General features: G+C 41.7%; 2 protein-coding genes and 1 long non-coding RNA gene across 6 annotated transcripts; 2 read left to right on the top strand and 1 right to left on the bottom strand.

The window, feature by feature from the left end:
• Positions 1-49,415: 49,415 nt before the first annotated feature.
• On the top strand, positions 49,416-79,022 carry rnpc3 (RNA binding region (RNP1, RRM) containing 3). Of its 4 annotated transcripts, none has more exons than XM_062977950.1 (15): positions 49,416-49,631; positions 59,884-59,931; positions 60,302-60,420; positions 62,657-62,740; positions 65,290-65,401; positions 66,291-66,359; positions 68,200-68,339; positions 69,420-69,545; positions 70,732-70,868; positions 71,821-71,973; positions 72,193-72,287; positions 72,375-72,433; positions 73,063-73,195; positions 74,880-74,956; positions 78,822-79,022. In XM_062977950.1, exons 1-14 carry the CDS (start codon positions 49,461-49,463, stop codon positions 74,952-74,954), a joined length of 1,521 nt encoding a protein of 506 aa, XP_062834020.1. In that variant the 5' UTR covers positions 49,416-49,460; the 3' UTR covers positions 74,955-74,956; positions 78,822-79,022. The 4 variants fall into 4 exon arrangements, with proteins under 4 accessions (XP_062834020.1, XP_062834019.1, XP_062834021.1 ...); XM_062977949.1 differs by having other exon boundaries at positions 77,671-79,022; XM_062977951.1 differs by lacking the exon at positions 78,822-79,022 and adding an exon at positions 77,323-77,600.
• An 11,186-nt stretch (positions 79,023-90,208) lies between these two features.
• On the top strand, positions 90,209-93,405 carry LOC134298290 (uncharacterized). The gene is made up of 2 exons (XR_010005297.1): positions 90,209-91,381; positions 92,075-93,405. It is a non-coding gene; the product is annotated as an uncharacterized LOC134298290 (long non-coding RNA).
• A 2,032-nt stretch (positions 93,406-95,437) lies between these two features.
• kif23 (kinesin family member 23) lies at positions 95,438-118,495 on the bottom strand. The gene is made up of 24 exons (XM_062977948.1): positions 118,354-118,495; positions 114,223-114,292; positions 110,738-110,866; positions 109,832-109,937; positions 109,294-109,430; positions 108,623-108,732; positions 108,376-108,546; positions 106,347-106,388; positions 105,918-106,030; positions 105,697-105,818; positions 105,467-105,569; positions 104,529-104,608; positions 104,323-104,442; positions 103,838-103,997; positions 102,422-102,586; positions 101,815-101,972; positions 101,396-101,569; positions 100,591-100,770; positions 99,911-100,234; positions 98,261-98,491; positions 97,281-97,363; positions 96,760-96,841; positions 96,580-96,650; positions 95,438-96,433 (listed from the first exon to the last, which is right to left on the bottom strand). The coding sequence occupies exons 1-24, from the start codon at positions 118,365-118,367 to the stop codon at positions 96,364-96,366; spliced, it is 3,015 nt and encodes a 1,004-aa protein (XP_062834018.1). The 5' UTR covers positions 118,368-118,495; the 3' UTR covers positions 95,438-96,363.
• Between the last annotated feature and the right edge of the window lie 25,684 nt (positions 118,496-144,179).

Raw genomic sequence — 144,179 nt, 5'->3', positions numbered from 1 at the left:
AGTTGCCAAATGTGAAACTGATCTACAACCATCTGGATGTCTTCAAAACATTTTTAATGCCTAGCACTTAATTGCAGTCTTTTAAAATAAAATAAAATAAAAATTAGATTCCAATCAGACATTTCACATATTTTTGCTTTTTAAATAAGCATTTAACACCTCTCAATATATGGGGAAGAAAAGTAATTATCGGTCTTACCTTTTTTCCTTCTTATAAATCATATGAACACATGTAATATCCACCTGAATACAAAAACGCAGTATTGTTAAGGCCCACACTTTTTGCCCCATTCGTTCAGAATGACCTTTTGAATCTGTCATCATTCCAATGATAGAAAAGCAGAGGGAGATGGTTCTTAAATATTCTTCATCTTCTGAAGTTTGATTCAAAGGTCACTGATGAAAAAGAAAAGTCATTGCTGATATGCAAGTGGTTTAGAGCCAGTAAGGAATAATACAGCCATGGCTACCATTTGCAATTTTAAAGCCATGTAATTTTACATGAAGTTAGTGGTCAGTTCCTTAATACAGTTGATACTATTTAACAGAAAATACTTGGTGGTTAATTAGGTACGTAGTTTCAAGAAAAGTATTCCATAAACATAGTAGTAGTAGTAGTAGTAGTAGTAATTTATTTCAAACCCGCCTTCTCTCCCCAAAGGGACTCTGGGAATATATTGTCGAAGGCTTTCATGGCCGGGATCACAGGGTTGTTGTATGTTTTCCAGGCTGTATGGCCATGTTCTAGAAGTGTTCTCTCCTGACGTTTCGCCCACATCTATGGCAGGCATCCTCAGAGGCGAAACGTCAGGAGAGAATACTTCTAGAACATGGCCATACAGCCCGGAAAACATACAACAACCCTGGACTCAGTGAAGTTTACACATACAAAAGGCAAAGATTCAATGCCTTATACAATCATAAAAACAGAAGCAAATATACATAAAAACATAACACAATACAATGATAAACTACAGATCCTAATTAAAAGCACGTATAACATAAGCTCTATGGGAGAGGTGACGTTTGGGCCTCCTAAAGTGCAATATCAAGTACTGTTCCAATGGAATCTAGAGATATAACATATAGGTATGACGTGTACCTATATGTAGAGCCAGTGTGTTATCCCGTCAGGAGGGGACAGATTTTTTTTTTCAATATTCATCTGCTCCTTCATAGGCTATGGAGCAAATATGAGTTTTAAGATATTTTTTAAAGGAGGGGAGGGAAGGGGCTTCAATAGTGCCTCATTCCAGAGAGCCGGAGTGACCACAGAGAAGGTCCTCTCTCATGCCCACCAGTCATGTTTGGGACAGGAGTGGGATCGAGAGGAAGGTCCCCTCAGATGTACTGGCTGAAGGGGATTGTACTTTGGGATGCAAGTTCTCAAATAGTCTGGGCCCGATTCATTCAGGGTTTTATAGGTAATAACTAGTACTTTGTATTTAATCCGGAAGCAGACCGGCAGATAATGGAGTTGCTTGCTGTACATTGTTACTTGGTTGCATTTCTATCACACAACTCCTCCTGAGAGCTCCACTTTTCTTTGTAAGAAATATCAGGTTGTTAGAAAATGACTGGAGTAAGATCACCTGAGCGTTTCACTGCTCATTAGCGTATCAATTATTATTAAACATAACATAATAATAATAATAATAATAATAATAATAATAATAATAATAATAACAATTTTATTTGTTACCAACCTAACTTCCCAGTTCAAAATGAAGCACAACACACTTAAAACACATCACCATAAAATACACACATTAAAACACACTACCACAAAATAAATATATTGAATAGTGCAAGAATTAAAATACAATACAAATGTATATATTAAGGGCTGGAACAATATTTTGAAAGTGTCCAAAATAGATGTCTTGATGAAATCTTGATGAAAAGAATTCTAGATTGATAAAAGTCTTCATAGTCTGATGCTTCTTCAATACAAAATTCACATATCACTGTAATGAAAATAGCATTTTCTGTATAAAAATTAGCATTTTTGGACAGAAAATAGTTTATGCACAAAAATAGTATTTCTGCACAGAAATATTACAGCTTATGCAGAAAGTGTATAGGTGTTTGAGCTTTCGCTGTATGTGTCTCTAAAGGCCCTTCCATACGCTATATAACCCAAAACATCAAGGTAGAAAATCACACAATATCTGCTTTGAACTAGGTTATCTGAGTCCACACTGCCATATATTCCAGTTCTAAGCAGATACTGTGGGATTTTATTCAACTGTGTGGAGGGGACCCTAGCCTAACTTTTGAGATTGATGCCATTACAAAATAGGAAAATCTTTTAAGTTAATCACTGCAAATCTTTTGGAAAAAGAGTCTGATGCTGCTGATATAATAAATAAATAAGCTAGCCAACTATTACATGCACAATTGTGTAATATATATTGCTGAATTCTTGTTAGTGGAAATATATATTTTGCACCCCCAAATCCCACGGATGCTCTTTTCAATAAAGAGTGACAGCAAATGTAATTGATATCAGAGATGTTTGAGAACCTCAATTGTTGTCTCAATCATTTTGATGGCTGTGTAGAATGTGACTAATAAAGCATACCCAGATGGCACTATTATTACAGCATTAGAGCAACTCAGTTATTATTATCAATGTTAATGTAATAGCCACATAATGGATTATTATAATTAAAATGTAATTAAAATGCAATAGCCTCTTGTCACGAATTCTTCTTCTTGCCCTAATTCTTTTTATCTTAACAAGGGACAAGAGGACACGAAGAATTAATCACTTGGCAAAGCTGTATTTAAGTGGTAATTGTCACTGAGTTGAAACTGAATTGCTTATATAAGGCTGCATTATATAAGCATAGCGGTTTTGATCTTTCATGGTAACTGCAATATAAGAATGAAATCTCAAAGCCTCATTCCAAAAAATGTATTGCAGGCATCTATGTGATTTTTTTATTTTTTTAAAATATTGCCTTTGTATTAAAAGTTTTCAAAACAGCAATAAGAGGCAGTGAGGTTCATGACACGCAGGGTTGAACATTAGAAAGAAGCTATTAACACATTCGTATTCCACCTACACAAAGAATGAAAGTATTGATTTCAGCTAACAGCTATGTTTCTTTGTAAAATTAAACATAATGGCTTGTGATAAGGAACATCTGACAACACGGTTTTGTTTTACAACCAAATGATACTACAACCATCAATGGCAAAAAAAATATTAGGGTGTGGAAGGTAGCAACTTACATTTCAAATGCAATGTTTCCTTAACTGAGACCAAGGCTATATCTATCCTGCAAAATTAATGCAGTTTGACACCACATTAATTGCCATGACTCAGTGTGGTGGAATCATAGGAACATTAGTTTTATAAGGTCCTTAGCCTTCTTTGCCAAAGAGTGCTGGTACCTGAGCAAATTACAGCTCACAGTATTCCATAGCACTGAACAATGACAGTTAATATGGTGTCATATTGTATTCATTCTACAATGCAGGTGCAACCTTAGTTGACCTAAGCTTGATAGTGAGCAAAAGGCCACAAAAATGCTGTTAAAACATTTGGCAAAAGAACAGAAGAGTGACAGGAAGACAGAAAGAAAGAAAATGGAAAAGGGAATACAAACGTGATCCAAGGATGATACTGAGGACACATCTTGTAAAGACAAAGTAAGGCGATGATGCTGTGGTCAGAAAGTGATAGATAAAATTGCTTCTCCCATAAGTTAGGCTTAATTTATGCATAATGAAGGAAAGGACCATTCTAGTAATGAAGACTTCAAAACCTTCAGGTCTTTATGGATAACTGAAATCTGACAGTTGTAAACCTGGGGAACAGCACTAGCCAGCATTGTTTTGTAGAGAAAGGTTCCTCTGCCTGGAGTCAGAGGCCCATTGTAGTATTAACACAATGTCACTATCTTTCAGAGATAAAATAAATTGAAATCAAACAACAACAATAAATCAACTGGAGCCATGGCAGCCTGCACAAGGGCGATGGCGAGGCCCTCCTGGGCCCATTGATGCTGCTGCAGCATCAAGGAAGTCAATGGTGGGGCCCTCCGGGGCCTGTTGGTGCCACAGCGGCCTGGAGGAGGGTGATGGCAGGGTTCTGCTGGACCTGTTGGTGCCGGAGGAAGGAGATAGCAAGGCCCTCATGGGCCCGTTGAAAGAAGTGCAATTTTTTTCAGATTGACTTTGGTTAACTTTCCATCTATTTATCTTCCATCTACAGAAGATGCCAGTTTTGCATCTTTGCATGATCAAAAAGAGTGTGTATGCACTGGGATGAAGACTTCCCATCTATGGGTAAAACCCAATCCCACGTTCCCATCACCTAGCTTCCCGTTCCACTTCTGTCCTTTTGCCCCGCACGTACATCCTCCTTTCTTTCCTCCTCATTGCTGTTCCTTAAGTTGTCTGTTTTCTATTCATTTGCCTTTTTCTGTTTTTCATTACTGAAATTGCAACATTACTATACAATATATAAAACAGCAAAAATATGAGAAATTATTATTAGGACAGTATGTGGAAGTATGGTTGCTGAACCATAGATTCTTGGTGGCACAACTGCACAAATGAAGAGAAGTCAATGTGCTCATCTGGTATGTATTGTATACATAATTCAACTCCTGCAGAATAATGGCTTTGTGTGACAAAGTTCTAAGCGCCAAACAGTAGCAGCGTGTTCCTTGTTTGTTTGTTTGTTTTTTAAAAAATGCAAGAACCCATGTCTATGAATTTATTAATTTATTTACAGTATTTATATTCCACCCTTCTCACCCCGAAGGGAACTCAGGGCAGATCACATTGTACACATATAAGGCAAACATTCAATGCCATATAACATAGAACAGAGACAGACACAGACACAGAGGCAATTTAAACCTTCTCCAGCTTCCAGCTTCCTGAGGGTATGCTTTATTCCAGCCACAGGAGGAGCAGCTGCTTCATCATCCACTGTGACAGCACTTCCTCATTCCAACAGCGGCTGGGTGATTTTTATGGTGTCGTAAATTAGCCTCCCCACATATAAGTGGTACCTAAATTTCCTACTTGGTAGATGCAACTATCTTTCGGGTTGCTTAGGTCAGCAACGAGCAGGAGCTATATTTTATTTTTTAATTGTCTGGTGCTCATGGGTGTTAATGAAATAATTTCTTTTTAATCATTATTTTTACTAAAGCTATAAACCTATATTTAACTGCTAGTCTAAACTATAATAAGCCCAATGAATCTGTTGATGAATACTAAATCAAAACTCATGTAAATCTCATTCATTCAGTAGGTATAATCTAGTTGGGAATAGCAATTGGGTTAGTATGTTTCTTATCCATCTCTTTCATAGAAGTCTTGCCGTTGAATCTTGACTTTCTAAAATTGTATGGTAGGCCAAAGATGTTGCAAGATGGATATTTTTTAAATGCCTAAGTTTTTATGAAGCTATATTTAGGAATTCTAAATGCTTTCATCCTCTTTTTTATCTGAATTGGTAAATAAACATACTTGATTGAAATTAGGTCTTTTGGTAGTAGAAAACTGACCTGAGGTTTTTAGGGTTATTGAATGTGCATATTTATTCATAATTAAGCTTCTGTGTTCTGAACTTCTGGATGCATTGCTTTCATTCTCATGGCTGTTCGGCTTTCTTCTAAGCAGATGTTTAGGACTTCATTGACTATGTATCAAAAGGGAAAATTAGGATGATTGTTAGCCTTTAATATAATATGTCACATGGCTCTGAAGAATTTTGTCTTGCATACTTCACTTTTGGAAGGAAAACTAAATGGCTATAAAGTCAATCAGAAATCTACAGCAGCTACTTGCTGTCCTCTCTTCTTGTCTACTTCATCCTGGTCATACTCTTTGGGGTGTCTTTTCACCTCTTCTCTTCTTGATAGCTCTCTCTTAGCTCTTCCCTGGAATGAAAATAGGTTAGATTATCACCTTGGGTAGCGTTCCTATCCTAGAATGGACTTTCTGTAATAAAGACATTAATTTGTATCCTCAAACCATTGGCGTCTTTGCTCCTTAATCAAGATTTCTAACTGTGGCATGCATGCATGCATTAATGTAGACATTGGGAAACTTCATTACCCACTGCTATCATTATCAGGTATTTTCAGTGTTAAACCACAAGTGCACAGGAGTGGGGCAGAGCAAACTATCAGGACTGGCCCAAGACATCTTGATGTCTAAGACAAGGTAGAAAAGCCTCTCCCCACTCCAATTTGCCAAACTCAAAGCCAATAGAGCCCAAAGCAAGATATCATATTTACCTGAATCCAATGCTCACCTTTTTTTTGGCTGAATGACCTTGCCAAAATTGGGGTGAACATTAGATTTGTGTCATACATTAATGTTAGTGCTAAGCCAAAGCAAAAAGAGAAGCTGTTTCAAGGGCTGCACCTGGAGCACCTCTTTGGGGGACAGCATATCTAATTAAAAAGCCAGGGCTCAATGCTATGCAAACTTGGGATTTGTAGTTTGCCGAGGCACCAGCTAAGAAGGCTAAAAACTTTGTCAAACTACATTCCATAGGATTGAACCAAGGCAATTAAAGAGGGTTCATTCTACAGCATAGATGCACCCCAAGGTTTTCTTTTCAATTGCTAGAAGCTTTGGTATTCTAACATAATTGTTTATAATGAAGGATCTAAGCAGGCAGCAACAGTAATGCACACCTTTTTGGCCAAATTGCAAAAAGCACTCTTTTTGCCGCTGTGCATTATATCCAGCAGCAAATACTTTTTTTTTTGGTTTCAGGGTTTTGAACACTGAGGTGCTCATTAGATTCAATGGTGCATTAGACTCAAGTAAATACGGGTAGGTTTTGTCTGGCACATGAAGGTAGAAATTACACCTCAGTGAAGTGATGAATTCTTACACGTTCCTATTCCTTTGTGTTTGTCATGACTTTACAATACTGTTGGGATAGATGCCTCAATCTGGCTAATGATAGGACTGGTTTTATCTCAGCTCAGCGATTCAAATCCAGGGTGCGGGGTGAGCTCCCGCCTGTCAGCTCCAGCTCCCCATGAGAGAAGCCTCTCACATGATGGTAAAACATCAAACATCTGGGCATCCCCGGGCAACGTCCTTGCAGACGGCCAGTTCTTTCACACTTACAGTTTTTCAAGTCGCTCCTGACATGCAAAAAAAAAAATCTCAGCTCTGACTAACATATTTCTAATGCAGTGCATTCAATACATTCAGTAATGGACTGAAGAGATCAGTGCTAAAAGAGGGGCGTAAAATAGAAGGGAGAATGGGAAGAAAGCAGGGTTGGCAGCAGATTGGATGGATGATGATGATGATAATGAAATAATGCGGAATAGAAAGGATATGACCATTTAAGAAGCCAGTGAGTTGGCTTTCTTCTTCTCATTGCTTTGCTTGCAAAACCGGTTGCCAACCAGGGCCTTTGCTTTCATTAATAATGATATTTTCTGTGAAATATAACAGCTTGAACAGCCATCCCAAACAATTTATGGTATTAGAAATTAAATGAGGCGTGTGCTTCAATCTCCTCCCATATGCCTTTTATCTTTGGTGTGAGAGTGAGCATTATACCCTGAAGACTGGTAAAACTTACATTAAAGAAAGAATGGCTTGAAGCAAGCTATATTTTAGACATTCCCCATCCTACGTTCCAAGTTTTTTTTCCTATCTTGTGTCTGACTGAAATATGTAGAATTCAAAGAAATAAATTATTGGAAGGCACTGCCAATAGCATGCTATACACATTTAGAGGAGTGGATGGGAAGACTGTAAATGTAACTACCAAAACAAAATAAATCTTTAATCCCAAGAATGGTCAAAATCTTGATGCTATACTATACCATAGTGTATTGTTTCATTTTTGTTCACCTCAGAAATCAAGGTTTAGCAGTCACTGTGAACGTGTGTGTTTGTGATTTTAAAAGTCCTCTTTGATATTTATTTTCCGTGGAAAGTGTAGCTATAGTGAGCATTCTATTTATGTTTCCTCCATTTCTTCAGAACTTCAAGTTTCTACTGAATTTGTTCTAATAAAATGAGGGCCATAGCCAAGCAAAACAGCAGCATACTGCAGGCCAGCAAGTGCATAGGAACAACTTCCACACGTACAAATAGAAAGGCTGGCTGGCTTACCTTACCTTTGCAAACAAGATCCCCTTACTGTAGCAGAAGGCTTGCCCCTTAACAGACAATTCACAGTTGATGTAGTTTCAGTTAAAACCTACTTACTGAAAACCAATGTAGTAGAAACAGGACCTACACTCTTATCCATACTCACTAGAAAGTCAGTCCAGTTGAATTAATAGTTGGGACAGAAGAGGTATTATGTTGGTGTATCACCCACTTCACTACTCAACAGTTTCCCTTGAGTAGTTGGTTTCATCTTGGGATTGCTGTTGGAGTTCCCTTTTCCTTTGCTTCTGTGTTTCTTCAACATCCATGTTAAAACTGCCCTAGTGGAAGTGTTTCAGGACCTCATGGATACCATGGCTATTATGGGTCTATCTCGAGTAATATTTGGATCCATTCATACTGCTGGGCACATATGGAATCTGGAATTTCATATAATCATTGGAAGTTAGCACAGCCACCACATGCAATCAAAGTGTTACATGTGTTGTCGAAGGCTTTCATGGCCGGGATCACAGGGTTGTTGTATGTTTTCCGGGCTGTATGGCCCTGTTCCAGAAGTATTCTCTCCTGACGTTTTGCCCATATCTATGGCAGGCATCCTCAGAGGTTGTGAGGTATGAAGAAACTAAGCAAGGAAGGTTTATATATATCTGTGGAAAGTCCAGGGTGAGAGAAGAACTCTTGCCATGTGGACAACTTCAACAGAAAGGAGGAAACCATGAAAATGAACAAAATCTGGCTACCAGTATTAAAAAAACTAAAAAAAATCAGAACAGTAAATAAGAAGCGACACTCTGAAAACAGAGGAGTACCAGACATTGATCAACCAGGGACAGCTAACAACTCTGAACAAAGGATGCCCCCAGGCAGGAAGAAGCCTGGAGATTAAGATATTCAATGCTAATTTAGGTGATCAACTACAACATTCACACTGGCAAGAGTTCATCTCTCACCCTGGGCATTACACAGATATATAAAACCCACTTGCCTAGTTTCCAACAAACCTCACAACCTCTGAGGATGCCTGCCATAGATGTGGGCGAAACGTCAGGAGAGAATACTTCTGGAACATGGCCATACAGCCCTTGAAAACATACAACAACCCCGAAGTGTTACATGATTTCAGCTCTGCTAAAACTTTGGGTTTGTATAAGACATAGATGGGCTGAAGGCAAAAATCATAGGCTTTATTCTCAATGGTAGAGAAGATGTCAGTGAAGATAGTCCTCCAAAGAACTGACATCACAACAGCAAAAACAGAATGTTTTGACAGCTATTCAAGAAACCCGTGCTAGCTCCTGATTGGTTTAGAAACTGTCTAGCTAGGATCGGTATCCTGAATGCTCAACACTTTGTCTGATATCATTGCTGGTTGTTTTTTTGTGGTGGCAGGAAAATTAAGAAGCTGTCATTGCATCACTTGAAGAGTCAGTTCGTTTATTGATCAATCTCTGAGAGGGGTGTGATCAGAAAGCAATTGCCCATGAGGCCATGATGGTCTTAATGGTTTGGTGATAGTCCAAAGTACACAGCAGGTGCTTGAAGTTGATGACCATTTCTATGGGTGTTACAAGGATGAAGCTGGCTTGGGGCACAGGAGTTAGATTGTTCCCATAGATAGCCCTGATCATATCAGGGAAGACAGGAAGGGGACTAGGAACTCTGATGCAAGCTCATTATATGCTCCCTTCACGTTTCCCAATTCATTGTGAGAGGATTATGATAATTTAAGGGATTGTTTCCATGGAGTCTGGTAGGGTGTTAGACAACATTTCAGGGTTAAATCATAAAGAGATTACAGCAAGCAAAGGCATGCTTGCTCACTGTATGTCCAAATGGAAATGCTTGTCTCAATTTATATTTTATATAATTCATAATGTCTTTGCAGAGTGGCAATTTCTTGATAACAAAAGCACTTCCAACAGGTGGCTATCTAGCCTCTGGTGCCCCCCCCCCCCCCAAAAAAAAGAGGCATCATATTCCAGAAAGTTATTTCTAATGTTTAGGAATTTGTTTCCTGTGATGAATGAAATGATAATAAAATTGGGGTGGAGAAACTTTCAGAAAATCCATTGTCATGGACAGACCAGTATCTCATCAATTTTGGACTCACTGGGACTCTGCAGGGATGATGGGAAGGTTAGCAAGGCCCATTCAGGGAAACAGAGGGATTCAAGTTGTTTATTGAAGGTTTTTAAATATCTTCTTATTGCCTCAGGAGATGATTCTATTGATGTTCCATTGGTTTCTAGAATGGGGAAGAGTTGGGAAACAAAGTTACTTAATGTGTTGTCGAAGGCTTTCATGGCCTGAATCACTGGGTTGTTGTGCATTTTCTAGGCTGTATGGCCATGGTCTGGAAGCATCTGGAATATACTTAAGCATCTCTTCTTGCAGTGGGGAGTCTGGTTCTCTAGGGAACTGGTGTTGATGAAGCGAGTTAAACTGAGACTAGAGAAATGAATCAGGGTCTGATTCAACAGTCTATAGCCTTTGTGGTTCCTCCACCCCTTGAATTGTATTGTCAAAGGCTTTCACAGCCAGAATCGCTGGGGTGTTTGTGTGGTTTCCAGGCTGTATGGCCATGTTCTAGCAGCATTTTTCTCCTGACATTTTGCCTGCATTTGTGTCTGGCATCTTCAGAAGAGAAAATGCTGCTAGAACACAGCAATACAATCCGGAAACCACAAAACACCCTAGTCTATAGTCTATTTGAAGCCATGCTCTGTAGCACAATTCAAAGTGTTGGACATGACCTATAAGTCCATATATGGCGTAGGTCCAAGCTATGTGACAAACCATATTTTTCCATATGATCCTAAGATCTTCAGAAGAGGCCTTTCTCGCATCACCTTCCCAGGTACTGCCTTCTTGACAGCTGTATTTAAGTTACAGAACTCCCTTTCCAGTGAGGCTAGAATGATCCCATCCTTGTTATCCTTCCATCTGCATGTGACAACTTTTTTTTATTCCAAAACGCTTCTAGAACTGAGGGTCTTAAGGAAAGATATTTTCAGTGGGGTGGTGTTGTTTTAATTGTACTGCTTTTAAATAATCTGGAGTGTGGAATTGATGTATCATGGGTTGAAACTGTTTTCTGCATGTGCTGCCACATATGGATTCGCATGCCAGGGATAGGCTGCCTGAGATGGAAAGAATGTCCCTGATGCCGTAATACTATACATAGACAAACACAGATATTAGCAAAACAAATCATGCCTGAAATGTTTATGCATAAAATATCTTCCATTATAAGTATTTTTTCAACTGTTAAAGTCAGATAACATTCTGTGTTAATGAAAGCCAGTACCATTCATTGCAAAAAAAAAAAAAAATCCTGTGTGTATGATTTGTATTGCCTCTTTTCCTAGCCTTGTATTGTGTATGATTATTACAAATGAATGGGGCAGTAGATTTGCAATGCATCAACTAAGAAAGTAAGTCACATTGAGTTCAAGTGAGTGTAAGATGCAGCCTCCAGGCTTGTTCACACATGAAATATCTAATCAAATCCCTTGGATTTTCTACCGTAATCCAATGAAAAGCACTGTCTGTAATAATATCTGCCAGATTCAGAGTGCAATTGCACTGGGCATACTTTAAGGTATATTCAGTGCTTTGGGGCCCTCTACTGCTGGTTGCTCTGTATAGATTTGTATTGCTGCTGGTTGTACTGGTATCATTTCTGTCTAAGTGTGATTTATCAAAGTGCATGCCATGCTAAGATGGCAGTGAGAAACAAGTGTGGTAAAACTTCATGGATGCCATTGCAAATAACTATGTATATATTTTGAAAAATCTGTCCATAGTCTGTCTGCCTGTCTATCATCCATCTATCATCTATCTGTCTGTCTGTCTGTCTGTGTGACTGTCTGACTATGAAGGATAAAGACTAAGAAATACAGAAAGGGATTTTTATATTTTGTATGTATATTGGGATTCAGAAAATGCTTCATTTTCAAGAAACTTGGAATAACTGAAGAGAAATGGAGTTGCAGGGTTGTTGTATGTCTTTCGGGCTGTGTGGCCATGTTCCAGAATGCTTCTGGAACATGGCCACACAGCCCGAAAGACATACAACAACCCTGTGATCCCGGCCATGAAAGTCTTCGACAACACACAGAAATGGAGTTGTCCAAATGCAAGGTAAGTGAATGCTATTGTGTAAGCGTTCACTCTATAAATAGTTTGATGGGGTTTTTTTTTGTTTTTTATTCAGTAAAAATACTAAATTAGTGAATTAAACTTTAGAATCTAGAACTGGAAAGAAGATTTGAGTCATTTAACCATAGCTCTTTGTTTTTAAAAGTTAACTCTGGTTGTTTTTTGTTTTTTTTTAATTTGCTGGGAATTTAAAAAAATATTGCCTTGTAGTTACGATACGTATAAGTCTTCTCTTCTTATTACCTTGACTGGAGCCCCCAGTGGCGCAATGGGTTAAACCCTTGTGCCAGCAGGACTGTTGACTTGAAGACTGGGTTGCTGACCTGAAGGTTGCCAGTTCGAATCCAACTCAGGGATAGCACAGATGAGCTCCCTCTGTCAGCTCCAGCTCCATGCAGGGACATGAGAGAAGCCTCCCATAAGGATGGCAAAAACATCAAATATCTGGGCGTCTCCTGGGCAACATTCTTGCAGACAGCCAATTCCCTCACACCAGAAGCAACTTGCAATTTCTCAAGTCGCTTCTGACATGGAAAAAAAATCTCAGCTCTGACTAACATATTTCTAATGCAGTGCATTCAATACATTCAGTGATGGACTGAAGTGAGCAATGCTAAAAGAGGGGAGTAAAACAGAAGGGAGAATGGGAAGAAAGCAGGGGTGGCAGCAGATTGGATGGATAGTGATGATAATGAGAAAAAAAATTACCTTGACTATGTTATGATGAAAGCAACTTGGATATTTACAATTCAGCTGTATATCCCATTTCAATTTTAACATTTCATTTTTCTCCATTCATTTTGTTTACTGAGCCCCAAAAAAATCAGAATGAAGAAGCTTAGCAATAATACAGTTTATGCCTAGGCTTCAATAAATATGCAATAAAACATTCATATGAAGTTGACGTCTATATCTCATTTCAGAGCTTCCCTGTGCTGATAAGCTCAGACGAGTGGAAAATAAGGGAACCACAATTGAAAACAACAAATAGCTGGTTTATTTGTTTACCTCTTTGTTTACCCCATGATCATCTGAGCAACAGACCTCAAACAGATTTTTCTGCACCTAGTCAATTTTTGCCCAACATGCCTGCCTTCAATTTTAAAATATTAACAGACTCCTTAAGCATGGAATCAAGTAACTGCCCTTTTCCTTTCACCTGTGAAATTTCAAAAGCTGCTTGAAAAGAGCCATTGTTTTCAAGGAATGCCAGGCCTATCTCAGGAAGAAAAAAAGAAAAGAAAGTCTTCATTTTTAGCAGGAATTTGGAGCCTGCCTGAGAAGCTGCTCCTAAGTGAAAGCGACAGCATTCAAGGGCTAAACATTTCTCTGCAAACTGGGCCCCACCCTATACTTGGTTTCCTTTTTTTCCTCCTTCCCTTCGTCTTTTTTTTTTTGCTTCCCCTGCTGAGTGGGTGGGAAGGAGAAGGAAGCCTTCACCACGAAAGCCACTGGACTCAACTACTATTCAGAGCCCGAGACACAAGTTCCTCTGTTCTGGCTTCTGTCTTGCGCATTTATGGCACTTAGGGGCATTCATGTGAATAAGCGCGTATGTTTAACGAGGGTTTTGAAACGGGCTCAGACTTTCGTAGGTGGAACACAAGGCAAAGCTACAATACGTGTATTGAAACTTGGACAGAAGATGCTTTTTTCAAGCGAAAGTAAAAATAATTTCTGAGGGATAAAAAAAGGGAGGAAGGCCCATGCCCATTTGACCAGGTTTGTTAAACTCACGTCAACATATAATATACAGTCATACCTTTCATATGCGAATCCACCAAGACTTGTCAGTGGTGGTTATTTTTAACAAAATTTATACCAGTGCTTAGCTTTTGTTGATATTTGAGGGAAATGATTAGAAGTTTTGAGCATTTGAACTATATTCCCCTTGTGTCGTGATAATATGCTAGAAAATATAAGTAGAACAGACTAACATATGAGAATAAAAAATAGTTGTGGATGCTGTTAACGGGTTTTCTAAAAATGATCATTTATGCCCATGAGTTAAAAAAAAACTTGATAAAAAATCAACCCCAAGTCAACTTATCCATGGGTCAACTCAAATACAGTAGATCCTCAGTTAATTGGTACCCACGGGGATTGGTAGATGCCAGATAAATTTAGTTTCTTGTTGCTTGACGGTTACTATTAAAAACAAACCTAATCTTATACCTCATACTATACCATACCATAAACTTTTTATTGACTTGATATTAATATTGAAATATAGCAATTAAATTCAAATAAAGACAGATGTAACCTACTGTAAGCTTTTTTATTTCAGGTATTATTTCTTTGATATTTTGTTGGTTGCTTGAGAGTTCCGGTAGCTTGAGTACCAGTTAACTGAGAGTCTACTTTTTTCCATTATGTGGCATCTGGACATTTTGAATGCTGGACTGCAGGGGAGCTCTGGAGGGAGATGACATTGAAATGACTGCCTTTTCTGCAACCACCAAAATATTTCAACCCACATGCAAGACATGATGCATGGACCTCTTCCCATACCATAGGCCTTCTTTCTGGTGCACTCCGAGACGGTAATTTACTTATGTGTAAGCAAGTGGAAAATCTCTCCATCCCCTTTGCCTAGGGAGCTTTCCATCTTATCCATTACTGCTGATCTTATGCTGACACTATCTCCTTCTTGGCTGGCATTGCCCTACACTTCAATTCCGGCTGTTTCCTTCTCCATCTCTGGTGTCAGTACATCACTTTTCTCCAGTTTCTGGGCTGCCAGTGACTCTATAGGCTAGTCCCATGTATGGTCACCATCACTAGCTCTTAAGTTCACCAGGCCATCCTGCCATGTCGTAGCCAGAGGAGCGTACTGTCTAACCCAGTGTTTCACAGCAGTATGTGTGAAAAAATCTTGGCGTCCTCATGGAGAACAAGTTAAACATGAGCCAACAATACAATACAGTGGCAAAAATGGCCAATGGGATTTTGGCCTGCATAAATAGTATAGTGTCTAAATCCAGGGGAGTCATGCTACCCCTCTATTTGCCTTGGTCAGACCACACATGGAATACTTTGTCCAATTCTAGGCACCGCAATTGAAGGGAGATGTTGACAAGCTGGAATGTGTCCAGAGGAGGGCAACTAAAATGATCAAGGGTCTGAAGAACAAGTTCTATGAGGAGCGGCTTAAAGAGCTGGGCATGTTTAGCCTGCAGAAGAGAAGGCTGAGAGGAGACATGATAGCCATGTACAAATATGTGAGAGGAAGTCATAGGGAGGAGGGAGCAATCTTGTTTTCTGCTGCCCTGCAGACTAGGACACGGAACAATGGCTTCAAACTACAGGAAAGGAGATTCCACCTGAACATTTGGAAGAACTTCCTCACTGTGAAAGCTGGTTGGCAGAGGAACTCTCTGCCCCAGAGTGTGGTGGAGGCTCCTTCTTTGGAGGCTTTTAAGCAGAAGCTGAATGGCCATCTGTCGAGGGCGGGGGGGGGGGGGCTTTGAATGTAGTTTTCCTGCTCCGTGGCAGGGAGTTGGACTGGATGCCCCACGAGGTCTCTTCCCACTCTATGATTCTATGATTCCATGATTCTGAATCAGCACAAGTGGGAGTGAAGAACTGTTCTGCCTTCCTTACTCATTGCTACTGGGTTGTTTTATTTTGCCTAATTGTTCTTTGTACTCCTCTACTTTCCCATTTTGGAAGGGTAGTTTCTGACCTGGGTGAAAGGTTCCATTGTTATTTATTGTGTAGCCGTCCTGTACACTGTGGCTCCTGCATGGGGCTCACTGGCTGGATGGAAAAGTGGGATGACAGACAGATTGAGAAAGAGAGAGTCTCAGTCACCTTCTCAGAAGGAGTGGATGAATTTGACTCCTTTAATGGTATTGTTTTTAACCTCATTTGACTCCTGTTACCATTTCTTTAGTCCTCCCTCTTTGCACTTCTCTGGATCTTACGACCCTTTTTCATCTTTCCATGTGCCTTTGTGTACCCATACTCTTCCTCCCACAACCCACTATGTGCCCTGGCACCTCAGATGCCAGGAAAAAATGTGACTCCTTCACCTCCTAGAATTTTCTTCCACTTTTCTTTATAGGTACCTCGGTGTAATGAAGTATGAGTTTTGTATTCATTTTTGTTGTGTTTAACTATGTGCTTGTGGTTTGGTTAGGTAGGTATGAGACGGTGGCAGCCATTTAGTGGCTCTCCTCTGAGGCAGCTGCCATGGAGATGTGGGCGGAGCCATCTGCCGAGGGGAGGAGAAGTGAAGAGGTTTTTAAAAGTGAAGCGTCAGCCTGTGCTCTGATGAGGCACAGGGAAGATTGATTCCAGGTTGATGGGATCAAGGAGACTCAGTTGTTCATTTTGAGTCGGTTTCAAATAAATTTGGTGACTTATTTAATGTAGTCTGTGTCCTGGAAAGGCACAGAGAATCTGTGATAGTATATCACAGGGGTGACTGTGCTTTGAAGTCACTGGATAGTCCAAGTTTCAGACTTTGGGAACCAATCCCAGCTGGACTCAGAGATATCAATTGAAGCAACAGTTTAAAAGGAGCAGAGGAAGAAGTTTTAACTACTTTAAGTAAAAGAAGTGATACTTTAGAGAGTTTGATTCATCTCATTCTAGTACTGTAACTGTTAATAAGAATACCTCTAAGTGAAACATCTTTTGTAACCACCAAGCTTGTGCCTGAATAAACTTGATATTGTTCTTTTTACATCAAAGCCTCTGTCGTCTATAGACTCCCTCAGCACAATTGCGCTACCATTTTAACACTGAATAAAGTAAAAGGCTTCCTCTGAGCTATTGGGTGGTTGAGTACTTTTATAATCTAAAGGTGTCTCTCCACATAGAGGTGGCTGCATTTCCACTAATCGGTGGCAGTTATCTTTTATTATTTGGGACATCTATTCATTATTAATTGGGTCTTCTAGGCTACCCTCCTTTACAAATTGGTGGCAGTGGTTATTAGTTCTTTACAAATTCTTTACAAATTTGGGGCAGAGGGTGGAATAAAAAGATTCTCCCCTGCCTGAAAGAGTCTTAGTCATTACTAGTCCTTTACACCCGGGATACCTGGGTAAGGTATTTGGTAATGTTAAATATTAGATATAGTCATTGTTTGTTTTTGGAATTTATGAATGGTCTCATTAAAAAACCCATAAGGATGTGAATGAACTACAACTCCCATCATTCTGATCAATTCCCTCCCACACCCCACCAGCATTTAAAGTTGGTCATGTTGGATATGTGGGCCATGCTTGGTCCAGATCCATTTTCAATGGGGTTCACAGTGCTCTCTGAATGGAGGTGAACTACAACTCTCATCCTCTGTCAGTGTATACATTATAGAAAGTCCCTCAAGTAGAGAAAAAGCAAGTGGTGCCATTGGCAGACAGGCAGGATTTTCTGCTGGGGTGGATTCTTGAGGTGTGCTGGTGTTTTCCCTTCTCCATGGAATAAAACTCAATTTATGCATAATTAATCCATAATTTTGGCTTTAAAACCCGCCCGTGTCTTATACATGAGATCAATTTATACACAAGGATACACAGTGGTTTATTCTACAGATGGAATGTTACTGAGGAAGGGGTTAAATGTCTATGAAAGAACAGGCATCCTCCTTGGCAAATGGGAACAAGAATCTAAATGTGTATTGTTGATGGCTTGTGCAGTACTTACTTAACTGATGCTTTGAAACCGTTAACTTTTGGCACAAATGGATTTTACCTCGATTTCTGTTAAGAACTTAATCTCCAACTGAAACAAATGTGAGGGCATTAAATATTCAGGCTGTGACAAATTGCAGGTAATTATTTTCAAAATGAGTTTACCAGAAAGTAATAAAACTTTATAAATAATAGATTGCGAACAATGTATCCGTATCAAGTATGTCATTCCTCACCTTGTCCTTTAAAATAATTGTCCCGTGGTGTAGTGAAAAGAAACTAATATCTAACCATGCAACCAGTATAGATGCTTTACGAAAGGAAGCTTATATTGTATGGATTTTGGCATTGAATCTGTTGTGACTCCTGGAATTTAGGAATTAATGTGGGCACTGTTTTTCTATCCCACAACAGAATAGCTATGCTGTGGGTATCAAATGATCCATTATAAAATGAAGTACCTAGAAGGGAATAGGCAAGGAATGGACGAGAGAAGGTCTGCCAAGAAACTGACCCATGCAGGTCTCCAGAGTGTCCCGTGTTCTCTTGAACCTGAATAAATTTCACTAAGGTCTGCTTTGACCCATGCAAAAACACAGGAAGGTGGCAGGGACAAACCTCTATGGAGACCTAATCGCAAACATAGGCAATCATGATGTCCTGAGATTCATGGCGAGACACCTTGAGGACAGATAATTATTAATAGCATGAATTTAATATTTCAAGGGAACAGGAGTTATCTTTCCCATTACTGAAAATCTCCTTTCTCTCCTATTCCAAGTTAAACAATCAGATTTAAATGGAAAAGTGGGCAACAGAAAGCATAAAGCATACCTTTATACCCTAGCCTGGCCATCTCAATCAGATCAATCACTGCGATTGATATTATTATTATTATTGCTTTACCTATAAAATATAATAATAATAATAATAATAATAATAATAATAATAATAATAATAATAATGATCAACAACAACTTTATTTCTAGACCGGCCCCTTTCCCCAAAGGAACTAGGGCAGTTTACATACATATAAAATGGCAAACATTCAATGTCACAAATTACATCACTTGATATCGCAAAATGAAAAATCCCAAACTGAGAAATAACAATAAATTTAGACATAATAGTTACACCATAAAAACAATATTGCACACAATATATACCTGTACAGATTAAGGTGACCAAAATGCAGGAAATGTCCAGCATTAATCTTCTTCTCTCCATATGTATTCAGATGAGCCTTCAATTTACCAGAGAACAACTCACAGTTTCAAAAATAAAGGTGTATATCCTGAACTCCAAGAGCTGAATACTGAGACTTGGTTGATGGAGAAATTATCTTATTGAGGGATTTATTTGTAATGTTTATAGATCTATATTGGACAAATGCATCTCTTTCAATCTACTGTTCCATCGAATTTCAGGTATATCAAAGGGTTTAACAGCCATTTAATTGCCAAGGTTCTATCCTATGGAATCCTAGGTTTGGTTTCGAGAGATACTTAGAATTCTATAGTCTTAACTACAGCATTGCGGCTCTCTGGCACCCACTGATCCTGTAAGTCAATACTTATAGGAATTCAACTGAGGGCCCTTCCACACAGTAGCTATAATCTGGGAGATAATGGGTTAAAAGGAGGTGGTCAGATGACGTTTGCGCTAAGTGCATGCTCAATTGCAGCAACGGAGGGAAAACTCATTTCAAAAAGGTCCTCCTTTATCCCTAGTTCGGGGTGAAAAAAAGTATATTTCCCCATGATCAGCTGTTTGGGGTCCCACGGAGACACAGCTGGTTTCCAGCTGGTTTAAAGAGAGGAGAAGCAGAGAGCCATTAGAGGTCTCTGAAAGTATTTATTTTAAACTTTATAATATTAAATAGATTGTGAATAAGTCATTGGGGAAAGAGGAAAATCTGGCTAATTTTTTTTAAAAAAAATCCCACCGAAATCAGTGGATGCTTAAATATGCACACGTGAATCTATGTTTTTACATTGAGATATTTGCATGTGTGTATATGCGGATCAATGCATAATTAAGTGATTAAAAAGAACTCCCCACCCTCCACTTTATCCTGAGCCACAGAAGGGCTGTGAGGACAGTAGGGGAAGAAAGCAAATCTGTTGTTCAGTGTTTATGGTAAAAACTTTAGCTAAACTTCATAAAAAGGAAAAACAGCCTGATTAGCATGCTTTGCAAATGCTATTGTGTTATCAGTAAATGTTTGATTTTATGTCTATTTTATATATCTATACACTTGGGGTGACATAAACATTTCTCAGGCCAAGTCCTGAATGGAAAGGTTTAAGAAGCACTGGTCTATTCAACACATTTGGTAAACAAGTAATTCATTTTCATGCATAAACCACTTTGACACCTCTTATCTTAAGCAAAACATGCTGAAAGTATTATCAATTAGAGACCAACCTCAAGCCACTTTACCCCCGGGTAGTATGGGAAAGGCATATGTGGGGGAGAGAAAGAGGGACGTGAAAATGCTCAGTAACAGAATCCACTTTGAACTTTCCCATCACCTTACTAGTGTATCTCAGAGACAGTCTGAAAGACAACTCAGCAATGTCTGAATGGGAAGGAACACAATAGCTCCTTCAGAAGTAGGCCTTTAATTGTTGACGGCTGTGTTTACAGAAGCAGAAGAGAATTTGCTTAACATGACAGATTGTCTTCAGATTGGAAATAGGCTCCTAAGGTTAATGTTAGGGATGTCCCTTAGAACATTCTTTTCCAAAGTAGAAAATATGAGCTCCTTGTTGTCATCTCACTTCTGCTGTCTCCTTCTCACCTGTCCTTCACAGCTTTGTGGTCCACATTGCTTATGAACTTTATAAAGGAGTAAAGTTTCACATTGCTCTAAAGAATTGATAATCTCTTTTAAAATAGTACAGGTCAAGCATCCCAAAATTCAATACAGTTGACCTTTGGTATCAACTGAAGGTTTGGTCCAAGATGCCACAAGGAAATCAAATTCATGGATGCTCAAATACATAGATATAGAAAGGGCCCCTGGTGGCACAGTGTGTTAAAGCACTGAGCTACTGAACTTGTAGACCAAAAGGTCCCAGGTTCAAATCCCAGCTCCTGCCAACCTAGCAGTTCGAAAACATGCAAATGTGAGTAGATCAATAGGTACCGCTCCGGCGGGAAGGTAACGGCGCTCCAGGCAGTCATGCCGGCCACATGACCTTGGAGGTGTCTATGGACAACGTTGGCTCTTCGGCTTAGAAATGGAGATGAGCACCAATCCCCAGAGTCGGTCACAACTGGACTTAACGTCAGGGGAAACCTTTACCTTACCTTTTATAGATATAGATACACACACACACACAATGGTGTAGTAAAATAGTGTCCCTTATATAAAATGGCAAAATCATGGTTTGCTTTTGAGGATTTTGGATGGTTGAATCTATGTATGCAAAATCCATGGATATGGAAGGTGGACTGCACTCCAGAATCATCCACATGGGTGGCTGAGATATGGCACATATGCTTTCTCATAATTCAATGTACACAAAGTTTGTTTCTCGCACAACGTTATTAGGAAATGCTCTGTTTCTGAGACTGATTGAGGACAATTTTCAATGGGTCTCATCATATGACGTTTACCCCATCTTGTCAGTAATCCGTTGAAATCCATCTGCAAAAGTCGCAGAAACAGAGTATTTCTCGACAAATTTCTATTTGAAAAACTATGTAGTTTTCAATCACTAAAGTGGGCTTTTTGCATGTGATCGTGAAATCAGCAAGCCATTTCTGTTTGGGACATTGAAGGTGAAAGATCTCCAGGTTTAAGGAAATTGAGAATCGACGCTTTACCTCATTAGACATTTTTGTAATTTTTAAACCAGAATTTGTGCAATTTCTTCCTTTGTTGTATCTGTATTGAAGCAACAGACTTTTACTTTTAACTATTATGCCTTCTTTTTTTAATAGTTTTTATTGAATTTAAAATTTTTCATACAATAATTACTTTTATCAGATTATTATGCCTTCTCAAAAAGAGGAGCAGTGTCATCAGAAGCTGCTCTTGCCTCTGCATCGCCTCCAGTTCAGCTTCATAAAACTGAAGTAGTAACTGCAGCAGTAGATGCAGCAAAGGAGACATAGCTAATGAATCAATAATCTATCATTTAGAAATCCAATAAGATTAAATTCCTCAGAACTCTACTCGCTAAAGCAGTAGTTTGGGACTTGGAAGCTATGTCACTGTGCAGATTTAGGTGGAAAAAATTAAAAGAAGTGACACAGGGAGTTTTTCAAACAGATCAGGAGGAGCCAGCCTTTTTTGGTGTGATGGGACAAAGCACATTTTCTGAAGGTAAGAATCATAGTATTTGAGTGTGATGGAGTCAGTATGCATCCCGTCTGCATTCAGTATACATTCAGTCAGAAAAAAACTATGGGATTCATACTGATAGAAATTGATTATTTCCTAATGTGATGAGGTCGTATGTGTATAAGGCATAGACAAAACTTAAAGGAATTTCCTTTTTAGACTTAGGCATGGACTGGACCTCCCTCAGATTAAAATAGTTCTGCAGGTGGGTAAACCTATAAAGTCCTATAAGGCTTTGGTCCAGCCTATCTGGAGCACCATGTTACATCTCAGGGTGTGAACTTAGATCAAAAGGGGAAACTCAAATCAACACACGAGCCCTGACCAGTATACATTTATGCATAACTAGAGAAGGATCCTTCTCTGGTGCAGCCCCAGCCCTCTGGAAATCCCTCCCTGAAGAACTAAGTGCTGCTCCATCTTTGCTCAGCTTTAGGAAGGGGGTCAAGGCATTCTTATTTAACAAGGCCTTTAATTGAGCCATGGCAGGAGTTGGGGATTTTATGATCGAGATGGAGGAGGAATATATGGAGGAGGAGGTTATGGTTTTGAACTGAAATGTGGGATTTTATTGATTGTTATTTTACCATGGTTTTATCCATTTTGCTCTCCTGATTGAAGGATTTTAATGTTTGTATTCTGTCTGTAAGCCGCCTTGGGTCCATGTTGTGGAGAACATGGGATAGGAATATCCTAAATAAATACATAAATAAAATATATGTGAATAACTAATTTACAAACAGTGCTCCATGCAGTTATGCCGGTTACATGACCTTGGAGATGTCTACGGACAACGCTGGGTCTTCAGCTTAGAAATGGAGATGAGCATCAACCCCCAGAGTCAGACACGACTGAACTTAATGTCAGGGGAGAGCATTTACCTTTTAGCCTAAAAACATCCAGCAGCGTGCAGAACAATGTAGAAGTACTCCATCAAGGACTCGGTGTCACAGTGGATGATGAAGCAGCAGCTCCCCCTGTGGCCAAAATCGAGCATACCCTCATGCAGCCGGAAGCTGGAAAATGTTAAATTGCCTTTGTGTCTCTGTCCCTGTCTGTCTCTGTATGTCGTATGTCTAATGGCATTGAATGTTTGCCATGTATATGTACATTGTGATCCGCCCTAAGTCCCCTTTGGGTTGAGAAGGACGGAATATAAATACTGTAAATACATAAATAAATAAATAAATAAATAAATAAATAAATAAATAAATAGTATTATACCACATGTTTGTAATGAATCCCACAAATTAGGACTAACATCAAGCAAAGCAAGGTAGGTGTCACTGATTTTGGATATCATGAAAGAATGGCAAATTTTCATTATTTAATTTGTCCTTATTATAGTGCTAATGCCCAAAATGGGTAAAATTGAAATTTCCTACTTCATTTGTCAATAGGTTGCTGGTTCTGGGTTCGATAAATCTTGGCATTACCCAGAGGATGGGGATGGGACGGTAACTGCTTCATCTTAAGTGGAAAAATATTTCTAATTAAGATTTGAAATGGATTTTCAGGTTGCATCATTAGGAGGATAGCGTTAACATTGAGGAAAGTCATAGTCCCATGCTATTCTGCTTTGGTCAGACTCCACCTGGAATGCTGTGTCCAGTTCTAGGCACCACAATTCAAGAAGGATACTGATAAGCTGGGACATATCCAGAGAAGGGCAGTCAAAATAGTCCAAAGTTTGGGAATCAAGCTTTATGAGAAACAGTCAAGGGTACTGGATATGTTTAGTTTAGAGAAAGGAAATCTGAGAGTGGACAGATTAGCCATGTTTATATTTAAAAGCATATCACATTGAGGAGGGGGCAATCTTATTTTCTGCTGCTGCAGAGACTAAGAGATATGAAAAAGATTCCACCTAAACATTAGAAAAAACTTCCTGGCAGTAAAAGCTGTTTGGCAGTAGAGTGTGGTAGAGTGTCCTTCTCTGGAAGTTTTTAAATAGAGGCTGGATAAAGGTGCTTTGATTGTGTTTTAATGTCTGCTTGGCAAGGGTATGGTCTGGATGGCCTTGGGATCGCTTCTAACTCTATGATTCTGTAATTCTATTTAGGTCCCAGTCTGGTACAAATACAAGACATTCTTTAGTGCATCCATGTTACCCTCACTTATCACTTTTATGACCCAAAAACCTCATGGCAGTTACCTAAGCCATGTCACACCTATAATTTTGGTGTGATTTTGGGGCCTGGAAACTGAGTCAAACTGCCTATAGACACAAGATATTTAGTGAGTGGAGTATGGTCATATTTTCATTTGCTTGTTTAGAGTGACCTCTGCTGGGAAAATCAGAGAAATGCCAAATATATTTCCTGAGAAGATACATTTTGTAATATAGAAACATTTTTGGGTGTTCATGCAGCTTGAAACCTTGAAGTTATGATGCACATCTGTTTTCCAGCTCTGGTATTCATCTAAAAGAAAGCAATAATTACAATCTTGGACAACATATGAAGCTGTCTGTATTCCAAAACTATCTGTCCGGAATTAAAACAGTCACCTTTCTACTGGATTACGGGATTTTCCAGGATCGTGAAAGATTTTCTTTTAAAAAAAGTTAAACCAGATGTTGAAAGTGCTGTGCTGTGCATGCAGGCAAGTGACTGAGTAAATCAAAAGCTGAAAGACAGCAATCCTATATGTTTTCCTGCTCAATTACAAATTGTAAGATTGCGGAATATGCATGCATTGGATTGTTCTATCAACCTGGTATCTTTTAGACTAGAGGTGGAGAAAGCACAACTTGTGGACAATATGTGACCCTATTTTGGCAGCTTCAGATGGCTTGCCAGAGCCTCCTGAACTACCATTTATTGAAGTTTGGGGTATAGTTTTTGAGTTGTATTCACAGCAACCCTTACCAAAGCCAATCTAGGTACATGAAAATGCATGGCAACAACTCTTCAGCCCTTCAACGCCTCCCCCTTCAGTCATATTCCACTTAAAATGGCAACTATATTTGATGGAACTTCAATTCTAGTTTATTCTCATAGGAAGCAGCATGTCTTTTTAGCAGTATTCTTCCCATTGTTGTTAGGAAATCTACAAAAAAAACCCTGCATTTTTAATATTGTTCACAGTTCAGGATTTAATCTGCACAAACTTCTCATGTGATGGTTGAACAGAAATACAGGGTGCTTCAAAATGGTGGACTCCAAAAAATATGTCTCACAATGGCAACACGTTACAATTACACAAGAAGTTACAAACCAGTCTTTACTAACCATTTTGAGCCAAAACAAATCTTTAAAAAAGTCAGCAAATGGAAAAAATCTTATTAGGCCTTATATTGTGGGGTTATCATCTGACTGAGGACAGGGGCTGTTTGTATGCTGAGAGAGGCATCTAGTGGTAATCTTTTGAAACTCTATGCCCTACTCTTTCAAGGGGTGAGAGTTTCATCCTCAGGCAGATCATAGTTGCAGAAGTATAATGATTTCCAATTGGATCCATCTTTTTGAAACTCCCTATACTAATTCCTATGTAGCAAATGCTGTTTCTGTACAAAAATTCCACATGCAATTTTTGGTCAGAATATGTCTGGAAATGCAAAGATTCTAGTCAGTCTTCGACCTTCTCATTACAGTTTCTCAAAATTGGATAAATGTGTTGTTCACATTTTTTTTTCATATTCCTTCCATCCCAATATCATTACAGATTTGGCCAGGATATAGCCAGATGGAGTTATTTTTGCACAGTGCCCTAAGAGGCGATTAGAGAAAAATGCTTCCTGTCCCCCGTGAAGTTATCAGTTTTTGTTTTAGATAAAGATGTCATACCAAAGATTTCAAGTGTCACTGTCCATACTAATGTACATTGGATTTAACCGTTTTTAAAATATTACTCTATTTTGAATGTAATTACCTGTTAATACAATGTATGCACAAATGTGTGCAGGTGCCTTCATGTCATCTGGTGAATTTCATAAGGTTTTCATATGTAAGGGATACTCTAAAGTGGCTTTCCCAGTTCCTTCCTCTGAAATATGGTCTTCCATCCCAAGTACTAATCAGGGTTGACCGTACTTAGCTTCGAAGATCAGACAGCATGTATTTGTTTATTCCATTTACAGTATATGCCACTTTTCTTTTGGATTAGAACTCAAGGCAGCTCACAAAAGCATAACTTAAAAACAATGCAATTATAGCATGCAATTAAAAACACAACATTAAAATAACATATCAACAAAGAAGATAAAATATTAGTGAGTGTTTTTAGAATACTTAGACTTAAAAACAACTTATTTGATTTAAAACAATGTTGGTGATATTTTCCAGTACTATGTATTTTGCAGATTGTTATTTTAAATACTAAATCATATAATCACTGTTATTTTAGATCATAAAAATTAAGAAGTCTGGGTTGCTGTGAAATTTTTGGGCTGTATGACCATGTTCTAGCAGCATTCCCTCCTGGCATCTTCTTAATGGAACATGGCCATACAGCCCGGAAAACTCACAGCAGCCCAGGGCCCTTCCACACAGCCATATAATCCAAAATATCAAGGCAGAAAATCCCACAATATCTGCTTTGAACTGGGATATCTGAGTCCACACTGTCATATATTCCAGTTCAAAGCAAAGAATGAGGGATATTATTCAGCTGTGTGAAAGGGGCTCCAGTGATTCTGTCCATGAAAACCTTTGACAACACAATGAAGAAGTCATTATGTGTTGTTCTTGTCTCTTGTGCCACAACATAGTTGCCAAGTGTCACAAGACTCTACAAGACATTAATAATATTCTTCAAGAATGTCTTTAAATTTGCTCGTAGATTTCATAATATAGGATGCAACAATCAAATTACTTGTGGTTTCTGCTATTGCAAAGGCGAAGGCTTGATTCTGGAAATAAGCCCCAGTGGATGCAGTAGGGCTTACCTTTGAGTAAGCTTGCTATAGAAAACAATGGCTGTTCCCTCACACGCAAAATAATAGTTTGCCTGTCCATATATAATTATATTCACAGTTTATTGATAATGATTTTTGGTTTAATAAAAAGAATCTTCCTAAACCCTTTCTAACTTGTCACTTTGAGATTTGTACTTACCATTGGAAACTGGGCAGTTTTATAGGACTGCTTAAGCTCATTTTTAGAGCTCTTTCTAACTGGAAATGTTTCTCCCCTAGTGAAAATTGAACTTCAGTGGCTGTTCTGTAATTTTTCCTAGTTAATAGCACTGGGACGGGGGAGGCAAAGCACTGGACGGGGGCTGCAAGATATTGTTCAATGGACCTAAGTGAGCTATCTGGCACACACATCGATTCAGCTGTGTCTTTTCTGAAGCTTTTATGACGGTCTCCAGTTATGTGGTTTCTTTTCTGGGACTTCCTGGGTTTTACGCTGCAAGTTCAAATCGTTCTGCACAGTGTAAATGCCACAAAGCAGCACTGTACAACCATGTGGCTCTCATCCATTTTGCAGCTTGTTAAATGTAATTTGTTAGCTTGCTTATTCAATTAAGTCCCCCATAGGACTTTTATCCAGTGTTCAAGAAAATGACTTCAATAATAAAGATATGTTCTTTCCCCCATTACTACAATTTGACTAATGTAGTGAACACATTTAAAGCTTTCAACTAACCTGCTAAATTAGCTGACACTCAAATTGTGGCAGGCAACTCTTTCATCACCAATAGCCACACTGAGAATGTTAAAAGATTATTATTATTATAACACATTTCCATACCTCAGGATATTTGTATCTCCGCCTCTTCAATTACCAATCTTAAAATTAAACTAATATTAATATTTGCATGTGCAGGGCAAACAACTCTACTCCTCAGGAACAAGAAGCAGCCAAACACAAGAGCTGGAATAACAAAGGACACAACTTGATTATTGGTTACAGCTGAAAACAATGTTGGCAGTCATGCATGCTTCTTGGATCGCAGACTCAGACAATCCGACTGCTGGTCTGATGATACTGAAGAAGAGTCTCTGAATAGATCTGGATGGCTCTGCTCTGGGAAACCAATATGAAGAGGTATAGTGCAGGTTCCCGTGTACACTGCCTGGAAAACCTGCACTCAACTGCCCTTCCCAGGCCACACAGTATGTTGGATATAGCAACCTCCCAAGGCTGCTATTTATTTGTTGATGTATATATTTTCTAACCTGTATTCTATGTGCATGTTGATTTGACAGTTTGACTCTTTGGCGTGGTAGGTGTTATAGACATGTGATTGTACTGAGCATGTTCAGACTCAGGACTCCATTTTGTAGTCTGTCTGTTATGCACCTCAGTGGAGGTGGAGGTGTGTCTGTTTTCCACCTCAGTGGAGGTAGATGTATATCTGCTATCCCCTCAGTGGAGGTGGATGCCAGTCTGGATTATTGATTAAGAATGATATTCAGAGAAAACTACATCCTATCTATAACTGAACTTTTATAAGAAATGTGCCTATATGGTGAATTAATACAAGATGTTTGTGAGTAAACAAGATACGTTATTTCCAAAGAAGACTTTGTTTTTTAATCTCTGAGTGCATATTTCAAGAGAGTGTATATCTTTTGGGAAATTAAAGGTAAAGGTAAAGGTTTTCCCTGACATTAAGTCCAGTCATGTCTGACTCCGGGGGTTGGTGCTCATCTCCATTTCTAAGCCGAAGAGCCGGCGTTGTCCGTAGACACCTCCAAGGTCATGTGGCCAGCATGACTGCATGGAGCGCCGTTACCTTTCTGCCGGAGCGGTACCTATTGATCTACTCACATTGGCATGTTTCGAACTGCTAGGTTGGCAGGAGCTGAAATTACAACTGCAATTTCAACTTGCCCCCATAAGCCAATCAAGTATACATTATTCATGAATCCGCTGAAAATTCTAGCAGCCACATATGATAGCCTCCAGCTGAAAACACTCAAAGTGCAAATCTACTGTAGAATTAATGCAGATTTACACTATTTTAATCACCATGACTCAATGCTTTGGAATGATGAGAGCTGTAGTTTTATAAGATCTTTAGTCTTCTCTGCCAAAGAGTGTTTCACAAGCAGTACATTGGTGTGAGTACTGCTGGCCGCACTGCAGGGTCCCCAAGGAAATCTCAATAAATCTAACCCAGCATTAGGAGACCAGTTCCTCAAAGATATCTCATCAAGATTTACCAGCGCAGCTATGTGGGAACCTTGGTGAATTATTGCTTCTATTATATGCTGCCAACTGCCCAGACTGCCTATGACTGAGAGGAAATGGGACTTTGAATACATCTGGAGAATTATATGTTTCCCAGTCCTGTTTTGAAATCTCCTTCCAAAGGATGTTTGTGTGTGATTTCAAGTTGGCTGTCAATTGACAGCAACCCCATACATTTGATAAGGCTTACTTAAACCCCGGTGGCGAAGTGTGTTAAAGCACTGAGCTGCTGAACTTGCAGACCGAAAGGTCCCAAGTTCAAACCCTGGGAATGGAGTGAGCTCCCGCTGTTAGCTCCAGCTTCTGCCAACCTAGCAGTTTGAAAACATGCCAATGTGAGTAGATCAAAAAGTGGGTCAGGGCAAAAGCAGCTGCAGGTGCCACCAGAATATGGCATCCCAGGGTAGCTATATAGTGCCCCCAAATATGCTATGTGTTAAGTACTAAATCCCATAGGATCAGGGCCGTTGCCGGGGGGGGGGGGTAAAGATTCAACACCCCCCCCCCCAAATGTGTCAGGGTTTTAAAAAGCTTGTTTACTCATGAATTGGTTAACCAGTTTAAATTCATGAGTAAAACCAGGGTTTTTTTTACCCGAAACATTTCGGAGGGCGGCCACCTGTCCACGCCAGAGTATACAAACTAAGTGACATGTTCTCCTTGACTGCAGGTATACAGTCATGCGAATATGCACATTTTTCGGCCAAAATCGGGTTTTAAGTACACCTTTTTAACACTTGTTTTTCAGCTATTAATCCAAATCAGCATGTGTAGTGTAAAAGAGGTGTTAGGCAGGTTTGCAAAGAAATCGCGACATATTATGAGTTCAGATTATTATAGCTGGACTTGCACAATATACATTAATTTCCTAGCAAGAATTATTTATTCAGCACCACCTACCAAAATTACAAGAAACCTGCCAATTGGTACCAATTATAATAATTTTATGGCAGCAATTATATGTTGAACACAATAACTGCCTAGACTAACTCTCAGCTTTTTATTAACATAAAACTAGATATAGATAGATAGATAGATAGATAGATAGATAGATAGATAATAGATAGATAATAGATAGATAGATAGATAGATAGATAGATAGATAGGCTGAAAGAATTACCATCCCGACCACTGTATCCCAGATGGTCATGCCATCCAAAATTATTCATAAACGTCATGTCATCTTGAGAAATAAATCTTCCAAACAGAAAAGATTTATAAATGATCCCACTTGCTACAATAGATTATTTGTGAATGCTTATGGGGAGTGAGAGGAAATGAAAGAATTGAGTATATTTAGAATTGAAACTTTGTGGCTGAAGTGTCAGAGATGAGATTTTGACCCCAAAAGCAATCAAAACTATACCAATGCATTGCTAGACACCAGAACACTTGTTAAAACAATGTTTGGCAGACTATGCATGTTCAGGGAGTTAAAAGAAGGAAGGAAGGATATTAATGTGGGAGAACCTTTCAGTGATGTAAGTTATTTCAGTAAAATAGTCAGGGCAGATGGCGCAATGGGAAGGCTCAGCTGGGTTCAGTGCTCTTTGGATGCGGGTGAACTAAAACTCTCATATGCAAAGGTCAATCACCCCCAAATCCTGCCTGTATTCACAGTCAGCCACGTTGAGTCTGTGTGCCCGGTTTGGTTCAGATCCATAGTTGTTTGGGTTCACAGTGCTCTCTGAATATAGGTGAACCACATCTCACATAAATCACTATCAATTCCTCCCAAACACCTCCAGTATTTTCTGTTGGTGATGGGGGTTCTGTGTGCCAATTTTGGTCAGTTTTGGTCCAGATCTGCTATCCGTGGGGGTCTCAGTGGTCTGTGGAAGTCAGAGCTGAATCAGTTGAAAATACTGCAAATCCCATCATCCGTTGTCCATACTCTCCCAAACACATTGGGGTTTTTTTGTAATTAATCACTATGCTTTAATTATGTTCAATTTGTAACAATGAAAATACATCCTGCATATCAGATATTTACATTACGATTCATAACAATAAAAAATTACAGTTATGAAGTAGCAATAAATATAATTTTATGGTTGGGAGTCACCACAAAATGAGGAATTGTATTAAGGGGTTGCAGCATTCAAAAGGTTGAGAACCACTGATCTATACAATCAAAGACTTTGTTATAATCTATAAAGCACAGGTACTAGGTCACACTCTTAATCTGGTTTTTGCTGATCATGATGATGATGATCTAGAGGTATTTTATTTATTTGTCGTGTCAGAAGCGAACCGAGGGTACTTTTGGACTCTTGCTTGCTGAGGTGTTCCTGCAAGTATCTCTGTAGATCTTAGAAAACTATTTCTCGATTTAAGGCATTAGCGTGCTGGCTGATATCCAAACAGGGGATGAGCCAGAGATGTCCATGCCTTGGTCCTTTCATTGTTGGCTGCTACTTCCCGGCAGATGTCAGATGGTACAATGCCGGCTAAACTGTATAATTTCTCCAGTGGTGTGAGGTGTAGACGTCCTGTGATAATGCGGCATGTCTCATTAAGAGCCACATCCACTGTTTTAACGTAGTGAGATGTATTCCACACATGGCATGTGTATTCAGCAGCAGAGTAGCAAAGCGTAAGGGCAAATGTCTTCAGTGTGTCTGATTGTGATCCCCAGGTTGGGCGTGCCAGTAGCTTTTGTATTATATTATTTCTAGCGCCCAGAAGCGACTTGCAGCATGATCTAGAGGTCGGTGGATTTGAAAGAACCCCATTGTCGTGCATTACCTGATGGCATTTATATTTGCTGAGATTACTAACTTCTAATTTGCTCTATTGTGTATAATTATTTCACAACTTGATTTGATGCTTCTGTGTTGCAAGATGTAATCAAATAAAACTAATATCGCCAATTAGTAATGAAATTTGTGGAAGAGCTGTGTGAGGTCTGACATTTGTTTATTGTGTGTTTGAAATCCAGCACCCAAACATTCATTAAAAACAGCTGAAATGTTGAAAAAAAATGAAGTGAAAAGAGCACCCAAACCCAGATGGTGTAAGACATGTTTGATGAAAGAAAGGGGAGTGTGTACAGTTTTCAATCCAAATGCACTCCTTTTTATTTCCATGCTTCTATTGGATCAGACACAATATGACTTCCTAGAAACCATTCCATCCTGTGATCCAGCTGCAGAGAAAACAGCAAAGAGTCTGGCCAGATGTACAGGAAGGAGTGGGCAGCTTGTACAAAGGGATGATATGATATGCAGACTTATCTCTAAAAATGTGGAGCTGGGGGAAATTGTGCTTCCTAAATTAACATTTCAACAACATCGTAAGGACTAAAGGGATTAAGATAGGTTGAAAAAGTCATTTAACTATCACTAGACTGAAATACTTTCTTGTCAGTGAGGGTGTTTTATGTATAGAATAATGTAAGAAATAAATCAACTTATTTAGGAAGTTACGAGGAGAATGAAATACCAGAGAGCTTCAAAGGGATTTTGTTCTGGACTCCACAAATCTCACCTAGAATGTATCAAGCAAAGTCTTTAATTCACATTCTTTCCAGTACTGGGAAAGAATACCTTTTGGACTACGGCAACAAAAACCCATTTCTTAGTCATGATAGCTGGCCAATTTGGGGAATTGTAGTCCAAATAAAGAACATTCCCCTCAGGGAAAGTAGGTATAAAAATCAACACTTGCTAATAATTAATCAGCATTTACAAGAAAACATTGGGAGAAATCTCTATAGTAAAGCATTGGGAAGAAACTCCATAGGAAAGTATTGAGAAAGATCTCCATAGAAAAGCATTGGGAGAAATCCCCATAGTAAAGCATTGGGACCAAGGCAGTGACATCTCCAGCCCATCCAAGGTTCGGATATCAGCCAGCATGCCAACGTCTTAAATTAAGAAATACTTTTCTAAGATCTTCAGAGATACTCGCAGGAACCGCTCAGCAAGCGAGAGTCCAAAAGTGGCAGGCTAAAACCCGGAACTTCAAGCCATGGCTGATACCAAATGAGAGGCTTCCTCCTATGCACACAGAAGACTGGGTGACTTGAAAGGCTCTGAACAGACTGCGCTCTGGCACCACGAGATACAGAGCCAACCTTAAGAAATGGGGCCACAAAGTGGAGTGTGGAGAAGAGAAAACCACAGACCACTTACTACAATGCAGCCTGAGCCTTGCCACATGCACAATGGAGGACCTTCTTACAGTGACACCAGAGGCACTCCAAGTGGCCAGCTACTGGTCAAACGACATTTAGTATAATGCAGAGTTTTTAACTTTGTGTTTTAAATACATTACAACTGTACCCTCAGTTTTCTTTTGACATAATAAATAAGTATTTACAAGGCTTGCTAAACAAACTGATTTTCCTTTTTGTGGAATACAGCAGAAGCAATTTCTACAGAGTCCACTATAAACACAACCCCACGTTGCTAACAGATTTGCATAAATGGGTGGCATTCAGGAAGTTGTTACTGTTGCCATTTTTTTCATGACTCCAACATTGAGCTAAGGGGTTCCCATTTGGGGTTGGAACCCATGATTTAACAAGCCCTGGTCTATACAATGAATGGCTTTACTATAAGCTATACAGCTCAGTCTGATTTCCATCTAAAATTCTTTGTTAACCAACATACGTTTGCAAAGTGATCCTTCCTGCCTCTTCTGAATCCAACATGGATATCTAGCATTTCTTACCAGATATATAGTAAAAGTATTTCCAATAGAATTTTGAGCATTACTTTACTTACATGGAAAATTAATGCAGTGATCCTTGGTAATTGCAATCCCTGGTGCCTCCTTTCTTGGGGATTGTTGTGTATCTTGAGCATTTCCAGTTGGTGGACCATTGGTTTATTTTCCAAATTCTTTAAAGATTTCACTTAGAACTAGAGTACATTTTGCCTCTGTAACTTGATGCAGCTCTATTGGTATGCCATCTGTTTCTGGTGATTTATTTCTTCCATATACTCTGATTACAGCTTCACATTTTAGCCCTGTATCTTAAGGTTGTTTTAATGCTTTCTTTTCTATGTTGTTCCATCACTACACCCTGGGGTGTTGCTAATGATGGGGGAGGCCATGTCCCCTTCCCCAGTAAGAATTCTGTCCACCCAAAGTAAATTTTCTTCAATTTCCAAATTTTTAGCAGTCCAGAGAGTGAGGCCCCATCAACACTGCAGTTGGAACTGCATTATGTGGTTAGTGTAGACTCATATAATGCAGTTCAAAGCAGTTAAACGGCATTGTATGACTTTTACACTGACCATATAATGAAGCCTGAGATACTGAACACTGTGCACATTAGAATTCTTATATTGCTTTGTTTGCATTCCCTTACTAATATTACAGTAGAGTCTCATTTATCCAATACTCGCTTATCCAACGTTCTGCATTATCCAACGCATTTTTGTAGTCAATGTTTTCAATACATCATGATATTTTGGTGCTAAATTCGTAAGTACAGTAATTACTACATAGCATTACTGCGTATTGAACTACTTTTTCTGTCAAATTTGTTGTTAAACATGATGTTTTGGTGCTTAATTTGCAAAATCATAACCTAATTTGATGTGTAATAGGCTTTTCCTTAATCCTTCCTTATTATCCAACATTACCCAACGCTTATCCAATGTTCTGCTGGCCTGTTTATGTTGGATAAGTGAGACTCTACTGTATTACCACTTTTCTTTGGATGCCCAAAGTTTCATTGTGTTTCTGAAAGACCTGAACTCGAAAAATATGTTCTCGGGTCACTATTTGATAATAATAATAATAATAATAATAATAATAATAATAATAATAATAATAATAATAATTTTATTTTTATACCCCGCCCTGTCTCCCTGAAGGGACTCGGGGCGGCTTACAAGTGGCCAAGCCCGGACATCAACAATATAAAAACAAAGCAATAAAACAGATCAATTAACAATAAAAACAAGTCATAAAAAATCACATACAAAAAATATAATGATAAAATTTTGGATTGGATCAAAAGGAACTGGGCCAAAAATGCAAGTTATGTCGATATCATCAGGGAGGGGTGGTTACCCAAGTTGTCATAGCCATTAAAGTGCTGGAAAAGGCGTACACATTACACAAGGGACTACTGCTGGATAGGCAACAGGTCGATCCTACTAGATCAGTCGCCAAAGGCCTGTTGGAAGAGCCAAGTTTTCAGACTCTTCCAAAAGGAGAGGAGGGTAGGGGCCTGCCTGATCTCCCTGGGGAGTGAGTTCCAAAGCCGGGGGGCCTCGACGGAGAAGGCCCTCTCCCTCATCCCCACCAACCGCGATTGCGAAGGTGGTGGGAGCGAGAGGAGGGCCTCCCCCGACGAGCGAAGAGATTGTGCAGGTTCATAGGGGGAAATGCGGTCACGAAGGTAGGTGGGTCCCAAACCGTTTAGGGCTTTGTAGGTGATGACCTGCACCTTGAATTGGGCTCGGAAAATAAACGGCAGCCGATGGAGCTCCTTAAACAGGGGAGTTGAACGTGCCCTGTAATTTGCTCCAGTTAGAAACCTGGCTGCCAAGTGTTGTACTAGTTGCAGTTTCCGGGCCGTCTTCAAAGGCAGCTCCACGTAGAGCACATTGCATAAGCAATCCATAAAAGCAAAACTGTATCCAGTTCACATAAGCAAGACGGTTTCCATGCCCTGAACCCAAACAGTAACAGACGGATATGCGGTATATTCATAGCCTGTGTCTTTGCATGACTTGTCCCTACTTATCTATATATCATTCTACAATGTGTTGTCGAAGGCTTTCATGGCCAGAATCACTGGGTTGTCATGAGTTTTCCGGGCTGTATGGCCATGTTCCAGAAGCATTCTCTCCTGACGTTTCACCCAGATTGATGGCAGGCATCCTCAGAGGTTGTGAGGTCTTTTGGAAACTAGGCAAGTGGGGTTTATATATCTGTGGAAGGTCCAGGGTGGGAGAAAGAACTCTTGTCTGTTGGAGGCAAGTGTGAATGCTGCAATTGACCACCTTGAAATAGCCCAACAAAGGATTCCCCCAGGTAGGAAGCAGCCAAGCTTTGAAGCTGCAAGACTATACAATGCTAATCAAGGTGATCAATTGCAACATTCACACTTGCCTCAAACAGACAAGAGTTCTTTCTCTCGCCCTGGATATTCCACAGATATATAAACCCCACTTGCCTAGTTTCCAACAAACCTCACAACCTCTGAGGATGCCTGCCATAGATGTGGGTGAAACATCAGGAGAGAATGCTTCTGGAATATGGCCATACAGCCCAGAAAACTCACAGCAACCCTATTGTTCTACAATTTAGATTCACGCCTACTTGCACCACATTAACAGAAGATATGCAATCCTGGGGTCCACATAAATCCATGGTTAAGAATGGACTTACTTTGAGGGAAACCATCTCTGACAACTAGTTATTAAGTTTGATGTAAACTATTTGTCTAACTTGGTTGTGTGAAATGGCCTTCAGGATTGTGCTTTCGGGTTTCAAATGTATTCAACCAATTTTCTCCCTTAGGCATCACTGTCACTTTCATTAGATCAGAGAATACCTGTGCTTGCCTAATACTGAAAAAGTGGGGATCTTTCAGGCAAACACTAAAGTAGCTTTAAAATGAAGCTTTATATCCCAAAGGTGGATATTAACATTTCACAGGTTTTACATGTGTCAGGGTTATTTCAGCATTTTATTTATCAAAGTCAGTTAATACAGAGTAATGTCCTTCCCAGGGATTTCAAAGTGAAGAGAATGCTGTATTTTTTTCACAGAGGATGCTGGTTAAACTGTGTCAGTTTAAATTATTTTCACTAAGCAAAGACTAGTTTGGGGGAAACAAAAAACCAAATGTAGATTTAATTCCATTTTTAAATACAACTTTAGAGATAATAATTGGAATGTTTTCTATAATTCACTATTTTCCCCCTTAAGATAACAATAAAAGGCGTGCTTCTGTGCATTTCCTTTATAACTGGTTTAAGAAACCCTTCATTTCATCTTTCATCGTGGTGGCACAATGGGTTAAATCCTTGTGCCAGCTGAACTGCTTACCTAAGGGTTGATGGATCAAATCTGTGAGACGTGGTGAGCTCCTGTTTGTCAGCCCTAGCTTCCCATGTAGGAACATGAGAGAACCCTCCCAGCAGGATAATAACACATCCGGGCATCCCCTGGGCAACATCTTTGTAGACGGCCAATTCTCTCACACCAGAAGTGACTTGCAATATGTTTGCTTCTCACACTATAAAAAAATTATTTTCAGAATGGCAGAAAGCTGAGCTTGCGCCTCTTGGATGCTCATTTCAAATTGAAAATGATTCAGCCTTCCACAATGTTCCTTGAGAGATAACTTTAAAGAAAAAAATGTAGTTTTATAAACTACCCATTCAGCAATGTATCAGATCAGGAATAGAGAATGCATAACTCTCCAATATAGAATCATAGAATCATAGAATAGTAGAGTTGGAAGAGACCTCATGGGCCATCCAGTCCAACCCCCTGCCAAGAAGCAGGAAATCGCATTCAAAGCACCCCCGACAGATGGCCATCCAGCCTCTGCTTAAAAGCCTCCAAGGAAGGAGCCTCCACCACAGCCCGGGGGAGAGAGTTCCACTGTCGAACAGCCCTCACAGTGAGGAAGTTCTTCCTGATGTTCAGGTGGAATCTCCTTTCCTGTAGTTTGAAGCCATTGTTCCGTGTCCTAGTCTGCAGTCTGTTGGATTGCAGCAGCCATAATCCCTGAATATTGCCTATGCTTGTGAGGTCTGAACTAAGGAACAGTTTTGTTGTCAAAGACCCCAGACACCCCTCCCCTAATAAAAGATTAACATGTGCTGGGCTCTATTATCTATAGTTCCCCCAAGGACGGAGTCCACACTAAACTAGAAACTGATTCATTCCAGATTTCACGATCCGTGCCCAGCATAAGAACCTGAGATGGAACATTTGGAGCTCTTTGCCACCCCACAAGACAAAGGTCCACAACAGAACTATGATTATTAGTAAGAAAATGGTCTGCAAACACTTATAAACAAATGCAGTGATTGCAAATAGTCAACATGGATTTACCAAACACAAGTCATGGCAGACTAATCTGATCTCTTTTTTCGATAGAGTTATAAGCTGGGTCGATGGAGGGAACGCCATGGATGTAGCATATCTTGATTTCAGTAAGGCCTTCGACAAGGTCCCCCATGACCTTCTGGCAAACAAGCTAGTCAAATGTGGGCTAGGCAAAACTATGGTTAGGTGGATCTGTAATTGGCTAAGCAAACAAACCCAGAGAGTGATTCTCCCCAATGCTTCCTCTTCATCCTGGAAAGAAGTGACGAGTGGAGTGCCGCAGGGTTCCGTCCTGGGTCCGGCTCTGTTTATCTTTATCAATGGCTTAGATCAGTGGTTTCCAAACTTATTTGCCCTACCGCCCCCTTTCCAGAAAAAATATGACTCAGCCACCCCTGGAAAGGGGTGTGTGGCTTAGAGGGGTGGGTGTGACTCCTGCTCAAGAGGGCGGGGCTGAGCCTCTCCCCTAGTTCAAGATGCAGGGCTGCAAGGGGAGGTGGGCGGGGCCACAAATGGGCGGCCAGGACTGGGATGGGCGGAGTTACGAGCTCTGAGGCAGGGCTGAGCTTCTATCCCTGTCCTGCGGCGCCTGCCAGGACACAGGGGGCGGGGCTAGAAGAGGGGGTGGGGCCTCTATACCCTGCCCCTGTGTTCTAACAAGCGCCTCAGGAGTGGTATACAGAGGCTCTTGGGAAGAGGCCTCACCCCTGCCCCTAGCCCTGCTCTTTAGTCCTAAATGGCCTCTCAGGAGAGGTATAGAGGCTCAGCCCTGTCTTGGGCTCTTGGAAGGAGGCCCCACCCCCTTCCCTAGCTCCGCCCTCTGTGTCCCAACAAGCGCCTCAGGAGAGGTGTAGATTCTCAGCCCTGTCTTGGGCTCTTGGGAAGAAGCCACGCCCCCTCCTCTAGCTCCACCCCTGTGTGTCCTAACAGGCGCCTCAGGGGCTCAGCCCTGTCTCCAGTAATTGGGAAGAGGCCCCGCCCCTCCCCTGGCCCGGCCTCCGTGTCCTAATAGGTGCCTCAGGAGAGAGGTAGAGGTCCAACCCTGTCTCGCGCTCTGGGAAGCAGAACACATAAATCAATTTTTCAAAATATTCTCTTCTTTCTTTTATATTTTCATCGCCCCAAATGCACCTGTGGCCATCACCGCCCGCCTGGATCGCTGCAGTGCCCACCAGGGGGCGGTAGCGCCCACTTTGGGAATCACTGGCTTAGATGAAGGGTTACAAGGCATGATCATCAAGTTTGCAGATGACACCAAATTGGGAGGGATAGCTAATACTCCAGAAGACAGGAGCAGAATTCAAAACTATCTTAACAGATTAGAGAGATGGGCCGAAACTAACAAAATAAACTTCAACAGGGACAAATGCAAGATACTCCACTTAGGCAAAATAAAAAATAAAAATGAAATGCAAAGATACAGAATGGAAATGCTTGGCTCGATAGCAGTACGTGAGAAAAAGTTAAACATGAGTCAACAATGTGATGCAACAGGGAAAAAACGCCAATGGGACTTTGACCTGTATAAATAGAAGTATAGCGTCTAGATCCAGGGAAGTCATTCTACCCCTCTATTCTGCCTTGGTCAGACCACACTTGGAATACTGTGTCCAATTCTGGGCACTGAAATTTAAGGGAGCCCAGAATGTATTCAAGCTGGAAGTGTTCAGAGGAGGGCAACTAAAATGATCATGGGTCTGGAGAACAAGCCTTATGAGGAGCAGCTTAAAGAGCTGGGCATGTTTACCCTGCAGAAGAGAAGGCTGAGAGGAGACATGATAGCCATGTATAAATATGTAAGACGAAGTCATAGGGAGGAGGGAGCAAGCTTGTTTTCTGCTGCCCTGGAGACTCGGACGCGGAACAATGGATTCAAACTACAGGGAAGGAGATTCCACCTGAACATTAGGAAGAACTTCCTCACTGTGAGAGCTCTTCAGCAGTGGAACTCTCTGCCCTGGACTGTGGTGGAGGCTCCTTCTTTGGAAGCTTTTAAGCAGAGGCTGGATGGCCATCTGTCGGGGGTGCTTTGAATGCGATTTCCTGCTTCTTAGCAGGGGGTTGGACTGGATGGCCCATGAGGTCTCTTCCAACTCTACTATTCTATGATTCTATGATTCTAAGTCTCATTGATGGTCCGTTCATTGGAATGAATGATATCTTCAAGTTTGACCTCCAAGTGACCCCTAGATGTCAATATTTGGGAGGATCCGTTCATTGGAATGAATGATGTCTTCAAGTTTGACCTCCAAGTGACCCCTAGGTGTCAATATTTGGGACGATGTGTTCATTGGAATGAATGATGTCTATCTTCAGCTCAAATGGCACACAGGTGACCCCAAGTGACCTCTAGATTTGGACATTTGGGGTTATTACTCATTCATGAGAAACACCGGGCTCTTTTCCCCTTTGACTCAACCTCCTTTGTCCCTATTCCTTGTCTCTCCTTTTTTGTTCCAATAAAAAACCAACTGTTGGGTTCCATCGTTTCATGCATTTGAATAATGTGTTGTCAAAAGCTTTCATGGCCGGGATCACAGAGTTGTTGTATGTTTTCCGGGCTGTCTGGCCATGTTCCAGAAGCATTCTCTTCTGACGTTTCGCCCACATCTGTGGCAGGTATCCTCAGAGGTTCTGAGGTGCAGTAGAGTCTCACTTATCCAAGACTCGCTTATCCAAGGTTCTGGATTATCCCATGCATTTTTGTAGTCAATGTTTTCAATATATCATGATATTTTGGTGCTGAATTTGTAAATACAGTAATTGCAACATAACATTAGTGCGTATTGAATTACAGTAGAGTCTCACTTATCCAAGACTCACTTATCCAAGGTTCTGGATTATCCAAGGCATTTTTGTATTTACGAATTTAGCACCAAAATATCATGATATATTGAAAACAAATATTGTTGAAACATAACAAGATGAGTCCCCAGCAGACACTTTGCTGGCTGTTGTTATTGTTGTTGTTATTGTTGTCATTATTATTAGAAACACAACAAGATGAGTCCACAGCAGACACTCTGCTGGCTGTTGTTGTTGTTGTTGTTGTTGTTATTATTATTAGTAGTAGTAGTAACACAACAAAATGAGTCCACAGCAGACACTCTGCTGGCTGTTGTTGTTATTATTATTATTAGTAGTAGTAGTAGTAGTAGTAGTAGTAACACAAAAAACGAGTCCACAGCAGACACTCTGCTGGCTGTTGTTGTTGTTATTATTATTATTATTAGTAACATAACAAAATGAGTCCACAGCAGACACTCTGCTGGCTGTTGTTGTTGTTGTTGTTCTTGTTGTTATTAGTAGTAGTAACACAACAAGATGAGTCCACAGCAGACACTCTGCTGGCTGTTGTTGTTGCTTTTATTATTATTATTATTATTATTATTATTATTATTATTATTAACACAAAAAAAACGAGTCCACAGCAGACACTCTGCTGGCTGTTGTTGTTGTTATTATTATTATTATTATTATTATTATTATTATTAGTAACATAACAAAATGAGTCCACAGCAGACACTTTGCTGGCTGTTGTTGTTGTTGTTGTTGTTGTTGTTGTTATTAGAAACACAACAAGATGAGTCCACAGCAGACACTTTGCTGGCTGTTGTTGTTGTGGTTATTATTATTATTATTATTATTATTATTATTATTATTAGAAACACAACAAGATGAGTCCACAGCAGACACTTTGCTGGCTGTTGTTTTTGTTGTTGTTATTATTATTATTATCATCCTTCCGTCTTGTCCATTGTCTAACCCACTTTTGGAAACAAACAACGCAGTGGCTCAAAAGGTTAATAAACAGTTTATTTTGCATTGCACAAGGTCATTCCCCAGGCATTCTGAATTCAACGTTTTGCTGGTAAAGTGCTGAAATAGAGGGTTTCCCCCCATTTACTGTACCAGTGGTATATGACCCCCCCCCCCCCGCCAATAAATTGGCAAAGTGCTATGAAAACGTAAAGGATCAATGTTGGAAATGTGGGAAACAGGTGGGCACTTTCTTCCACATGTGGTGGGGATGCAAAATAGCAAGGGACTATTGGAAAAAACTCCATGAAATAATACAAAAAATAATCAAAACAAATATTCAATTGAAACCTGAGTATTTTCTATTAGTAATGACCGACATGGCACTCAACAAGAATCAAGAGATTTTATTTAATTACTTTGTAACAGCAGCCAGAATAGTATATACAAAGAAGTGGAAGTCAACAGAAATACTAACAAAAGAAGAATGGATTCTAAAGATATTGGAAATAAAAAAATATGGACATTCTGACATTCTACTACCTAAAAACACACCAAGGCAAACCAACAAAAGAAACAGACTGAACATTATTGACAACTTTCATAGAACAAGAGAAATGTTTTATAGAGATATACAGATGGAGTGGATATATAAAATATACAATAAGTATAAAATAACTTATCACTTAGAAGAAAAGACGGGAAGTACAAGTTTTTTTCTTTTATTTTTTAATCTTTTTTAATTTTTTATCTTTTTTATTTTTATACATTTTAAATGTTTTTTCTCTCTCTTTTTTTTAGTACCACCCCCTCCTTTTCACTTTCTTTTCTTTACTTATTGTTCTCACTCTTTTTACACAATAAGTATAAAATATACAATAAGTATAAAATAACTTATCACTTAGAAGAAAAGACAGGAAGTACAACATTTTTCTTTTCTTTTTTTTCTTTTTTTATCTTTTTTTATTTTTATACTTTTTTAATGTTTTTTCTCTCTCTTTTTTTTAGTACCACCCCCTCCTTTTCACTTTCTTTTCTTTACTTATTGTTCTCACTCTTTTTACACAATAAGTATAAAATATAAAATAAGTATAAAATAACTTATCACTTAGAAGAAAAGACGGGAAGTACAACTTTTTTTCTTTTATTTTTTATCTTTTTTAATTTTTTATCTTTTTTATTTTTATACTTTTTTAATGTTTTCTCTCTCTCTTTTTTTTTTAGTACCACCCCCTCCTTTTCACTTTCTTTTCTTTACTTATTGTTCTCACTCTTTTTACACAATAAGTATAAAATATACAATAAGTATAAAATAACTTATCACTTAGAAGACGGGAAGTACAACTTTTTTTCTTTTATTTTTTATGTTTTTATTTTTTATCTTTTTTATTTTTATACTTTTTAAATGTTTTTTCTCTCTCTTTTTTTTAGTACCACCCCCTCCTTTTCATTTTCTTTTCTTTACTTATTGTTCTCACTCTTTTTACACAATAAGTATAAAATAACTTATCACTTAGAAGAAAAGACGGGAAGTACAACTTTTTTTCTTTTATTTTTTATCTTTTTTATTTTTTTATCTTTTTTATTTTTATACTTTTTAAATGTTTTTCTTCTCTCTTTTTTTTTTAGTACCACCCCCTCCTTTTCACTTTCTTTTCTTTACTTATTGTTCTCACTCTTTTTACACAATAAGTATAAAATATACAATAAGTATAAAATAACTTATCACTTAGAAGAAAAGACGGGAAGTACAACATTTTTTATTTTTTATCTTTTTTATTTTTTTATCTTTTTTATTTTTATACTTTTTTTAATGTTTTCTCTCTCTTTTTTTTTAGTACCACCCCCTCCTTTTCACTTTCTTTTCTTTACTTATTGTTCTCACTCTTTTTACACAATAAGTATAAAACATACAGTAAGTATAAAATAACTTATCACTTAGAAGAAAAGATGGGAAATACAACTTTTTTCTTTTATTTTTTATCTTTTTAATTTTTTTATCTTTTTAATATTTATACTTTTAAAATGTTTTTTTTCTCTCTTTTTTTTAAGTACCACCCCCTCCTTTTCACTTTCTTTTCTTTACTTATTATTGTTCTCACTCTTTTTATACAATAAGTATAAAATATACAATAAGTATAAAATAACTTATCACTTAGAAGAAAAGACGGGAAGTACAAGTTTTTTTCTTTTATTTTTTAATCTTTTTTATCTTTTTTATTTTTATACTTTTTTTCTGTCTAATTTGTTGTCTAACATGATGTTTTGGTGCTTCATTTGTAAAATCATCGCCTAATTAGATGTTTAATAGGCTTTTCCTTAATCCCTCCTTATGATCCAACATATTCGCTTATCCAACATTCTGCCAGCCCGTTTAGCTTGGATAAGTGAGACTCTGCTGTACTGTCAATGAAATCAGGAGTCCAAAATACAAGGAATCCAAGATCATGGGCATCCATCCCATAAAGCGTGAGAACACGAGCTTCTCCAAGGCTGAAACTCTTACGGGAACATCGTCAGGAGACTTGAGGCACGAGGGCCGGAACGAGAACGTGAATCTCCAGGAACGTTGTCCGCTCCGGCGACGCCGAGTAAACATCGCTGAATATGAACTCAGGCCCGACCAAGAAGAATGAGCTCGTGCCTTGGACACCTGGATCTCAAGGACTTCTCACGGAGATTTCTGAATGTCGGGTTAATCTATCCGTTGTTATTCCCTCCGTGCAGAGGCCGAATCGGATATCCTGGGAAACCTCTTTGTCTTCTGCCGAAGGACGATTCCCAAAAGACACTGAGTTGTCCTCGGTTGCTAACATCGGAATCCCAAACGTTCTCTGAGTCCATTGCAACCACGGGCTCTTCTCTGTGATGTCAGAAAGAACATGTCCAGATTCCAGTTCTGGTCTACATACACGTCAATCAAGAAATGGTTCTGACAGTGTCCAACCGGACAACCCGGAAGACTCACGGGCGCTTTAGCCCAGGAAGACCTCAGTGCACCATGTCTCCTGTGTCAATAGAACAGTATCATAATAATACATTTATTTGTTCATTTATTTATTTACATCATTTTTACCCGACCCTTCTCACCCGGAGGGACTCAGGGCGGCTTACAACAGTCGGCAAATTGCATTCAATAAAATAATGACATATTAATTAATATCTCTATATAAAAGAGTGATGGAATCCCGGCGACCGACAAAACAACAAAACGAAAGGCCTCCCAACCTCGAAATTTGACAACACAACCCATCATCCACGCCTCTAGGTTGATACAACAAAAAGAAAAGAAAAATAAAGTCCTAACTAGAGGGAGAGCAATAATTGTTTTTATTCAATTGCTGCCAGTTTAGAGGGCTAATCTCTGCCCACTTGGTCTCCTAGCAACCAACTCAGCCAAGGGACAGCCAGGGTTCAGTTAGGGGACAGACAGACTTAGGGAGGAAACAGCCAGGCTTTAAAGCTGCAAGGCCATTACATCCTAATCATTTTCCCTAATGGCAGCATTCATACTTGCCTCCAACAGACAAAAAAAAACCATTGTATATTCACAACCTTTAGGAAATAATATCCCTTGATGGTGCAGCATGTTAAAGCGCTGAGCTGCTGAACTTCTGGACCGAAAGGCCGCAGGTTTGAATTGGGGGAGCGGAGAGAGCTCCCACTGTTAGCCCCAGCTTCTGCCAACCCAGAAGTTCGAAAACATGCAAATGTGAGTGCATCAATAGGTACTGCTCCGGTGGGAAGGTAACGCTGCTCCATGCAGTCATCCCACATGACCTTGGAGGAGTTTACGGACAACACCGGCTCTTCGGCTTAGAAATGGAAATGAGCACCAACCCCCAGAGTCAGACATGACTGGACTTAATGTCAGGGGAAAACCTTGACCCTTTACCTTAACTAGCTACCACCAATACTTTATTTCCCATACCACCAGACTTCGCCACAGCAACGCGTGGCCGGGCACAGCTAGTAATAATATATAACATAAGATTCCTCTCACTTCCTGTCACCTCAGCCCCTACGTTCTGAACTAGGAGTCGTTTGCAAGTCAGATTGCCTGTATATATATAAAATAACTAGCTGTGCCCGGCCACGCGTTGCTGGGGCGTTGTCTGGTGGTGTTGGTGAGAAATTTGAGTTAGTGGTGGTATTGAATGTCTGTTGTATGGTTGTCTTTATGTTTAGTATGTATTTGGTTGTTTGTGTAATGTGAAAGTGGTGAGAGTAGAGGGGGTCGCTGTGTAGTATTGTATAGTATGCATACGTTGTCCAAGTGTTGTGAATGGTTAGATTGTGTCTTGGTGCATAGTAGAAAGGGTTGGGGTGGATGGCCGTTAGGGGTGTCTCCAAATTATTGGATGATATAGTTCTATGATTATTATTATTGTTGTTGTTGCTGTTATCATCATGATTATTATCTTTATTATCATCATTATTATTATATAGTGGGTGGATGGCCATCTGTCAGGAGTGTTTGGATTGTGTGGTCTTGCATGGTAGAAGGAGGTTGTACTGGATGATTCTTAGGGCTGTCTGGAAACATGAGGATTCCGTGATATTGTTATTAGCATTATCATTCTCAAGAGGCTGTATGGCCATCTGTTGGGAATGTTTGGATTGTGTTCTCCATGGCAGGAAGGGGTTGGACTGGATGGCCTTTAGGGGTCTCTCCTATCTGTGTGACTGTAGGATTCTATTATAATTTTTATGGTGGAGATTGTGGAGATAAGCACCACCCACTTAACAAACTTTTTGGTGCAAAAACAAAGTTCCTGGAGTAGAACGACTACTTTCAATGTAAGGACTACACAATTAAACAAAAAATAACACTTTCAAACAAGGAACATATTTTCATTATTATTATTATTATTATTATTATTATTATTATTATTATTATTATTATTATGACACAGCAAACAAGATAGAATGCTGGATTTCGTATCAGAAAACACAAGTCGAACACTTCCCAAGTGTCTAGGACTGTGTGATGTATTTTCGGATGATGCGTGCAGATCCCACTAGGGTGGCCTTTTGCAGTTGGCAGATTGTGATTTTGTCAATGTCTATTAATTATTATTATTATTATTATTCAGATGCTGGATGGTCATTTGTCAGAGGTGCTTTGATGGTTTCTAGACTATGGTTTTTGTTCCTTGGTTATAAATGTCATTTCTTAATTGGTTCTATCATAAAAACATGGCAAAAGTTTATTAAACTGCAAAAACTTTGTTTTTCCATGAGAGTCATTGTGCTATAGCACATTTTGCTATCTAGTCCACCAACTTAACATCGTCATCCACCCATTTAACAAAGGTTTTTTCACCAAAAAAAACCCCCCAAAGTTTCCGGTGTAGAAACACTACTTTCAAAGTAAGGACTACGCACTTAAGCAGGAAATAATACTGTTAAACTAGGAACATGTTTTCTTCATTATTAAAAAATGTTGTTTATAAAAACTTGGAAATTTCCCAAAAAAATTTGGTGGGCTAAGAGTGGTAAATGTGTTCTACCATTGTAATAAATTTCACCCCAATAGCTGTAAAAGTGAGGGAGAAAGAAGCCCCTGAAGTTTTCCCAATTATAGTAATTGTGCAAAATTACTATAACAAAATAATAACAGAATTTCGTTATTCTCATTATAGGGCTCTTCCACACAGCCCTATATCCCAGAATATCAAGGCAGAAAATCCCACATTATCTGAGTGTGAACTCAGAGAACTCAGTTCAAAGCAGATATTGTGGGATTTTCTGCCTTGATATTCTGGGATATAGAACTGTGTAGAAGGGCTCATAGCAACTAATTTTTCACTAACTATACTTTAGAAACACTTTAGAAATGGGTTGTTGTGAGCTCCAGAAGCATTTTTCCTGATGTTTTGCCTCCATCTAAGGCAGGCATCCTCAGAGGTAATGAGGTATGTTGGAAACTAGGCAAGTGGGGGACCTACCCCACAGCCCTATATCCCAGAATATCAAAGAAGAAAATCCCACAATATTTGCTTTGAACTTTGCTATCTGAGTCCACACTACCATGTATCCCGGGCTGGGCTGTGGATAGGGCTGGGCTGTGGAGCAGGCTGGTTAGTAGCCAGCTGCAATAAATCACTATGACCAAGAGATCATGAGTTCAAGACCAGCCCTTGGCGGAGTCAGCACCCGACCATTAAAATAAAAAATAGCCCTGCTCGTTGTTGACCTAAGCAACCTGAAAGATAGTTGCATCTATCCAGTAGGAAATTTAGGTACTGCTTATGCGGGAAGGCTAATTTAATTAATTTACAACACCATAAAAATCGTCCTGTAGTGTTTGGAATGAGGAAGTATCCTTCAAGGACTCGAAGTCACAGTGGATGATGAAGCAGCTGCTCCCCCTGTGGCCGGAATCAAGCATACCCTCAGGAAACTGGAAGCTGGAGAAGGTTAAATTGCCTCTGTGTCTCTGTCTCTATGTTCATATGGCATTGAATGTTTGCCGTGTGTGTACATTGTGATCCGCCCTGAGTCACCTTTGGGGTGAGAAGGGCGAAATAGAAATACTGTAAATAAATAAATAAATAAATAAATATCCCAGTTCAAAGCAGAAAATGTAGGATTTTATTCAGCTCTGTGGAAAGGGCCTGGGTTTATCTATCTGTGGTATGTCCAGGGTGGGGAAAAAAACTCTGTTTGAGGCAAGTGTGAATGTTTCAATTGGCCACCTTGATTAGCATTCAATAGCCTTTCTGCTTCAAGGTCTGGCTGCTGACTGCCTGGGGGAATCCATTGTTGGGAGGTGTTAGGTGGCCCTGATTGTTTCATGTTTGGAATTTCCTGTTTTCTGAGTGTTGTTCTTTATTTACTATCCTGATCTTGGAGTTTTTTAAAATACTGCTGGCGAGATTTTGTCATTTTTATGGTTCCCTCCTTTCTGTTGAAATTGTCTACCTACTAATAACAATCGCAACAATGCTTCGGATTTAGACACCTAGATTATGCTACATATTTGAAAGTGGATTTTCCCTATGTCAGTTTCTCAGTCTGTTTTACAGTCTTAAAGTCTAGGCTTGTTTCATTCAGGGTAAATTGATCTTATAGGAAGCTGCCCCTCCTTGTAGGGCCCGAACTCTCGCGAGATGTCGTCTCCCTCTATAGGAGTTTTTCTTTCACGCTTCGAAGTCTCCCGATATTTTTTTCCCCTTTCCGGCGCCGGGCAGAGCGCATGCGCGGTATCATTAGCGGCTCAGCCGTCGCCGCCAAGGCAAGATGGCTGCGCCCAGCTCTGAGGAGGCCGGTGAGCGGCTGCGGCCCGGGAGGAGGAACCGCACGCTGTTGGTGCGGCACCTGCCCGCCGTGCTGAAGGCCCCGGAGAAGGAGGACTTGCTGAGGCACTTCGGGGCTTCGTCCGTGCGCGTTTTGTCCGACCACGGCAGGCTGGTAGGAAAGAAGCGGCCCTGGTTGGGCATGGCGCCTCCTTGGAAGGGAAGAGTATTTTACAAGAGTATTTTATTTGAGGGAGGGAGGGAGCCACTTTCATTTCAGGTTGAGATACCTCTGCTAAACTGTTTCAAGTGACAGGTAGCAATTCGAATGGCCAAGCACTTTCTCTCCTCTGCAGCAGGGAAGGCTGCACCCCTGTTAGTAACAATACTACCTGAATGGCATTGCTTTCTTCTTTCAGGCTAAAAATCCGTGAGTAGAGTCACACTGTGGAATGAATGACGTTTTGAACTGCCATGGTTCAAGGCTGTCAGATCCTGAGATTATACTTTGATGGGGCACCCCCTTTTTGGCAGAGAAAGATACAGATCTGGTGAAACTACACCTCCCAGGATTCCATAACCTTCAGCCATGGCAGTTCAAGCAGTGGGTTGTTGTGAGTTTCCCGGGCTGTATGGCCGTGTTCCAGAAGCATTCTCTCCTCACCTTTTGCCCACATCTGTGGCAGGCATCCTCAGAGGTTGCGAGGTACAGTAGAGTCTCACTTATCCAAGCTAAACGGGCCAGCAGAACCTTGGATAAGCAAATATCTTGGATAATAAGGAGAGATTAAGGAAAAGCCTATTAAACATCAAATTAGGTTATAATTTTACAAATTAAGCACCAAAACATCATGTTTTACAACAAATTTGACAGAAAAAGTAGTTTAATATGCAGTAATGTTATGTTGTAATTACTGTATTTACGAATTTAGCACCAAAATATCACGATATAGCGAAAACATTGACTACAAACAATGCCTTGGATAATCCAGAACCTTGGATAACTGAGACTCTACTGTATATTGGAAAATCTAAGCATGGTAGGTTTATATATCTGGAAGGTCTAGGGTGGGAGAAAGAACTCTTGTCTGTTGGAGGACATTGTGAATGTTGTCCAGTTCTTCCGTTCTGGTGCCTCCTCAGTATCATTATTGCTTTCCCCTTACTCTAATCACTGTTGCCTTGTCTGTAGTAAAGTTTTTTAATAGCTTTTTACCTTCTACAGTTGCCTATTATTTTTACTCATATATCAGTTATTTTAGTACAGTTTGCATAGTTATTGTGCTGTTAAAATACCTTTATTAAACACAAACATTAGACCACAAACTACCTTAATCTATACAGGCAGTTCCCAAGATAGGAACAGGATAGGTTCTGTAGGTTTGTTCTTAAGTTGAATTTGTACGTAGTAAAAACAGGTACATTATAAGTGTAATTCTAGTCACACACACATATGTAGTATAGGTAAAGATATTCCCCTAACTTTAAGTCCAGTCGTGACCGACTCTGGGGGTTGGTGCTCATCTCCATTTCTAAGCCGAAGAGCCGGCGTTGTTCGTAGACACCTCCAAGGTCATGTGGCCGGCATGACTGCATGGAGCGCTGTTACCATACCGCCGGAGCGGTACCTATTGATCTACTCACATTTGCATGTTTTCAAACTGCTAGGTTGGCAGGAGTTGGGGCTAACAGCGGGTGTTTATTCCGCTCCCGGGATTTGAACCTGGCACCTTTTGGTCCGCAAGTTCAGCAGCTCAGAACTTTAACGCACTGTGCCACCAGTATATATGTAGTATATACATATATAAAAGGGAAAGGTTTCCCCCTGACATTAAGTCTAGTCATGTCTGACTCTGGGGTGTTGGCTGAAGAGCCGCCGTTGTCCATAAACACCTCCAAGGTCAAGGGCATGACTGCATGGAGCGCTGTTACTCTCCTGCTGGGTCAGTACCTATTAATTTACTCACATTTGCATGTTTTCGAACTGCTAGGTTGGTAGAAGCTGGGGCTAACAACGGGAGCTCATCCCACTCCCCAGATTGGAACCGCCAGCCTTTCGGTCAGCAAGTTCGGCAGCTCAGCGGTTTAATCCGCTGCATCACCAGGGGCATATATATGTAAGCTTTGTACACACATACATATATACGGTATGTGTAATATATTGTTGCCTTTGTATATTATATATATAGATATTTATATATGTTTAAGCTTTGGACAGTATAGGAAAGGGTTAATACCCCTGAGATGTTTGTTTTGCTGCCTGTTCCTCTGTTTCAGCTGATTTTGGATTTTTAAAAATTAGATTTTAAAAATTTTGACATGTTGTGGAAACCAGGAGTGGTGATCAAGCTTCAGTGGAGACACCTTTTCCCCATGATAACTCTTTCAGGAGTGAATTTCCCTTCCTAGGTGTAGATTTCTCTCACTTCCTGATGTCTTAGCCCCGTTCTTAAGTATGAGTCATTTGTAAGTTGGATTTTGTCTCTCGAGGGCTTATTACATTAAAAGGAATGGGGGAGAATAGGTTTGAGCTGGGCTTGGATTGGCTGTACTTTTGTATGTTTTTAATTGTATTCTTTTCAACTGCACGCTGCTTCAAGTTCCAATTTGTGGGGAAAGTGTGGTATAAACAGTAGTAATAATATTATTGTTGTAATATGCCTTTACTTGTTTAAGGAAAGGTTTTTTTACATGTTGTGTCTAAAGAAAAGCTAATGTGAAATTATTTGTAATCTATATTGCTACTGGGTTTTTATTCCCAAATGTTTGGAGAAGAATACTGTACAGTTGGCCTTTCATATCAATGGGTTAATCACCCGTTGATTCAACTGTCACAGTGTGTTAAAGCGCTGAGCTGCTGAACTTGCGGACCAAAAGGTCCCAGGTTCAAATACCGGGAGCGGAATGAGCGCCCACTGTTAGCCCCAGCTCCTTGCAGTTCGAAAACATGCAAATGTGAGTAGATCAATAGGTATCTTACAGTATATACAATAAACAAAACAACATTAAAACACACACACACAGGAAGGTGGATAGCATTCTGCCATAACACACACGATCCTGCTCGGTCACTTCACTCACCAAGAGATGGATCAACAGCAAATACTTGCCACCACATGCACAGGTTGCGGCATGTTCACCTTCTTTGCACAACAACTACTCAACTACACCTGCACCAAGTGTAAACAACTGACTCTGATGGAGCAGAGGATCCAACAACTCGAGGCCCGCATTAAGACCCTTAAGGACATTCAGGCACTTGAGCTCTTCTTGGACACTGCACAACACGCTGCTGTAGATCTGCAACCTGCATCACACCAACACCACCATGATCAGGAACTTTACGGGGAGATCAACTCAAAGGTAGACAACCCTCAGGCTTGGAAGGAGGTCACCCATAGAAGGAGACACAGGACCAGGCAGCCTCCGCAGAACTCCTCTGCTCAGCTGGATTTACACAACAGATTCTAAATTCTTACACCATTAACACACAATCAGGAAACACATCTTGTGGAGGACCACAGTTACTTAGATACCACTCAGTGGGCCACCCTTGATCAATGCGCAGGGGATAGCCCTGACAGGGACAGTGCATCACCACATTCACACTTAGGTAATCATGCAGATTCTCCATCCCCAATCGTAGACCAGGCACAGCAGGAACACCCTTGGAAGAGTGATGGGCTCTTGGACGCATCTCAATGGATTGTCATTGATGAATGCACTGGGGATGTTGAGGAGGAGGACAACACTTTACACCTGCATGATTCACTTCAACAGGAACACTCTTCAGGGGACATACACACTGTCTTGCACAAAAGGGACCCTGTCAATCCTCAAAGGAAACAGGTCTTGGTAGTAGATGACTCCCTCCTTAGAGGAACGGAAGCCATCATTTCCAGACCGGATGGGATGGCTCGAGAAACATGCTGCCTCCCGGGGGCAAAAATACACCATATCACTCAGAGGCTCAGCAGGCTCCTAAAGCCCCACCACTCTCCACACCTTATATTGATTCATGTAGGAACCAATGACACCACTAGGCATACTTTTCAAAAGATCACAAATGATTTTCGAGCTCTGGGAACAAAGCTAAAACTGTATAATGTACATGTGATCTTTTCATCCCTCCTCCCCGTTGTAGGACATGGCTCTACAAGGGCCGGAAAAATAGTACAGGTCAATAACTGGCTCAGAAAATGGTGTCAAGAGGAGCATTTTGGCTTCCTTGATCATGGTCTGCTCTTCCAGGTGGATGGCCTACTGACAAGTGATGGGGTGCATCTCACACAAGTAGGAAAACATCTTTTTACACACAGACTCACAAACCTCATCAGGCGCACTTTAAACTAGATCCACTGGGGGAGGGGAACAACAGCCTGGCGAACACTATATTACCCACGACCACAGGGAACCGCCAAAAGGCTAAACGGAGGGCTGCACAAACACAGCAAGGACCAAGTACAGAGAGCACAATAATCCCAAATAAACAGCCCGGGGGAAGGTCACAGGGGCTTACATGTCTTTACACTAATGCACAGAGCATGTGAAATAAGCAAGATGAACTCCAACTTTTAGCACAGCACCACACGTACGACGTCATAGGCATCACTGAAACCTGGTGGGATGACTCCCATCACTGGAATGTAGCCATTGAGGGCTATGACCTCTTTCACAGAAATAGAACAAAGGGGAGAGGAGTGGGAGTAGCTTTATATGTCAAAAACAGTTACGTTGCAGAAGAAATGCAAGACTGTAATCCAGGAAACCAGCTCGAAAGCATCTGGATAAGAATCAAGGGAACCGGGACTCAAAAAGATCTCGTCGTGGGTGTCTACTACAGACCTCCGAACCAGAATGAAGAACTTGATGAAGCCTTCTGTCAGCAGCTGACCAAACAGGCACAAAGAAGAGATATAGTAGTCATGGGCGACTTCAACTATCCTGATATCTGCTGGAAAACAAACTCGGCCAAGAGCACAAAGTCCAACAAATTCCTCACTTGCCTTGCAGACAATTTTATGGTCCAGAAGGTAGAAGAGGCAACAAGGGGATCAGCAACTCTTGATCTAATCTTAACAAATGAGGAAGACCTGATCAATACAGTAGAAGTCGTCGGATCCTTAGGGGCAAGTGACCATGTGCTCCTGCAGTTTGCCATACAAAGGAAGGCTGAAACTTAAGACAAGTCAAACACGCATTCTGGACTTTAAGAGAGCTGACTTCCAAAAAATGAAGGAAATACTGAGCGGCATTCCACGGGTGCCAATATTAAAAGATAAGGGAGTTAAAGATGGATGGGAATTTTTTAAAAGTGAAATACTCAAGGCGCAAATGCAAACAGTGCCAACAAAGAAAAAAAATATGACAAGTGCAAAGAAGCCAGAATAGATGTCCAAAGAACTTCTAACTGGGCTAAGACTCAAAAGAGACATGCACAAGAAGTGGAAAAGGGGAGAAATCACCAAAGAAGAATTCAAATGTATAGCCAACTCCTGTAGGGAAAAGGTTCACAAGGCTAAAGCGCAAAAGGAGCTCAGGCTTGCCAGGGACATAAAAAACAACAAAGAAGGCTTTTTTTGCTTACGTTGATAGAAAAAGGAAGAACAAGGAGGTGATAGGGCCTCTGCAAGGAGAAGATGGGGTGATGGCGACAGGGGACAGGGAAAAGGCAGAACTGCTTAATGCCTTCTTTGCCTCAGTCTTCTCACAAAAAGAAAGCCATCTTCAACCTCAGCAACATGAAATGGACGAAGGATTTGGAGAAATCCAACCCCAAATAGGGAGACAAGTTGTCCAGGAACACCTGGCCGCTCTAAACGAATTCAAGTCCCCAGGGCCAGATCAACTACATCCAAGAGTATTGAAGGAACTAGCTGAGGTTATTTCAGAACCACTGACAATTATCTTTGAGAGTTCTTGGAGAACAGGAGAAGTCCCAGAAGATTGGAGGAGGGCAAATGTGATCCCTATCTTCAAGAAGGTCAGCCTCACATCGATACCAGGCAAGATTCTGGAAAAGATCATTAAGAAAGTGGTCTGCAAACACTTAGAAACAAATGCAGTCATTGCTAATAGTCAACACGGATTTACCAAAAACAAGTCATGCCAGACTAATCTGATCTCTTTTTTCGATAGAGTTAGGAGTTGGGTCGATACAGGGAATGCCGTGGATGTAGCGTACCTAGATTTCAGTAAGGCCTTCGACAAAGTCCTCCACGACCTTCTGGCAAACAAACTAGTAAAATGTGGGCTAGACATAACTACAGTTAGATGGATCTGTAATTGGCTAAGCGAACGAACCCAAAGGGTGCTCACCAATGCGTCGTCTTCATCATGGAAAGAAGTGACAAGTGGAGTGCCGCAGGGCTCCATCCTGGGCCCGGTTCTGTTCAACATCTTTATTAACGACTTAGACGAAGGGTTAGAAGGCACGATCATCAAGTTTGCAGACGACACCAAACTGGGAGGGATAGCCAACACTCCAGAAGACAGGAGCAGAATTCAAAACGATCTTGACAGACTAGAGAGATGGGCCGAAACGAACAAAATGAAGTTCAACAGGGATAAATGCAAGATACTTCATCTCGGCAGAAAAAATGGAATGCAAAGATACAGAATGGGGAACGCCTGGCTAGACAGCAGTACATGTGAAAAAGATCTTGGAGTCCTTGTGGACAACAAGTTAAACATGAGCCAGCAATGTGATGCGGCTGCTAAGAAAGCCAATGGGATTCTGGCCTGCATCAATAGGGGAATAGCGTCTAGATCCAGGGAAGTCATGCTCCCCTTCTATTCTGCCTTGGTCAGACCACACCTGGAATACTGTGTCCAATTCTGGGCACCACAGTTGAAGGGAGATGTTGACAAGCTGGAATGTGTCCAGAGGAGGGCGACTAAAATGATCAAAGGTCTGGAGAACAAGCCCTATGAGGAGAGGCTTAAAGAACTGGGCATGTTTAGCCTGCAGAAGAGAAGGCTAAGAGGAGACATGATAGCCATGTACAAATATGTGAGGGGAAGTCACAGGGAGGAGGGAGCAAGCTTGTTTTCTGCTGCCCTGCAGACTAGGACACGGAACAATGGCTTCAAACTACAGGAAAGTAGATTCCACCTGAACATCAGGAAAAACTTCCTCACTGTGAGGGCTGTTCGGCAGTGGAACTCTCTCCCCCAGACTGTGGTGGAGGCTCCTTCTTTGGAAGCTTTTAAACAGAGGGCTGAGCAGGGAGGCTGCCGAGCAGAGCTCTCGCAGTTTGTTTGTTTTTACTTGTTTTTACTAGTCAGGCAACACTATCTACTGCAATATTTTATTGTTTTAGAGGTTTTGAATTGCTAGGTCAGAAACAGCCAGAATCTCCAGATGGGGAAGACCAGAGCTTCATTGAAATTATAATTCTCGGCTTCCGGAGGAGTGCGGAGGAGTGCCGGAGCCGAGATAAGCTGAACTTTTAACTTTTAACATTGTTTTTAGAACATTTTAAGATTTTTTTTAAAGAATGGTTTACACAAGGAATAACTACAGGGAGAAAGCCTTACCTTTGCACAGCCCAATACAAACACTCGTGGCTAAGAGACCACAGCTGGCTAAGGTAGATGGGGAGAGAGAGAACTTTGTATCTACTCCTGTTATGGTGAAAAGCCACAGTCAAGCAAAAATGACTGATTATTTCCCCTTCTACTCTACGGAAAAGGTTCAAACTGCTCCCTTAGCCAAGGAGGCCGAAAAGGAAAGGGAAGCCAATATGTTTATGTCTGCAGATGATTTATGGAACTGGCCTTCTAATACCAATGGGCTACTACAGAAAGAGAGCGATAATACAAGCTTTGAGACTGTGAGAAGCCTACCCAAGGTTCAGGCACAAGCCGAGCCAGGAGTAGTTACAACGCCCTTCTTGAAAGAGGCATACCTTACTCCTTACACATCTGAGGATCCAATACAGCAGCAGCTTCACCTAGTTTCACAGCTGCGAGGAGAATCAACTGAAGGTTTCTCCTTTTTGGAAGTAAAACTTTCTGCTCTCTCAAATGACCTGCAGACAATCAAGAAATATCTACAGGAAAGCACGGGGCTCCTGAGCACTTTGGCAAAAATAATTAAAGTTGAGGTGCTAGAAGGCCGGAGTAACAGTGATGCCCCTAAAACGTCGATGGCTTCAAACACTTCAGTCGCCACTGGACAGGGTTCAGCTACTCCTCGCCCCAGGGACATAAAAACAATACCAACAAAAGTGGATAAAACCAAGCTCTCTACAGACACAGACATCCACAAGGGCATGGCAAAAGGTATAAATACTAAAAAGGAGGCGAAACAAAAAACCACAAGTACTCAGCCAAGACAATCTAGGAATTACAAACGAGGCCTAAAGAAATTATTTGCACTAATCCCATCCTCAAAACCCACTGCAATGAGTAGGAGGAAAAGTAAAAAAAAGTACCTCGAAACTAAGAAACAGCGCCTCTGGACAAGGCAAAGTAGACAGCTCCAGACCAGCAAATCCAGGGTACCAAAAGATCAACATGGCAACACAAACCCACTGGATTAACCAGGAAATAATCGGGAAGGGGGCGAAGGACAATATGTCCCCGGAAAAGACAGAGACAGCTGACGGATCCACATTTCCAATAACAAAACAGCAAAACTGTGAACAAATTTTCAATGGCAAAGGACATCTTATTGAAAACTGGAATTTGGTTCTTGACCCAAAAAAGCTGGTGTTTATTAAAGTCCCCAAACCAGGAAAGTTGGCCGGTTTGGAAGACTGCAAAACTCATGTGCTAGGGCTTTTGGAAAAAGTCTTACCAGGGGGGCTGTTTCTTTCTGACATAGATACGGTTGAATATTTAGATAATGATCCAAAGCATGTAGATGTTATAGTCTCCCTTGTTGACCCTAATATAGCCAAATTTGTTATAAGAACCAGAGACCTTTTTCTAAAACAAGGCATGGTCATTACAAGTTTTTTTAAACGGGTTCCTATCCAAAAGGTCCCAGATGACACAATGTCAGCAGAGGTACAGAAATCAGATATGAAGGAAGGAAATGAATAGAGGTTGTACTTCCATAAAGCCCAAGCAGTCCAATCCGCAAATGGTAAGGATGACACTCAAGGTCAGGGTTATCTGTTTAGTGCTGAGGAACAGTCTCTGATTGCATCCTTCGCAGATCTACCAGGGAAGGAGCAAAGCCAAATCATAGAAAGGCTGGAGGCACTAAGTTGTCTTTTGAAGAAAATTAATACAAAATGCCAGTACTCAAATGAAGAAGGCCTTAAGGAAACAATTGAGCAACAGAGAGCAGTTCCAGATAGCACAAATTGGTTAGAGATGAGATTTTTATACCCTGAGGAAAAAGATGAGACCATCACTAAACACTTCCCACTGTCCCCGAAGATCAATATTATGAAAAGCCAAACTACTAACCCCTGTGTTTACACTGGTAATTCCTTTATCATACATTCAGGTGAAACATCCCTAGATACTGAAGTAGTGGGCAAGGGGTCAAACGTGGAAATAGCATGAAAGCTACACAGCCACTCAGGGTTCCAGGAGACTTCCCATCCAAAGATCATCCCCTGGAAAATAGCCATGAATGACATAAATATCCTGTCGTGGAATGTGGCTGGGGCAGGGGTAAATTCAAATGCTGAAATGGTTAATTTTCTTAATAACTTTGACTTAATAGCGATCAGTTTAAACAGAGGCTCGATGGCAATCTGTCGGGGGTGCTTTGAATGCGATTTCCTGCTTCTTGGCAGGGGGTTGGACTGGATGGCCCATGAGGTCTCTTCCAACTCTACTATTCTATGATTCTACCGCTCCGGTGGGAAGGTAACGGCGCTCCATGCAGTCATGCCGGCCACATGACCTTGGAGATGTCTATGGACAACGCCAGCTCTTCAGCTTAGAAATGGAGATGAGCACCTTCCCCCAGAGTCGGTCACGACTTAATGTCAGGGGAAACCTTTAGATATATAGATATATAGATATGTGTGTGTGTGTGCGCGCACACACACACACATACACACACACACACAAAATAAAAGGAGTTTCAGAATATAGTTGGTCACAGGTGATAAAGCAGTGCATACCCTCACCATTAAATCAATTGGAACTGGAGTTGAACAGGTTGGAATTTATTGGAAAGAAGTCTTCAAGTAGTTGTTTTGCTTGGGAATTTCTACTTCTGTCAGGAGAGGCATTGACGATAAGTTGTCCAGTCCATGCACCAGTCCATAATTCTATTATGACCATTCTGTCTTGTTCCTTGTGTCCCTTGCATTGAGTACCAGTAGCAAAGGATCATATGCCTTGCTTTTTTTCTACTGGTACTCAAAGATATTCCACTATAGTGCATGTTTTATATATTAATTATTAATAATATATTAATAATTCTGCTAATAATGTTTGTTTGACTTGTTTTTCAGAAACATACAGCTTTTGCTACTTTCCCCAATGAAAATGCAGCAGCCCAGGTATATATCAGTACTATTTCATTTTTCATTTTGATATTTTTTCTGACTGTGAGTCAGTACATTTTAAAATACAGAAACAGAAGTATTAAAGGTTTATGCTCAACAAGCATAAAGATGTCAACTCAGAAATCAGGCCCATGGAATTCGGTATGGTTACTTCCAGCATGTTGATTAAGGATTGCATTATGAAGTGCTGGCATTGGCTTATTGATCGTTAAGACAGATTAACCAGAAAGTGGTTTCCCCACTGTGACCAGGTCTAAGCAATATAAAAGAAGGGGGAAGCAAGGACTTAAGAAATACTGGTTGATTAAACTGTTTTGAAATGCATTTAACTGGTTATTTATCTGAATGCTGTTCTTCATTAAAGGCTTTATCGAAATTGCATCAGTTGAACCTTCTTGGCCATACTTTGGTAGTTGAATATGCAAAGGAACAAGATAGTGTCCGGGCTCTCAGTCAAACATCTTTAGCTAAAAAAGACAAAAGGTATGTGGCTAGGCTTCTTCTTCTTCTTTTTATTATTATTATTAATTCATTTCTATCCCACTTTTCTCCCGAGGATAGGATTCAAAGTGGCGTACAACATATAAAATTCATACAAATTCATCAAACAGCAATACATAATCAATTAAAACATAGCCCGATATAAATACCCAATTAACATACCAAGTAAAACAATTTTAAAAACTTATAGCAAGCACCATTTAAAGATATCCATAACTTCCGGCTACTGAATTTATTTGTCAAATATTATCAAAAATTTTTATCAGAATGGAAATGCCTATTTTCATTTGTCTGGGAAGGCCTGGCTCCACAGAGATATTGAAAAAAAGCTTAGGGCAGTGGTTCTCAACCTGTGGGTCCCCAGATGTTTTGGCCTTCAACTCCCAAAATCCTATCAGCTTGCAAACTGACTGAGATTTCTGGGAGTTGTGGGCCAAAACACCTGGGGACCCACAGGTTGAGAACCACTGGCTTAGGGTTTATTATAGGTAAAAGGTAAAGGTTTCCCCTGACGTTAAGTCCAGTCGTTACCGACTCTGGGGGTTGGTGCTCATCTCCATTTCTAGGCCGAAGAGCCAGCGTTGTCCATAGACATCTCCAAGGTCATGTGGCCGGCATGACTGCATGGAGCGCCATTACCTTCCTGCCGGAGCGGTACCTATTGAACTACTCATATTTGCATGTTTTCGAACTGCTAGGTTGGCAGGAGCTGGGGCTAACAGCGGGTGCTCATTCTGCTCCCAGGATTTGAACCTGGGACCTTTTGGTCCACAAGTTCATCAGCTCAGTGCTTTAACACAGTGTGCCACCAGGGGCTTATTATAAGCTCACTATTTTTTTTTTTTTAGCAATCAATACATTTGGAAATATTCAGATAATATGTGCTCATACCCAGTTCTTTAGATGTATTCTTTTTCACTCCATTGTTATTGTATTTATTCTTTTTGTAACTGCATGTTCACATTCAGATTTTGTGTATACAGTGTTCCCTCACTTATCGCGGGGGTTACGTTCCAAAACCATCCTCAATCAGTGGAAATCCGCGAAGTAGGGACGCTATTTTAATTTTAATATTTATACATTATTTTATTTACTCCATTGCTGCTGCTTCTTCAGGGCTGCCCCCTTGCTTCGGCACTTCCATGTGGCTCTGGCTGCCTCTGCCAGGGAAGAAAGAATGCTGCTTCACTCCGCAAGTGAGCGAAGGAGGGCGGGCTGCCGCGGCAGCAGAAGAGCCTGGAAAAGGCAACCAGACCCCTACAGCTGCTCCAGCCGGCCATGCTGGGAAACGCGGAGGACTCGGAAGAGGAGGCGAAGCCCTCCACAAGAAGCTGCAGCAATGGGATAAATAAATAAATAATAAATAAATAAACTTTCCTGCAAAACGGCAAGTCTGCTATAAGCGAACAGCGAAGTAGCCGAGAACACTGTAGTTTCTGAAGGACTGTGAACTAAATGTCAATATTTCTTGTTTGGAAACAATTCCCTTTCATTTTTCCCAGCTCAGAATCATAGTGGGATGAAAAGGAAGCAAAATAGAAGTATATCTCTGGACCTTTTCCGTATATAGATTGGGGGGTTTGTTTTGGCAATTTATGGGACTGGAGAGCATTATACATAAACTGAAGAACTTTACACAAGACAAACGGAATTGAATCTGGATTCATGTTTGTGAACCAAAATTAAACATGCCATATGACTCTCAAAAAATGATAATAATTGAGTGTTCATTATAGCTGTATATAAAAAGGTCTTTCTTGTAAAATCTTGATTATCACTTCGCCCCAAAATTTATGTAAAAGAATTGCTTTTTTAAATGTAGTTTATGTTGTAATACAGTAGAGTCTCACTTATCCAAGCTAAACGGGCCAGCAGAATGTTGGATAAGCGAATATGTTGGATAATAAGGAAGGATTAAGAAGAAGCCTATTAAATGTCAAATTAGGTTATGAATTTTACAAATTAAGCACCAAAACATCATGTTATACAACAAATTTGACAGAAAAAGTAGTTCATTACGCATTAATGCTATGTAGTAATTACTGTATTTACGAATTTAACACCAAAATATCACGATATATTGAAAACATTGACTACAAAAATGCGTTGGATAATCCAGAATGTTGGATAAGTGAATGTTGGATAAGTGAGACTCTACTGTATAATGTCACTTTGGTTCCAATTCTTGCTATGTGAATTTGTATTATTTGTGTTTTAGCCTTGAAGAACCAGTAAAAGAAGAAAAGGAACGAAAAGATGTAAACTGTCTCAAAATTGAAAGTGGAATTGCTCCTAGTCATGGGTTCGTACTTGGCTCTGTTTGTATAAAGCAAAATCATTCATTTTTTTCTTTTCTGAGGTTCCATAAACATCTGTCTGTAGATTGGTATATATATGAATATTTATTTTACAGTCAACGTGTTTATGTTTGGCACTGGTCATACTTCTGTGAGCCGCCCCGAGTCCCTTTGGGGAGATGGTGGCAGGGTATAAATACAATTATTATTATTTTTATTTATTTATTACCACCCTGCTTTTAGGCATCATTCGGAGGGGACTTAAGTAAACTTTTGTTTTGCATACAAAGTTTGCGGACAAAGTTGCTTTGATCCGCTCTGTCTTTGACACCATATTAACGGCAGCTTCCGAGGATGTAACGCGAGCACCTGCTTGTCCCATTTTGATGGATTCTTTTCAATTGGTTGAGCTCAAGGATGTGGACAAGGTGCTTGGATAGGTGAGGGCTACCACATGCATCCGAGACCCCTGCCCATCCTGGCTGGTGAGAGAAGCCAGAGGGGGATTGGCCAAGTGGGTGAAGGTCGTGGTGAATGCCTCCCTTCGGGAAGGCATTTTTCCAGCGAGCCTCAAATTGGCTGTGATCAAACCACTGTTAAAGAAGCCATCACTGGACCCCACTCAATTGGAGAACTTTCAGCCTATTTCCAATCTACCCCTTTTTGGGCAAGGTCATGGAATGTGTGGTGGCCGCACAACTCCAGGCATTCTTGGTTGACATTGATTTTCTAGATCCGGTGCAGTCTGGTTTCAGGCCGGGGCATGGTACCAAGACAGCCTTGGTCGCCTTAGTCGATGATCTACGCCGGGAACTGGACAGGGGGAGTGTGTCCCTGCTGGTTCTGCTGGACCTCTCAGCGGCCTTCGATACCGTCGATCACGGTATCTTTCTGGGGCACCTTGCCGGGATGGGTCTTGGAGGTACTGTTTTGCAGTGGCTCCGGTCCTTCCTGGAGGGTCGTTCCCAGATGGTGTCATTGGGGGACACCTGCTCGACCCCACAACCATTGTCTTGTGGGGTCCCGCAGGGGTCAGTACTGTCCCCCATGTTCAACATATACATGAAGCCGCTGGGAGAGATCATCCGGAGTTTCGGGGTTCGGTGTCATCTGTACACAGATGATGTCCAGCTCTGTCACTCCTTCCCACCTGTCACTAAGGAGGCTGTTCAGGTCCTGAACCGGTGTCTGGCCGCTGTGTCGGACTGGATGAGGGCCAACAAATTGAAATTGAATCCAGACAAGACAGAGGTCCTCCTGGTCAGTTGTAAGGCTGAACAGGGAATAGGGTTACAGCCTGTGTTGGACGGGGTCGCATTCCCCCTGAAGACACAGGTTCGCAGTCTGGGTGTTCTCCTGGACTCATCGCTGACGCTGGAGCCCCAGGTCTCGGCGGTGGCCAGGGGAGCATTCGCGCAACTGAGACTTGTGCGCCAGCTGCGCCCGTTCCTTGGGAGGTCTGACTTGGCCACGGTGGTCCACGCTCTGGTTACATCCCGTTTGGATTACTGCAACGCTCTCTACGTGGGGTTGCCTTTGAAGACGGCCCGGAAGCTCCAACTAGTACAACGGGCGGCAGCCAGATTAATAACTGGGGCGGCATACAGGGAGCGTACCACCCCCCTGCTAAGCCAGCTCCACTGGCTGCCGATATGCTGCCGAGCCCAATTCAAAGTGCTGCTCTTGACCTATAAAGCCCTAAACGGTTCTGGCCCAATTTACTTATCCAAACATAGCTCCTCATATGAGCCATCTAGATCCCTAAGATCATCTGGAGAGGCCCTGCTCTTGGTCCCACCTGCCTCGCAGGCGCGGCTGGTGGGAACGAGGGACAGGGCCTTCTCAGTGGTGGCTCCCCGGCTGTGGAACACCCTCTCCACAAATATCCGACAAGCCCCAACTCTTCTGGGTTTCAGAAAGGCTGTGAAAACATGGCTGTGTGCACAAGCTTTTAACGAGTAATACGATAACGTCGACATGGTCCGATTGAAGGCTGAAGCATGAGGTTTTTAGACAAATTGATCTAATTTACATATATTTTAATTTTTATAATGTATTTTAATGATGTATTTTTATAGTTTTAATTGATTATATGTACTGTTTTTGTTTTATTATTATGTTCTTGGCATTAAATGTTGCCAACTGTTGTAAGCCGCCCTGAGTCCCCCTGGGTGAGAAGGTAGGGTATAAATTCTGGAAATAAATAAATATGCCCAGGGAAGTGATGGCCTTTAAATCATTGTGACCCAGCTTTTGAAATTTGTCTTCATTTCAAAAAATGGCCTGCCATCTGAAATGAGGGGCTACTGTTCAGGAAAGAAGAAATGCACAAGTCTTACTTGCATTGATATTGTAGTATGACTATGGAACTCCCAGTTTAAGATCAAAGATCTTAAGTCTGATTTATTGGAATTGTTGATTTGCAAGCTACAAGCTTAATTATAGACTATTTTAAAAGTCTACACCTACAGGTTGTATTCTGCTTAGTCAGTTTTTAATATGGTCACATTGCTTCTCTCTGTTTAACTATAAATGTGTTTGTTTTCCCTCACAGGTTAACCTTTCCTCTAAATTCTTGCCTCAAGTATCTATACCCACCACCCTCCAGTGCAATTTTAGCTAACATTGCAAATGCCTTGGCAAGTGTGCCCAAGTTTTATGTACAGGTATGTGGATGCAGTCGTTTGAATTCAAGGCTTAAACCTTGTCTGTGCTGCCATTGCATAGTTCTGTTGTGAAATTCTTCTGCTATGTATTACCAAGGTGATTTTTACCAAGGTGATTTTTTCAAAGTGCCCTTTCTTAATTTTTCCACTGCATCAATATGGTGGAAGGCAATGCATGTAGTTAATTGTATTTACCTAATAAGGCCAGTTTTTCTGTTCCAAACTAAATAAATGTTTTTCAGATAGTAATAATCGTCTGTCATACGTTATTTCAGCAGCCTATTAGTTTTTGTTTATGGATTACCTCTTCAAAGAAGCATTCACTTCCATTGCATTGAAAGGAATGCTTTTTCATGTGCACGCTATTTGCAATTTTTCAATGCCTTTATCAATAACTAACATATATACCTGGCATTGTCCATGTGTTAGAGGGGCTGTTGCCCTCCTGCTTTCACCCCTTCTTTCTCTTTCCTTCCTTCTATCTTTACCTTTTTATTTCCCTTCTTTCCCTCCTTTATTTTTCCCCTCTCCCCCCCCCCCCTTTCCTTCCAACATTTTTTCTGGCTACTGATTCATTTGACCATGTTCAATTTCCTCTTTTTTATTGCCATTTTCTTTTTTAAGTGAGAAAAAATTCTGTAAACATATTTGAAAGATACATACTTGGCACACAGTTCAATTTAAATCATTTGTAGTATTCTGCTCTTATTCCTCTTTTTCTTATCCCAAAACTTCCAATTTTCTACTCATTATGTATTAGAAGTGTGGAACAACTATAAAATCTGCTTTTGCTCTTATTATGTATGTTGAGTTAAAAAAACTTATGTAAGGATTGCTGGTATAAATACTGAAACACTTTGAATACTGAAAGCAGAACTGTTGTTTTCAGGTTTTGCATCTCATGAACAAAATGAATCTTCCCCCTCCTTTTGGGCCAATTACTGCTCGACCTCCCATGGTATGTAACCTTATCATTCAAGGTGCAAGTAAAAGCATTTTTGTTAAGTTTGGGAAGCAACAAAAACAGCTCCTGGGTTCTCAGAAGTAATGGCATGATCTGAGTGCAGTTTTTGAGTCTGATTTTCTTCTTTATGCCACCTTGCAAACCGTTCTTGAAACACTTTGGTCAAACATATAAAGGTGTTTTTTTATCTTTGTATATCCTTGGATCCTGTCCTTTTCCTTCCCAAGTGGACTTATACTAAAACTAGGATCGAGATACTGTTTTTATAGCAGGAGGGGAGAATGGACATTTCTAACAATATAAAAGGAAGTTCATATATTGCATGTTCTATTAAAAGCTTCCGCAAATAAGTGAAAACAAATTGAAGTCATGACAAATATGATCAATTTCTCTAGTCAAGATCTACCCAGACTGAATATCCTTATTTCCAACATCTCATCACTTTTAAATCTGTTACGGTGGCAATTCATTCCAGCAAAATAGTGGAGAAAATATTTTTACGTTTCTGAAGGGGAATTCATGATATACATTTCTCTTTAAAAGTGGTGTCATGTGGATTTTATTGACATTAGATAATATCTTTATATGTTGTTTTCTATAAGAGGGCATGGAATATGCCATTTTCAGGATCGAGGTCAGAAAGAGGGGTCCTCATTTGTGTTCCGTTAGTATGAAGACATGGGGGGAGGGTCTTCTCTGCTGTGTTGCCCTGGTTATGGAATGTCTCCCTAGATAGGCGTGATATAAATATTGACTTTATATTGGTACCAAGTTAAAAATGGCTTTTTATTTAGGCTTCTTGAGCCTAATTGTATTCTTTCAACTGATTTGACCTATCTGCAGAGAAGGGAGGGACAGTGGATGGGTTGCTCCTCCCACTCACTCTAACAGGCAAGAAAAGTAGACCTTTTCAGTATCTACCAGAGTGAGCAACTCAGAAAGGTTAATCTTATTCCTGCCTCCCACTTTTAATAGGATATGTTTTTCTTCACACATTGCTCCTTTTTTCCCTTTCCACCTTGTTCAGAGAGTCTGTGGGCTAGGACATGATGCAGCAAAACAGTTTGTTGTGGTTGTTGTGTGTTTTTCGGGCTGTATGGCCATGTTCGAGAAGTATTCGCTCCTGACGTTTCGCCCACATCTAAGGCAATGCCTCACAACCTCTGAGGATGCCGGCCATAGATGTGGGCGAAACGTCAGGAGCGAATACTTCTTGAACATGGCCATACAGCCCGGAAAACACACAACAACCATGTGATCCCGGCCATGAAAGTCTTTGACAACACATAAAACACTTTGTTGTTCAAAATTATATTTTCATGTAGAAAAATCATATTTACATTGGAGAATGCTTTTAGATACACACACAAAATCCCTCAGTTACAAACAACCAACTTACATATGACTCCTAGTATACAAACAAGGAGTGAGACAAGAAGTGAGAGGAAATCTACCCATAGGAAGGGAAATTCATTCCTCTTAAGAGTTACCATGAGAAACTGAAGTTTTATCACCTATCCTTGTTTTCATGACAAGCCAAAATCTTCAAAATCAAATTGTCGCTGGACAGAAAGTGAGATGAAATCTTCTGAACAGGGGTACAGTGGCAAAACAAATGTTAAAAGAGTGTTTACCCTTCCTTATGTTATCCAAAACTAAAAAAAAAAATAGCCGGAGTTTCACTTTTAAAATTACTTGTTCCATCTTGCATACAAATTTAGTTTAAGAACAAGCCTACAGAACCTATCTCATTTGTAACTTGGGTACTGCCTGTATATGTGTTTGTGTATATGAGTTCAGTGTCGAAAGCTTTTTGTGTCTTTTTATCCCTTAGTATGAAGAATATATCCCTTTGCCACCACCTATTCCACCTTTGCCTCCCGAAGAGCCTCCTTTGCCTGAAGAAGATGAGAGTCAGGACTCAAGCAAAGATGAGTCAGAATATGAAAGTGCTGATGAAGAAGAAAAAGAAAGGTTTGTAATATTGTGCAGTAAGTCCCTAACGGGGGATGGGGTATCCACCCAGCCCCCCAAGGTGTTTGTAATGGTTTTGGGACCAGATTCTCCTTTGCAGCTTTTTCCTTTTGGTGTACAGATACACTTTCAGAATATTATACTCGTACATGCACATATAGAATAACATACATTCAGACATAAATATGTATTTTGAAACTATATGTGCACAACACACATACATATTTTCTTTAGTTGATATTTCTGTATAGTTATCATGCAACCTCATAAGTAACTTTCAAGGAAGAGCAACATGTTTAAATATATATAGACTAGCTGTGCCCAGCCACGCGTTGCTGTGGCGAAGTATGGTGGTATGGGAAATAAAGTATTGAGGAACTGGTAGTAGTTAAGGTAAAGGGTAAAGGTTTTACCTTACATTAAATCCATTATAAATGGGTAATATAGCTGTATGGAAGGGCCTTGAGTTTACACTGCCATATAATCCAGTTCAAATCAGATAATCTATATTTTATAGGCAGTGTGGTAGAGGCCTAAGTGAGACTTAACTCTGCCTGTCCCCTGGGCTGAGTGGGTTGCTAGGAGACCAAGTGGGCAGAGCTTAGCCTTCTAACTGGCAGCAATTGGATAAAAACAATTATTCCTCTCCCTCTAATTAGGACTTTATTTTTCTTTTCTTTTTGTTGTATGAACGTAGAGGCATGGATGAGGGGTTGTGCTGCCAAGTTTAGTGTTTCTGGGATGTGTAGTTTTGTTGTTTTGTCCTAGGCCGAAATTTCATTACCCTTTTATATATATAGATGGCCTAGCCCAAGAAATTACCAAAACATTTCTTGAGGCTTACTACTTCTCTTCAGTTTACCAGGGCAGTGGAATTGATGACCACTCACTTCCTTTGCCCTTTCATGTATGAGCAAGAAGGAAGTAAAGGCATCCATCATCATTCTGGATTGTAAACATGGGGCATCAGTGAGCTCTTCTTGAAAAGCAAATAAGCCCAAGAAGGGTGGCAGGAAAAACTGATTTGGTTAAAACTAGCATAACAAACTTAATGTGTGTATTCAATGTGTTACTATACAGATTTACAAAACTGATGGAGCTAGCAACACTGCAACCAAAACGTCAGATACCCACAAAAGAGCACCGTGCAAGAAAAAAGAGAAAAATAAAAGACTTATTAAACATCTCCTTAGTTCCTCCCACCAGGTATGAACATGATAATGATAACAAGGAATGCTGCTAAGGAATGCTTTCCTTCATATGTGCTTTCTTGGTTTCTCAGTTGAATAAATGATCTATTTGTTGTTTGAAACAAATTTACTATTAAAATGTGTAGCAGAAAAAATGCAGTTTACAGGCTTGACAGAAGCACAGGACAACTATATTCTGTATCTTAGCTAAAATGAGTTAAAGTTTTATTCCTTCCTAGTGAGATTGGTATGTTTACCTCCCCTAATGCCTCAATGTGAAAACAAAGATTTAAATTCAATTGATAGAGTCATTGACTCAATTTCTGGATAATAAGTAAACATTTATATACATCTAAATGATTTAGTGGGTTATTTTACTTGGGATGAGCAATTCAATTCAGACTACTGTCACTGCCCAGTGCAGTGATAATTCTCTGTTGTCCTTGTAAGAATAATATGATAAAGCCTCATTTCAGTGAAGTACAGATCTTTTTTCTGAAATATTTCATAAATATGTTTATTACTAGATGTCATGTAGTGTCTTGTTTTCTGTGCTTCCCTTGGAAATTTTGGGGGAAACTGCATAGATGGGGATTTTGCAGAGGATTCTTCATAGTTAAAGGTTGGTTTATAGCTGGGCAAGCTAGTTGCCTAATGGAGCAAGGACAATACAGGCATGAAAGCAGTATTTTGTAGGAAAGTCTCTCTTTGCTGAAAGTCATCCACACTTCTGAAAGGGTGTAAGGGGGGAGGGATCCATCCAGGCCCCCAAGGTGTTTGTAATAGTTTTGGGATCAGGTTCTCCTCTGCAACTTTTAAACAATAAATGACTTCATCAGTGTGAAACCCCCTGAACTTTTATGGGAAGAAGTGGCTGAGTAAATCAGTGGCCCACACTGTCTGCAAAAAATCTGTGAAACAAGTGTCGGTAGTTATTGTTAGACTTACTTAAAAGAAGAAATAGTCAAAACTAGAAGATAGAAATGGCCTGCATTCTAGAAAGTGTAAAAGTGTATGCATGTGCATTTAGATCACCTGTCAATTTTTGGTCAACCCATAACCTTTATAAAATATTGTTTTGACTACTTGCTGTTTTACATTTTTTAGAACTGAATAATCCAACAAATGTAAAATAAGTATTCAATTTTTAAAAAATGATTCAGAAAAGACATTTTAATTGTCTTCATGTTGTATTTACACAGTAATTTGCATCCAGCACTATCGCCTTCTGATGTGTTTGAGCAGCCGCAGCCTGTAGGTCCCAAAAAAATAGAATTTCACATTTCTGCTGACCCACCTGCTATTCTTCAGCAGAGCTTGGAGAAAGAGCACATTGATGGTATGGAATTGCTCAATGTACAAAATTCAAACTTCATAATTAGAAACCACTTGCATCCAAATGCTTGTCAACCTGAGCTATGAGTCTGTTACTTGTCTTTAAAGTATGGTTTAAATGTTTACTCTTTGGTGAACTCAAAAGTTGGCCTTAGATGGACCACTCTTTCTTATCACTTTCATCTCTAATATTGGTGACAGTGTACTTGATTGTTGTAAGAAACTTCCCTGGATGGATGGTATGAGAAGACGAAACTGGGAACCCTGTCTTGGTGTCTATAAATAGTGTAGGCAGTTCCTGGGTTGCAAACTAAATAGGTTCTGTAGGTTTGTTATTAAGTTGAATTTGTATGTAAGTTGGAACAGGTATATTTTTTTAAGTGTAACTCCAGCCAAAATATATATGTGCCAGCATAGGGAAGGCTTAACACCCTTGTGGTGTTTGTTTTACAATCTATGCCCCTTTTCAGAAGATTTCACCTCACTGTCTGTCCCTGTAATGATTGAAATTTGAAAAAAAAAATGGCTTGTTGAAGAAAACAAGGATTGGTGATAAAGCTTCAGTGGAGACATCATTACCCCATGAAAACTCTTCTAGGAGGGTGTTAGAAAGGAAGCAGATGAGAGGGAAGGCCATTTCTGTATTCAAACAGCAAAACCCAGAGCAAAGCTTTATGTTTTCTTCAGTCACTCCTGCCATAGTGATTGAGAAGTAAACTTTTCATTCACTATCTGGCTTATTGTAGTGTAAAAACTGGCCAAATGTGTAATTGAACATTTTGAATTGTGATAGAAGTGTTGAAATATGATTTAGAACTGTGCCATGTTGTCTTTGGTGATGTTTTTTCCATCCTTACTTCAGGGGGTGCAGTGCATTTTCAGTTAAAGATGAAATCCCATGTGTCTTTTGATCACATCCCAATTACGTCTTCTTGACTTCTTTTCTTTTATGCAAGCAATTGACGAAGTAAATAATGCAGGATTTGGAAAAATCTTTCCTGCTCCCAGTTCCAATCATGCAGAAGAGATGGAAGATGATGATGATGATGAAATACCTTCGGAATTCATTTCTAAAAGAGAACTAGAAAAAGGAAGAGTATCAAAGAAAGGTGATTTTTATTACTTTTAATTATTTTATAATATGCATTGTAAATGCTAGTATCTTTTATTTTAAAACAATTGCCTTCTTTAGATTGATTCTGCATTTGCTGATTTATAACTTTCAGATGTTTAATGTAATGTCTATGTTTTTGTAGGTTTCAAAGATTTAAGTAGGGAAATTGTCCTTAAGAATGCACATGTACAACTAACTTTCCTCTTTCTTCAAGAAATGGGAACACTCTCTGTCTTCAAAAACTATGAGCCCGGCGATCCAAACTGTAGAATATATGTGAAAAATCTCTCTAAACAAGTTCAGGAAAAAGTAAGTTGGAAATATGCAAAAAGGTATTTTTGCTTCATTTATCCAAGATTGCTAGTTTTTCTCTACATGCTTTTATCTTTCTTCTAGGACTTGAAGTTTATTTTTGGAAGATATGTTGATTTTTCATCCGAAGTTGAACGAATAATGTAAGTAATAATGTAAACTTCAGGATATTTTGCATAGGTTGGACTTCTGTTGGCTTACTAGTTGGGGTGCTTTTGAGTCATGATACATTTGCAAACTTTGTGTTTCATCCATTTTCCAGTAAAACAATAACAGCAACTTTATCTTTTTAACACTTACCTCAGTGGAGTAAAAAAAAAAAACCAAAACATTGCATTGGGTAACTTTTGGAGTTTTTTCTGAATGTCTCAGGAATTTTAGGTTTTTTAGGGGAAATTGCTGAGGCAGTTCCCACAACACTAACAGGATAGTGCTGTGAATCCACAATGCCATCCTGTTATTCCATCACTGATCTGGTGGGAAATTGATGCAAAATGTGGATTTGTGGTTTCCAAGACTTTTGAAAGAGACTTTCTTCCCCCGTTTCAGTACAATTTCACATGTTTATGTTTTTTCATAGCTGTTGCTTATGGCTAATCCAAATAAATGGTCTATCATGGCTTTATTGCCTGTAGAAGAAAGTTCTGTTAGCCGTTCTTATGTTCTGAGAGAACAATTTAGCAAATCATTGCTGTGCTTTGTTTACATGAATAACTCTGTTGTCACATTTAATTGTCAAATAAAGAGCCCTGTGTTTGTTCCCTTATTTTAGGTTTGATATACGCTTGATGAAAGAAGGCCGTATGAAGGGGCAAGCATTTATTGGACTTCCTGATGAGAAAGCCGCTACAAAAGCCTTGAAGGAAGTCAATGGATACCTTTTGTTTGACAAGCCAATGGTGGTTGTATCCTTTCATGAACCTCTTTGTTTTTGTTTTCAGTTAAATATTGCCTTCTTCTTCTTCATTCACGCAGTCGTTTCCGACTCTTCGTGACCTCATGGACCAGTCCATACCAGAGCTTCCTGTCAGCCATTGCCGCCCCCAGTTCCTTCAAGGTCAAGCCAGTCACTTCAAGGATACCATCCATGCATCTCGTCCTTGGTCGACCTCTCTTCCTTTTTCCTACCATCTTCCCCAGCATCATGATCTTCTCCAAGCTTTCCTGTCTTCTCATGATGTGGCCAAAATACTTCATCTTTGCCTCTAATATCCTTCCCTTCAGTGAGCAGCCGGACATCTTGGATTCTTCAAGCCCCACACATCGCATGATGTGTTCTGCGTACAAGTTGAATAGGTAGGGCGAAAGTATGCAGCCCTGCCGTACTCCTTTCCCAATCTTGAACCAGTCTGTTGTTCCTTGGTCTGTTCTTACTGTGGCTACTTGGTCTTTATGCAAATTTCTCAGGAGACAGACAAGGTGACTTGGTATACTCATACCACTAAGAACATGCCAAAGTTTATTATGATCCACACAGTCGAAGGCTTTAGAATAAATGTTGCCACCTGAAGTCTAATGCCAGTTTCAAGTAGACCCGATCTGAAAACACTGTAAAACCTTCAAGAAGCTGGATCATCCCAATTTTTATATTGGGGGATCTTTTCTTTGCAAGCACATTCTTCTGCATGTTAATACGTTGCATCAATTTGGCACTTTGAAGTACTGGAAACCAGAGGTTCTATCTGTGTAGTAAAGCTTTCTCCAGTTAAGATCTTTGCAGTGTGAAGGGCTAATACAGTCTTCAAGATCTTCAAGAAACGCCTTGGTTTTTGTGATTCTTGGGAGTATTTTGAGAGCTATCGGTGCTTCACAGTCTTAAGTTGCTCTTTGTTTGCTTTCTTATAAAATATACATCAACACCTTTTGCATAGTTTACATATTGAGCACTACAATGTAGACTTTCTCCTTTTGCTTCTGATTGTATGTATTACAGAACATCAGTGAATATTTATTTGGATCACAGTATGTGTTTTGCATTAAGAAAAACAATCTGCACAGAAATCAGGTTACCTTTCCACATATAGACATAATTATTTACAAGGTAATTTAAAATTAAATTATTCAGATAATACATTAGTAGTGCAATTCTATACTGATTTTAGAATCCTAGAGTTGGAAGAGACTACTTTGCCAAGCAGGAACCCAGAATCAAAGCACTCCCAACAGATAGACATCTTACCTCCATGTAACCGAGAAGGAAACTCGGTAGCAGCATTTTCCATTGTCAAATAGCTCTAGCCATCTGCAAGTTCTTAATGTTTAGGTGGAATCTCCTTTCCTGCAATTTGCATCCATTGTTCTATGTCTTAGTTTCTAGAGCAGCAGAAAACAAGCTTGTCTTCTCAATGTGACAACCTTTTGGTTGCATTAACATTTTATCTCTTTGTAAAACAAAATTTCTTTAAAATTCCAATGTACTTATGTTGAGGCAGATTATGTCAAATTGTGGAATAATTTATTCAACAAATGATAATTTTTTTACTTGTAATAATTAAGGTTGTGATCATACACGGAAATGTCTTTATTTTGCACTTCTTTCTATTGCTGCTGAATCACTCTTGCAATCAGTTTTCTTAATAAGAACTTCAGCAATTTGCTCGATCGGCAAGGCCTAAACCAGATGCCAAAGAAGAAAAAAGAAAAGAAAAGTCAAAAAGAACTTGAAGGTAAATAATCTTTAACATACAACTTTCCCTACGTAATCATTTACTACTATTATGATTACTTAAATGATGGATTTGTTGCTCCTAAAGTGATACATCTTTGTTTAGGCTGTCCATACTGTAAATTTATGTAAATGATAGTTCTAAGTTTATACCAGAAAGTGAGAAGTTGGGAAGCAGCGTTCCAACCTAGCTTTCAATAGATCTAGTCTAACATCTTTTTTTCCAAGCATATAAAGAAGTTAGGAGCCCCAGCTCCTCCGTACTTGACTTTTTTGGATCTTCACCATGCATTCTATCCCATGGATTATTGCAGAATTTGTCCAGGGAAGCTGGGAATAGATGGGATGGGGATGGAATATGCACCTCTGTCCCAGTGTATACTCTTAGAAAACACCAATGCATTAATAAGTCATACATGAAGGACACGTCTTTTTATTGAGAACCAATTCAGCATATGATCCTACACTTGCATTGTGCTGTGGTATAATCCAGACATATTGCTTATAATTAGGCTAAGCCTTTACATCAGTGATCTCTATTAATACTTTTAGTTACAGGGACTGATAATATTTATTTTCTCCAGTGAGAATGGGAGACCACAAATAAATCAGTTCCTTGGATTTTAAGGCAGAGTTTTGGACCTACCTCTCAAGAGCGTTCACCTTGTACCTACATTGTGGTGTTTTAGCAGGAGGCAGAGGCCTTCTGAGTACAGTAGAGTCTCACTTATCCAACCTAAACGGGCTGGCAGAATGTTGGATAAGCGAATATGTTGGATAATAAGGAGGCATTAAGGAAAAGCCTATTAAACATCAAATTAGGTTATGATTTTACAAATTAAGCACCAAAACATCATGTTATAAAACAAATTTGACAGAAAAAGTAGTTCAATACGCAGTAATGCTACGTAGTAGTACCTGTATTTACAAATTTAGCACAAAAATATCACGATGTATTGAAAACATTGACTCCAAAAATGCGTTGGATAATCCAGAATGTTGGATAAGCGAGTGTTGGATAAGTGAGACTCTACTGTATTTTAATCGTTTTCAGGCCTCTTCAACCTGAGGCCCTCCAGGTATTTTGGAACTTCAGCTCCCAGATTTCCTTATCATCAAACAAGCTGGCTAGGGCTTCTGGGATTGGAGTCCCAAGCACCTGGAGGTCTGCAGGTTAAAGGGGCCTGGTTTAATAGCTTCTTGAAGCAAGTGAATGTCATTGGATGTAATGGTGTGTATGTTAATCACCATAGAAATGTGATAGTTGAAGTTGTAGTACATAATCATTTGGAGTAAATTAGGGTCATGTCCCTAGCTGTTCACTCCTTTAAAAATCTTATCCACCCATTTCAGTTGAACAGAAGTGTGCAACCTTCTGGGTTCTTATGTGTTTTGAACCTCTGCTTCTGTGTTCCTTACTATGGGGAGATGGAGTTTTAAAAAGTTAAGGGATAGCAAATTACTCGTCTCACAGTAGAATTTGGATATATGCCATAATGTAGTTGGGATCCAAGATGCCAATCAACAATGTGTCTAGAAATTGGTTCATCTGGCCTTTTAGTCCCATTTCTATACATCAGAGAATTAATCTGGTTTCCACCAGTACAGTAGAAAAATGAGTCATGCTGCTTCAAAATCTACTGTTTTGATTATTATTAACCAAATTTTGTTTGTCCCATAAATACTGTGTAGTACATAGCATTACACTTTGACTTCTATTGGGCATTTTTTCCTGGAGGGAAGCCCAAGTCTGCCATTGTCAGAGTATGTTTTCATTTATTTTATTATCCAAAATGTTTTATCTCTATATGACAGTCTGTGAGACTAAATTGATCATTGCCATACATGGATTGTAGATTGGCACAGATTGAAGAACTTTTTCTAGCATGAATAATTTAAAAATCAAACTGCCTTCTGCTGTGTTAATAACCTTCATGACTTTATCTCATGTTTAGTTGATCTTAATTCATGTTGGGGATGTAACTGTATTTGTCAATAAACATAACTAGAGTGTACAGTATGTCTGCTACCAGTCCCTCATCTTCAGTACAAGTTCACTCATCACAAGGGGATGAATTTGCTATAGTGCCAAATAAGATGAGGGTTAGAATAATAGCTGTCCACACAAATGTGATTTTTGTAGCTATATGCTCTCAAGAGTGAGAAGTAGCTAATGAATATTGTCCCGAGATTAATGCTTCCCTAGCGTGTCATTTCACTGAAAATGATATACTGAGTATAGATGGGTAGATTTGGAGCTGGATCATGCTATCATATTCTGGCAGAAATAGAAAGATCATAGATTCATAGAATAATAATGCTGGACGAGACTACATGGGCCATCTAGTCCAACCTCCTTTCATGCAGGAAAGGCACAATCAGTACCCCTGACAGATGGCCATCCAGTCTCTCTTTAAAAGATGATGAGTAACTGCTCCTGAGACTGCAATCTTGGGCAGAACAACACTGGAACAAGAAAGAAAACATCTGCGTTAGTAAATGACTTAAAAAACAGAATTCTGCTATGAGCTCTGACATTGTACTGATAAGGTTGTTAATATAGATATATATTTGCTATGGATTCAGAGCTGTTGTGCACATTTCTTCTTGTTTTGTCAAAAGATTAAAAGGTGACCACTCTTTTACAATAGGCATTCTAAAGAGAAACCTGTAACAGAGAATAAAAGGATTAAACCATATTCTGCTGTTCTTTAGAAACATTCCTGCGTAAACACTGCAATAATACTCTCATGCAAAGTGTATCCTTTCTCGCTGTATCCTTTTTTGTGTATTTTTTCTGAAAAAATTCTACTGACATAATTTCAATAAGCCATGTTCTTGTTATTTAACAGGATACCTAAAATAGTATTGAACCACTGATAGAAATTACGAACCTGTTATAACTTCTAGGGCAGTGGTTCTCAACCTGGGATCGCCAGATGTTTTTGGCCTTCAACTCCCAGAAATGCTAACAGCTGGTAAACTAGCTGGGATTTCTGGGAGTTGTAGGGCAAAAACATCTGGGGACCCCAGGTTGAGAACCACTGCTCTAGGGTGACCTTGGAGAACCTTTTTTGTGTCCCGTATCCCCTACATTTTTGAAACGTTTGTTAAATGTGGGTCTGCAGGGTCACACAAATGGTGACACTTTTCTAATCATGCTATTGAACGTCCTGGAGTAAAGTGTAACTTTTTTTGTCCCTTATATTAATTAATCTTATTTTGGCAATCAGACATTCAGCCAGTATAGATTGCTCTGCTTACGTTGCTAGAGCTAAAATGCTATATAATGACTGAAGGCCTGAATTCAATGATATATACAGTTTTCCCATAGGGCAGTGTCCAAATAAAACAAATGAAAGCTCTGTAGTTTAAGAGTTTATTTCATAAAAACCAACCTTTGACTTTTTTTCCCTTTTGTATTTTTTTCCATATCAGTTTGGAAGCAGGATTTGAAGCAGTATTCTATGAACACTAGTAACTTGAATGGTTACCTTCCAGTTAGCCATTCTAGACTGTCTCTCATTTGGACCAAGACTGTTCTGTTTATTATACAATTCGGCAAAATCTCTCAGTCCCAAACACATTCTTAGAATTGGATCCAGAATTGCCTTCCTGCATGTGGAAGAGCTCCTTCTCCTTCCATAAAGGACTAGTACAGAAGACACTCCTCCTGGAAGAGAGAGTGTACTTTTCATTGATTTCCCTCTTTCCTGTGCTGTTTGGAAAAGTCCCACAACTTCAAGGGAAAGAACTCTCCCTGTTCCCTCCAATAATTCTGGATCCAAACTTTAAATTTGAATACATCTAGGTTTGCTAGCTGAGAAGTGTGTGTACCTGTTTAATGTGCCTTTAAATCATTCCAGGTTCGTTTTCAATGCCATGTCTTTCAAGCTTGTTCAAGCACTGGATAGAAGATGCAAGATCAGCTGGATTACTAGACAGTGTGTAAAAGTACAGAAAACACAACAGATGTATGTACATTTGCTTTTAAACAACAAAAACCTTCCAATGGGTGAAATAACTGTGGAATAATTAAATAAACAAATAAACTGCTTTTGCAATAATTTGTACTTCTTTTAATCATGCATTTGTTACCCTTGATAGCCAAGAAAATACAAGTACTAGAGAACTACTACTAATTGAACACTGATCAGCTTCTTCAACCTGCAATCCTCCAGGTATTTGTGCCTCTAACTCCCAGAAGCCTAGACTGCTTATTCAATGTTCAGGAATTCTGGGAACTGAAGTTTAAAACACCTGGAAGACCACAGGTTGAAGATGTCTGCTGTAGATGCTTTCATGGCCCTGTGAGTTAAAAGCTGAAGGCCTTTGATGTTAAGGGTAGAACACCCATTCAGTTTGCATCCCTTGTTTGTAGTTTTAGTCTTTAATGGAGAAGCATGTATATATGTAAATATTTCACTAACAGGATGCCAGCCTTGGTTTGACAGCAGTGAAGCAAAGCAAAAAGACTTAAAATACATAAAGAGATGCATCCACTATATCTTGTTTTGTTTCTTGAGATGCCTGAAGGTTCCTTTGTCGCTTTTCAGCCTTTCCTAAACCCCATATTTTTGTCTATGGTATCTCAGGTGAAATAGGCCTCAGCATTAATTGAAGATGGATCTGGGGCCTGTAAGGGAGTACCAAAAGGACAGATATTGTGGATGGATTCTGAAGAAAAAGATGGAATACAGTGGGCCTGAAGTTGTCATCTGCACCATCTAAAAACCCCTTTCCCTTAGATCCTGTTCATCAGCAATCTCATGTGATTCCCTTTGGGCTCAAGGTGAAGCCAGAAGTAGTGATTTGTGCAATGTAAGCATTACACAGAATTACGGGATCCTACCCAGGCATGGGCAAACTTGGGCCCTCCAGGTGTTTTGGACTTCATCTCCCACAATTCCTAACAGCCAGCTTGTGGGAGGTGAAGTCCAAAACACCCAGAGGGCCCAAGTTTGCCCATGCCTGATCTAACATGTACACAGCTCAATAGCAAAAAGAAAGAAAAACCTGCATTTTCAAAGTGGGCTGCTCATAGTTGGAATAAACCCCCACTGTTTGTTGGAGATCATAGTAGCTGATGTAGGATACTAATTGCCATCAACTTTAAGAAGTAGGCTTGCTCAAATAATTCGATTTCCCCGTTACCCGTTATTAATTCGTTATTTTCGTTAGTTTTGAAGCAATATACGGCCTTGATTGTCCACACGTCTGGATATCGCGGTTTCGAATCGCGAGAGGCCGTTTTTTCTTATTTCGTCGTTTTTTTCGTTAGGAAAAAAAAGCTTTTGCAAATCACCCAAACTCCCACCATTCAGGCCCTTTCCTTTTGCCCCTCAGCAAAAGGGGCGTCACGGGCTCAGCCAATGGGAGGGGGCGAGGGGGAAGGAGGCCGAGGAGGAGGAGGAAGACGGAGGGGGGAAATGGCCGCCGCCGCCTCGCCTCAGCTCAGGCCTGGTGTCTCTCTGTGAGGCGAGAAGGCGGTGGATGGAGCCGGGAATGGAGAGACCGAGAGAGACAGAGAGGGGCCCGGCGGTGAGGAGGAAGAGGCCCGGGATGCGAGGGGGTGTGGGCCAGGCCCATCCTCGGCTGCTCCCGGGGAGGGAGGGAGGGAGGACTACGACTCCCAGGGGCCCAGATTCGCACCCTCCCTCCCCCCAATACAGGTCTCCATACGACGCTACATGAACTTGAATGGATACTGTGGTTGTGTTGTCGAAAGCTTTCATGGCTGGGATCACACTGTTGTGGTATGTATTCCGGGCTCTATGGCCATGTGCCAGAAGCATTCTCTCCTGACGTTTCACCCACATCTGTGGCAGACATACTCAGAGGTTTTGACGTCTGTGCGAAGCTAGGCAAGTGGGGTTTATATATCTGTGGAAGGTCCAGGGTGGGAGAAAGAACTCTTGTCTGTGGGAGGCAAGTGTGAATGTTGCAATTGGTCACCTTGATTAGCATTGAATAGCCTTGCAGCTTCAAAGCCTGGCTGCTTCCTACCTGGGGGAATCCTTTGTTGGGAGGTATTAGCTGGCCCTGATTGTTTCCTGTCTGGAATTCCCATTTTCTGGGTGTTGTTCTTTTACTGTCCTGATTTTAGCTTTTCTGTAGCTAAAAATGCATATAAAATTGATTCTATAGGGAGGATAAATGATTGGATTTCAACTCCTACAGCTTGGCTTTCTCTGCCAATAATGGTACCATACCAAACTAAACCTCCCAAGATTCTGTAGCAGTGAGCCATCTTGGATATTGTAAGGGATTTTTTTTTTTATTATTATTATTATTATTAGACCTTGCTCCCAGGAAGGTGCCTTCGCTGTGGCTCCCAGCTTATCTATCTATCTACCTTTCCACATATTCTCCACATTGTGTGTATGTGTATGTATATTATATATACATGAGCCCCGATGGCGAAGTGTGTTAAAGCACTGAGCTGCTGAACTTGCAGACCGAAAGGTCCCAGGTTCAAATCCCGGGAGCAGAGTGAGTGCCCGCTGTTAGCTCCAGCTTCTGCCAACATAGCAGCTTGAAAACATGCCAATGTGAGTAGATCAATAGGTACCACTCTGGCGGGAAGGTAATGGCACTCCATGTAGTCATGCCGGCCACATGACCTTGGAGGTGTCTATGGACAACACTGGCTCTTGGGCTTAGAAATGGAGATGAGCACCAACCCCCAGAGTCAGACATGACTGAACGTCAAGGGATACCTTTACACACACACACACAAACACACACACACATATGCAGGGACTATATATATATACACAGTATATATCACACACACACCAATTTAACAAAGTTTCAGCCACAAAAACAAAGTTTCTGAAGTAGAACAATGACTTTCACAGTAAAGACAACCCAATTTAACAGGAAATAAGACTTTCAAACCAGGAACAGATTTCTGCAATTATTAAAAAATGGTTTATTATAAAAGCTATGAAAATTCGCCAAAAATCAGAGGATAAGGGAAACGTTCCAAATTTTGGTGAGCTATCAGTGTTAAATGTGTTCTACCACTGTACCAAGTTTGAAGAAGATCACTCAAAAAATGAGGGTGGGAGAGTCCTGTAAAGTCCTCTCCCTCTGTGCTGTTTTTGGGAATTGCGCATGCGCGTCCGCCATTAACGAATTAATTTTGAAGATAACGAATTTTCGTTAATTTCGAATTTTTTGGGGGGCAAAATTCGGAAATACCTTCAGAAACGAAACGCTGCCCCCCTCTAGTTTTGAAACTAGTTTAGAATCAAATTTTTCGTGGATCGATCAAGCCTATTAAGAAGTATTGCAGGAAAAAAATGTGCATGAAATATTGAAATATACAAGAATTTTCTTTTTTTTTTAAGTATTAGAGCTCTTTCATTATCAGAGTCTTTAAGTGGTGTCTTGCTTAGCTTTGCACTTAAGACTGGCTCTTTGTATAGACCTAAACATGGAACTAACAGATTGTGGAATAAGTAGTCACATACCCTCCAAACCAAATTAACCTGAAATCAGTCCTTTTAATTTCACATCCATCGTTTTACTATGCAGGAAATCATCTTGGATGTTTGGATGGAAACCCTGGGGTTTGCTCCAATGATTTGACCTATGGACAAAGTATCCAAAATAATTCTTCCAAAGAAATGTTGTGAACAGTAAAACAAAGCAAATATCTCAGTCATCTAACCATGAACAAATTATTGAGACAGTGTGAAATTTGAAGTTATTCTGCTTAAGAAACAACAGCTCAAACAGCATATTTTTAAAATGCCATTACTTTCATTAAATTGCAGTGTGTATAGTACGTGTTCGAAAACATTTCAATGTCAATGTGAGTAGATCAATAGGTACCACTCCGGCGGGAAGGTAACGGCGCTCCATGCAGTCATGCCGGCCACATGACCTTGGAGGTGTCTACGGACAACGTCGGCTCTTCGGCTTAGAAATGGAGATGAGCACCAACCCCCAGAGTCAGACATGACTGGACTTAAAGTCAGGGGAAACCTTTACTTATAGTACGTGACTCAGTTTTCATGAAGAGGATTCCATAGCTTTGCTCTGCCAGAGTAATTGAAGGAAAGGGGAACGGAAGAAGGCACACTGTTGTTCCTCCTAATGCATTTGTATTAACACCTTCAGCGACTTGGTGAAGCTCTGTGTCACATTACAGTAGAAAGGCAGAGCTCTCCTGGAAACCCTTTCAGGAGCTAATTTCAGCTTATGTTCATTCTGTCCAGCCCACAACATGCTCTGTAGCAGTTACTGCAGTACCAAACTATTATAATTCTGTGTGTGAATTCTGCTTAAGAAACAACAGCTCAAACGAACCATATTGTTTATAACAGCATTTCTCAACCTGGGGGTTGGGACCCCTGTGAGGATTGTGAAGGGGTGTCAGGGGTCACCAAAGACCATCGGAAAACACATATTTTGATGGTGTTAAGAACCCCTTAGGCAGAGAACTCTGAATACCGATCCACCTGTTTGGCCCAATTCTATAATTGGTGGGGTTCAAGGGCTTTTTGATTGTAGGTGAACTATAAATCCCAGCAATTACAACTCCCAAATGTCAAGGTCTAGTTCCCCAAACTCCACCAGTGTTCACATTTGGGAATATTGAATATTCGTGCCAAGTTTGGTCCAGATCCATCATTGAGTCCACAGTGCTCTCTGGATATAGGTGAACTACAACTCCAAAACGTAATGTCAATGCCCATCAAAACCTTCCAGTAGTTTCTGTTGGTTATGGGAGTTATGTGTGCCAAGTTTGGTTCAATTCCATCATTAGTGGAGTTCAGAGTGCTCTTTGGTTGTAGTTGAACTATAAAACTCAACAACTACAATTCCCAAATGACAAAATCAATCCAGTTGCACCACAGCCCATCCCCAGTGGCAAAATTACAGTTACGAAGTAGCAGCGAAAATAATTAATGGTTGTGGATCACCACAACATGAACTGTATTAAGGGGCTGCAGTATTAGGAAGGTTGAGAACCACTAGTTTATAAGATTATCAATACAGTAATGTTCAGTCAGATATACATTAATGTTTTTCTAAGGTTTCCTAGAATTAGTGTTCAGATATTGCATTGCCTCTTGGCTGACTTTAGCAGGTAGATAATGATGATGATATATAAGGTTTATTTAGAACATCTTTTTCTCTAAAGGTTGGAACATCACAGTCAAGAGCAAGGACAATTAAATAAAATCAAGGGCAAATATCTCAATCATCTAACCTACAAATCAGAACAAATTATTGAGATGGTTATGGTGGGAAATTAGAAGATTGCCAGTAACTTCCTTCATGTGCTTTCTTTACTTGTATTAAAAATGCATTGTGTTTTTTATGTGTCTCATTATCTGTGAAGTGGGTTCCATCGTTTATCTGCCGGAGTAATTGAACAAAAAGGTAACAAGAGATGGTTGCTCCTAATGCTTCTTTAACAATAAGAAGAAGAATATTTCTTACATCCCTCTCCTCACAACTTGAGGCAAGGTACAGCAGAGTTAAAACATAGTCATATAAATATTCAGTAAAATGTAGATATTAAGACATATTTCTGCAAAATATACATTTTAAAACACATGGAATAATTTAAATTTCATAATTAAAAATTGACTGGGTAGGCCTAATGAAAGAGATAGGTCTTTGGTTTGGGAGGTCATTCAACAGTCCTGATTCGCCTGACGAAAAGCTTGTCTGGGTGACAAGTTGCTCTTGGCTGGTTGTAGATCTCTCTCCCCCCCCCCCCCCCCCGCCCGCAAAAAAGGACCTCAGTGTCTGGGGTAGATTATATGGGAGAAGATGATCCTGGATGTAAGCTGGATGTAATGGTGGATGATGATGATGATGATATATAGATATCAAACAGAATCCTCCCAGCTGGCATGACCTCCAAATGTTGCTGGACTTTATCCCCCATCAGATCTCAGCACAGTGAATAATTATGATGTGTGGGTGTTGCAATCTACCTGTTATTCCTGTAGGTTGGCATCACAGAGCAGAACCCATATCTGCCCGCCCCATCCCATTTTTGGCAAACGTAGCCCATCAAATAAAATAAACCTTCAAAAAAGAAGGGGAAGGGTCTTATTTATTGTTCGTGTTTTCAGTTTTGATCAGAAATAGAAACTTCTGAGAAGTTTCACTGTGCTGAGAGTGGAGAATATTAGCCTTGTTGAAGGGACCATAAGCCAGAAAGTAGTAAACTATTGCCTGTGTAGTTTTGTCCCTGCATATACCCCTCCCTTCAGGAAGTTCGAAAGGAGAGAAGAAAGCTCAGAGTAAACAAGTTAGGTCATTGGTATCACTTATGCCAAGTAGGTGTGGAAGGTGAGGAAGACCCTCAGCCATTGGTCAATTCTAGATAAGGCCGAGATATAAAGTTCTTTGTTTGCTACGACATGCTTTGCGGCAACCATTTGCAAATACAAACCTTTTGGGGTGTGTATGGCTGTCCCGCCTTCTCATAGCTATTTGAAAATAAACTTTGCTTTTTGCATCTCTCACGAGACTGAGTTTCTCTGCCTGATTTCCCTCCTAAGCCAGGACCCTTTGAAGGTAATTGTCTTACATTGTCACATTGCCTTTTCTTTAGGAAGCCTGCTGTTCACAAAATTTTAAAGTGAAAAACACTTCCCTTGGGCCTTGTCAAACTATAAAATTAAAAGGGTTTCTTTCGTGTCAGAAGTGATTTGAGAAACTGCAAGTCACTTCTGGTGTGAGATAATTGTCCGCCTGCAAGGACGTTGCCCAGGGGACGCACTGATGTTTTGATGTTCTACCATCCTTGTGGGAGTCATCTCATGTCCCCGCATGGAGCTGGAGCTGATAGAAGCAGCTCATCTGCACTCTCCCCAGGTTGGATTCAAACTGGCAACCTTCAGGTCAGCAACCCAACCTTCAAGTCATCAGCCCTGCTGGCACAAGGGCTTAATGCACTGCACCACAGGAGCTCCCTGTGAAAGGGTGATATATTACCCTTTAACTCCGATATTCTGTTTTAACTGCCATTTTAACTGCCAAGCCCTTTGGCTGTGATCTTGCAGAGATATCAGTAGACAACACGACCTGAAGTGAGATCCACATGGAATTTGGGGAAATCCACCATTTTCCCTTCTTCCTGATGAGTTGCCCATTTCCTTCTTTTCTGGACATTTGACCCATTCCCAGCTATATTTTCACTTTGGAGGCTTTTAAGCAGAGGCTGGATGGCCATCTGTCAGGGGTGCTTTGAATGCGATTTTTTTTGCTTCTTGACAGGGTGGCCCATGAGGTCCCTTCCAACTCTATAAATGATAGAAACATGGAAATATGGAAATAGTTAAATATATTATCAGGATTGTGCAAGGCCGAAATGTTTTATGTATTGTGTGTGACTGTTGTTTTATAGTTTTATAATTTTAATGGTTTTAATCTATTGTCATTGTTATTGTTTTGATATGTGTTGTTTTATACATGTAAGGAATTGGATTTTGCCATTGATTATGTTGGGAACTGCTTTGAGTCCCCCTAGGGGTGAGAAAAGCGGTATATAAGTACAATAAATAAATAAATACATTTGAGAATATCTATATTGCGGGATGTGTGTCTAGCTGTGGCAAAGGTCTGAGTGTTCAACCCTCCTCCGTCCCTCCTCTTCTCCTTTCCCTCTTCTTCTCTCTCCTTCTCTCCACCTCCTTCCCCCTCCCTTGCCTCCTCCCCACATCTCACACACATCACACAGAACCCATACATCACACACCACATACACACCTCAGATTACCTCATATACACCACACACATCACAAACCACGCACACACATCTGGCCCTTTTCATATCTCCCTTTTCATGTCACCTCTTTCTCTTTTCCTCCTTTTTCTTTTCTATATCTCTTTGTGTCTTTCTCTCTCTTTTTTCCTATCTCCCAGCACTTTCTCTCTCTCTCTCCTTTCTCTCTCCTCACTTCATTCTCTCGTTTATTTTCCATTATTCCTCCTCTTTTTCTTTTCTCCTGTTTTCTCCTTCTCCTTTGCTTTCTCCTTCTTTCTTCTTCTCTTTTTTCTGTCTTCCTTCTTCTCTTTGTTTTTCTCTTTTCTCTTTCTCTTTGCTCTTCGGGCTTCCTTTCCTCTTCTCCTCCCCCTTCTCTTCACCTCCCCTCTCTCCCCCTCCCTTTTCCCTCCCCCTCGTCCCCCCCTTTCCCTCCCCCCTTCTCCCCCTCCCCTCCCCTCCCCTCCACCTGGCAAGGAGTAAACTGGGAATACCTGAGCAGAGGTACAGTAGAGTCTCATTTATCCAACACTCGCTTATCCAACATTCTGGATTATCCAACACATTTTTGTAGTCAATGTTTTCAATACATCGTGATATTTTTGTGCTAAATTTGTAAATACAGGTACTACTACATAGCATTACTGCGTATTGAACTACTTTTTCTGTCAAATTCGTTTTATAACATGATGTTTTGGTGCTTAATTTGTAAAATCATAACCTAATTTGATGTTTAATAGGTGTTTCCTTAATCCCTCCTTATTATCCAACATATTTGCTTATCCAATATTCTGCCGGCCCGTTTATGTTGGATAAGTGAGACTCTATTGTATTTGGTACAGAACTATATGCCTTGCCCATTCTTGGATCTGAGTGAAGTTCAGCACTGGGACTCTGTAGTGACATTGGTTCTGCTGGACTCAGCTCCTGATTCAGCAGCAGCTCTTGGTATTTATGTGGAGACCTCCTCTCAATTTCACCAGGAGAAGAACAAATGTGGCTTCAAACAGAAATCAAAGCTCCTTGGTTACCCCACGTTCGTCAGCATGGTTTCTTCACGTGAGTCAAATGCAGCATCGTACAAAGTTTGTTCTACAAGTCCTACTATATAGTCTTGGCATTTCCTTCTCTGTTTCATTGAAACAGCTTATATTGGGGTAGCTGGGTTCCTGGCATGGGGGTCTTCAACTCATTTTTCCCTGCTGGAATTCTGAATTGGCAAGGAAGCTTCCTTCTCCGTTGATCTTTGTTGTTTGGATTGAGGAGAAATATTCCATTTCCCCATGAGATGTTCCACTAAGTGCAAGACAGACATGAGTTCAACTGAAACCCCAATGGGAAGGAAAGAGTGAAACACCTTGCCATGCTCCATGACAACAGGGTAGATTATGGCCCCATTCTATGTATTTTGTGAACAGAAAATCTTGCATCCAAAAATCAAATCACATGATTAATGTAACATTACATTAACTCCCTTTATGCCATTAAAGAAGAACTGAACCACCCAAGCACAGACTGAGGTTTGGAGAATTTTCTTGAATTGAGCCACATCTCTGCTCTCTTTTCTCAACACCAGGTTTCACCCATATCTTTCTGGCCCATTTCATATCATCAAGTCTGTGGACAGAAAAATTCCTGTCAAGTGCATAGTGGAATATATGTGCCTTCTATGGCCCATTACAACAGTGTGCAAACTGTGCTGTGGTTTGTAACCCCAAGGGCCACAGCTGGTGTGGGCTCCTGATCAGAGCGACCAAACACACACAAACCATCACAAGGGAAGTGTGTGGAGATGGTTAAAGCCAGAGAGAGAAATAAAAGCCAGTGTTATGAGAGAGACCCCGGTCTGCAATCATGCTTAACACAGCCATTAACTCTACAGTTGCTGCAGTTAGGAGAAGGTGAATGTGCTGATGTACTGACTCATGTACAGATTTCTATAAAGCAACTCATGGAATTTGAGGAAGTTGGTGGCAAAACTGTCAAGGGAAGAAGGAAAGAACTGAGAGAGGGGATGAGCATCATGGAGCCCTCTGCAGGTTCCAGAGGCTGTCAGGAAAAAACTTGTTTTCCAGGGTTCATATTTTGTTCCTCTACAGATTACTGAGTCTGTCACATCCTTTAGGGAATTTTAGCATGAAGGAATATATTGAAAAAAATATGAGATGTATTGAGGCTAAAACATTCGCTTCTTCTTTTTCCTTTCTATTTAATTTAACTTAACAAAATATGATACATTTGAAGAACAAAATGTAGAGCACTTTAACGAGCATGGGCTTATAAAGTGAACTTTGGTTCATTTTCCCTTTCAGAGTTTTCTAAAAAACATTGTTAAACCTAATTGTAAAAATATCATTTATCATACCCATTGGCCTCTCTCTCTGCCAGTCTGTCCTAAGAATTTGTACACAGTTGTGATGCTCATATGTTGTCTAAGCAATTGACTTTTCATTCACTTTTCACACGTGAAATTTCTGATGAGGGAAAGAAGTCACTGAACCCTTTGTTTGGGTACTGGAGTGCCTTGTGCAGTTAGACTGCAAGATCTGTGAAAAAAGCTTCACAAGACCCTCTGTCTTGTCTACCCACCTTCTCATCCACTGAGATAACCAGTCTTATCAATGTCAGAATTGTGGAGAAAGATTCCATCAGAAATCTGGCATGAAGCACCCATTCAGCGATACAGGTGAATTCCCAGTACTTGAGGTCTCCAAAGCATTGTAATGTTCCTTTCGTGCTTTCAGTGAACAAAGGCATCACTGTAATTCGATGAATGTAATTTGTAAGCCACTCTGAGTCCCCTTTGGGGTGAGAAGGGTGGCATATAAATGTAGCAAACAAACAAACAAATAAATAAATGTTTCTGTTAGTGTGATCTCTAAACAGAACATGACACATACTTCATTGGTGAAAATTGCAGGGGATTCTGCCAGATGATTTGAACTCAAGATCGCATATTGTTCCTAGCTGAGGATGATGGGTGTTGTATTTATTCTCAAGGTTTTTTTGTCAGCGGGGATGATGTGTAGCAGAGTGAAATCCAAAAAATTCACCATCCTTCTCTCCAGACTGTTTCCCCGTGTGGAAAAACAGCACTGGACAAACTCACTCCAGCAGATGAGGGTTCAGTTGGTAGTCCAACGGCAAACAACTTTATTTACATGATCTATTTACAGATAGAGCAAATTCAGTCCTTTCTCCTCCATGAGTCCTTTCCGAAAGAATCATGCACACACACAGCCATTGCTCATCGCTGTTCTCCGCTCAACACAGGAAAACACACTCCCACTACATTCCACAGGAACAAGATAGTAAGTCCCGGTTAAAACACACTTGACCCCATTGGTCCTGTGATACATCAATCATAGCAGACTCTCATTAACTCCATAATTGCTGAAACCAGATTGATTTTAACATTTCACAATACACAATACCCTGACATTTTTCAATGAGAATTGGCTACATTTAGAAGAAGAAGAAGAAGAAGAAGAAGAAGTTGTTGTTGTTGTTGTTGTTTATTTGTATCCCGCCACCATCTCCCCCGGGGCAGCTCACAGAAGTATCAAATATAAAACAATAACAATATACAATACATCAATAAACAATAACATGCACCAATTGTAATATTTGCAAATTAACCAAAAAGAATAAAAACACACTTATTAAAAACATAGAATTTAAAAACAGTGAGGTTGTAATAGTAGATTAGCAAAGTGCACATAAGTTGTAAACTCAAAACATAGATAAAGTGCTACACATTCGTTTGAGGTCAATTTGGGATGAGAGGAGCCCTGAGGTAATGTCAGATAACCAGAAGTGTGACCAATGCAGAAAGGTCAGGAAATATAGTTATGATTATGATGGGGATTGGCGATCTTAACCAAAGGCCTGGGTGAAAAGCCAGGTTTTCAGGCTCTTCCGAAATGCCATCAGGGTGGGGGCTTGCCTGATCTCCATGGGGAGCGAGTTCCAGAACCAGGGGGCCACTACAGAGAAGGCCCTCTCTCTCGTCCCCACCAACCGCGCTTGTGACCGGTGGAAGCGAGAGGAGGGCCTCCCCGACAAAGGAAGAGATCGAACTTCCAAGGCCACATGTTTCCACATCGTATTCTTTCCCTCTAAAGTAGTGTCTTATTGCTGTGGTGCAGCAATAAGTTATAGTAACCCTAAAGCAAAGCTATCAGTGTTTTGTTTTTTGGCAGGATTTATTCAGAAAAGCAATCCCTCTCCCCTCTCATTTCCACCCCCTAAATATGTTAGAATTTGTATATAAGTATATTCCTGATTAATTATGAAGTCAGGACGATTAGACAAATCTTGGTGGCTGATGTAATCATGTTTCTAATGCAACTATGTAGTAATCCCAGACAATAAGAATGAAGTAATGTAATAGTTGTTTCATTAATATTTGTATACATTGGGACAGCAAATATAACATTTCACCTCAATGTGGATTGGTATTGCTGATTGGCGTTGTTGCTGTTTTCTTGGAGAAAGAGATAGGTTGAAGAATGTGTTGTTGAGTAGAAATAGAGAGATTGTTTTATTCAGACTGTTTTGTATTGCTGAACTACAAGAGAGAAAACCTTCCTGTTTTGGAAATATACTCTGTGTCTTCTGTTCAAATCAGGTAAACTCCAGGGTTGCTAAGAACCAGAGCTACTTGTATACAGACTAAATGCTAAGGTAAAAATACCTAACAAAATATTGCCAATGAATCCCTGTGATAGGGTTACATTATGGTTGCCATAAGTCAGAAACAACTTAAAGGCACACAACCAGGAGGCTTCCTCTGAGAATTAGAAAGTGTGACTTGTCCATGGTCACCAGTGGGCTTCCAGGGCCAATCAGTGATTTGAACCATGGTCTCTGGAGTCATAGTTCAAATTACTTCACTACTCAGGAAAGACTGAACATGAGAAGGATGTGAATAAGGATATGAACCTGATTTGCTTATTGAAAAACGTCCTATCATTGAACAAACTTTAATACATTATCCAATGCACTTTTAAGTGTGGAGTCCAAACTTCAACATCATTAATGCACTTGCTACAAGAATATCGTAGTATGGGTTGAGCAAGCATATCATATCTAGAAATCTGAAATCCAAAATGCTCAAAAAAAAATTAAAACCAATTTGAGAAGTGCTAAGAAATGCTATTTTGTCAAATATTTTGTTAAGACTTGTGTTAAGACCTGTGGGAAATGCAGAAGGAAATTGGTTTTGGAGACTTCAAATCTATATCCCAGGAAGGTTTGACAGATCCTGTTAGTTAATGATTTTTTTTTGTAATTGTCTTTTCATAGCCTTTTACAATTTAGGCAGGTTCACTAGTGAAGCTATCTTATGCCATGGAATTTTCTTATCATTATCCTCAGGTGAGAAGCCCCAGAAGCATCAGAAGAGCCACAAGCAACTAAGATTTCAGCAAGAGCTTCAGCTTTAGAACAAGTCAGAAACATGGCGATGTCAAGCCTTTTTTGGCTGTGATCTATGTGGTAAAGGCTTCCAGAGAACGGTGGATCTGCGGCCACGTGGAATCATCAGAAACAGTGAATGGATATGCTGCCTGGTACCTGCAAACTAGGAAGTTCCTTCTGTTCCCCAGTTCTCCTTTTTCTGAAAAAGTTTTCTTAGGAAGACTGAGTTCCATGAGTTTATGTGGTTAACACACTGTTCAGTGTGACAAATAGACTGATTGTGTCTTCATTTGCAACACTTTATAGCTAAAACTGGTTGAAAATGAAGTATTTTCAATCTGGGAACTCCCCCACTCCCAGTTAATTGGACAGGGAGGGATTTTGATCCGTTTCTTTTTGAATTTCAATCTTATCTGTACCATAAAGATGGTCACACATATGGCAGAGAAAGTCCCAGGCCTGTTCTGTTGCCAATGATGTCTTTAATTCTTGTCATTTGGGAAAAGCTACATTATGGGATGTGTCTCCAACTGTGGAAATGCTCTGAATGTTCAGTCCTCTGAAATGGCTCCTACAAGTGGTGGAGGTTCTTTCTTTGGAGGCTTTTAAGCAGAGGCTGGATGACCATCTATCGGGGGTGATTTGAATGTGGTTTTCCTGCTTCTTGGCAGGGGGTTTAACGATTCTATCATTTTATGAAATGCATTATGGTACAGTTTGTTCCCCACTTCCTTCCCCCTCCCTCTCCTCACCCTCTCTTCCGCTCCCCTCTCCCCCTACCTTTCATGTCCCACTTTCCTTCCACTATTTCCCACCTCTTTGCTCTTCTCCCCTCCACACATCACACACACCTCATACACCACACACAGCTCACAGACCTCACACATCAGACGCCTGATACATTTCACATATCAGACACATCATACAAACCTCACACATCTCTTATATGTCCCATCTCATATCTTCTCTCTTCTTTCTCTGCCCTCTCTTCACTTTTTCTTTTCTCCTTTGCTTTTTTTTGGCTTCTCTTTGTCCTCTTCCTCTTCTTCTCTTTCTCTTTCTTTCTCCCCTATTCCTCCTTTCCCTCCCCCTCTCCATTCCCCCTTCCTTTTCTGGTTCGCCCCCTTCTACCTTCTCCCTTTCCCATTTTCTAGAGCATTATCCTGCCCCTCTTCAGCTCTGCTGAACCACAGCCTCATTTTCTCACTTCTCCCACTTGATCCTCAGCTTATTTCAATTTCTGCAAACTGAAATCAAAGGATATAAATAGTACACATTGAATTGTGAAAGAGACTTTTGGGTTTTTTTTCAAGGCACCATTGTACAGAAATCGCTGAGTCATGTAAGTAACTCAAACAATGAGAAGTAGGTAAGAAATATTATTGGTTATTCCAAATCTTCCTATGGAGAGAAGACACAAGATACAGTAGAGTCTCACTAATCCAAGCCTCGCTTATCCAAGCCTCTGGATCAGGGGTCCCCAAACTAAGGCCCGGGGGCCGGATGCGGCCCTCCGAGGTCATTTACCTGGCCCCCGCCCTCAGTTTTATAATATCATATATTGTATATACATATAATATTGATCATAATATTATAATGTAATACAATATAACACTAATAATAATACCATATAATAATATAGATTATATATTCTATATTACATATAATATTGCTAATAATATTACAGTATAGTGGTATGGTTCAATATAGTAATATATAATGCTAATATTGTGCTATGCTAATAATATAATATATTGTATGTACATATAATTTGTAAGCCATTCTGAGTCCCCTTTAGGGTGAGAAGGGTGTGATACAAATGTAGTAAATAAATGCAGTAAATAAATAAATAATAAATTTTAGACATAGGCTCGCCCAAAGTCTGAAATGACTTGAAGGCACACAACAACAACAACAACAACCCTAATTAACTTGACTATCTCATTGGCCAGAAGCAGGACCACACTTCCCATTGAAATCCTGATAAATGTATGTTGGTTAAAATTGTTTTTATTTTTAAATATTGTATTCTTTCGTTGTTGTTGTTGTTGTTGTTTTTGCACTACAAATAAGACATATGCAGTGTGCATTGGAATTTGTTTGTATTTTTCTTTCAAATGATAATCCGGCCCCTCAACAGTCAGAAGGATTGTGGACCGGCCCTCGGCTTAAAAAGTTTGAGGACCCCTGGTATAGTGGTATAATTCAATATAGTAATATATAATGCTAATGTTGTTCTATGCTAAACTATAATATAGTGTATATACATATAAATTGTAAGCCGCTGTGAGTCCCCTTCGGGGTGAGAAGGACAGTATATAAATGTAGTAAATAAATAAATAATAATAATAAATACATTTTTGACTTAGGCTCGCCCAAAATCAGAAATGACTTGAAGGCACACAACAACAATAATCCTAATTCACTTGACTATCTTGTTGGCCAGAAGCAGGTCCACATTTCCCATTGAAATCCTGATCGGTTTGAGTTGGTTAACATTGTTTCTATTTTTAAATATTATATTTTTCTTTCGTTGTTGTTGTTGTTTTTGCACTACAAATAAGACATATGCAGTGTGCATAGGAATTTGTTCGGTTTTTTCTTTTCAAATGATAATTCGGCCCCTCCACAGTCTGAAGGATTGTGGACCGGCCCTCTGCTTTAAAAGTTTGAGGACCCCTGCTCTGGATAATCCAAGCCATTTTTGTAGTCAATGTTTCCAATATATCGTGATATTTTGGTGCTAAATTCATTAATACAGTAATTACAACATAACATTACTGCATATTGAACTACTTTTTCTGTCAAATTTGTTGTATAACATGAAGTTTTGGTGCTTAATTTGTAAAATCATAACCTAATTTGATGTTTAATAGGCTTTTCCTTGATCAGTCCTTATAATCCAAGATACTCGCTTATCCAAGCTTCTGCCGGCCCGTTTAGCTTGGATTAGTGAGACTCTACTGTATTAGTATTATTATTAGCTGCTCTAGGAGAGAAGAAGCAAGAACTATAATGATTAAATACAAATAATAGTGCTAGGAGTGGACCTAATTTCAGCTTTGTTGATCAGTGTCTATAAAATTCAGACTATAGTCTGTAGTGCATCCACCTTTTATTGAAAAATTAGACTCACCCCCCAAAAGATGGACTTGACATGCATTCCAATTATATATTTTATTTTATTTAACATTTAATAGAATATAAAATAGAAGGAGCCATGTGCTTAAAACAACTGAAGTATTTTGCAAGTAGGCTCGACCGGCTACCTCAGGGCTTTTTGCGCCTGTAAAGATAAGAGGTTTGGGATCAGTCTTCACAGGAAAACATGTAGTTCAAAAGAAGGTTGATTGTGGTAGGTTGGTTTGTAAGCAGATATAAAATGTTCCTCTTCCCATGCACCCAGATGCTGTGGCACCCTGGAGCTGCCTAAAATGCCTAAAGCCGAATTGGAGCCTGGCCCTCATGAGATTTATTTGTTTCTTAAACTTTTGCACTCACTTTGCTTTAAATTGATCAAAGTTTGTGGTTGTTAGCTGGCTTGAGTATCCTCAAGAAGGGCGAGGTATAAAGAGAAGAGGAAGAAGAAGAAAAGGAGAAGGCCTCCATTTCCTCTAGAAATTCCAGCTCTCAATGGACTGGGTGGAGAAGCACAACTGGGAACAAGCAGAGAAGCTGGGCCAAGCCCCTACAAGTGTTCATCATCCCATAAAGGAGTTAAGAATGAAACAGCCCCATTTCCTTTGGACTCAGGAAGGGGTAAAGGCCAGACCATCACCCCAACCCTCAGAATTGATCTAAACTACAGCAAAACATGGTGGGTTTCCTTCACCAAAGTCCCTGCTGTGCAATGAAGTGGACTGGGTGGCCTTGGGACTCAGGGGATAAAGCAGAGCCACAAACTTCATACCTCAACCACATGGGACATAAATGTAGGGTAAATACATATCATTGCAGACCAACACCTGGAAGGTGACAGGATGTCACCCCCCCCCCCAAAAAAAAGGGAGAGGGGAAAAAAAGAGGGAGATGGCCTTTCCTAGCTAGAAAATGTCACCTCCTACTTTGAGGCAAAAAGAACAAGTAGTGCAGGCAAAACCAAACTCAACCCCAAAGAGGTTGCCCACCTTTGAAATCCGCTCTATCTGTCAGGTCTCCCTGAGTTCCTGTTTGAAGGGAACCTTTCGATAACTATTTGTCTATATAATTTTACCTCCAAGACTGACTCTCTTTCCTGCCTGTTTAACTCATCTGGTAAAACTGCCTTGTTCTTCCCCTGAGCCGAATGGAACACCTCCACTGCATGGTGGCCGGAACCTATTTACAAGAGGCCGAACGGCAAGGGAAAACGCTGGACCTTCCCCTTGTGACCCCCAAACCAGCCTTCTCTCGCACTTCCCAGGGCCAGCCAAGCGCTTCAGAAGGATCCTGACCCAGCCTCTTCCCAGAAAACAGGGACTTACTTGGGCTGAGCATGGTGCTGATATCCAGGGCCCAGGTGTGAGCCAGCCTTCATCTCCACAGCGACTGAACACTGGTAAAAGGAAAGAGAGAGATGTATATGGAGAGTCCCACGATCAGGGAGGAATCCCATCCCTTCCTGCCTACCCCACATCCCACCCCATCCCTTGCTTGGGACTCACTCTCGTCTCCACATCGGTCCATTCGGATTCTGTGGCTTCATCCGGAGGCACCGGGCTCATGGGAGAAGAGCGTCTCTTGCGGCTGAATGAGAAAGAGACAAGGAATCCAAGATTCACGTGGTGGCTCTTGCCTCGCCGAGCACCCTCAGGCAACACAAATTGAAATGTATCAAACAACACAAAGGATGCATTCTCTAGATATGCTGGTCATATGAGGTAAGGAGCTGGTGACAGAATGGACTGCGGGAAGTGAGTGGAGATTCACGCAGAAGAGATGGGAGAAGAAGCTCACAAGGTATAGTGAGGAACGGACTGGGACAGGATGAGGCCCTTTGTGATCATATCTAAAATGTTCTTTATACCTTAGAAAGCAAATGAATAACTTGGACGCCTTTAAGCAAACCTTCACCTGAGGTGCTCTATTCTCAAAACAGAGGGAAGCAGAACACATTCATCACAGGTTCAAGCCCCCCAATCACTGAGAGGCCAAGAAGCATGAAGGGCGCTTGGGCCAAACTCACCCTGTTGGAGATTCTTGTTTCAGAGTCTCAATCTCAGTGAACTGGACGGCTTGTCCACCTCCTCGGGTCTTGTAAACGTCACCCTGGAAAAGAGAAGCAATTGAGCAGAGAGGCAAATGTCCCACCAGGGTTTCCACTATGCTCTGTTCATACAGATAAACAGGGAAAGCCAGAAGAGAAAGGTCTCTTATGCGTTATGTTGCCTGGCATTACATTCCTGATGTAGAAGCAAAGAAACAGATCTGAGTACAAAGGCTGACAATATTCTGGACATTCCACATCACTGAAGCCACACTGTGACCAAATAGTTCTAGGGATCAAAATTTCATCACATAATAGTTGTTACCACGTAATAGTTTGTCACCCATTTTTTGGATAGCAAAATTGATATTTTACCATTCCTTGCATAATAATCACATAACAGTTTGTGGATGATTCCCTCTTCCCTCCTTTCTTTCTACAAAGTCAAGGCAGTTTAAAAACTATGGCACTGAGATTTCTGGAGCTTTGCTCTTCTTTCCTTTCTCCAAAAAGTCCTATTTCAGATTTTGTCAACAGAAATGCCTTTGGAGAAAGGGGATTCTTCTCACTTCCTTGGAGGCAAGGCAGTTTAAATAACAAACAGAAATAGAACCATTGGTCTGAGGCTAAATCATCCCTTCTCCACCTGCTTTGGAGATAAAGAAGTTATTTAAAAACAAAACAAAACAAAAAAACACAGATTTTTTTCATCATATAATAGTCACCCCTTTTTTTGAAGAGATAAAAAGTGGCTATTATGTGATATAATATGGTATAGGGGGCATTATAGTGCAACCAAAAACTACAACTTTAGAGTCAGGGAGGATCAGATAATAAAACAAAGGTCTTAAGGCAGAGGCTCTGGGGCCTTCTTCACAAGTTCCCCATCTCCAGCCAGGCTGCTGTACAACTGTGTCTATGCTTCCCCCTCCAAGCCTCCCCGTAACAATCTGCATTACCTTGATCAGCTTTGTGGAGATCTCCCCGTCCGAAGCCAGTTCCTGGTGGGTCAGCATGTACTTGTCGCATTTGGCCAGGGCCTTTTCATTGGCAGCAGTCACTGTGATAGCATGGGGCACGTGGGGCTTCATGACAGTGTCCATTGGGAGGTGGGAGGGGGGCTTGTGGTCAACCCACCTCTCCCCAGCTGAGCGGGAGCGCCGGTGACGCAGCCGGACTGGTGGAGCATTCTGGTCAGGTCAGAAATGAAAAAAAGCATGAGCAGTGGCAACACCACCCCTCTTGCCGAGTTAGGGTATGGCTAGGCTGCAGAGCCAGGCTGCAAACCTGTTAGTGCATGCCAGTCATTTATTTTTCTATAGTTGCACAGGAGTAATGGCAGAGGAAAGAAGACCAAACCTGTCAGCTATGAGCAACCTCTTTTGACTGGCTGCTCTGTTCATGGCTTTGAACCTCCCTCCCTACTCCACTAACACCACACCCACCTGTACATAGTTACACCAAGGTAGTGCTGCAAAAAGGTTATGGGATGATTCTATTTGCATTCCCGACAGTTAAGGTTTACACTGAATGGAGGAGCCTTGGTTTTAGAGTATAAAGATAGATAAGACAATGAAAGCTAATGACACTGATGTGGTGGCATGCTGGGAATCAAGAGGAGTCAGATGCAAGGAGTGCTTCTAGAAACAGGCCCATTGTTTGGAAAGATAGAGGGTTGTCTGCTTATCTGACTTGTGTGGCATCTGCATTCTCCACTTATCTGCAAATGGGATTACAAATTCTAGGCAAGGCACACATCCATTGTTGTTCGCCTACTGTGTGAACTACACCCCCTTTTGCCTATAGCAGGGATGAGCATCAGTGTACTATTAAGTGGCTTGAATTCCACATCTGATTCTTCGTAACGGGTATTTGTTGGTGTTAAATAGTACAAGGAAGCTGTGAAATCTGTCGCAGTGGATTAAACAACTGAGCTGAACTTGCTGACCAAAAGATTGGCAGTTTGAATCCGGGGAGCCGGGTGTGCTCCTGGTGTTAGGCCCAGCTTCTACCAACTTAGCAGTTTGAAAACATGCAAATGTGAGTAGATCAATAGGTATCCCTTTGGCGGGAAGGTAACAGCGCTCTAAGCAGTCATGCTAGCCACATGACCTAGGAAGTGTCTATGGACAACGCCAGCTCTTCAGCTAGAAATGGAGATAAGCACCGCCCCCTGAGTTAGACATGACTAGACTTAATGTCAAGGGAAACCTTTACTTTATTATTGCTATCATAAGATGTTAAGAATAGTAATTCACCCGCTTTCTTTGACCAAAGATTCATTTTGGGATTTTGAAGATTTCAAGGGCAAGGAAACCAGTAGTCTGGTGCACGGGATCAGGGCCTGCTCATCTCTCCTCATGAAGAGACCAGCCTTGAGGGCCAGAACTGGTTTAGAGCTCTCAAAAACATTTCATGCCCTGGGTCTTCCCTTCTCAAGGAGAACCAGCCTCTTTGGTCCCCTGCACCAGCCTCTCATTTGGGGTGGGCAAGGATGTCCTTGGACTGCAGCTCCCAGCATCCCTCACATCTGGCCGGGCCTGCTGAGAGTTACAGCCGCTGCCCATTCTTGCAGAGCCTCCTCTCCAGTCCCAGCAAGGAGCACTAACCCTGCAGCAGAAATCCTCGTCTGCCTCTGTAGCTCCTTGACCACTCTCAGGGCCTCTGCTCCAGCATATGCCCCGCCGCCGCTCTGTCACGAGTGAGGAGGGCCCTGCTTGCTCTGGCTCTTGAGGTCTATTCCTGTCTCTGGCCATGCCGGGGTGCTTGCTGCCATGAGTGGGCGTCCTCTGCTCCCATTCCGAGATGCAGGAGGCCACCGAAATGCTGCTGCAAGAGTTAGAGCGCCTGTGCAGCTGGGGCTGATTTTGAGTGGATGGCAGCAGGGGGTTGTTGTTGCTGTGGTGGAGCTGAGGGACGCAGTGACTGGAAAGCTGAAGACAGGTGCCATTAGTGACCAAAAGAAAGAGAAGAACCCATACAGAAACCACATAGGAGACCGGTTAGTGGAGCCAACACAGAGAAATCCACCTGCTGCAAATGCTCCTTCCAACCTCCAGGAGGAAAGAGATATTTGCAGGCGATGGGTGAGAAGGAAGAAGGCACAAAAAGAAAGACACACAAGCCCTGGCAATGACCCACCAGACTCACAGGCAAGTTACTTTTATGGACTACGTAACTTTTGGCCCAAACCCCCACCCCCCACGCAAAGTCAGCCTGTCAGGTCACATCAGACATAGTAAGACACACATGTAAGAGCAACAAGGAAGCAAATTTGGAAACAACCTACAGGGACCGGTGGGGGAGACAAGGACCTCGGCATGGCCTTCTCTCTGTCCCTCTCCCGAGAAGGCCTCTCCGGTTTGATGGCCTTGGGCTCTGTAACAATGGCTTTCAGCTGCTTGAGTTTCTCATCCTTCACCCAGAGCTTGTTCTGCATCTCAAGTTGCTTGGCTGCCACCCGTCGCTCCTGCAAGGGAGAGCACAGGCTGAGTGCCAAAAAAAGTCTCAAACAACCTTACCAAACTGCCCCATTCTCAGATGACTGGAAGGGTTTTGCACTTATAGCACCATATTGTAGCAGGAAAGGGAACCCGGATTGAGTCAAGCAGGAGGACTATGTTATCCCACCTGTGGCCCCATTTACACAAACATGGAAGCATATATGCCCTTCAAGCTACTTTGGAAAAATGCAAACCCTCATGCTTTATTAAGCAGCACATAATACCCTATTCTCTGTCAACAAATCAGTCAGGCACAAGAAAAAGAAGGTTCAAAATAAGAACCAGAGCTCTCAAATCCCCCCTCTTCCTGGGAGAAGGTACAGTCAAATCTGAAAAGGGAGGTCCTACCCAGAAGGAGAGCAATCACGAGCCACAACCCCACCATCAACTCTCCTTCCCCTTATCAGACTTGATTTCACTGTGGGGTTTCAGATGAATCCAGGAATCTTAGAGCACCTCCACAGCAGATACAGGGATCTTACTGTACACAACTGTATCCCACAGGGAGCAAGTCATTCTCACCCATCCCTAGTGCTGCCTGATGACCATGAAATGCTTCAGCCTAAAAACAGAAGAGGCCTCTGAACTTACACATTCCTTCTCCCACTTTGTGGTTGTCTCTGTCACCATGCCTTGCAGCCGGGTCTCCATTCGGCGCTTGTCTGACACCTGGCGCTGGAGCTTCTGGGTCTTGTTCTCCAGCTCCAGTTGCAAATTGCGCTTTTCTTCCTCATAGATTGTTGTGGTTTTCTCTAAGATGTCAATCTAGGAAGTCAAATGTAAGTTACAAATCCAAAACTGTTAAGCAGAGGAGGAAGGAAAGCAAGGGCAACTAGTACAGGTAAACACATACACATACTAGCAGGAGTTGACAAAGAAGCATGCAAAAGGACAGCCTGTCAAGACAAATTTGACATTAAAGAATTTGACAGCAGTCTCAGATACCGCGTTAACACAAGATCCATACAATTCCGGGCAGATACATTTAGTGCCAAACAGCCCTCACTAACCTTGTATTCAAGTGTTTTTGATTTCTTCTCGAGGCGTTCGACTTCTGTTTTTTGCCCTGAGATGATTTTGTCCTTTTCGACCATTTGTAAATGTGTGTAGTTCTCTCTTGCGACAATGTTGGCATCAAGTTCTTGTAACATGCCCTTCATACAAAGAACTGAAAGGGAGAAGATCTGAGATTTCATCACATCATTCATCAAGAAAGCCAGGCCACATCTTCCAGGTTTAGTCACATTTGACACAGCGGCTTCATTCAGCAGATACAACATTCACACTGCTTCTACACATTGGGATAAGACTAGACACCTGTGAAAATGCTGCTCACCATCAGTGTGAAGCAGCCATTTTGCATCTCCTAAAGCAATTGCACTGAAAACAAGAACCTAATTTGTGTGTTCTTGGCTTGCTGTTTAGAAGTCTCTTGGGGGGGGAGGGGGGAGAGACAACACAAAATGAAACTATTGTAGGGGGTGAGCACAAAACTGGCACTAGTCCCTGGCACATTGGGAAAAAGACTTGCCGGTCAAACAGGAGTAGTCCTTAAATCACTCCTATTCCAAGAGGGGCAACAGGGATAGCTATCTGCAGGAAGACAGTCTGTCTTACCATTTTTGGCAAATTCTTCCCTCATTGCCTGCCGGGTGCGCTGGCGCTTTTCTAGCGCTTCAATCAGCCGAGGAAGAGTCTGGTCGTCATTGATGTCCAGAAGTTCACAGGATGGCAATGGGGGATAGCTCTTCAAGAGTGTCTCCATGGCAGACATTTCTCTATCTGCAGGAAGGAGATGGACAGATCAGATTGTTTGATACAAGCCAACAAGTATGAGGTTGGCTGGTCTAGGGTAGAGTTTCCTAAATTGTGAGTCCTGACCCGAAATGGGACCCCCTTAGCTCCATGTTGGGTCACAAAAGGTTTACTCTCACCTTTCCCGCCTCCAAAGTAGGAGCGGTGGCAATGGCTGCTTCTTTGAAAGAAGCTCATGCTAATAAGAGTTAGGAAACTGACCCATCTTAAAGTGTGTTTAAATTCTATGACTGCCACCTCCTGCTGAATTCTAGGATTTATAGTTTAGGAAGCTCCATGACCTTACTGGCCAGCACCTCCAGGCATTTACTGCCCTTCCATCTGTCCAATGGCATCCCTTTACTTGGAGGAAATCTGATTTTTTGTTGTTGTTATATTAAGGATTGCACCTTAATCTTCCAACAGAGTTTGGTTTGCAATGGAATGGGCCCTCTGCACCCACAGCTTAGATATCTATATCGATCTCAAATGTTGACTTTACCATTTTATCTAAGAGACATAATTTTATTACATTCCCTTGCATATCATGGGATGTGAGCCTACATAGGTTTGGGTATCCACTGCAGGTTCTGGAACCAAACCTCAGCAGACGCTGAGTGCCACTGTATTTTACTTTAAAAGTTTGGCTTTGATATATTTTGGAGTCAGGCATGCCCTAATTGTTATTACTGCGGTACAATTGATCTTCCATATCCACAGATGCAACCATTTGATTTTCCAAAAAGTTTGATCTGTTTTACATACAGGCAGCCTGCAAGTTTTGAAAAAGAGAGATTCTGTAGGTTTCTTCTTAAGTTGAATTTGTATCCAAGTCAGAACAGGTAATTTTTTAAGTGTAACTCCAGCCAAATTTTTTTCCACATAGGGAAGAATTAAGAACACTGTGGTGTTTGTTTTGCTGTTTGTGCTCCTGTTCAGATTTAACCTCACTTTCTGTCTTTCTGATATTGAATTTTGAAAAATCAATTCCTTGTGGAAACAAGGATTGGTGATAAAGTGTCAGTTGAGACATCTTTTCCCCATAATAGCTCTTTCAGAAGTGAACTTCCCTTCCAAGGGGTAGATTTCTCTCTCTTCCTGTTGTCTAAGCCTCGTTCTTAACTAGGAATCATTTGTAACTCGGGGGTTGCTTTTACCTATATATCCAGGGCCACATAAACATTTTTGAGTAAAAAGGGGTTTAAGAAGCTCAGGTCTAAGGGGCCACTCAAGACTTGCCTCTGTCGACCGGTCCGCCTCGAAGCTCCAGCTGCCGGGAGAGCTCTTCCTGAAAGGCCAGGTTTTTAAACCGCCGGCCAGCCATCAGCCCACAGAGAGGCTTGTCAGCAGGCCTAGCCACCTCCACTTCTTGAGTGATCTCCGCAAATCGCATGACTTGCTAGAAGGGAAAAAAGTATTTATGAGCACGTGGGAATTTGGTATTTAGATCCCAACTCAAGGCAAGTCACTCTCTCTCAGCCTCAGAGAAAAGCAAAGGAAGACCGCCCCCCGCCCCCCTATTCTACCAAGAAAGTCCCATGAGAGCTTTGTCTTAAGGTCTTCATAAGTCAAAAATGTCTTTAGTTGAACTTAAAAAGATAGATTTACATTTTGTGTAAGAGGTTTAAACACACTGGAAGTGATCTAACTAGTGTAAAGTTGGTTTGAAACCAAGGCAACCTAATCCTAGCCAGTTTTTATACATTTAAATAATAGAAAATTACCAGACTCTCATCATAGTCTTCAGCCTTTGGGTTGACACAGACAATCATGCGCACTTTTCCTTCCCCATCAAAGTAGTTCTTGAAAAGGTGTGTCAACTTTGAGTCTCGATAGGGGACCATCTAAAGAAAGAATTTAATGAGTTCCCAAGTTCTCAGAACTTAAGGCCAGAGACAAACCGGAACCACAGAAACAAGCAGCCACAAACCTTATTAGTGGCATATGTTTGGTTTTCCCGCAGAACTTCAATACAGGTTCTGAGCGTCATCAGAGACTGATTGATGTTACCTGAAAAAATGGAGACCATTAGTCTGTTCTTTCCCAAAGTAAAGGCTTGAGCACACAGGAATCTTTTATCAGTTTGCACTTCTGTTTCTCTGCTAGTGATTGGCTTTCCACACCACATTAGGAAGAGGAATATGCTCCAACAAGAAACAATGCTTGGAACACTAAAATCAATTTGGCTTAACTAGGTTCTAGTTTAACGACTATTAAGGAAGATAAATGGAAGATTCTACACAGGGCCATAACTGTCTCCCTATCAGATGAGTCCCCAGAATCTGAAATAATAATAATAATAATAATAATAATAATAATAATAATAATAATAATAATAATTTTATTTCTTATTTACATCTCCTCAAGGCAGGACACAACAGTTAAAACCACATCATCATAAAACATTATGCAAAATATGAAAATGTATCTGTATAGTATATATACATATACATATATATATATATATATATATCGATCCAATCCCTTCTGGCATGTCAATCCAGTGATGACTGCCAACCAAAGAAATCAGCAGAATGGGTAGCTTGCTCTCATGAATTCTTTAAAACAGAACCCTTTGATAAGGAAAATTACTGTTCTCTCTAGCAGAAAAAGGTGGGTATTGAAAATGTATGATGACTCTCTGTCCAGCAGGGTGTTCTCAGAGTAAGACAACTCCTAGTGAGCAATATTTTTCTGCAACACCCTCCTATGAATGAGCATCTGCAAAAATATAATTTTTACTGACAGGGGAAGATATAGAAAGATGTCCAAGCAGGATCTCAAAGGGGAAGATGGAAATGGGTACCTGTTTTAGACCAATTGGGTAAGGACACAAATATGGCAGTAAAGAACATCAGCAGCACTTACCTGCCTCACGCAGTCTGCTTCCTTCCGCTTTTGTTCTGTTTGTTCGCTCACTTCCGGCCAGGTCAACCAAAGATAACTGGCTCAAGATTATCAGTTCTCTGTCCTAGAAACAAGAAGGAGCCATTGTGTTAACCAAGAAAAAAACACCATAACCACCAAGGCTTATCTATTGAGATAAGCACACCACCACCACTAAGAACCCTGCTTTTGCAGTCCTTCTCTAGTTCCACCTGTAGAACATTGTCGCCATCTGCATCCAAAGGCGCTTGGATCAGTTTGATAAGAAAGACACTGTGTGAACGGCTAGATTCTCGATTTAGCTGAGTGTTTGCAATGCGCCTCTTCTTTTGGCCTGCAAACAGAAGAAACAGATAACAGTCAGTTTGATGCAGCCACATATTGGGAACAATGGCAGTGACTCACAAAATACTGGGACTGCGAAATTCCCTACCTCTCCAGAAGACTTCAAAGGCTTCCTCTGTAGACTTGACTTCCACCTCTGTGCATCCTGCCACATACATATTGTGGTTCTGATCTTCACGGAGACTTCTGGATTGCGGAAGCCTGTGTTAGGGCAAGGAAGTCCTGACATTAAGCCTCACTCCACGAACACACTTATCGCGAGTGACAGGAAGCCAAACTATCCAGCCACACTCTAAGGTCAGTTAGATGGGACAAGCGGCCAGCCAAAATTAGTTCATCCAAGCAAACAAGAGGAGCTTCAACTTGTCACACTGGGAGGTAAACGTTTGCTCTGGCACATGCAAACTACCAATGGCAGACTTCTAGTTAAAAGGGGAAGAAGGCAAACTCCACAGCAATAGTAGGAGAAATCAGTTATCATGACTGCTAGAGAAAGAAAATAAATCTGTGCACATACAAAAATTCAGGGTTCCGTACTGGAGTGCCACAGGTGTTCCACCTAGCAAAGAAATGCAATTCAAGTGTTACATGCACACTCACTACTTTTCAAATTAAAGTTGAAATATGACTCATGAATCTTTGGTAGCCAATTAGAAAAGGGTCAGATCCAGGCCTGCAGAATTTATCAGTAGTAAGGGGCCAAAAATAAAATAGGCAAAGCCTCTTTGGGTTGCAGATAGGTTTTTAGCACCACACTTTCCAGGGAAAGCTATAATAAGAGGTTAACCATTGTGCAAATAAACCAAAGTATAAAAAGGGGAAGTTTTACTTAATATCAATTAATCATACTGACAATGCAAGATTTTACATTTATTATGCAACCACATTAACGGGAAAATTATTTTGCTATTAACTAAATATAAACTGTAAGAAAACCTAAAAATGCATTCAAGCCTCTACCACTTAGCCACCATAAAACGCCAGTGAAAATTAGAACAGCATTAAAAAATGCATACCCAGACAATACTGGGCACATAAGCTAGTTATTCATAAATGGTTGTCTTGTGTGAGTCACACACTGCTAGACAAAGGTGCAGACAAACTCTCATTCTATCAGCACTATTGGCTGACAATGGTTGGCCTGAAGATGCAGGTGAAATGTCAAGGGAAAATGCTGCTAGAACACAGCCATTCAACCCAGAAACTATACAACACCCCAATGGTTGGACCTTTCGCTGTCTGCCTTCTGTGGGCCACAGGAAAGCCTTTTCCAGGGCCAGCCCCTGGGCCATATGTTGTGCAGGACTGTTCTAACCAAATAAGGTTTTTGGTTCCAGCAGCAGCCAGCATTGGGCTCAAGAGTAAGTTGTCTTAATATCTTTGCACAACTTTAGTAATAGATTCCCAAAACTTTTAATAATAACAACTCATGTATAAAAACTGTTTGGTTGGCCAAAACCAGTTTTATCAACACACCTGTAAAAATACTCCTTTAACTTTATTTTTGCCATGTTTTGGCATTATTTCTGAACCTGAAGCTTCAAATCAAACAGAACTCGTTGCCCCCTGTAAAAGGAAACCTTTAAGGCAGGGGGGAAGTTTTATTTTGATATCCCACCGCTGCCACCCAAAATATGTAAGGGAACTATTCAATCAGGAAAGGGAAGATTATTTCTGCTGTCACCTTTTTGAGTTCAGGAGCCTTGTTTTATTTCTTTGAGGCTTAAGAGGTGAGCGTGAGACTTTGCATATGATGAAGCAAAAACTATTTGTTTCTTTGACTCTTTTGAGGCATATAAGCTTGATGGTTTTCAGCAACATAAATATGGTACAAATGGTTGTTGTATGTCTTTCAGGCTGTGGTACAAATGCTTGATGGTTACAATTTGCTTTTGAATCCTTCCTTTATGAAATTCCTTGGCTTTCCATCCCAAAAGACTTTAATAAAATTACTTTCAAAAACTGTCTTAAAACTTAAACTGAACTCTGTAATCCTGACTAAACTGCACTTTAAAAGCTAAACTGCACTTTTAAAAAACCTCACTAGGACCAACTGCCCTCTCTGAGCTCCTAGCTATCCAGCTATCACTATTAGCTGCCCAGCTAAATCTCTAACTGGACTCCTGGGAACCAACTATCTTCTTAGCTGCCCCAGCTCAACTCAACTGCCTACAATGTTCAGAAAAACTGCTCCAATTGACATTTTAGCTCCGCCCATCTCTCGTGCCTTAGCATCTGCTTATTTGCATCTGGCCAATCAGACCACTTCATGCAAACAATTACTAACTAGCTCCTCCCCCTGGCTTCCGCTAGAAAGGAGCCACAAATGTCTGCCTAACTTCCTGGTTTTTTACAAAATAGCTGCTCACAAACCAACCCTTCAATGTAGGCCACATACTAACTTTTCCTCAGGTAAGTCAAATCCGTTACATCCCCATAAGAAAAGAGCCCAAAATCTGGGATCTAACACGCAAACCAATAAATTGCAGCTCTATCCCTTGAGCTTGATACAGTTGTAACTGGGCAAGTGGAAGCCCTTTACTCACTTTGGCTTTGTGGGGTCGATGGGGGTTTCATCTAAAAGGTCATAGATGTAGTTATTATAGATCTCAATGTAGGAGACAAACACGCTGTAGACATTGTCTTCGTCGATTTCCCCTGCTTTGCAGTTATCTTGCACATTAATCATGTCAGCAATTTCTGGATCTATTTGCCGCCTGTTGAAAAAACGCAGTAGAATAACAAGCAGGTTTTGATGGAAGGAAGTGTTCCCAGCCCCCGAGGACCACTTACTTGCTTGATGGAGTTTTGGGGGTCTGGAGTATTTGCCTTTTCTGACGCTCCAGCAAAGCATCCACATCACCTTGGACATCGACCCCATTCTTGTCGTCGAGCTTGAAAACCTACAGAGGGATTTCAGACAGTAAGGAGTGCCTCATCAATATTACTGCTGTTGAGTAACTTCAAAAAGGAAAAGGCATTTTAAAATGTGAAGTAACAGTATCAGTTTTGATAAATCAGATGCTTCCTGAGCAGAGCAGTGAAACAAACAAGCTTCAGCAATTACAAGAACAGAGTCAAGCTTTAAAAGTTATGAAAGACTTTACTGAAAGCACTATATTTCTATATAGAAAAGTTAGGGCATAGCTATCTAACTATTTAGCTCTCTGGAGACACCTTGTCTCTCTCCATGCTCACAGGAGAAGAATAAAATGGAAGATTTAGGGGCTGGCCATGTGGCTAGAAAACTTCTAATAAAAAGATGCATGTCCCTAAGAAGAAATAGCAGGAGAGAAAGAGAGAGGGCAGATAAAGAGGGCAATAGGGGGAAGGGCATTTCCCTGCAAATGAACTTTTCTGCCCATCAATTTCCTGCACAAGTTTATGAGGACTATAAACTTGTGCGGGATATAGTTGAGTTCCAACAACTGCTAGCTTCGGCTCCAAGGCAGGAAGCAACTTACATATCGTTTAGCCTGGAAAGATCCAATGCTGTTGAAGATCATGTCCAAGCAGCGCGGAAGCAGCCCACCTTCACCAGGGGAGCCTGTCATGGTGTGGGTCTTCCCACTCCCTGTGACGCCATAGGTGAAAAGCAGGCCTGGGATTTAAAGACACAGAGCCACAATCAACATTTTAGAGAAGAGTATTTTCTTTGTCATTGGAAAAGGAACTATTCTACCAATGTTTCCTGGTCTTTATTTTGGCTGCAGCTAATGCACCAAAGTTGGCAATCCTAAAATCTTGGAAGAATTTGGTGTGGCGTGTCCATAGAAATTTATTTTGAAAAAATGTGTGCCATTTTTAGCTGCAAGTACCAAACTATGCAAGTCATTAAACTAGATTTCCTGCCAGTGCTGAATACACAAAAGATCTAAATGCAATATTATTATTTCACATCCTTATCAAGACTAGGCCACAAATGTTATGGGAAATGCAGTTAACTTGAAGAGGAATATTTGGTTTTAAAACTTTGAAATATTTGCAACAGAAGCAACGTACCATTTTTTCCATGGATAAGATCTTCTACCAAAGGCCGAGCAACCACATCAAATACTTCTCTCTGAGTAGCAGAGGTGCCAAAGACTTCTTTAAAGGAATACTGGACCTGGAGGAGAAGTCAGAAAGTTGCTATGAAGCAAGAGACAAGAGGCATTTGCAACTGTTTCTAAAGTGCAGATTACCTCCTGCTTCCAACTGAGGAAGTCATGGGTAGCCTTTCACTTCCCCACAGTAAGTCCCAAAAGAAAGCTAACTGCAAAACCCACAAATGCTGCAAGTCTCCATATCAATCCAAAGTAGAGATAAGTTACTTGTTCCATGAGTTCTCTCAGGTTTCACTTTTTTGTTTGGGGTGTCTCCTACTGCCCCAGCTAACAAAACCAACAACAAAACATACATACATAAAAACTAATTTACTAATTTAATTTTCCTCTCTATCTGTTTGATGGGGTTTTTTTTTTGTTCTGACTAATATATTTCTTAAAGAGAATAGACAATTACATTTCTATCTTTAAAGACATATTGCTAACTCACAAATACTGTACCACAATTAGTCAATCTCCCCAATCTCTTATTAATCAATAAATCCCCAATCTCTCTTGAAGTTAGACAGATACTTCTCCATCAGCCTAATCAATTTGTTGATCTTAACTATTTCACAAATATTTGTTAGCCATTGTCATAGACTGCAGGCATTTCTTTCCCATTCTGTTTTATACTCAGAAACAGTACATACAGTAAACTTTCACTTCTTTGAAGGGCTCACTCTTGCCTATCACAATCTGTCTCACACACTAATCCATCATCTACGTTTCCCCAAAGAAAAAGGATCCTAGAAGATGCAAAGCAGATCCACACAGGAACTCAAGAATCACATAAATTGTGTAACTATGCAGCAGCCATTACCTCTTTGTACTCCCCATTGCGAACAATGCGATATCCTTCGGGAGGATGAACCTGGACTGTTGTGCTGCTGACAATCTCTATGCAGCACTCTTGGTCCGGCACACTCACAGGACGCACACGGCAGTACACCTAATGGGACAAATGAATGGAAACATCAACACTTGCACATTAAGACCCTTGCTATGCCAGGCAAGTGAATAAAGGTCTTCTTTTCTTTCCAAACAAAGTACATTCAAAGTTGGACATCTGTTTCCATGTAACTGTTTAAGAGTATGGTTCCAGTATAACTACAGTAAAACTCCGCTAAATTGAGCCCCACTCGTTCGAGCGTCCAGGCAATTCTAGCCAAATTCCTCCCCCCCCCCCCCTTCACTCACCCTGCCAGATCCCAGTGCTGCTGGAACCTAGCCAGGTGAGTGAGTGAGCGAGGGATGGAGGGTGGGCTCGCTCTTTCGCTCCTCCACCATGCTGGGCGCCAGTGCTGCTGGCCCCAGCATGGCGAGGGAGCCGAGGCACGGGCGGGTGGGTGAGTGAGGAGGGCTCCAAAAGTCCTCCTTGCTCATGCACTATCTGGCTGGCTCCTCCTCCATGCTGGGTGCCGGTGCTGCCGGCCCCAGCATGCGAGGGAGGCGAGTCACGGGCGGGTGGGTGAGCGAGGAGGACTTTTGGAGCCCTCCTCACTCACCCACTTGCTGGCTGGCTCCTCCTCCATGCTGGGTGCCAGTGCTGCTGACCCCAGCATGCGAGGGAGCTGAGGCACGGGCGGATGGGTGAGCGAGGAGGACTTTTGGAGCCCTCCTCGCTCCAAAAAGTCCTCCTCGCTCACCCACTCGCTGGCTGGCTCCTCCTCCATGCTGGGTGCCGGTGCTGCTGGCCCCAGCATGCGAGCAAGCCGAGACACAGGAAGGTGGGTGAGCGAGGAGGGCTCCAAAAGTCCTCCTCGCTCACCCACACGCTGGCTGGCTCCTCCTGTGTTGTCGAAGGCTTTCATGGCCCAGATCACAGGGTTGTTGTCAGTTTTCCAGGCTGTCTGGCCATGTTCCAGAAGCATTGCGATGTTTTGGTGCTAAATTAATAAATACAGTAATTACTACATAACTTTACTGTGTATTGAACTGTTTTCTGTGGATTTGTTGCAAAACATGATGTTTTGGTGCTTAATTTGTAAAATCATAACAAAATATGACATTTAATAGGCTTTTCTTTAATCCCTCCTTACAATCCAAGTTATTCGCTTATCCAAGCTTCTGCCAGTCCGTTTAGCTTGGATAAGTGAGACTCTACTGTAGTTAACCCCAAGCAGCTTACCAAATCTCAATTAAATCACAGCCAAACATTTCGACTTTTTGGAAGATCAAAGAATTAAGATGTTAAATCTCATTTGAGCACAGAGCAGTGTTATCACTTTAGTGATCACAATATCAGACCAAATCACTATTAGACATCAACAGATGTTTATGTTAATTAAGAGAGCTAATAATTAAAATTCATATAAAAATGTACTGACTTCTAACAGTTTTTTTTATTTCGTGTCAAAAGCATTGTACATTTCAAATAATGGAAATAAAAATAAAATTTAAAAAAAAAAAGAAATCACAAGCAACTAAATAGTTTTGGACCAAAAGCGGGCAACAGCAACCGCATTGTCTGTAGCTTTAAACAACTCCTCCTCCGTACATGAGGCAAGGCATTGTGGGCAAGCATACATATGCTGAGTTGTTTGTTCAGCTCCACAGTCACACAAGGTGGAGGATTCCTCCAGGTAGTGCCACCTTGCCAAGTTGTCTTTAGATCTGCCCACTCCGCTTCTGAGTCTGTTCAGGGACTTCCAAGTTGCCCATTCTTGGTTTGCCCCAGGAGGAAGACCCTCTTGGAGGGCCATCCAGTTAGAATTGCCAGGTTTAGCTGCCCAGAGGGACACCCTTGCTGCTGCTGGAGGAACATCAAGAGGAGTGGTGGTTCTCATGAAGCCCTTCCTTGATTTTAGTCTGGTGGGAGGCTGATAGTCATGCAGTGGGTGGCTTTCACAATGTTCGACCTTTTTTCTCTCACCGTTAGCAGCAACTTCCCGTCGCACGTCAGGAGGGGCATTGCCAGCTAACTTGTAGAGTTTATCAACAGGTGTAGGTTTAAGGCATCCCGTGATGATTCTGCATGTTTCATTCAGTGCTATGTCCACCTGCTTTGCATGGGCAGACTTGTGCCAAACAGGACAGGCATACTCAGCAGTTGAGAAAGACAAGGCCAGGGCTGATGTTCTTACTACTTGTGGGTCTGCACCCCATGCGCTGCCAGTCAGTTTCTGCAGGATGTTATTGCGTGCAGCTACTTTGTGCTTGGTGTGCATGCAGTGTTTCCTATATGTTAGTGTTCGATCTAAGGTGACACCAAGATATTTAGGATGGAAACAGTGTTCGAGCTCTTGGCCTTCCCAAGTAACTTTCAGTTTCCTGTTGGCTTCGCGGTTACGTAGGTGGAAAGCACACACTTGTGTCTTGGAAGGGTTCGGCTTCAGGTGGTTCTCTTTGTAGTAGCTGGAGAGATCTTTCAAGGCATTGGTGAGTTGCTTTTCAACTATTTCAAAATCTTTTGCTTGTGTTGTAAGGCCAAGGTCATCAGCATATATAAAGCTCTTTGTGAGTGGAGGTTGTGCCTGATCGTTCGTGAAGATATTAAATAAGGTCGGTGCAAGAACGCTGCCTTGGGGTAAACCATTCTTTTGTCTCCTCCATCTGCTTTTCTGGCCCTGAAACTCCACATAGAAGCTGCGGTTTTCTAGGAGGGTCTGGACAGTTTTTGTAAAGTCAAAGTCCCGGGTGATATGGTAGACTTTATGCAGAATTTTTCTATGTTGCACCGTGTCATAGGCTGCCGTAAGGTCCACAAAGACTGTTCCCGTAATGCAGCTTTTCTCATAGCCTTCCTCGATATGCTCAGTCAGATGAAGAATTTGACCTTCTAACAGTGATCTGGTCTGATCTTCTGATCACTAAAGTGATAACACCTTGCTCTGTGCTCAAATGAGATTGAACATCTGTTACTATGCACACAAACCCTTACTAGCATCAGAGGATAAGACCAGATCATTGTTAAAAGTCAACAGATTTTTATATCAATGAACAGATCTAATAATTAAAATGCATATAAAATGTCCTGACTTTTAATATTAATCTGGTCTGATCCTAGTAAGAGTTTGTGTGCATACTAACAGAATCTCTAATAAAATTATATTACACGTAATTATAATCAATGCTGTCATAATGTCACACATGCTTTGTGAACATCTCAGGTCCATACTCTGAACTAGCAAAGCTGGGGAGGAAACCTCTTGAATAAAATAATTTAAAGTGCCCTTCAAATCCCATTGTTTTCAGAAGGGGGAAAAAGATCATGGGATACACTAAGTCTTATTTGGTGGGTATTATTCTGCCTTGCTTCTGTGCTAAACATTAAGGAGTGTGCTCTACCCGAGAGCAACTGCTTACCCCAACAGGGTCCTTCAAAGTATCTTTGGAGGACTTCTTTTGCACATATCTACGAGGCGTTTTAGTTCTTCTGGAAATCAAAAAGAAACAAGCATCAGAGAGGGCCATCCAAAAGCTAAGGCATGTATTTCACAAGACAAAAAACCCAATCCTGACCGCTCAAGACAGTTAACGTAGATGACATTAAAATATTGATTCGGATTTTTAAAAAACACCCCAATTGCGTGTAATTTCATTTCCAGATGACATTGATGTATCGCATAACTCCTTTCTTACACAGTTCAGTTACAACTGAAGACACATCTGAAACAGGTGAAGTCTCAGGTGTCTGCAGCAAAAAGCTCAATAGGGGGGAAACAGTTCAGGACCTGCTTATCTTTGCAATCTCCTCCCCCCCCCCCCAACCAATCCACACGGGCCTTAAGATCTGCCGGGGAGGCCCTTCTCTTGCTTCTACCTTCGTCTCAAGCGTGACTGATGGGACGAGAGGGCCTTCTCGGTAGTGGCCCCTCTGCTCTGGAACTCTCTCTCCAGGGAGATCAGACTAGCACCTACCCTGCCCACCTTTCGCAAAGACCTAAAGACGTGGGTGTTCCAGTGCGCTTTTGAGTAAGCAGTCCCACCAGATACTCAGCCTGCTTACAACTCATTATCAGTTATTGCACTTTATCACTGTTCCTTACCCTTTATGGTTTTAGTATTTACTGAGATTGTTCCTCAGGCTTGAATATCCATAGGCTTGAATTGTCTCCCCAATGATACAAATTCATATTACATATTTTAAAAAACATAGCCTGGAGGTAATTCTATACAATACTGGCATACACATCCGGCAAGTATATATGCTAGTTTACCAAATATGTAAATATTTAATTCTGTTTTCATATTTATATCCTGTAGGTTTTTTAATGATTGTTTTTAATGTTGTGATCTGCTTTGGGTCTCGCTCAATGTAGACAAGCAGGGAGATTAGGCAGGCCCCCACCCTCCTTTCTTTTCGGAAGAGCCTGAAAACCTGGCTCTTCCAGAAGGCCTTTGATGATTGATCCTTGTAGGATCGACTTACTTGCCTACTAAGCAATAGACCCTCAGGTATGCTTTCTCAGGATTACACTTAGCACTTTAATTACTACTCCTGCTGTGTAATTACCCCTCCCTTATGACTTGATATTTTTTCTGCACTTTGGCCCAGATCTTTTGATCCAACTCATGATTTTAACATTATTTTGTATACTGACCTTTTATGACTGTTTTATCCATGTTGATGTTTTACTGTTGGCTGATTTGTTTATTGTTTTTGTTTTGATTTTGTGCTGTTGTGTCCAGGCATAGCCCCATGTAAGCCGCCCCGAGTCCCTTCAGGGAGATGGGGCGGGGTATAAGAATAAGGTTATTATTATTATTATTATTAATATATATAATATTATCAATATTAATAAATATAATAACAATAATAACACACATTTTGGTGCCTCAAATGTAAGACCTGTTTCTGGGTATATTTGAGAATATTTGAGGATTACTGGAAAACAGGAGAAGTTCCAGCAGACTGGAGAAGGGCAAATATTGTCCCTATCTTCAAGAAGGAAAAAAAGAGGACCCAAACAATTACTGTCCAGTCAGCCTGACATCAATACCAGGAAAAATTCTAGGGGAGATCATTAAGGAGGCAGCCTGCAATCACTTAGAGAGGAATGCTGTGATTACTAAAAGTAATCCATCTAATGCTGTGATTACTAAAAGTCTCCATCTTGTCTCCTTGCTCCAGCTGAAGGCCCCTCCTACCAGTAACATGCTTTGTGTGTGTGTGTGTGTGTTTGTGTGTATATATATATATGTGTGTGTGTGTGTATACACACGCACACACACACATGAATATATATAATATTAATATTAATAATAATATTATGTTGTAATACAATGTAATAATTATAATTCACTATTATAATTGTATATTTATATTACATGCAATATTACTAATAATATTGCAATATAGTTGTATAATATAATATATTGTATGTATATATACTTGTAAACCGCCCTGAGTCCCCTTCGGGGTGAGAAGGGCGGTATATAAATGTCGCAAATAAATAAATAAATAAATAAATAAAAGTCAACATGGATTTCTGGGACAAAATTAACAAAATGAATTTCAACACGGACAATTGTAGGATACTACACTTAGGCAGAAAAATGAAATGCAAAGATACAGGATGGGTAATGCCTGACCCAACAACAGTCCATGTGACAAAGATCATGGAGTCTTCGTGGACAACAAGTTGATCATGAGCCAAGAGTGTGATGCAGCAGCTAAAAAAGCCAATGGGATTTTGGGCTGCATCAAAAGGAGTAGTATCTAGATTGAGGGAAGTCATGGTGCCTTTGCATTCTGCTTTGGAATACTGTGTCCATTTCTGGGCACCACAGTTCAAAAGAGATATTGACAAGCTGAAAGGTGTCCAGATGAGGGCGACTAAAATTATCAAAGGTCTGGAGACCATGCCCTATGAGGAAGTCTTAAAGAACTGGGTGTTTACCCTGCAGAAGAGACAGGAGATATGATAAGAGATAAAGATTATCCCCTGATGTTAAGTCTAGTCGTGTCCAACTCTGGGGGTTGGTGCTCATCTCCATTTCTAAGGCGAAGAACTAGTGTTGTCCGTAGACACTTCTAAGGCCTTGTTGCTGGCATGACTGCATGGAGCACCGTTACCTTCCCGCCGGAGCAGTAGCTATTTATCTACGCACATTTGCATGTTGGAGCTAACAGCGGGAGCTCACCTTGCTCCCTAGATTTGAACCACCGACCTTTTGATCAGAAAGTTCAGCAGCTCAGCATTTAACCAGCTGCACCATCAGGGGTGCCAGGAAATAGGATAGGTAAAGGTAAAGGTTTCCACTGGCGTTAAGTCCAGACATGTCTGACTCTGGGGGTTGGTGCTCATCCATTTCTAAGCCGAAGAGCCGCCATTGTCCATAGACACCTCCAAGGTCATGTGGCTGGCATGACTGCATGGAGCGCCATTACCTTCCCGCTGGAGCGGTACCTATTAAAACTACTCACATTGGCATGTTTTCGAACTGCTAGGTTGGCAGAAGCTAGAGCTAACAGCAACCGCTCCCGGGGTTTGAACCTGGGACCTTTCAGTCTGCAAGTTCAGCAGCTCAGTGCTTTAACACACTTTGCCATGTATAAATATGTGACAGGGTGTCATAACGAAGAGGGCATAGGCTTGTTTTCTGCTACCCTTGAAACTAGGACACAGTGCAATAGGTTCAAATTACAAGAAAGGAGATTCCACCTGAACATTAGGAAGAACTGCCTGACTGTAAGAGCTGTTCTACAGTGGAACTCTCTGTCTCGGGGTGTGGTGGAAGCTCCTTCCTTGGAAACTTTTAAACAGAGGCTGGCTGGCCATCTCTCAGGGATACTTTGATTGTGCTTTCCTGCATGGCAGGGAGTTGGACTAGATGGCCCATGTGGTCTCTTCTTAACTCTGTTATTCTATGATTCCATGACCTGCTGCTTCCAAAAAAAGTATCAATTTCCCAGTCAGCCCTAGTTTTTGAGATACTAGGGCTGCTATACAACTCTTCACTCCGCTTGCCCACAGAAAATCCTGATAAACACACATCTAAGGAATCCAATCGGAGCCCCGGTGGCGAAGTGTGTTAAAGCACTGAGCTGCTGAACTTGCAGACCGAAAGGTCCCAGGTTCAAACCCGGGGAGCGGCGTGAGCGGCCGCTGTTAGCTCCAGCTCCTGCCAACCTACCAGTTCGAAAACAAGTAAATGTGAATAGATTAATAGGTACCGCTCTGGCAGGAAGGTAACGGCGCTCCATGCAGTCATGCCGGCCACATGACCTTGGAAGTGTCTATGGACAACCCCAGCTCTTCGGCTTAGAAATGGAGATGAGCACCAACCCCCAGAGTCAGACATGACTAGACTTAACGTCAGGGGAAAACCTTTACCTACCTTAAGGAACCAAAGCGGATGCAGTCTATCCAGTGGAATTTTCTGTGACGATTAACAAAACGGTTCGAGGGAGAAAAGGCTTAATAATAAAGCGAATATTCTTGGGCGCCTTTTCCTCCCCGCTTGTCTCCGTCCAAATAGCCCATCACTCACGCAGCCGCCTTCATGGCTCCACCGCCTCTTTCTTTTCTTTCCTCTCTTCTCTATTTCCCGAAGCTTCAGTTCAAACTTTCCCTCGCACAGACGGACTGCTTTAATCCAAATCCCTCCAATCAGGACGCAGAAAAGAGGAGAAAGAGGCGGGGCCGCCTCTCTTCTAGCCTTGAGGGACGGGGCACGACGGTTGGTTGCCTGCCTAAGCGCAGGCGCCATGAAGAATTGCAGGGAGGGGGAAAATTGTGCGAGCGGAACCTAGTGGTTTCCAAGGCAACGGAGAAGCCTACTCGAGCTCAGGCTTCGAGAAAGCCTACTAGGCCATAGGGGAAAAAATTCAGGAGTGTTTGGGAGCTACGTTTCTTATTTTAACAATTTTTCTGTTCCATAAAAGGATCAGCATCTCACGCCAAGCTAGGGTGAAAATATGCTCACTCAAATGATATTGATATTCAACCTCCTATTGTCTTTTAAGACTGTAGGACCATGTTTCAGTAGCATTTTCTCCTGACATTTCACTTGCATCTGTGGCTGGCATCTTCAGAAGAAATTCAGGTGAAACATCAGGAGAGAATGCTGCTGGAACATGACCATACAGCCCAAAGAACTCACATCAACCCAGTTCTGAGTCTCCTTTGGGGAAAAAGAAGCAAGATAATACTTAAGGTAAAGGTTTTCCCCTGACATCATTAAGTCTAGCTGCATCCGACTCTGGGGGTTGGTGCTCATCCATTTCTAAGCCTAAGAGCTGGCGTTGTCTGTAGACACCTCTAAAGTCATGTGGCCAGTATGACTTCAAGGAGCGCCGTTATCTTCCAGCCGGAGCAGTATCTATTAATCTACTCACATTTGCATGTTTTCAAACTGCTAGGTGGGCAGAAGCTTGGGCTAACAGCAGGAGCTCACCCTGCTTCCTGGATTCAAACCGCCAACCTTTCGGTCAGCGAATTTAGCACCAAAACATCACAGTGTATTGAAAACATTGACTACAAAAGCATTGACTACTAAAAGGCAGACTGCATTGGATAATACAGAACGTTGAATAAGTGAGACTACTAATAAAACAGATAAACATCACATAGAGGAGGCTCGAGAAGGTTGCTTCCTCCAGCAACAGGTAACTTTCAGTTTTCTGTTGGCTTCACAATTACGGAGGTGAAAAGCACACACTTGTGTCTTGGCAGGGTTAGGTTTCCGGTGGTGATCTAGCTGGGAACCTTTAGGAATTGCAACAAAAAGTAGGAGTGAATGCAGCTGTAAAGTGGGGCTTACCTCTAAATTAAATTAATTACCTCCTAAATTAAGGAGCCCCCAGATGGCGTAGTGGACTAAGTGACTTGAAGGTTGGGTTGCTGACCTGAAAGCTGCCAGGTTCGAATCCCACCTGGGGAGAGTGTGGATGAGCTCCCTCTATCAGCTCCAGCTCCATGCGGGGACATGAGAGAAGCCTCCCACAAGGATGGTAAAAACATCAAAACATCCGGACGTCCCCTGGGCAACGTCCTTGCAGACGGCCAATTCTCTCACTCCAGAAGCAACTCCGGTTGCTCCTGACACGAAAAAAAACCCTCTAAATTGGTAGCCTTAGGATTTTCTTCTCCAGTGAAATGTTTGAAAATGTTGTTTAAAAGATAATTTATATTCATGCTGAATGCGTAGCAACTGTCTCATTCAAATCACTTATTTCATGACTCAAAATAGTATATATTTTTAGATTTATTTATTTTTTTAAAGAAATTCCATGCCAAAAAACCCTGCATGTAAGTAAACCCTCCGGTGGAAAGCTTAAGTACTTCTGAGCAAACTTAAAATCTCAGAATGCCACTAAATGTTGCCATGGCAGTTAGAACAGCATTTAAAACAGAATATCACAGTTAAAGGGAAATATCACACTTCGTATAGCAGTGGTTTCCAATTTTTTTTAACCAGGGACTACTTCACCAGGGACCACTTTGACCAGACACTGTTTTCCAACATTACGTAGTACCAAAACGGTTTCAAATCAGTTTTTGGTCTGAAAGGGCAAAGATGCACTTGTACTCCTACGATCCATCTGAAAGCAGGAGCCCCCTTTTGGGGCGGAGGGCAAGGTTAGGACAGACACCAAAAGTTGAATCTTCAAACTGCAGAAGCTGTTTATTGCGAGCTTAGCAATAATGACAAAAATGCATACAGGAATGCAATAAAAAGTTTTGTCGCACACCCAAAGGTTTGCAAGGCTTTTTATCATTATTACAGAAAGTAGAAACATATTATTGCCTTTCAAAAACCAATAATCTCTTTGGATTAACAATTGATTACATCATCAGCATCTTTACTAACACGCATTTTACTGGTTTTCTCTGTTCTAACAAGCAAAAGCAGCATGACAATGGCTTTTTCATGTTTTCTGACCCTGAACTGCACTTGCAGGCCAGTCTTATCTACTTGCTTGTGTCATTACTAGCGTATGAGAAATTTGGGGAGTGTTGGCTAAATTCATCCTTGAGAACACAAAGAATAATCATTTTCCTGTAGTAGCTTTTTTCTCTAAACATCAGCAGGTTTGGTTAACAAAGGCTCTAAATCAGGACATATGGGACTTTCAATCATTAGAAAATTTGTATTTAAAATCATGTCCCTCTCAGGTCAATTTCAGATTCGGTTTGGTTATTTGGGGTGCTGATTCAGAAAATTGCATTGGTTAAACCATATCAGCCCTAGTTTCTGATATAGAACACATGCTACCCAGTAGTTGCCATCTGCTCACCCACAGAAAACCATATTTAATAAACCAGAGCTGGTGTGGTCTATCCAATGCAATTTTCTGAATCAGTGCCTCAAATAACCCCCCAGGAACATGAAGACACTAAGGCGTCCCCACTCCCAGGCGCCACATGGAACGGCTACACTCAGGGGGAGGGAGGAGGAGAAGCAGCAGTCAGGAGGCTTGTTGTTGCGCCTTTCATGAGTAGTCAGCCTCTCCCCTCCTGCCGTTGCCTCGGCAGGGTTTTGCGAGACCAGTCGCTCTCGTTGCAACGGTGTAGTAACCGAGAGGCTACGGACCATATTTTAGTTCTTGGGGACCACTGGTGGTCCCCAGACCACAGGTTGGGAATCACTGCTGTATAGCTTGACAAAGCCCCAGAGAAGTATTTTTCACTTTAAAATACTTCACTTGTTCAACTTTGTGAACAGTAGGCTTCCTAAAGAAAAGGCAATGTTGAGGGGGACCTGCGTTTAAAAAGAGAATTTTCAGAAATACTTCTAAAGATTATAAGTCCCATATGTTCTGAGTGAATGCTATTTGACCTAATTCGCAAAAGGTCTTTGCAAGGCCTATATTTGAGTGGGGCCTATGTTTGAGAAAAAAGTGCTGATGTTTGGAAAAAGAGTTGTTCCAGAAAGGAAGTTACTTTTCAAGGATAACAGTACATCATCAGGACTGAACTGGTTAGCCAACACTCCCTAGGGTTCCCAGCGATTTTGAACCTATGTTTGCAACAAGAGTAGATAAGCAGGTGCTATGATCAGGATCAATTAACATGAAAGCATCATTGTCTAAAGAGTCACATGTTGTTACAACAAAGAAAACCAATAGAATTGCATGATGGTTAAGATGCTTGTGATGTAGCCAATATTAGACAAATGGGATAAATGATCTTTGTAAACCAATAAGAATGTTTTCTACTTTCTGTAAAAGTGATAAAAAGCCTTGCAACCATTTTGAAGGTGTAACAAATCCTTTGATTGCATTGATGTATGCATTTTTGTCGTTATTGCTATGACCACACAATAAAATAGTTTTTTGCAGTTTGAAGATCTAACTTTTGTGGTGTCTTTCCTCGCCCTCTCCACTGGAAGGGGCCTCCTGCTTTTGACTGTGGATTAAAAGAAGTTTTTTTTTTTTTTTGCATCTTTGCCCTTTGCCCCTTCAATGCGACAATCGTCCGCTTTGAATCACACACACAATCTCCAATGATTAGCTGAACTGGTGAGATTTAATGGGAGTCCAGCAACTTTTACTCTGACAGAGACAATACCCACTTCATGAGACACATTAAAAACATAATGCATTTTAACACAAGTAAAGTAATAACATGAAGAAAGATATTGACAATCTTCAAATTTTCCACCCTAACCGTCCAATAATTTCTTCTGATTCCTAGAAGTTTAGATGATTGAGATATTTACCCATCATTTTACTTGTTTAATTGTCCTTGCTCTTAATTGTACATGATGTTCCACCCTTTGGTGAAAAAGATGTTCTAAATAAAGGTTATATATCATCATCATCAACATCATCATCATCCACTTGCTAAAACCAGTTGGAGGTATGAGCTGCAATGTCTGAGCACTAGTTTTAGGAAACCTTACAAAAATAAGAGTATGCCCCTGTGTGAAGATCACCGCTGCCACCAAATTGTGGAGATCACCGCTGCCACCAAATTGTGGAGATGTCAGGCAGAGAGGATTTTTTTCTTTATTCTCTTATTCTTTCTTATTCTTATTCACATTAGATGGTAGCGTTACTTAGTTTTGAATATAGGTAACAGAGACTTGGATATTGAAGAACAAAAACAAGTTTATTTCAGGCACAGAGCTTAGTGGTTACAGTAACTTCTTTAAAGGCACTTAGATAATGGTTGCAAAGTTATTAACTGATCACTTTGGATCTAACTGGGATTGCTTTCCCTTCCTACTCAGACTCTACAAATAAACCTAAACAAGTCACCTAACTTGCTTAATTTAACACCACTAGAGATCTGAGTTCCCCTGGTTTCTCTAACCTGGAACCAGTGTCTTCCCTGTGACTAAAATCACAGACTAAACTGTTTTTTAAAACATTGCCTCCTTTTCCTTCAAACAGCGGTTGGCTCCGCCCTCGTTACTATGGCAACCTGCCTCAGAATGCTGAGCTGGTTACTATCCCCCATGCACTGGTGACTAATACTTACCCTTTTAAACATAGTTAAACCTGACTTTTAAAACGAAATTAAACATGACATATATAAATCAAAATAAAAACACACTTCTTTACACCCTGTCTGAACACTCCTGTAATGATAATGTTGTAAACGGATTTGTCTTGCCTAAGGAAAAGTTAGTGTGTGGTCTACCTTGAGGAGTTGATTTGCAAGCAGCCATTTTGTAAAAAAAAAAAAAAAAAGAACTAGGCAGACATTTTGTGTGGCTCCTTTCTAACAGAAAACAGGGGGAGGAGCTAGATAGCAGCTATTTGCATGAAGTGGCCTGATTGGCCAGATGCAAATAAGCAGACGCTAAGGCACAAGAGAGGGATGGAGCTAAAACAGGAGTTGTTCCTGAACATTCTAGTCAGTTGGGAGTTGAGCCTGGACAGCTGATTCCCTGGAGTTCAATGAGCGATAGCTGAGATAGCTATTGGTGATAGCTGGTTAAATAAGAACTCAGGAAGGACAGGGTGTCCTAGTTTAAGTTTAAAAGTCAGTTTTTGAAAGTAATTGTATTAAAGCCTTTTGGGAAGATGTAAAGAAGTGTGTGTTTTTATTTTGATTTATGGATGGCATGGTTATTTGATTTTGTTTAAACAGTCAAGTTTGGCTAAGTTTAAAATGGTAAGTATTGGAGTTAATAATACCAGAAGGTAACCAGCTCATCATTATGAGACAGGTTGCCATGACAACGGGGGCGGAGCCAACCGGCGTTTAAAAAAAGAAAAGAGGGAATGTTTTAAACCCAGCTTAGTCTGTGATTTCTAGTCACAGGGGACAGACTGGTTCCAAGTTTAAGGAAACCAGGGAAGTTTAAATCTTAGTCTGTGATTCTTAGTCACAGGAGAAAGACTGGTTTCAGATTAGGAAATCAGGGAGGCAGACCTCTGATAGGCCAGACTAAGCAAGTTGGGTGACTTGTTTAGGGTTATTTGTGGAGGCTATGAAGTAAGGGGAAGTAAGCCTGGTAGATCCAAGTGATCAGTTTATAGTTTGGTTTTGAGAGAAGAAAGTGTTTTGGAAGTTAGAACACCTCAACATCTATTTGTAACAGTTATTTAAGTGCCTTAAAGAAATTATTGAAACCACTAAGCTTTGTACTTGAAATAAACTTGTTTTTGTTATGGTTGAGCCTTATGGCTCCGATACTGGGAGACGAGGTCGTAAGACTCCTCGAGAGTCAGACTCTCTTGAGGAGCGCGAAAGGAAATGGCTCCGGGACTTATTTGCAGAGCCAACAGACGAAGACTCCTTTGAGGGTTTTACCGAGGGAATGGAGGAAGAGATGGTTAGCTCAGAGGAGGATGACATGGAATGGACTCGTGTGAGGGAGGATTTGGGTGTCACCGGCAATGATAGCATGGGAGGCGACTGGCGGGTTGCAGGATCAGACCCGTGGACGGGCTGGAGGGATGGAACGGGATTCACAGCTGGGGATGCTGTGGGGCGTAGTCAAAGGTGTTTTAGCTCTGATGAGGATGATGATGATGAGGCACCTGGAATTAGGGTAACAGCTGACAGCGATGAGGAGTTGTGAACTGGCATAAAATGGGGTTTAGAATCCAGGGCTAATTGCGTTGGGCAAGGTAATCTGGACGAACGCTTGGGCTCTTGTTGGGAACTTCCTGAAGACGGGTGTGATTCGTTTGCTGAATACGTAAGTTACCAAGGACACTGGGCATAGACGGCGGGAGGAACTGTGTGGGCTTTTTCTGTGCAACTTGTGTTTAATCTTGATAGCTTGGACCTCCGTCGTCTTTTTGACGGACATTAATTGCCTACTCTGGAATGACGCTGGACTGACTGACTGACTACGACCTCGGACTATCCCTTCTGTGGCTATTGGTGGAACTTGTGAACTAAAGACGTCTGTACCTGGCTTTCGACCTCGGACCGGATTGGGACCCTGCTGACCGTTGCTACCCTGATTGATGTGCCTGGATCCGGATTTCGCTCGTTGCACGGAGGAGTAACAACCTTAGTTACTCATTTGTAGCTTTTGAGTAGCAGAGAGGAATCTGCTGCCAGTTATTTATGTTTCATAGAATCTTTGTTTATCAACTTTTGTTTGTTTAAATTGCCAGGCTGAAGTAAGCATTTTTGGTTTAACCCGGATTAAACTCCTGTTTAATCCGGTTAATCTTTCGAACCGCTTTTAGTACCAGCGGAGTCTTTTTTGTATCTTTTCACACTGAAGGCAAGTGTTTGCCTAGTCCTTTGTTTCTTACGGGCATTTTTTAGTTCTGTAACTTTAATAAACTGTGTTGAACTTTATTTGGTGGCGTTCTGTCTTTGACAGTTTTGTTCTTCAAACCATCTAAGTCTCTGTCACACCTATATTCAAGCTAAGCAACGTTACCATCTGAAGTAAATAAGAAGAATTAAAAAGAATAAATTATCCTCTGCCTATATTCAAGCTAAGCAACGTTACCATCTGAAGTAAATAAGAAGAATTAAAAAGAATAAATTATCCTCTGCCTGACATCTCCACAATTGGTGGCAGCAGTTATATATATATATATATATATATATATATATATATATATATATATATATCCCACATATATATAATAAATAATTAATTAAAATCATCATCCAGACATCTTTACAATTGGTGGTAACTGTGTGGTGGGACTAAAAGCATCCCTCCCTGCCTCACATCATCGCAGAAGGAAAGGCCAAGGAATTTCCTAAAATGAAAGTTACACAGAAACGTTTTGAAGTAATATCTATCCTCTTTGGAAAGCATTCAAAAGCCATTTGGAACACATCAAGCATTTTGTGCTGAAGGGGCAAGGATGTAAAAGATGTAAAAAATACTCCTCTTAATCCCAAGTCAAAAGCAGGAGGCCCCTTTTCTGTGAAGAGGGCGAGGAAAAACACCACAAAAGTTGGATCTTCAAACTGCAAAAGAACTATTTATTGTGTGGCCATAGCAATGTGACAAAAACATGCATACATGCAATCAAAGGATTTGTCCGAATTTCCAAAATGGTTGTGAGGGTTTTATCACCTCACAGAAATTAGCAAGCATATCCTTATTGGCTTACAAAGATCATTTACCCCATTTGTCTAATGTTGTCTACGTCACAAGCATCTTAACCATCATGCAATCCCATTGGTTTTCTATGCTGTAACAACATGTAATTCTTTAGACAATGGTGCTTTCATGTTATTGACCCTGACTTGTTACAAGTATATGCTCGAAATCGTATGGGAACCGGTTCTGACTTGATGTATTGTTATTATTTGAAAGTAACTTCTTTTCTCTGGAACAACTCTGTAAACATGTAAAAGGTTTTTGGGAAACCTTTTCTCTGTAAACATGTAAAAGGTTTTTGGGAATTGGTCATAAGGGAAATAGAAAATATTATGAATATAAAAATTAGAAGGAATCCAGTGGAAATATTACTTTTAATTAAAAAAAGAGGATGAGAATGATAAGAGGGAAAAAATTTTAATAGACATGCTATTAACAGCAGCTAGATTATTAATTGCAAAATATTGGAAAGGAGAAATGAAAATACAAATTAATGAATGGTATAAAGAAGTTTGGCGAATGGCACTGAATGACAAGCTAACATCAAATTTAAAAGTAAAGAAGGGATTATGGAAAAAAATGATTTTGAAAGTATTTGGAGAAAATTTCTAGAAAAATTATTGGAAAAAGAAGATGGGAATTTACCTCCAAATGAAGAATTGAACTTTTGGTGGGACTACAGAAGAAGAGATGGCTCTGGGGAAGGGGAGCACAGGGGTGAATGTAAATAAAAGAGGGGGAAATGTATAGAATATGTTTATATAATTGTAACTTTTTCTCAATAATAACAATAACAAATATTTTAAAAAAAAGGAACAACTCTTTTCCCAAACATCAGCATTTTCTCTCAAGTGCAGGCCTTCCTCAAACATAGGCCTTTTGCAACTTAGGTCAATCAAAACATATGGGACTTATAGCCATTACAAGTATCTTTGAAAATTCCTTTAAAACCCACGTCTCCCTCAGTGCCATATTTATGTTCCTGAACCCATCAAGCATATGTGCCTCAAAAGAATTAAATAAATAAATAGTTCTTGTTTCATTACATACAACGTTTCATTCTCTTCTACAAGCCTCAAAGAAATAAAGTCTCCCCTCAGTGTCGCTTTACCTTGCATGTGTGCACACACTCGCACAAGTGTCAATTGGAGCAGTGGATGGGATCTTGGGATAACAAGATTTTCCCCTGCCTGATTATGAAGAGCGTGTTCCATATTTAACTCCCCCTGCCTTGTTGATAAGTTCACAGGTGCCTAGTGTGTTACATATAAAATGGTGGCAGAGGAAGGGTATTGAAATTCCCTGTCAGAAAAGTTTTGTGTGCACGTGTTTGACGTTACATACATGATGTTCTACCCTTTGGTGAAAAAGATGTTCTAAATAAATGTTATATATCATCATCATCGTTATCATCCACCTGCTAAAAGCGATTGGAGGTGTGCACTGCAATGTCTGAGCACTAGTTTTAGGAAACCCTACAATCCCATATTGATAATGTTGTTATCTTTACATGGTTTTATTGTATGTATGCGTAAGTGTGTACGTATTGTATGTTTTACATGTTTTGATATGGTCAAAAGTGACTAATCAATAAAGAATTGTTGTTGTTGTTGATAATATTGTACACAATATGACTTGTTTACATTATCATATGATGTGGGTAAAACGTCAGGAGAGAATACTTCTGGAACATGGCCATACTGCCCGAAAAACACACAACAACCCTGTGATCCCGGCCATGAAAGCCTTCGACAACACAATATGATTCTTTTAAGCAAATGTTTCGTAGGCTGAATGCACATTATAATAGTCTAACACTGTCTTAACAGTTATTGCTCGATATTGCCCCTCCCCTCCTTCCCTCTTACTCCAATGCCACCCACCCTCCCCGCATCACACACACATCACACAGAACCCATACATCACACACTACGCACCACACACATCACAAACCTCAAACATCTTACTCATTTTATATCTCCCTTTTCATGTCACCTCTTTCTCTCTTCCCCCTTTTACTTTTCCTTATCCTTTTGTGTCTTTCTTTCTCTTTTTTCCTATCTCCCATCGCTTTCTCTTTGTCTCTTATTTATCTCTCCTCCCTTCCTTCTTTCTTTTATTTACCATTCTTTCTTCCCATTTTCTTTTCTCCTGTTTTCTCCTTCTCCTTTGTTTTCTCTTTCATTCTCCTTCTCTTTTTTCTGTCTTCCTTCTCTTTCTCTTTCTCTTTCTCTTTTTTCTTTCTCTTTGCCCTTCGCTCTTTTGTTCGAATTCTCCGCCCCCTTGTCTTCACTTTCCCTCTCTCACCTTCCCCTCATCCTCCCCCTCCTCCCCCTGTTACCCACCCCTCCTCCCCCCCTTCCCCTGGCAAGGAGTAAACATGGGAGACCAGAACTGAGCCATCTGGTACAGAACTACATGCCTTGCCCAGTTCTGGAATGTAGCAACCAAAAACAATCACAAGGCAAGCATGCGGAGGTGGCTAAACCCAAAGAGAGAGAAATGAAAGCTTGTCTATGAGAGAGACCCCAGTCTGCAACACTTCTTCATGAAGCCATTAACTAGAGTCACTGCAGGTAGGAGAAGGTGATTGTTCCCAACTCTATAATCTAGATTTGTACTGATTTCTATGAAGCAATTCAGGAAATTTTAGGAAACTGGTGGCAAAATAGTTCAGGGAAGAAGCAAAGAATTCAGAGATATAATCACTGAGTCTTCTGCAGGTTGCAGAGGTGATATTGAAAAACATATTTTCAAAAGTTCATGATTTTTTCCTATACAGATTACTGAATTTGTCACACTCCTAAGGGAATTTAGCATGATAGGAATATATTTAGACTTTTGTGAGATGTAGTACGGCTAAAATGTTCTTTTTTCTTTTGTATTTCCTCCATCGTGGTCAACTGTGAAATACGCACATATGGTATCCCTCAGCCTATGCTGACAGTTCACGGAATCTTCTAGAGCTCTCCCAGCGGAAGCCCCACCCACTCTACCCCATGACCTATATATAGCCAGTCTGAGGGGCTGCCGCCCAGTTCCCTTTTTTCCGCTTGACAGTTAAGAGAATCCTTTCTCTGCTCTCCACTTTAAAGAGTAAATTTTGACTAATGGCATCAACTACTGCCTTTAAAAGATGTACCTCTTGCAGAGGAAAATTACCAGACACTGATGGGCACACAATGTGCCTTTTATGCCTAGGAGAAGGGCACATAGTGCAATCCTGTGCCATCTGTCAGGGATTCACCCCCCAGGCAAGAAGAAATAGAGAATCGCGTCTAAAAGCGATGCTCTATGAACAAGCATTGCTGCCTTCCTCAGTTTTGGAAAGTCAAAATACCTTATCAGAAGTTTGCCAAAATCCTGCAGTTCCTGAGAGAAAAAAATCCAAGAAATTCAAAAATTCAACCACTATAACGGCCCCCCAAAATGGCGGCGGACGTCAGGATGGCTCAACTTTACCTCAGATAAATAAAGATAAGAATCGGCAATCCTCAGCACCATTGCTAGTCGTGGCTGCTAATGAGGATCAACAAATTAAGCCCTCCCCGACGCTCCCGGAAGAGGTGCTTGCACCCCAGCCTCAGACTGTTGAAAACCAGGAGGAAACAGAGGCTTCCCCGGGGGCTAAAGCCGAATCCCAGGAGCAAGTACAGGCTTCGGGCTCGACGCCCGCAATGCCAATCCTGGAAGGGCCTGAAGGCCAAGTATCAAAATGGAATGGAGCAATGCAGGCTCCCTCCTTACCTATTGTGCTCCATAGCCCAGGAATGGAAGTTTCTCGCCTCCGCAAAAGGCATCGGAGCCGAAGCCCATCCCGAGGCTCCAAACGCCTGCGCAGAGGCCATAGCCACTCCCGACGCAAGCATAGGAGTCATAGCCACTCCCACCGCTCCCATCAGCATCGACGTAGAAGGCCTAGCCCCTCCTCCTCCAGCAGCCACTCCTCGGATTCGAGCACTGGAGGTTTGTCATCGAGCTCAAGCAGCTCAGGAAGGGCTCGAAACCGAGGCAGGAAGAATTCAAGAAGGGAAAGGGAGGAGCGTCCCCTTTCAAATCAATGGAGAGGAGTTCAATATGAATACCAGGGTCAACAGGCAAATCTGTGGCATATCTCCCCAGATGGACAATACAGTAGAGTCTCACTTATCCAACATAAACGGGCTGGCAGAACGTTGGATAAGCGAATATGTTGGATAATAAGGAGGGATTAAGGAAAAGCCTATTAAACATCAAATTAGGTTATGATTTTACAAATTAAGCACCAAAACATCATGTTCAACAACAAATTTGACAGAAAAAGTAGTTCAATACACAATAATGCTATGTAGTAATTACTGTATTTACGAATTTAGCACCAAAATATCACGATGTGTTGAAAATATTGACTACAAAAATGCGTTGGATAATCCAGAACGTTGGATAAGCGAGTGTTGGATAAGTGAGACTCTACTGTACTATTATCTTGGACCACCTGGCTCAAATGTGCCTCTTCCCCAAGGATTAGCCAATTGTAATCCTATACAAATGTATGAGGTTAACCCCTTAATTGACTCAGTCCCAAAAGAGGGCTCCCTAGAGCATTCCTTAGCAACAAGAGAACTGCAGAATGCTAGGGTCTCAAAGGAAAACACCAATAAAACTATAACTCATCAAAAATTACTTGCTCCCTCCTCTAATATTGAGAATAAAGTATGGTTGCTTACCTGTAACCGTGTTTCTCCGAATGGTGATCTGTGGAATCCACACATATTGGTAATTCCCTGCACCTGTGCAGCTTATCCGGAACTTCAAACAGCTGAGTCTAGTTTGGCTACAGCCCCACCCACCTTCCCCTGAAGGTATATAGCCTCAGGTGGGGATGTAGCCCACGTTCCCCACCGCCGTAGCGGCAGTTGAGAGAGGCATGATGTTAGCGGGGAGGATGGGTGCAGATGTGTGGATTCCACAGATCACCATTCGGAGAAACACGGTTACAGGTAAGCAACCATACTTTACTCCTCATGGTGTCTGTGGAATGCACACATATTGGTAGATTAGCAAGCCACTTACCGAGGACGGAGGGCATCATGCCACTGCTGAAAACAGCACCGCTCTCCCGAAGGACGCCTGGCGCTTGGACAGCAGATCCACCTTGTAGTGTGACACGAAGGTAAGTGGTGTAGACCAGGTTGCTGCCCTGCAGACTTCCTCCAAGGGTACAAAGGCTGTGGAAGCCGCAACGGCCCGCGTGGAGTGGCCCCTGAGCCCCGAAGGCGGCTCTTGCCCTGCCATCTGATATGCAAGCTTAATTGTGGCGACCACCCACGCTGACAGCCGTTGTGGAGACACTGGGGTTCCCCTGGCGTCTGCCCTATACTTCAAGAAGAGACGAGGAGACTTCCTGAACTCCTTTGTCCGCTCAACGTAGAATGCTAATGCCCTGCGGACATCTAGCAGGTGGAGGGCCTGCTCTAATGGAGTAGCAGGCTCCTGGAAAAAGGCCGGGAGCACGATGTCCTGTGCCGAGTGGAATAGGGTAACGACCTTGGGGAGGAAGGCAATGTCAGTCCTCATCACCACTTTGTCCTTATGGAACCTCATATAGGGGTCGTCGGCGCGCAGGGCGCAGAGTTCACTGGCGCGTCTCGCCGTCGTAATAGCCACTAGGAAGGCTGTCTTCCATGACAGGTGGGCAAGGTCAATCGTGGCGAGAGGCTCGAACGGGGGCTTCGTGAGCGCCGAGAGTACCAGACGTAGTTGCCAAGCGGGCGGCGGGAGGGCGGAAGGTGGATAGGTGTTTTTATAACCCTGCAGGAAAATCTGGACCATAGGGTCCTGGAAGCAAGATGTGAGGCCACGGCGCTTCCGATAGGCAGAGATTGCTGCTAGATAGCATTTGACAGAAGAGAGTGCCATGCCCCTCTGCGCCAAGGAGGCGAGGAAGTCCAACAAGAGGGGTATTGGCGCAGCTAGCGGGTCAGCCCCTCGCTGTTTTACGAATTCTGCGAACTTCCCCCACTTATAGGCGTATGACCGCTGGGTGTACGGTCTGTGCGCTGCTGCCAGTATGTCCAGCACGGCTTTGGAGAACGGCTGGGGCGTACTCTCCATGCCACCAGATGAAGCCAGTAGATATCCGGGTGGCGAATCGTGCCGTCTTCGCTCGTCAGAAGATCTGGTCGACGGGGAAGGTCGTGATGACATCCGTCTGTCATGGCTGCCAAGAGGGGAAACCAGGGCTGGCGAGGCCACCAGGGTGCTATCACGATGGCGTCCGCCCTGTCGTGATACAGCTTGGAAACAACCCTGGATAGGAGCGGAGTGGGCGGAAACACATATAGGAGAGGGCCTGTCCAACGGAAAAGAAACGCGTCCCCGAGGCACCGCGTGCCCTCCGGCTTTGCCCCCCAGGCGCAGAACAGGTCGCACTTGGCATTGTGCTGGGATGCGAACAAGTCTATGGCTGGGCGGCCCCAGCGGCGAAACACCGCCGCTACCTCGTCGCGGTGTAGGGACCATTAGTGACCGCTGGACGGGGTCCTGCTGAGGTGATCGGCCAAGGTGTTGGAGTGCCCTGGCAGGTGTACTGCCGACAGCAGGATGGCGTTCCCCACGCACCAATCCCAGATTGTCATGGTGAGAGCCAGTAGGGCACGGGACCTCGTGCCCCCCTGTTTGTTCACATACCAGACCACCGTGGTGTTGTCTGTACAAACTTGTACTGCATGCCCCCGCAGGACGTCCTGAAAGGCCTGTAGGGCCTTGTATAGAGAAAGGAGTTCTAGGAGATTGATGTGTCGTCTGCGCTCGGCTGGTGTCCACTGGCCGCGCACAGTGAGGCGTCCGGTATGGGCGCCCCACCCGAGGGGAGAGGCGTCTGTCGTGATGGTACGGGATGGGTCCCGAACACGGAAGGGCATGCCCTTGCAGGCGTTTGTCCTGGACAGCCACCAGAGCAGGGAGTGGCGGACGTGCGGAGGCGGAGCGAGCAGAGTGGAGGGTTCGTCTCGCAGTGGCTTGAAGATTCGAAGGAACCACGACTGAAGGGGCCGCATGCGAAGGCGGGCCAACGGGGTGACCGCCGTTGTTGATGCCATATAGCCCAGCGCGGACTGGATGTGGTCTGCCCGCACCAAGGGCTGGTGTCTTATCCGCAACAGTGATGAGCGAAGCACGAGAAAGCGCTCCTCTGGTAAGTATGCCCTCCGGGAGGTCGAGTCGAGGAGAGCCCCGATGAACTTGGTTCTCTGCGATGGCTGGAGGTTGGATTTTGTGTGATTCACAACCAGCCTCAGGCTCTGGAGGAGTGAAAGAGTGAAACTAATATCGTGTAGGAGGCGGTAGCGGGACCCCGCGACCAGCAGCCAGTCATCGATGTACGGGAACACCGTGACCGCCTGGGTCCTCAGGTGTGCCGCCACCGCCGCCATCACTTTTGTAAATACCCGGGGAGCCGTGGAGATCCCAAAGGGGAGGACGCGAAAAGAAAATGCTTTATTGCCAATCATAAAAGATAAAAAACGATGATGTCGCGAAGCTATCGCGATGTGAAAATAAGCGTCCCGGAGGTCAATCGTCGCGAACCACGCCCCCTCCGGGAGGAGAGGGAGAATGGTTGCAAGCGTGACCATCCGAAAGGTGGGTGCCCAGATATAAGTGTTGAGGGCTCTTAAATCCAAGATAGGGCGCTGACCTCCGCCCTTCTTTGAAACTAAAAAGTACTTAGAAAAGAACGCCCTTGAAAAAGAACTGGGGTGCAAGGGGACTACGGCCCCTTTATCTAACAAAGTGCGCACCTCTTGCCATAAGACTTCCGAAGGCTGGGTGGCCCTAACGTGGCCTGTAACCGGCCGCGTATGGAAATCAATTGAGTAGCCATTCCGGACTACGTCCAAAACCCACCTATCCGTGGTAATGGCGGTCCACGCCGCGAAAAACTGCTGCAGGCGTGACCCAAACGTAAAATGTACCCCTGGTAGGGCCTGACGCTCCTCTAGCGCCGTAAGGTCAGCAAGGGAAAAAGGAAAATCACCATTGTGCGGGGGTAAACCCACCACCACACGTGCCCTGGGCGCCCCAAGGGGCGAATGGGTGGCGCTAAACGCGCCGTCTGGACTGGGATTGAAAGCGGCCCCTACCCTGCTGTCGAGGGCGGGACGGCGGAGGCTGGCGGGTTGCTTGAGATGATGACTGTTGCGGGAAAGGCCTAGTGCCCGAATTGTAGGGCCTACGGCTGTAGGTATTCGAGGGCGCCCATCTACCGCGACTGGGGTATCTTTGCGTGGTATAACCATACTTGTTGGCCGCTTGCCTGACCTCCTGCTTATGCTTTAGCTTCTCATCTGTTTCCGGATTGAAGAGGCCGGTGTCGTGTACGGGAAGGTTCTCGGCGAGAGTTTTCCCCTCTTCCGACAACGTCGATGCGCGCAACCAAGCGTGACGACGAATCGCAATGGAAGTAGCAAACATACGGCCAGCGGTGTCTGCCGTATGCTTCGCCATGTCCTTCTGTGCCCTAGAGAGCAGGAGGGCTTCCTGGTGCACTGCGGAGGCATAGGCTTGATGTTCCTGGGGAAGAGAATCTACATAAGCGGCCATACGCTTCCAAAGGTATTCTTGGTACGCCGCCATGTAGGCGCCATAATGCGCAAGGCGCGTAACGAAGGCCGCACCGGCGTGTACCTTTCTGCCCAGGCCCTCCAACTTCTTTCCTTCTTTATCAGCAGGTGAAGTTTGGGACCTCGACCCCCTTCCACGAGTCATATCCGCCACAATGGTGTTGGGTTGTGGCGGCTTGGCAACCCAGGGAGCTGTCGCCAGGTCAATCTTATACAGAAGCTCGTTCCTTCTGGAAACTGGAGCTACAGTGGGAGGTGCCACATCAGGGGTTTTAGTGAGTTGTAGAATATAGGGAATGGCTGGTAAAACCGTGGCCGGGAGTGGGGCCTGCTGTTGCTGGTCAGAAGGAAACAAGAAGTCCTCCACTGGTTTTTGAGGAGGTGCTACTGGGACCTTGAGAGCCTTAGTAAGTCGTGACAACAAGGCTGGAAGAGAGGCAGCATCTGCAGCCATAGGTGTTTCCCCTTGAGCCTCCTGATCGTGCTCTACCAAAGAGTAAGGAGTGCGGGAACCAGTGAGAGACATGCCGTCCAGGTCTGGAGCGTCTACCCCCACCCCAGTACAGGGGACTTGCAAAGGCTGCGGCCCATCCTGCAGAGAGGGGACAGGTGGCTGGGCCCTCTGATTTTCTGGCAGAAGGATAGGGCCAAACACATAGGCTCGGCCCCCTGGTGAACGATGTACAAAGTCCTCCCGGTGCGGACGGTCCCGACTGACTGAGTCTCCCTGCCACGTGATTAGGCTGCTGGATTCAGACATTCGCCTTGGGGAGGATGCAAAGTCTAGGAGGCCTGCCTGAGACGGGCTTCTAGACCTAAATAGGGAGGGCGAGCGAAATGGCCTACGCGGCGAAAAGGCCGCACCAGGGCCATGCCGGAAGGGGGATAGCTGCCGCTCACCCCAGGCAAACGATCCCACGGAGGCGGCCGCCTGCCGCTGGTCCCGGGGCCCCGGTTCAGCAGCAGCATGCTGCAGAGCGGCTTGCCCTCGCTGCGGGGGGCTGCCTCCACTTCGGGGAGGAGCTCCGCACCCGCTTGCCGGCTCGGCGTCCCCGGCGTGGCTTGCCCAGCCTCGCCCGGCCTCTGCGCTGCGGTGGGCGGAGCTTGCGAGGACCCGGATGCTCCTCCTTCCGGTATCGGCCGCATGGCCGCAGACGCTGAGGCCTCAGCGTCCCTGTGTCTTTTTTTCTTCTTGCGGCCGCGCTCCTCTCCTGAGGCCCGGGGAGACCGCTCTCGCTGCAAGGACGGGGAGCGTGGCCGCCTGGAGCCTGCCGGACGCGTAGAGGTGAGTGGAGGTTGATCCGGCCGGGAGAGGGCTGGAGGGCCTGAAGGAAGCTGCTGCTTCTCTGGCTGCACAGGGAATAGCGCGCGCTCATACAGGAGCGCCTTCAGCCGCACTTCCCTGTTCTTCCGGGCCTGGGGCGTAAACGCCCGGCAGACCCCGCAGGTTTTCACGGAGTGTGCCTCCCCCAGACAGAGGAGGCACCTGTCGTGGCCATCAGACTCCGGAAGGTTACCCCCGCAGCCTGAGCATTTCTTGAATCGAAGGGTGGCCATGCCGGTTAGCTGGGCCTGAGCCACACTGCCAATGTCAGAAAGCCAAACTAAATTATTGAGAGAGTTCCTCAACGCTGCTGCGGCGGCAAAAAAAGGAACGTGGGCTACATCCCCACCTGAGGCTATATACCTTCAGGGGAAGGTGGGTGGGGCTGTAGCCAAACTAGACTCAGCTGTTTGAAGTTCCGGATAAGCTGCACAGGTGCAGGGAATTACCAATATGTGTGCATTCCACAGACACCATGAGGAGTAATGCAGCTACAATATCTAACCAAAATTTAAATATAGCTACATCAGTAGCAATGTCTGGATTAGGACTACCACAGCCACCAATACAAGCTATACCCAAGATATCAAGACTATCTCACTCACAACAAACAGAGATCTTGGAATCGGATTCAAGTGATAATACAGAACAATTACAAAGCATCCTTGTGGACAATGATGAGTCATTAACAACTTCTGAGGAGCTACATAGTTTCTCATCTCTGAGGATCCGAATGTCTAAAGCACTAGCTTTACCTACCCCTAAAATACCTACCACTGTGGATGATCCTCTCTTTCCAGTGGCTCAACAAAGACCACCAGCACCAACAACATTACCTGCACTACCGTTTTTCCTTCAGCTGGCAGGTGCAATACCAACCGCGCCAGCAGCAGTACCAGCCATACCTAGATATGTAGACAACATGTATAAACTAGACACTTCCTCAGCAGAATGGCTGGCACGTCCACCTAAACCAAATTCAGTAGTTGCAGACGCAACTCATGCCAAGCGCCTTAGAAGGCAAATGCCAACACCACCAGACAAAGAAGGACGCAAAATTGACGCCCTGGGTAGAAGAGTGCATACCTCTGCGGCATTATTTACAAGACTAGCCCACTATGGTGCATATATGGGGGCTTATCAAACCCTTTTATGGTCAAAAATTGAGCCTTTTATTAGTCTCTTGCCTTATGATCAACAAAGACTGGCCAGAGCATTCCACCTTGAGGCTATTTCTTTGGCTAAGCTGCAGAAAGACTTAGGGAAACATATGGCAGACTGCTGGGAAACTATTCGCTACAGCTACTTCGATTCGCTGGCATGGCTGGCTACGTGCATCAGGACTCTCGGAAGAAGGTCGTGCTGTTGCAGAGGACCTCCCTATGGACAATACAGGTCTTTTTAACTCAGAAACTGATGCCAATCTGAAACATGGCCAAGAAATGAGACAAACAATGTTTAAATACGGTTACCAGCCACCATATCAACAGAGGGGACGCTGGCAGCCAATCATGCAACCCTTTTACAGGAGATCAGATAGACAACAAGGTGCAGGTTATAATAAATTCAAAGGGGCATCACAATTTAGATACAATTCTCAGAGAAAACAATCTTATCAGGCAAGAGGTCGAGGCACTGGTAAAATGAGGAATCTAGGTGGCCCAAAGCGTCGGCTTTAGCGACTCGCCAAAAATAAAAAACCAAGTTGACATTTCCTCATCCCGCCCATTGGCGGATTGTGAACCATTAGTTACAAAACCTATAGAAAATACATTTAAATTACCTGTTTTTGGTTCTAGACTGGCACCTTTTATCTCAGTTTGGCGTGGGATCACGTCTGATAGCTGGGTGCTCAACATTATAGAGTTTGGTTATTTTATAGAGTTTTCTAAACTTCCACCAGTTGGTGTGGTTCGTTTAACTCCCCCCTCTCCTGCATTATGGGAAGAGATCCAAGCACTCCTAAATAAAGGTGCTATCAAACACCTTAACCAAGATATGTTACCAAATTGTTTCTTCTCACGTTACTTCTTGGTGCCTAAAAGGGGAGGGGGACGTAGACCAATTCTGGATTTAAGGGAAGTAAATACTTTCATTATTTTGAAAAAGTTCAGAATGATTACTTTGTCATTGATTATTCCACTACCAAATAAAGGAGATTGGTTTGCTACCATTGATTTGAAAGATGCTTATTTCCATATATCGATACACAAAGACCATCGCAAATACCTAGCATTTATGATTGGAAATCATGCATTTTGTTTTAATGTCCTTCCCTTTGGATTGACCACAGCCCCAAGAGTGTTTACGAAATGCATGGCCGTAGTTGCAGCTGCCCTCCGTTTACGAGGCATAACTGTTTACCCCTATATTGATGATTGGTTGATCGTATCTAATTCTCCTTCACAGTTACAAACTGATATTGACTCAACGTTATCCCTTCTCCAGTCTTTAGGTCTTATCGTGAACCTAGAGAAGTCACATCTCCAACCAACACAATCAATTCAATATATTGGGGCCGTCATAGATTCAATACAACAAAAAGCTTATCTACCGAAGGACCGTTTCCTAACCCTAAAAAATGCTGTGCAAATGGCAATCCAACAACCGAACATCTCTGCCAAACAGATTCAAGTAATTCTAGGTTACATGGCCTCTACCACGAGCGTAACACCTCATGCTCGCCTGCGTATGCGAATCTTACAGGCATGGTTCCTCAATACTTTCAACCCCTTGGTGGACAATCCCAATATGCGATTGTACCTTCCACTGGAGGTGCGCAAATCAATGTTATGGTGGACCGTCCACAACAATGTCTGCGCTGGTCTCCCTTTCAAGCAGTCCGAACCAACTATATTTTTAACAACGGACTCATCCTTACGCGGTTGGGGGGCCCACACAGGGGAATTAACAGTACAAGGCATTTGGTCAAAGGAAGAAGCAGGCGAGCACATAAACTACTTAGAACTTCTCGCAGTACAAAAGGCACCGAAAGCTTTCGAACCAGCTCTCACAGGACATGTCGTTCAAGTCATCACCGACAATACGACTACAAAGTACTATCTAAACAGATAAGGAGGAACGAGATCAAAGCGACTTCTTCAACTCTCCCTTCAATTGTGGAATTGGTGCATCGACAAGGAAATAGACCTAACGGCGATACATCTGCCGGGAGAAGAAAATGTCCTTGCAGACCAACTAAGCAGGACATCTTTTGCGAACCACGAATGGTCATTCCACGAGGAAGTAGTGAAGATGTTATTCAATTACTGGGGAGTCCCGAGCATAGACCTATTTGCTTCACCACAAAATTCGAAATGCCCTCTGTACTGTGCTCGCCAACCTGCCAATCTGAGACCAGGATGTCTAGGGGATGCGTTCCTTCAACAGTGGAACGGCAAATTTCTATATCTGTTTCCACCAATTCCCCTTATCACGAAGGTGATTTCCAAAATACAGAAGGACAAAACAAATTGCATTCTAATCACCCTGTGGTGGCCTCGACAGCCATGGTTTGCGAGCCTCTTACTTCTGTCCAAGAGGGAGTACATTCGCCTACCAAGCCGCCCGAATTTGTTATCAACCCAGGGAGGTATGGTCTGGCATCCGGATGTGCATCAGCTCAAGTTGACAGTGTGGCGAATTCGTTAAATGCAGTGACTCCAACATTATCTGCTTCAGTGCAAAAGATACTGTCAGCAGCACATAGAACGTCCACAAAGAGATCATACATGTATAAATGGACTCGATTTAAAACATTCGCTCAACATAAGGGAGTTCAACCAGAATCAGCTCCGTCTGCCATAGTACTAGACTTCTTGGGCTCACTTGTAGATGCAGGATTATCATTATCAGCGCTGAAATGTTATCTTGCTGCAATATCCTGGTATAGGAGGAAAGCTGGTTTACCATCATGTTTCACAGACCCATTAATTGCACTATTTCTTCGAGGTTTTAAGAATCTGAGACCATCAGTCGCTCCTATAGTTCCATGCTGGAGTTTGGAATTAGTACTGTCGTCTTTAATGAAGCCTCCATTCGAACCCCTGGCTACTGCGGATTTAGCTTACCTGTCTTGGAAAACAGCGTTTTTAGTAGCAATTACGTCTGCTAGACGAGCGAGCGAACTGTGTGCTCTTCGGGCGGATGCCCCATATATAAGATTTCATAAAGATAAAGTGGTGTTGCGCACTGATGTCTCGTTCCTCCCAAAAGTAGTATCTGTGTTTCATACTTCCCAGGAAATAGTCCTTCCAGCCTTTTTCAAAAATCCATCAACAGCACTAGAAAGGAATTTACACATGCTAGATGTTCGAAGAGCGCTGGCTTTTTACATTGACAGAACAGCTGATTTTCATAAATCTCCAAGATTATTTCTGAAATAACGTGAAGATACTAAGGGTGCACCAGTTTCCACACAACGGCTGTCGGCATGGATTGTAGCTACGATTCGATACGCGTACAAGCTAGCTGGCCGAGAGTTGCCAGAACATGTTAGAGGCCATTCAACGAGATCTATGTCCACCTCAATGGCCTTTATGAAAGGTGTGCACATGGATGCCGTTTGCCGTGCAGCTGCTTGGTCCAATCCATCAACATTCATCAGACATTACAAGGTTGATGCAGTGTCTCGAGAGGATGCTGCGTTTGGAAGAGCAGTACTTTTTTCTACGGTGGCATGACTCCCACCAGCCAAGGTTAGTAGCTCGCTAATCTACCATATGTGCGTATTTCACAGTTGACCACGATGGAGGAAAGAAAAGGTTGCTTACCTGTAACCGTGTTTCTCCGAGTGGTCACCTGTGAAATTCGCACATCCCTGCCCATCCTCCCCACTATGTCATGCCTCTTACCTTGCTACTATCGCGGCAGGGAACTGGGCGGCAGCCCCTCAGACTGGCTATATATAGGTCATGGGGTAGAGTGGGCGGGGCTTCCGCTGGGAGAGCTCTAGAAGATTCCGTGAACTGTCAGCATAGGCTGAGGGATACCATATGTGCGAATTTCACAGGTGACCACTCGGAGAAACACGGTTACAGGTAAGCAACCCTTTCTTTATTTTAACATAAAACATGATACATCTGAAAAATAAAATGTTAGACACTTTAGAGAGCATGGGATTATAAAATGGACTTTGGTTCAATTCCCCTTTCAGATGGGTGGGGGGGGGGAGGCAAAATTCAAAACAAAAACAGAACGTATTTCTGCTGTTTTGCACACCCCTACTATCTTAGGTCATGTGATGTCCTTTTATCATTATCCTCAGGTGAAAAAACCCACAAATATCAGAGGTGTGGCAAATAATTCAGCAAGGATTTCAGCTTCATCACCCTAAGTTGGAAACACACTGGCTTCAAGCCCGTTGGCTTTGATCTTTGTGGCAAAGGCTTTGAGAGAAAGATGAGTCTCAGAGGCAGCAGGAGACAACATGACCAGAAGTGCGTGTCACATGGAGGAAATCAAGAGAAACATCATGCCAAGGAATTTCCCCTTCTTCCTGATGAGTCACCCTTTCCTTTCCTCAGCTATCTGGACGTTTGATTCACTTCCGGCTATATTTTAACTAAACAGGAAATCACAGGATGTTGGCTAGCTTTTGGGAGAAGTCAACCCAAACAGTGTTGGAATTAAAGCTGAAGTCCATGGTTGAAGGAAGGCAAGATGAATCCACCCGTTTTCTCTTTTTTATATACTTCCCACTAATTTGAAATTGCAAAACCTCTGGTATGGATAAGCTACTTGGTGCTTACAAACTAGAAAGTTCTTTCTTTTTCTGTTCCCCAGTTAGCCTTTTATTTCTGAAAATGGTTTTCTTAGGAAGCCTGAACTTCATGAGTTTACACGATTAACACACTGCTCAGTGTGACAAAGATGATACTGATTGTGTTTTCATTTGCACCACTTTACAGGTAAAACTGGTTCAAAATGAAGTTTTTCCATATGGGAATATTATCCCACAGTTAATGGGGCAGGAAGGGATTTCGGTCTGTTTCTCATTTTGTATCTCAATCTTATCTGTAGATGCAGGCAAGAAAGTCCCGGGCCTGTTTTGTTGCCAACGATGTCTTTCATTCTTGACATTTGAGAATAGCTATATTATGGGATGTGTCTCCAGTTGTGGCAAATGCCTGAATGTTCAATCCTCCTTCTACCCTCCCTTCTTCCTCCTCCCTCCCTCCCCTCCCTTCCCCTCCTCTCTCACCCAACCCAACCCTTCCTTTCCGACCCCTCCTTCCTTCCCCTTTCCTCCCTTCTCACACACATCACACACAGTGCATACACCATATACATCACAAATCTCACACATCACACACCCCACACAATTCACACTTCTCACATCTCTCTCATCTGTCCCATCTTACATTTCCTCTTTTTCATGTTCTCTTTTCTCCAATATCTTTTGCTTTCTTTCTTTCTGTCTCTTTCTCTTTTCCCTCCTCATTTTCTGTTCTCTTTTCCCTTCTCTCTGCTTTTTCATCTCTTCTCTTTTTCTCCTTCTTTTCTGCTTTCATTCTCTTATCTCTTCCTTCACTTTCTGTTTCTCTTTTTCTTTTGTTTTTGCTCTTACCTCTTCCTAATTCTCCTCCCCCTTTCTTCACCTCTCCTCTATCCCTCTCCCTGACCCCTCCTTTCCTTTTCCCCTCCTTTTTCCTTTCCTCCCCTCTCCTCCCGCTGGCATGGAGTAAACGGTGAAGACCTGAGCTGAGGCATTTGGTACAGAACTACACGCCTTGCCCAGTTCTGGAACATAGCTCATCCCTTAGTCTCTTCTATGAGTGGAGATCTGACCCCAGTCTCTTTGGATCTGAGTGGAGCCCGGCACTGGGACTCTATGGTGATGTTGGTTCCTCTGGACTATTTAAACGTTGAGCAGCAACTTCTGGCATTTTTGTGGAGGCCTCGATTTCACCAGAACAATAGGTGGCTTCAAACTTAAATCAGAACTTCTTGGTCTTTTCCTTGTTCCTCAGCAGTGATTCCTACAAATGAGTCAAATGCAGCATGGTACAAAAATTGTTTCCCATCTCCTTTCCCCTCTCTCCCCTCCCCTCCCCACCCCATACCTCCCTTTCCCATCCCATCCTTCCACTCCTCTTCCTCCCCCTGCTCTCCTCCTCCTCCACACAGCTCACACACTTCACACACACCTCATAGATCTCACACCTCATAGATCTCACACACCACAAACACCTTTGAATGCCTGCCAAAGGGGATAGCATGTCTTGCACTGTATTGTATGATTATGTCTGATTCCTTTTGAGTGAAGACTCTGTATTAGACATCCTTTCAAATATGAAAGTGCATTAAAATCTCTGTTACTGTTTTCAAACCCTGCCTACGATTTTCCTAGCTATCAAGGTAGCACAGTGTGCCAGACTACAGACTTACATTGCCTCCTTGTGGCAGCTAGCCCCCGCTACACTGCCATATAAAATCCGGATTATCTGCTTTGAACGGGATTATATGGCAATATAGACTCATATAATCCAGTTCAAAGCAGATAATGTGAATTATCTGATTTGATAATCTGGGTTATATGTCAGTGTAGAAGGGGCCACAGTTCCCACTCTGGCTGGATCTACGCTGATAAAGTTCAATACAGTTCAAGCTGTATAATATGGGTCTACAATTACCATATAATGCAGTTCAAAATTCATTATTTAGCAGTATAGATCCAGCCTCCATTCACAGTTATAGAGCCTCTCACTCTTCATCTGGATAAATTGCATTAACTCACAAAAGTAGATGGTCTGACTGCAATGCTCACTATCTCCTATATGCTATTACAGTTTTTTGCCTGAGGAAGAAGCCTATGAAAGCTAAAAAGCTACTAATGATTACAGTATCTTTGTAAAGACACCACCACAGGATGGAATTTGGATGGAATGCGAGTATTATAATAAATCATA

This window comes from Anolis carolinensis, chromosome 4 (genome assembly GCF_035594765.1).
Source record: "Anolis carolinensis isolate JA03-04 chromosome 4, rAnoCar3.1.pri, whole genome shotgun sequence".
Taxonomy (NCBI): Eukaryota; Metazoa; Chordata; class Lepidosauria; order Squamata; family Dactyloidae; genus Anolis; species Anolis carolinensis.
This window is presented reverse-complemented; position numbering and strand designations above follow the sequence as displayed.

Coding starts and splice junctions, on each gene's coding strand:
- rnpc3 (XM_062977950.1), top strand. CDS start 49,461: ATGGCTGCGCCCAGCTCTGAGGAGGCCGGTGAGCGGCTGCGGCCCGGG. Junction 49,632..59,883: donor TGTCCGACCACGGCAGGCTG/GTAGGAAAGAAG, acceptor CTTGTTTTTCAG/AAACATACAGCTTTTGCTAC. Junction 69,546..70,731: donor TCCTTAGTTCCTCCCACCAG/GTATGAACATGA, acceptor GTATTTACACAG/TAATTTGCATCCAGCACTAT.
- kif23 (XM_062977948.1), bottom strand. Junction 105,570..105,696: donor ATGGCGACAATGTTCTACAG/GTGGAACTAGAG, acceptor TCTTGTTTCTAG/GACAGAGAACTGATAATCTT. Junction 101,570..101,814: donor CAAAAACACTTGAATACAAG/GTTAGTGAGGGC, acceptor TTGACTTCCTAG/ATTGACATCTTAGAGAAAAC.